We start from the raw sequence: 112,257 nt of genomic DNA, 5'->3' as shown, positions 1-112,257 counted from the left end.
AATCATCGGCAACGGGCATGTGACATCCCTACAGTTCCAATTCGGTTTTTTCGTTTTAAGAGTAGTCGAAGCGAAACCACGGTAGTTCCTAATATCCATTTACAACTGTAGTGTAGACCGACGCAAATCGGATCGGATCACAGGGCGAATAAGACCCGACTAAAATCTGTTGATATTTACCTAGGTACAATGTTTTTGATGCGCCCACACTGTTAACTGTACATCGGTGTTGCTGTTTGTACGGTGCAATTTTATTGCGCTCATATCAATGGATACATGTTTGTCCCATTGATTCAACATTCGTTATCTTTTCATTCTATTTGCCTCTTCTTAAAACCCTGGTCTTCCTTGCCTAGCCGTAGCCTTCGCTTGTTTCTAAGATCAAGTACCTAATACCATCGCACACACTGTTAACCATAGAGTAATTTAAGAAAAGAAATAGTGGTAACTCCATACATCAGTTTTCTTACCAAAACGCGCGTTATTTCGTAGTCGACATATAGCGTCAAGTAGCGGAATATATCAGTACTGCTAGTCGACAATAGATGTCGCGGGGAACAGAACAAAAACTAATGTCTAACTAATTCAACAATTTTCAGCTGATATTATAACTGGATTAGGTACTCGAAACTCTATTTTCAACTCCTTCTGCTTCTAATATTAGTTGTAAATTGTTTTAGCAGTAAGTACATTTTTCGTCAGTAGCGACACTTGTGCCATCTGATGTCAAGTAGCGGTACTGATAGTTCCACTACTTGACGCTAGATGTCGACTACGAAATAACGCGCGTTTTGGAATAAAAACTGATTTATGGAGTTACCACTCTTTCTTTACTTAGGTAAAAGCAAAGTTATATTACTCTATGCTGTTAATTGACAGTTCGTACCTAAACCTTATTACAGAAGGCATAAGGTCCACCGATGGACAGTTAAGAGTGTTGCCTTTTGTACGCCATAAGTAAGACTATGGCGAAATGGGCGAACTTAATCTTAGAAAATCGGACAGGCTATACATTAATTCATATCGCACTAGACGCTTTTTAGGGTTCCGTACCCAAAGGGTAAAATCGGGACCCTATTACTAAGAGTTCGCTGGCCGTCTGTCTGTCACCAGGCTGTATCGCATGAACTGTAATAGCTAGGCAGTTGAAATTTTCACAGATGATGTATTTCTGTTGCCGCTATAACAACAAATATAAAAACAGAATACAATAAATATTTAAGTGGAGTTTTTTGCGTAATGGTCGGACTCGCACTTGGCCGGTTTTTTTCAAGTGTTCTGTTAAGTTTGTCTTGCGGTAATGCTCACGCACATGAATACAGACAAAAGGACTAAATTTACGTATAAATTATGGCATTTATTATAGCAAACTATTTCCACAAAATTTCAAAAGTATTAAATACCACATACCTTTGCTGCAATATATACTTTCTGTCCTCGAAATATAGTTGATATTAGCTTGGCAGTCTCTGAAAAGAAATGTTTATAATATATCGATTTGTTACTGTGTTTGTGCGATGACTATTGTTCGTGATTGTTTGTTTAGGTGTGCGTCACTGGAAATTAATGCTGTTTTTGACCGCCGTTTGTTATTTTTTCATTGAAATATATAGCTTTTGCTGTGGAGATGACACATTTTTGAAATGCGCGCCTAAGCACAATATACGTTTTATATTTAGGGCCACTGCACCATCCAGGGTTAGCCAATAACTCAAACTTAACCGTTAACACAGGGTTAAACTGTACTGGTAACACCGGGTTTAACCGCAGTGGCGGATTTGCCCTAAGGCCAAGTAGGCCCGGGCCTAGGGCGGAAAGATATTAGGGGCGGCAAATTTTGACAAAAAATTCGCTGATGATGATAACAAGAAATAACCTGCAAATCCGCCACTGTTTAACTGGTTAACCCTGAGTTAGTGGCTAACCCTGGATGGACCAGTGACCCTTAGCGGAATAATCAAGTAATATTATTGTAGCCAGCACTACGGCACTACGGACTTCGGCGATTTTAATTTAATAAATCACTTGAGAAAAACCGTTAAATACATTGCAATCGTTGGTCACATACAAAAACGTCACTCGTACGCCATGCACTATCCCACTAACCCGTGGTTAACGCGTTAACCCAGTGTCAAATTGGATTGGTAACCATGGTAACTCCAGGTTTAACAGGTTAATCCCCAGTTAGTGGGATGGTAATACCTACAAGTGACGCTTACAATTATAAACTTAAAGACAGCACGGCGCTCTAAAGGTTCCTGGAGTTTTGTTTGTATTTCATAACTTTCATAAGATTGAAATATATTTTTCACCGCACCAGCTCGGAAAGGCTTACTTTGCACTTCAAAAATTGATAGCAAAGTTGCATTTTATTCACATGTGAAGCAAAGTAATCAATTGCAAATTTTGAGTCGTTTTCTTATGTTTGCTGGTAGAATTGACTTTTAAATGATGATTTTGGATGATAAATATTTAATTAATATTCATTTGGATTTGATTTTGTTTGATATTTTACATTTAATATTTGCTTCGGGGTGGGGTGGTGAAAAATTTTGCGTTTCATTCGGGGGCAAATTTTGTTTAACCCTCGTGCTTTGAAATCCTAGCAACGCTCAAGATTCCATTTTTCGGACCACTCGCTACGCTCGTGGTTCAATTTTGGAATCTTTCGCTTGCTCGGGTATCAATATTAGCACGAGCGGCTATATAGTCCGGTGGCCGGCTGCATGAAACAAACCTCATCAAAAAATAGAATATACCTACCCTGTAGAGGTACCTGACATTTAGTAGCTTCCAACGCACTTGGTCGGCCTAGGCTTAACCTGGCAGATTTTGTACAAATGGCAAAAACGTTGGACAAAAATTCATCAAAAAAAACCTCATCGAAAAATAGAATGAAACTTGTATGGTAGGATACCTGACCTTGAGGACAGTAAAAAAAAATTGGTCGGCCTCACCTTAGCCTGGCAGTTTTTGCAGTCCGACCAGATTTATTGGGTCACGTGAGAGCTACAATTTACCTCATCGAAAAATAGAATGAAACAAACGGATTATAATAGCTAAAATAAGCCTGTTGACGTATGTCTTGGTCGGCCTCACCTTAACCTGGCAGTTTTTGCAGTCCGACCAAATTTATAAAAAAATCATCAAAAATTTTTTATCGAAAAATCGTATGAAACTGGTATGGTACGATGGCTGCCTTTGAGGACAGTAAAAAAAAGTGGTCGGCCAAATCCTGTGTTGGCAGGTTCCTGTGTCCGACCAATTTTGTGGTACCACGTGAGAGCTACAATTTTACCTCATCGAAAAATAGAATGAAACAAACGGATTATAATAGCTAAAATAAGCCTGTTGACGTATGTCTTGGTCGGCCTCACCTTAACCTGGCAGTTTTTGCAGTCCGACCAAATTTATAAAAAAAACATCAAAAATTTTTTATCGAAAAATCGTATGAAACTTGTATGGTACGATAGCTGCCTTTGAGGACAGTAAAAAAAAGTGGTTGGCCAAATCCTGTGTTGGCAGGTTCCTGTGTCCGACCAATTTTGTGGTACCACGGGAGAGCTACAATTTACCTCATCGAAAAATAGAATGAAACAAACGGATTATAATAGCTAAAATAAGCCTGTTGACGTATGTCTCGGTCGGCCTCACCTTAACCTGGCAGTTTTTGCAGTCCGACCAAATTTATACAAAAATCATCAAATTTTTTTATCGCAAAATCGTATGAAACTTGTATGGTACGATAGCTGCCTTTGAGGACAGTAAAAAAAAGTGGTCGGCCAAATCCTGTGTTGGCAGGTTCCTGTGTCCGACCAATTTTGTGGTACCACGTGAGAGCTACAATTTTACCTCATCGAAAAATAGAATGAAACAAACGGATTATAATAGCTAAAATAAGCCTGTTGACGTATGTCTTGGTCGGCCTCACCTTAGCCAGGCAGTTTTTGCAGTCCGACCACATTTATAACGAATAATAATTTCTATATTGAAAATATGGTTTCTTCGCAGCTTGAACTTAATAATGCTAACTGAAAAAAGTCATAAGTAAATGAGTCCATGGAGGTCTTAGAGGGCTTTAAAAAAAAAGAAAACATTCAGTTCAAATTTTATTCATAAATCTATCTAATATCTAAATAACGTTTTCTAACTACTGACGTGGTTTCAGAGTAACACTTACGTTGAGATGATGTCTCACAGATGTCAAAAATAAAAAGGTTTTCATCGATTTTTGACAAGTTTTGAATCGTATATCCTACTTTTCCACTACAGATAGAATGAGGAGGCATAACTGACATTTTATCACGCCAGGTGGCGCCTCCATAGTGGAGTTGCTGTCACTGTCAAATCAGATGTCAAAACTTGGTGGTAACTAGTGGGAATAACCCTTTTATTGTTAATAATTACTGTTAATCATAATCATCTTCGGAGTCGAAGTCTGACGAACTTTCCCCAGACTCCGACTTATCTATTGTTATTTCTTAGACTCGCAAAGGCGTTATGTGTCCTTCAAACCATTTGATCTTATACATTTCATCTCTTAATGTCCAGCCACAATGTGTTGCATCAAATTTGATGCAAGTGGATTCTGCCGCACACTGCCACATTGAATTTATGAAAGCCGTCCGTAACAAGCCATACGTCAACAGGTTTATTTTAGCTATTATAATCCGGTTTTTTTTTCATCCTATTTTCGATGAGGTAAATTGTAGCTGTCACGTGGTACCACAAATTTGGTCGGACTGCAAAAACTGCCAGGCTACGGTGAGGCCGACCAAGCCATACGTCAACAGGTTTATTTTAGGTATTATAATCCGTTTGTTACATTCTATTTTTCGATGAGGTAAATTGTAGCTCTCACGTGGTACCACAAAATTGGTCGGACACAGGAACCTGCCAACACAGGATTTGGCCAACCACTTTTTTTTTTACTGTCCTCAAAGGCAGCTATCGTACCATACAAGTTTCATACGATTTTTCGATAAAAAAATTTTTGATTATTTTTTTATAAATTTGGTCGGACTGCAAAAACTGCCAGGTTAAGGTGAGGCCGACCAAGACATACGTCAACAGGCTTATTTTAGCTATTATAATCCGTTTGTTTCATTCTATTTTTCGATGAGGTAAAATTGTAGCTCTCACGTGGTACCACAAAATTGGTCGGACACAGGAATCTGCCAACACAGGATTTGGCCGACCACTTTTTTTTTACTGTCCTCAAAGGCAGCCATCGTACCATACCAGTTTCATACGATTTTTCGATAAAAATTTTTTGATGATTTTTTTATAAATTTGGTCGGACTGCAAAAACTGCCAGGTTAAGGTGAGGCCGACCAAGACATACGTCAACAGGCTTATTTTAGCTATTATAATCCGTTTGTTTCATTCTATTTTTCGATGAGGTAAATTGTAGCTCTCACGTGACCCAATAAATCTGGTCGGACTGCAAAAACTGCCAGGCTAAGGTGAGGCCGACCAATTTTTTTTTACTGTCCTCAAGGTCAGGTATCCTACCATACAAGTTTCATTCTATTTTTCGATGAGGTTTTTTTTGATGAATTTTTGTCCAACGTTTTTGCCATTTGTACAAAATCTGCCAGGTTAAGCCTAGGCCGACCAAGTGCGTTGGAAGCTACTAAATGTCAGGTACCTCTACAGGGTAGGTATATTCTATTTTTTGATGAGGTTTGTTTCATGCAGCCGGCCACCGGACTAATACAACAACATTGCCCCCTTGTATAACAAATAACTATTGAGGGAAACCTTTTACTCACCCCTTTTTGCAGTAGCAGCTGATCGTCTCTTAAACCTCACACATAAAAGCACTGAAATATTCAATAATGATAAAAAAAACACGACTTGTCACTATTTAAGTATTTATATAAGTCTAATATTAAAATTATTCTTTATTTTAGCACTCTGTGCTTAAATAGCAGACTCAAGTTGTCTAATAAACAAATTATTCATCGAACAGCCATTTTATATACATTTTTATAATTAGTCATTATTTGTGCAATTGATAGAAAAAGCTGTTTCATCGACCGAAATACTTGTAACACGGTTAAGGGGCTACCCGAGGTTTTCATCGATTTTTGACAAGTTTTGAATCGTATCTCCTATTTTTTTGCACTACAGATAGAATTATAAGACAAACGGTTATCGGTTTTTCAATCTTTTATCTCCGGTTTTGTCCACCGGATTTAGAAAAAAATGAATACTTATTTTTTATGAAATATTTGAAACATTGTCTAAAAAACACTTTTTTCGTAGGTATCTAGTTTGCAGGGAAGGATCTTACATGTACCAAATCTACGTATTTGGGTTCGTCTTTGACGTCTCGAAAAACGTATCCAGGGTTTTAATTTTAAACTAATTAACACAAAAGTTATTGCCAGAAAACCAGTTATTTAGCCTGAAATTGTTCAACTTTGATGCCAAATATTTCGACGACAATGAACTTTGAAGTAAATATGGGATACTATATTGCTTAAAGCCGTTGCTGTTTGTTAATATAATAAGCTACAAAAAACATTAAAAAACTAAGGGATTCAGATCGAAGGTCATTGGCGTGGGGTAGCCCCTTAAGAATTTTGTGTAAATAAAATTGTTTTCAGACCTTGAAGGTAGGTATTTGTTTATTGCCACGTTATGCAGATTTCCAATTATTCTGATATAATTTTACCCGAATATGAGTATTGTTACTGATGACTGAACTTGCGAAATTTCCACATGAAAAAATTTAAGTAACTTCTCATATGTAAGGGGCATCGCAATTTTCCATTTCCAAAATGAAAGTTTTTCTTGTTACCTGTGAAATTTTACTGAAATTTCCGATTCTCAAATTTTCCACTGAATTATTAGATATATCTACTAGGTTCAGTTGAACCCATTACTGCCTCATGTATCAAATATGATACATACATATTACGAATGATAGAAGTATACCCGAATATGGGTATGATGATAACTAAGCACACCACAGCTAGGTTTTGCCTATAATAAAATAAACCGAAAAAGGCTTAAAAATCATTTTATTCATAACTATCGTACATGGATCAATTAATAATTAATACATTAATTACGGGTAATATTTGACACAGCTTTCAAGCGATTTACCTTATAAATGCAATTTTACACAATTAAATACAGTAACGTATAACTATCGAAACCATTTCCAGATGTTGCATTGAAAATGGTTCGGAAGCTTTTTCGTAGTTATTATAAAAACCCTTACTAAGGAAACATCGCTGCCGCTACAAAATTGTAATATGTTCATCCATAAAATCACATTTTAAATCATCTTAATGATATCGTCCAGACTTAGGGATTATATACGCAATTGAATCGTAGGTATTGTATGCAATACACACATATGCTGTGCCATCTATACCTATACTTGAATGACAATTAGGTATCAAATTTCATGTATCATATACGAATCAAGAAATTGTATATTCGTTATAAGTGACCCCATAAGATGTATTTTCATTGTAAGAAGAAATAATATTTCGAGTACCTACATCAAATTTACATATCACAAAGAATAAAATGCCAATATCACAAAGTTAAGCCTAGTGTGACCTGCCATATTAAAAAGATTTCCGCCTTGATGCATATTTGATACATTAATTGCAAGGCATGGAAACAAAGAATAAATAACAATAATTACACAAGTCAATATTAAATCACGTCACAAGAAACAGTAAATTATAACCCTTAGTCACCCATAAATCAAAACTTGCCAAGACAAATGCAATTCTGATTTGTCAAAATAAAGATCAAAACTCAATGGAATGGAAAGCCTTTTTAAAGGCCTTTGGGCGGCTCGAGGATTAATACTTGAAATATTCCTTCTTCTTGTAGATGTTTACTAGTACGGGTTTTTATAAAGCATCATTATATAAGAATCAATAATATTTTACTCCGTGATGTTTCCTCAGATTGTAGAGAACCACCTTATTTCGACACTTAAGATACAAAATAATATTATTTTGTAACCTCATTTTACTTGGATTAATGGCGAACAATTCTTATATAATGAAACCAATAAAAATAACTACAAACATGTAGAAACTTCCAAACTTACAATATATAACAGATTTCAATGCATACGCAAATGATCCAACAGCTTTTCAGAGATTCTTCAACCAAAAAAATCTACACACTGATTCTGCATAACATACATATAAGCAACATGTCTTGCAAACCAAAAGTGACCTTTTTGCGGCCAATATTAACATATTCTGCCATATACACATTTTTACATTCGTGTATCATATATGATACATGTGTATACATATACATCTTAAATATCCGACAGGCAATATGTTAAAATCAGCGCTTTATGAAACTTTTGACCAGAACATACAATTTGTGTAAAAATTAGTTATCTAAATGTTAAAGCATTAGAATTGAAGGAGGGGTTAAATAATTGGAATTAAAAAGAAATAGTTCATGTCATATGTTAAAAGGGCGATTGCTGACCATACGTAGACCTTATGGTGATTTCCATAAGACTTACAATTGATCACCTATGAGTGTTTTTCCTAGAATGTAGAACTTCACTGGTCATCAGCAATTCAGCATAAGAGTTTTGTCAAGAAGACTCTAATGTTTAATCATATAACCATAATGATGACAAGAATATACTCTTTGCTTAGAGTCGGACCAAGCTAACTCTGCATGGCATTTGCAATGACAAAGTGTGGCCATGTCATCATTAATGTCAAATTTCAATGAAAATATGACGTTTATAATTACATTACCTCATTTTGTTCCATTTAAATCAGTGCAAAATTACTAACGATTGGACTAACGATGTAAATTATTCCCGTATTTCTGAGATACAAAAAAAAATACAATATTACATTGTTTGTTTTTTAAATATTTGTCACAGTCTTCTTTTAACATATAACATGAAACTGATATTAAAACTATTATTACTTGCAATAAAATTAATCTTGCTACATGACTCGAGCCGGGTAAACTATATAAACGATTCATTACAAAACACAAAATGTTATAAAAGGCACACATTTTAGTACCATGGTACGACTTTTTAGCAATTTCAGTTGATGTACAATCTCCATCAGATGTATCGGAGCGGCCAAGGCGATCATAAATATCTGAAACCTCTATTACCAAGATTTTAAAGTGCATGTTTAGATGTTTTATAGCACCTGTGCCGCTCCGATTCTGATGTGGTTTGTACAGCCAATTAATTATAGTTTTTCACCGTCACATAGTTTACCAAGCTTAAAAAACCAATTCTGTTCAATTGTTAGAAATGTACATGATAACTTACATAAATACAAACGATTTCTACAGTAAGAACGTATCTGTCGTTAATCTGTTGTATCGAAGTTTTTCTAATCATTATTTATTTGTCCCAAACCATTGGGTACACTGGTGAGGGCATGTAAAGGCCCCTGTACACAATGTGCCAGCGCCGGCCAGTCCAAGTGACGCAGCCATGCGGTAGAATGAGATAGCAATATCACTTGCTCCCTCTAACGCATAAATGCGTCCCCCAGACTGGTCCACGCTGGGCCATTGTGTACAGGGGCCTTCACAGAAATGTAGAACAATGATTAAAGACAAGATATATTGTTACAAACTTAGATTCATTTTGAATGTCGTCATATTTACCCTGTTACCTGGATGTATCATATATGATACACGTGATAAATATCGATGTTGTGTCATATATGATACACGTGTCTTTAATTTGTGTATATATTTTCACAAGCGACAGTTATCTTCGACACAACAAGCAACAGACAGACAAACAGTAATTTCTTCAAACAATAACCAACGATTTTTGGCATGAAGGCACGGCCCGTGACGCCATCTGTCATATAAAGGGAACAACTGCCAAATACTGGTATATGTGAATTTTACGACCAATTTTGCCATTCGTTTTGTGGTTACAAAATGCAACGCCATCTAATTCAGTTCTCAAAACTACGCACAGAATATTTATCAGGCACGACTTTGTGCTTCTATTATTTCTTTGTGTACAGTCGCCACCAGATATAACGGAGCGGCCGATGTGCTCAAATATATCTGAACACGCACTCTAACGCCTTGACAATAGAGGCGTGTGCAGATATTTGTGAGCGCCTCGGCCGCTCAGATATATCTGACGGCGACTGTGTGCCCTCATCGAACATTATTGTAAAGTTAACACATTCAGTGCCGAAAACCCGACTATCAGGTATTTTATGATTTCGTTCCCAGGCCGGACGACCCGATAGTCGGGATCGTGGTACTACCACAGAATAAACAGTAGTACTAGGTACAAAAGACTTATTCTCTAACAAAACGCGTCTGTAACGATCAGGACAGATATGGCCGCTAGGTGGCGACACCGCCACGCGCGGCTTATGGCTAGCCACCAAAATTGGTGTGAAACGGATGTACTTTTAGCTACCTGTAGCAAAGCGACGAAATCGCGGAGTGAGCCACGCCTGGTACTACTGCTTTATATGACGAAATTGTTGTGGCCTGGCGCGGACGTCTTGTTTGGCTGGGTGGCAATGAATGTGAATGTTAATATGCATTTTGTAGTATTTTTCATAAATTCACATATATCGGAAAAAAATGTTGATAAAAACCTAACGCGCACGGAACAAGCTAATATCAACTCAGTGACTCGCTCTTAGAGACCATAATAGATTGTACTAGAGTGTAACAAAACATTAGGCTATGTAAGGCATTTTGTTTTACGTCATATGAATAAATAGTCAATATTCAAGTTCATGTTCTTACCCTTTTTTTAAACGTAACTTTATAAATATTTTTTTCCAATTTAGCAGATTTTTGCTTTACTAAACGTATTTACGATTTAAAGAAAAGTGTTAACGTAATTTTGTAGGCGCCACTTGCACAATCCCACTAAACCGGGGTTAAGCGGTTAAACCGTTAACCCAGTGTCACATTGTACTGGTAACGATGGCGACTCCAGGTTTAACCGGTTAACCCCCAGATAGTGGGATGGCGCAAGTGGTACTAACTGTCATTTTAGTGTAACCACCCATATCCTCCACACTTAAGGCAAGCTTACACAAGCGATACTCTAAGGCAACTTGAGAGACATTCCAACGTCAAACACCTTCATATATTTTATAATAAAGTTGGTACATCAGCTAGTACTCTCAGCTACGCTTTGGATTCCATAAAGTTGCCTTCGAGTGAAACATTGCCAAGCCATCGTCCGTATTACCTACCGATATAAACTTTAGACTAAAGCTTTTTTAATTCAGTACAAAACTGTATTTTAATATCTCTTCTTACAAAAGATGAGATAGCATGCTTTAACAAATGCAAATTTTGATTTTACAATTTAAAGATTCAAAATTCAATGTAACAGGAGACCTTCTTATAGGCCTCTGGGCTGCTAGATGCTATAAAAAGTACATTGGGATGTTTAGACTTTTTTTGTTGAAAATGTCTTTTTCGAACTGATCTAATCATACTGTTAGGAAACAAATTAAATTATTTTTATGAATATATTTTAATTTGTGTATTTTAAGTAGAAATACTAGTATATAAATTATAAACTGAAATAGATGTCATATACGAAAGAGCCAGCCCTAGGCACTGGAGGCTTTGGGTGCCTAGCCAAGATGCCAATCGTTTGCGCTACGACAGCGACACGCTATCTGTATCTCTATCACACTAATATTGTAAAGTGATAGAGAGACGGAAAGCGTTTGGTTGTCGTAGCGCAAACGATTGGCATCTTGGCAATTTTTTTCGTATATGGTATCTATTTCAGTTAATGATCTAATCGTTTTTGTTCAACACGGCTAGCAAAAGTGACAGCATGATTCAATACATGACGTGAAAGATAACCCCTCTCTTTCTATTTATAGAATTAGACAAATAAAAATTGTTGTCATATAACGTGCTAGCAGTAATAAAATATTGTTACAATTTCTGTTCCTTTTAAGTTCTAAAATGTCAATTTTTTCCACAAAATCTTAATTAATGAGACTACTACATATATTATTTTCAATCAGTTAGAAAGAGACGCCTGATAGCATGCTATCTCACACCCATACTAAATTATAGTGGTTATTTGTACGGAAGTTTCGTATCTATTATTATGTGATTTATGTAGAAAACTATTTTAATTACAACATATCTAGGTCTGACGTTAAAAAATGACTTCGTAAATGAAGGATTACTCTAACACCGTTTACAATCAAACAGTTTTAAACATTTCAATGAAAAATACTTGTATATTTTTATTTTTGTATTTAAAACTGGGTTGATTGGAAACGAGTGAAGAATTTTTGGAAGTGCGTTCAAAAACTATTCAATAAGTAGGGGCCGGACGTTTCGCGGTATTTTTAACATAATGAGCAGTGAAATTTCTTTGTATAATTAAAAAAAATTAATCACTACAATTTAAATGGTATTATAAATCACTTGAACGAAGTACGAATCAATACTTGCCAAGACAAATGGAATTCTGATTTGTCAAAATAAGGATTCAAAATACAATGGAATAAGAGACCTTTTTATAGGCCTTTGGGCGGCTAGAGGTTATGATAACCACGATTGAAGTCATTATTGGCAACAAGAAGTTAGTATTATCATTTTAAGCATGACAGACGTATACAACATTCACAAGAAACTCCATTGCCCTCCTTTATTTTCGAAATGCAACGAAATGTCCGATCCTTATTAATAAGTTAGAGTTAAATACCTACCAACGTACATAATTTTATACACCGCACTAGACACTGCCGATCCTAAGCCAACACTTTTAAGGGTTATATTGGATGACATTATTTTTAACACGTTATTTCAAAGTACTGTAAAAACCATTTTCATTGCTATGATAACATAATTCCACTAACAAGTATGACTAAAAAGTGATAGGATTTTTAGTATTTGATTTATTTTAGTAGATACAATTTTATCAACACGGTTCTTACCTTATATGTTTTTATGATAAAAACTACACAATTTTGTATTAAAGTATCCAACAATTGTGTAATTCTTGTGAAAAAACAAACGACTCGCGACTTATTTTTATGGAGTACAAATATTTTATTATGTCATCCAATGTCACCCGAAAACCACATCTAATATAAATACAATTCTGTACAAATTTGTAGACGCGCGCTCCCCCTTGCCATACGAATCATTTTCAAATAAATTAACATGTCTTTTTATTACATAATAAATAAAATACAACACTTCATATTTCTCAACTACGAAACTTTATTTTTATTTATAACCGAAACAAAAAGTTATACTAAGTTCCATAGTCTTTTTTGCAGTTTTGAATTTGGAAACTTTTAATCCATTATAGTTCAAAAATCGATTTCAATATGTTCTATTAAAAGGAACTCGGGACTTAGGAGGATAAAACTCTCACAATATTAGTTCTTTATGAAGAACATGTGGTTCTCGCTTGTTAGATATTATAAGTGCGCTGTTCAAGACATAATGATGTCCTATATTTTTCAAGTGAATAATTTGTTAGTTGATAAATATCAAATCTTGCACTTTGCAACACAAACAAACATAGTCCTTAACGTATTACGAACAGAGTCGAAATATAAAGAGTACTATTGATCTATTCGAGACATATATTTATATTTATTTATAGTCGCCATTTTTTTAATCGAAAAATGTGTTCATAAATATCTGAACAAGACTCTTTTCTAGGACATAGAGACGTGTTTGTCTATTATCTTATTTAGTTAAAATCGATGACTATTTTTTGTGTTTGATCTTCATAAATTGAAATACTTTATAAACCCATATACAAAAGACGAAGGTTTGCTAGTAGAGTGTACGTTGAGATATTTTTGATCACTTTATATATTGTTGCCGTCGCTTAAAAGTCGAGTATGAAGCTTGTCATTATAATACATTTGTTAATCTTAAGATTGCCTTGAAAGCGGAGGGCTACAATGGTACGTATATTATAACCTCCTAAGTCCTAAATTCATTTTTACAGTTTTGAGTTTGGACAATTTGGAAGCTTTTATTTTCCATTATAGAAAACAATGTCCTTTTAAAGGGACATCGGGATTTAGGAGGATATATGACGACTTAAACGTGTGGTCACTCCTTAACATTATACAATACACAATACTTAAAAGTATTAGTACAGTCGGCTATAGATCAATAGTAACGTAAATCAGTATCACATAAACGAATGACAAGGCTCGCCCTCTCGCCAGCGACCGAGTTAACGTGGTGGTTGATTGTCACGTTGTGTTGTAATAATTTAATTACATGGATAAATTATTGGGGCAAAATCAAATCAGGAATCGGGTAAGTTTCTTTGCGTCATAATTACTTTATAGATCGATGTTTAGAATGTATTACTATGACAATTCAAGAAAAAAAATATGAAAATAATTTTATGTCATTATTTACTATCCTACGACCTATGGTCCTAATATTAGTACTTGCAATTGCAATGAAAACCAAATATTTTTAAATCAGAAACTTAAAATATTTATTTTGTATTGTTTGATTTTAGAATAATATCTTCTTTATAATATTATTGATTCAAATGTTGACAGTTATTCTTGTATAGTGCCGTCCGGCCGCCGGCCGTTAGGGGATGAAAAACAAAGAATAAATATTGAACAAGTCTTTTACAAAAATCATTAGAATTTCTCTAAATAACCGGTACCAAAACACAACGTAACAACCAACTCCCCTATCCTACCTAATGTCCTTCAGGAAGGACGTCGGGTGTCGGGTGCTACTCGTCGGTCTGCGTGGCGCGGGTGGTGGTCCGCGCGCGCCGCCGCCGCCGCTACGTGTCGGGGGGCGCTCCCCCCCGAGCGCCGCCCGCCTCGTCGCGGTGCTTGCTGATGTACACCTACAGACAATTGTTATTTGTTTTACAAGGGGCAAAGCTGTTCTAACCGCTCGTGCTAATATTGATACCCGAGCAAGAGAAACATTTGGCAGCAGACGTTTACAAGTCTTCATTATATAACTCTCTTAATCACTTTACGAGTTATCGTTAGGGAAGTTGTTACGATATCGTTCAATATTGTCGCGATGGGAATAGTGATGCTTAATCTATCGCTATAGAGGTAGATAGATGGCTAAAAGGTTTGTTTTTATACGTGTAGGATGGGCTACCGTTCCTAAAACCCGCCAACGCAGCGGCAGCTGACGTGTACTAGATACCTGTAGTATAGCCGGTACTTGCTGACGGAGAGATGCTTCAAATGCGGCTGCATCCGCTCCTCGCCGAGCGCGAACGCGAACGCCACCATGCAGAAAATGGCTCAGCCAACGCAGCGGCAGCTAACGTGTACTACATACCTGTAGTAGCCGGCACTTGCTGATGGAGAGATGCTTCAAATGCAGCTGCATCCGCTCCTCGCCGAGCGCGAACGCGAATGCCACCATACAGAAAATGGCTCAGCCAACGCAGCGGCAGCTGAAGTGTACTACATACCTGTAGTAGCCGGCACTTGCTGACGGAGAGATGCTTCAAATGCGGCTGCATCCGCTCCTCGCCGAGCGCGAACGTGAACGCCACCATGCAGAATATGGCCGCTTTACGCACGGCCGAGTTTTGGTGGTCGGCCAACTGCGAACAAATAAATATGTCAATATTTACCTCCTTATTCATAAACGCGCTACAAACCTCAATTAGCTAATAATCGTTTGTCTTTATCTGTCATTTTGACTTATGTATTTGTATGAAAGGGATAAAACATAATAGCATAATAATAACATAATAGGGATACCAAAGTGATAAGTAATATTGTACCTAACTAATCATCTATGGATCTGTGATGTCCGAAATAAATAATTTAACTAAACCAGGCCCGTAAAGTTTTATGAATAAGGGGGTTAGAGGGTAGACTTGGTACAAAACTAAGTTACGTTCCTTCACCGTACCATGAGTCACTAATAGTGTCAAAAGTGACATATACGCTAACGTCTACGTAATTTACTTCCTATAAATCTCGCTCACACTAATATGCGAGTACGAGCGAGATGCATAGAAAGTAAGTGACTTTCTCGATAGCGTTTATGTTATAGTTCGTTTTTTTTAGCATTAGAAATAAGGTAAACAATCTTGATGTGTCTTTTAATTGAAAAACACATTTTAAAAATAAGTTACGGCAAATATGTATCAATTATGAATCTAATACGATCATTTCTATTCTTCTGCTTTCATAAGTAATAGTTACTGATTTTTAAAAAGCGTTTTTCAATTAAAAGACATGTCAAGGTCGCTAACCTTCTTTCAAGTTCTTTCTAATGTTAAAAAAAACGAACTATAGTGCCAAATTGGTGGTAGCCACACTTGTATTAGTAAACGTATAATAAAACTACAAAACATACGAAGAATCGTCAGATGACAACCAAAACTCACTAATTACTACCAAAAGTTCAGAGCCATAGTAAACCGTAGTAGTACCGAAACAAGGTTGATTTTTGTTTAATATTTTTTTGTACTTTTTAGTCGTCATCTGACGAAATAGTTGTGCTTATAACACAAATATAAGCTTCGCAGCGAGTACGATTGGTTTGCTATTTTAATATCTCTTCTTCCAACAGATGAGATGGCATGCTTTAATGCTTAATGACCTAAAGACCTATCCTCTTGCCATGATAAATGCAATTTTGATTTGTCAAATTAAAGATTCAAAATTCAATGGAACAGTAGAACTTTTTATAGGCCTCTGGGCTGAGAATCTGAGATGCTATAAAAAGTACATTGGGATATTTAGGCTTTTTTTTGTTGAAAATGTCTTATTCGAACTGATCTAATCATACTATTAGGAAACAAATTAAAATATTTTTATTAATATATTTTTATTAATATATTTTAATTTGTGTATTTTAAGTAAAAATACTAGTATATACACCGTGTTTTTTTTTGATTTCCGTTAATTTCAAGGGTAAATTCCTGAGCTTAAATCAAGTAACTTTCTCAAAGACACCGATGTTCTAATTAACTCCATTTCGGAGATAATCAATAATTTCTTTTTTTCCTATAAGGCCTCTACAAGCGTGGACACTTGCCTTAGGGCCGGTTTACATATTGATTAGTGTTTAGAATGAGTTCATAGATTTGCTATTAAACTTAAGTACAATCTCGGTCGATCGATGTTCGAAATGATATTGATATGTCACAGATTTCAATTGTTTGGTTGAGTTAAATGTAATGCCCGTGTTACAACAACGCTATATGCTACATTTAATTACTTTTTAAACTAATTTTTTTAATAAAAAAAAAGCAAAAAAATAACATTTTTTTTAAGTTAACTATGCCATTTAGCTCTCTTAAACGTACTATCTGTCTTTTGGGGCTCCTCTACACGATGCGCCAACGTCGGCGAATCCGGACGGACGCAGCTATGCGGTAGAATGAGATAGCAATATCACTTGCTCCCTCTAACGCATAAATGCGTCCCTTGGATTGGCCGACGTTGGCCAATCGTGTAGAGGAGCCATTAAACAGTTACCATCGCCAACAATGTACATCGGTGGACCATATAAAAAAAAAGAGGCCAAGTGCGAGTCGGACTTGCCATGAAGGGTTCCGTAGCAGCAAGTAACATAATAAAATTGCGGTTTACGATTTATGACGTATTAAAAAAAACTACTTACTATATCTCGTTCAAACCAATTTTCGGTGGAAGTTTGCAAGGTACATTTTTTTTAGTAATCATTCTCTTATTTTAGAAGTTACAGGGGGGGGGGGGACACACATTTTACCACTTTGGAAGTGTCTCTCGCGCAAACTATTCAGGTTAGAAAAAAATAATTAAAAGGGGGGGAAATAGGGGGGAGAAAGTTTGTGTGGAAAAAAATAAAATTCACAAATTTGTACCAAAAAAGAGCAAAAACGCATGGAAAAAATATTAAAACATTATATTTAAACTTTTAAAATGCCAAATTCGGTGTTTTAGTAAACATTTTTAATCTTTGACTTTGGACATAGTTCCATTTGTATGGAAATCGTTACTACCGCGCGCTATAAATATTTTTTTTTATGGCACGTATTTAACCGGTCAACTAATTAATCGAAATTGAGTAGTTTAAAAAAATAGATATGGGTACTAAAATTAATAGATTGGCACCAAAAAGGGAGCCTTAAAATATATCAATATTTTAAGGCTCCCTTTTTTCTGCGTCGCGCCTTTGCTCTGAGCGGACGTGTGACTGGCTGTTGAATTGAGTTTTGTGGACGTTGATTTATAAATACTTTCAATTTATTCTGTTTTCTCGGACCCTCCTTGTCTTTCGTGGGATTAGTTCCGTATAAGCCGTCGGCCATATTGGTCTGTGTCGGACGTCCCGCTCTATTGAGTGGGATTAGTTTAGTGTGTGAACTTAGCTGTGAAGTGTCAGTGACGATGTTAATTGAGCAAGTTGGTGTAGTTTGGTGAACAATAATACTTTTTGTATTTTTGTGAGATTTGAACCCGGGGTCGCTGCATCTCAGCCGCGCGTGTTACCGCTGAGCCACGGATCGTTGAGCGCACTCGGTCGAATCTAGCGGATACCTCTAGCGACGTCAACGCTGTTCTTGCTTTTGAACTTTATTGCATAAGTCATATAGCTCAATTTAAAATGATTTGCAGTGGTTGCAATACCAATGTCGAGGCGAACGCATCATTACAATGCACGGGCTGCGGCAAATACTACTGCTTGAAATGCTTAGACGTATCACCATTGCAAGCAGAGGAATATATTGCCAAAGTTGCTAAATCATGGCTTTGCTCATTCTGCACTTCAGTGACTAACCGACGACGAAGAAATGATGGCACACCGGTTATGGGTGTAAACACCGTGCTGTTGTCGGGCCGGGGCTCCGTATCCGGGGCCGAGGTCACACTAGATGACTCCGTCATGTCTTTGGACGGCACATTAGACGATTCAAAGATAACTAACAACGCACACGGCACGAGTGAGTTGCAAAGGCAGTCGCTGACCACTCCTCCTAACACGTTCCAGTTCCAGTCATTACATAATACTCCCTCTCAGTCTGATCAACACGCCGAGTTATTAAATAGTATTCTGCTTAAAGTATCCGCACTGGAAACACAATTTTCGGCCATCCAAGCAATCCAAGCAGACATGAACCAGGTTAAATCTGATGTGGCGGATATGAAAAACAGCCTTGACTCAAGACTGCAGGAAATGTCAAGTCGAATTGAGAGTATTGAGTCTAGAGTCAACGGACTAGAGAACTGTAAAACTGAAGTAGATGAGTTAAAAACCAGCGTAAAAAATATAGTGGCAGAAATGCGTAGTAATGAACAGTGGGTAAGGAGGTCCAACATCCAGATTAACGGAGTACCAGAAGCCAGAGGCGAAAATCTCTACTCAATTTTGAACTCGCTGGCAGGGTTAAGTGGTTACCCTCTTAATGTCGCGACAGACATCGACTTTGTGACCCGCGTTGCTGTGAAAAACGATATCGATAGTAGGAAACCCAAGCCGATCATTGTCAAACTGCAAGCACGCTACAAAAAAGATGATTTTATCTCTTCTTTACGGAAGCTAAAGAATTTAAAAGCTAAAGATCTGGGATTTACCAACAACGACTCTCGCATATACGTCAATGACCACCTGTCCGGATTCAATAAGTTCTTGCTTAAACAGGCTCAACTCAGAAAGACTCAAAAACAGTACAAGTATTGTTGGGTCCGGAATTGTACGGTGATGGTGCGGAAGACGGATAATTCACCGATTCTGTACATTACGACTGAGGAAGCTTTAAACAAAATAACATAAGCGTGACCCTACCCATGTTCTTGTTTTTGTTTATAGGATATGTTTTCAGATTAGTATTTATATCCATATTGATTGAACTACATTTGTATTGCAGAAACAAAACTATTACTTACTTTTATTTGGTATTTAACATATTGGTGCGTTGTTTACATTTATCTTGCGACTGTATTTTAAAATCTTAACAGGAAACATGAACATACATATTTTATTAATGGACCAAATTTTGAATAAGCGAACTTTACATACGTACTATATATTATCTTGTCAATCGTTTTTAAATGTCTTTTAACTTATACTATCAAAATGCTCGTGGACTCAGGACTAAAACTACTGTATTTTTACGAAATCTATTAAAATACAATTATGATTTTATATGTATTACTGAGACGTGGCTTGTTCCTGGCATTTATGACTCAGAATTGTTTGATTCGAGGTACAACGTGTACAGGACTGATCGAGACTGTGAGAGACTAGGGGTGACGCGGGGTGGCGGCACGTTGATAGCGGTGCGCCGCGAGTTGCGGGCTGACGCACGCGGCGCACGCCCTGTCGTGGCGCTCCCGGACGCCGATGTTACATGTCTTGATATTCATATAACTCAAGGGCCTGTATGTAAAAAATTAAGGTTGTTTACTTGTTACTTCCCCCCAAGTAAGGAACAGATAGATTCCGAATCACTATTTTTTGAGTATTTGTCTGACTTACATGCGGATTATCCCGATGATGTATTTTTGGTTCTAGGTGATTTCAACATCGGAGATGCGGTTTGGAGCCAACTTGATCAGGGCTCTCATAGCCTTAGGTTAGGTAATCCTAATTTTAACAACCTGACAGTGCAACTATCAGCATTTTTGCAATTTACAAACTTTGAACAATATAATCACATCTCTAACAAGAACGGTAGGTATCTGGATCTAATCCTTTCTAATCACTTGTGTGAGGTAGCTAGCGCGGACCCTCTTGTACCCATAGACGCTCATCACCCAGTCCTTTGTATAACGATTGATATTGGTTCGACTGAGCGTCATTTAAAACCGGCCTCGCGTGTAATACGTCGATTTTTTGCAGCCGATTATATTAAAATTAATTCAAAATTAACGGAAATCAGTTGGGAGACGCAACTAGATACTAATAATATTGAAAGTGCGGTCAATGATTTTTACACCACTGTAAATGATATAATTCAAGAATTAGTTCCCTCCAAAACCTTCACAAAACCAAGTAATTTTCCTTCCTGGTATTCCCGTAATCTTATCATGTTAATTAAGAAAAAAAACAAGATACACAAAAAATGGAAAATATATGGACGGTTAGCTGACTATAACGCTTTTTCTAATTTACGCTCTAAAATAAAAAACGAAGAAATTTCTTGCTACAATTTATTTATTTCTAGGGCTGAAAATAATATAAAAATTAACTCTAAGTCGTTTTGGTCATTTATAAAATCCAGGAAGGATAACAATGGTATTCCCGATTCGCTCTATTTAGACAATATTACGGCAAACGATGGAGTCAGCACAGCCAATTTATTCAATGACTTTTTTCATTCAGTATTTGAACCTATTCATTCTTCCATGCCTAGTGTCAATAGCCCACAAAACTGTGTTATTAATAACGTTCAAATTGACGTACCTCTGGTGGAAAAATACTTAAAGAATCTAAATGAATCCAAAGGTAGTGGACCAGATGGCATTCATCCTGTGTTTTTAAAACGTTGCAGTAAGTCTCTTGCATTACCGGTATGTTTACTCTACAACATGTCACTTAGGTCTGGGTCCTTACCAAAAATTTGGAAAAAATCTATCATTGTGCCTATTTTTAAAAGCGGTGATAAACATAATATTAGAAACTATCGTGGCATTTCAAAATTATCAGTACTACCAAAACTATTTGAAAAAATAATTTATGACACGCTCTACCCAACAATAAGACCGATGTTAATAACGCAGCAGCATGGCTTCATTAATAAACGGTCAACGGAATCTAACTTGTGCGAGCTACTTGATTATGTTCTGAGCGCAATGGACAAGAATTATCAAGTTGATGCTATCTATACCGATTACTCAAAGGCATTTGATAAAATTTCACACTCGGTCTTATTAAATAAACTGGAAATGTTCGGTATTCATGGAGACTTGTTGCGTTGGCTCACATCGTACTTGCGGGATAGAACTCAAGCAGTTACTATTAAAGGATATACCTCTAGTTTCGTGCCTATTACGTCAGGGGTCCCGCAGGGCTCGCATTTAGGACCACTACTATTTAACATATATATTAATGATGTCATTAACTGTTTTTTAAATTCTAAAGTATTGTTGTATGCTGACGATACTAAAATATTTACCGTTGTGAAGTCCGAGGCTGATTGCGTTAATTTGCAGGATGACCTTAATAGATTGAACAACTATTGTTTATGTAATAAGCTGTATTTAAACTTAAATAAATGTTCAATTATTACATTTACGCGGAAGATTCACCCTATAACATTTAATTATACAATTGGAAACCAACCACTTACTAGAGTTACTGAGGTTAGAGATTTAGGAGTATTTATAGACAGTGAAATTCAATTGGTCTCACACATAGATAAGATAACATCTAAAGCTTATAAAATGCTTGGTTTCATTTTCAGGCAAAGTAAAGATTTTAAAAACCCCACAACGTTACTTCTTTTATATAATGCATATGTAAGGTCATATTTGGAATACGCATCTACAGTTTGGAGTCCCCACTTTTTAGTGCACATTAATTCATTAGAAAGTATTCAAAAAAAATTTCTTAATCGTATGAAATATAAATTCAAATCTTTTAAGCCTGAGAATTTTGAATCCTTACAAGTGAGAAGAGAAAAGCGAGACGTAATTTTCTTGTACAAATTATTAAATAATTTAATTGATTCTGAAGATCTTCTCAGCAAGATAATATTTAGATGTCCTACGTATCGTACACGGTCCACCGCTTTACTATCCGTTCCATTCACCCGCAAAAAATATGTAAGCAACAATTTTTTAGCAAGAGCTTGCAATATATACAATAAGAAATATTCACACATTGATTTGTTCCAGCATAAGTGTAATAGATTTGTTTCTGTCATCAAACTAAATAAAACTCGTAGCTCGTAATAAATTTGTAATCTTGTCTAGTATTGTTCTAATTGTTATTGTAATTGTAACTATTGTTTGTAATTTCAAATTCTAAATGTGCTTGTTATTTTCCAAATTCTAAATGATGCTTGTTATATATATATATATATATATATATATATTTTAATTGTTCTTGTGGAATATCTTACTTGCTGAATGTTACTGTTTAACCAATTTCTAAATTCAAAATACTTAATAATTGTACTTTTTTTCGGAGCAAAGGAATTTTGTATTAGCTATAAGTGGAAACTGTTTTGGCTTATGTTTTAACTATATCTTTTACCTAATTGTATTATTATGTGCTGTATGTTTCCCAAATAAATAAATAAATAAATAAATATGAGATGTATTTTAATGCCGTTACAGCTTTTGATTATTTTTAGGCAGATACCAAGTATTTATTTGGCAACTGAATTATTATATTGGAGACCATTTATAAAGCACATTTTAAAAATAAAACAGCTATCTATTAATTAAAAAATTAAGTTTCTTTTAAAATATTTTGTTTGGTCACTACACGGTCAACCTAACACGCTCCTCCTCGCTTCGCTCGTCGTCGCACCTATCTTTTGACTCTGGCAGAACACAGTGGTAACTACTGAAATTAGTAATTAAAAATTAAAAGATCTAATGGTATAATGACCATTAGGTGTTTCATGATTAGGAATTTCGACTATAAGTATACTGACCATTGTGCATTGGTAAATTAATTTGAGGTGTTTTGTGTAAATAGTGACCAATATTCATTAAATTTAACTGCTTTCGTATTAAAATACTACCTGAAACGATATGCTCAATATGATTAGGTACTTAGATGTGAACAACTAGATGACAACCAAATTTTATGATCGCTTTTCAATATTAGTTGCCAACTTATTATTTTAGACGCCAACTTATCACTTCAAGTTTCCTATAAATTATTTGGGTGGCTTGATTTTGCTGCCAGTTTTTGAATAATATGATGCTTATATTTGCGGCTAATATAAATTTATTGGTGCTAAAATATTAATGCACAGCCCAATTATATTATTATATGCCCAATGAAAGTTCCTGTTTAATATTTTATTTAGTTGCCCGGTTAATAATAAGCCTTTTTTTATTACGAAAAAATGTATGAATGCCTACTATAAAGTGATATTTTTCAGAATAAAGAATACATGGGCTACATCGTCCAATTTTTTATTTAGTGCAAATCGCTACACTGTGATTGTAACATCCAATATTGTCACAAAAAATTACATAACATTTTAATTTTTTGTACAAAAACCAATTCTTTGTATGAGAAGGTATAGTAATTATTTCAAAAATGAATTCCTCGTCCCTTAATTATACGAAAATGATATATAACTTGCCCTAGTTGCTAAGACTAGGATGGAATATAGCATAGATTAGACCTGGGGAGCCGACCCTTCCACCCCCCCACCCTTTTTAGGGGGTCTGCAATCACCCACCACCTTCACCTTGAAATCGTATAAGGCCCTACAAGTACAGTATAATAACGCGTTTAGGGCGCTGATGGGGCTGCCGCGATATTGCAGCGCGTCAGGGATGTTTGCGGAGGCGCATGTGTCGTGTTTTAAAGCTACCATGCGCCTGCGAGCCGCGTCCCTGGTGCGACGCGTGCGCGCCAGCTCCAACAGCGTCCTAGAAATGATTGCGGACAAGTATTGTCCGTATATCACATTTTGCTGCGGACTTCATACGCCCAGCAGCACTGTGGTAAACACATTGAGAAATAGATGATGGTTGTCAATGTGCTTTATACCACGGTTGCTGTAATGTTGTAAATTATAATATTAAGTATGTGTTTAGTGTTTCTTTAATGATAAATGATAATGCCTGTATTTTAATTATGTATTTATGAGTCACAGATACTTGAAATAAATGAATTTTTATTTTATTTTATTTTTTTAATCTCCTGGCTACCGGGCCAGATCAACTTTGTTTGACCTAAGGAACAATCGTGCCAAGCGGCATCGCCTGAGACTAAAGTGCATGCACCTCCATACATTTGTCTTACTTACTAACCCTACTAATTTATGAAAAGTCTAAACGATTTGTTGCTATGTAATATGACGATTAGCCAGTTTTAGTGTTTAGCAGTAACGCTTTGGTTTACTGCGACATAAACGCGTATTGCTTGTGTCAGCGCAACCTAACGTGTATATATAGGCAGGCATTTAGAGAATATACGTTCTTATACTATCACACATAAGGTGTTTGACTTCTACTCCCATCACCCGCTCGAAACCATAAACAACAAGTACTATATCTTGTTATTTGAGCTATGAGAAAGAAAGTTGGTGACGTCACAAACAATCCATTTAATGAGTATTTATTGGTTTCAAATGATTAGAAGTGCAAAAACATGTTTGATTGTGTTTTTGCTGTTTGTAAATTTGTTTTTATTACAGCTGTGAAACAATCCAAGTATCTATACAAATAATCCTATTTTTTTTTATATTTTGTCTGTACGTACCTGTGAGACTCCATCCATGAGTTGTCCTACTATGTCGTCTGTGAGCTCGTTGCTCCGTGCCTTGGCGACCTCGGCCGCCAACTTTAACGCGCAGAGCGAGGTCGGGTACCCGCGGGTGCGGATTACGGGCTTCAGGAGGGCTAGGACCTGAACCAATAAAAAAATAGGGATTCAATTTGAAAAGATAGCACTGAAAGTTCCACAATTTGGATTACTAAATTTTGTACCTATGGGAAAATGAAGACAATCGAATATTAGGTTAAAATATTTCAGTTTTCGACTCTCTGATCATAAGTTTCAACAGAACTGGACTAAAAATGCAAACAATCGAAAAATCGATTAAGATTTTAGAATTTTGACCACTAATTCTCATTTCTAATTCTGCACTTTCGGCTTTCGGATCAAAATATCGACTTTCAAATACGATTGGACCAAAACCGCAAACATTCAAAATGGCTGCCACTTTTTTTTTAATTTTTACCTCTGATATCTATTTAGACACTTTTCGACACTAGACTCTCAGATAAAAATATCGTTTTAGAACAGGACGGACCAAAATGTAAAAAAAAACATGGCGGCCAACAATTTACCCTTTTGACATGTGATTCATATTAGCTCTCAGCTTTTAATCTTAATACATTCACCGCTGAGCTACGGTGGTAGCGCTACGTCGTGGCCGATAAAATGGGTTTCCCCTTCGAGCAACACCGGGAAGGGAGACGGCATTCATACTGTTTCCCGTCTTCTGAAGCATAGGATAGTTGTAACTGTACCTATGGCGATGCGTGTAGTGACTCGTCCGTACACTAAAAGAGATCGAGTTTTGCAAGATTTCTCTTTGACGTGTGTCATTTTCTATGTGTTTGTGTCGTCATTACGGATTGGATTTTGTATGTAGTGAGTGAAAAATGAGACTGTGTGCACATTTCCCCCCGAAAAAAAAATGACAGAACGATTTGTACGGTAAGATATCGCTTGGGCTCCTCCCTTCTGACATGTCGGAAGCCGGCGTCGCTCGAAGGGTTTCCCGGTATGTAGCGGAAATGCTTCGTAGAGGCAAAACTACAACGTGTAAAACTTGTTACCTGCGTCGCCGGCAGCGCCTGGGCCACGTGAGGCAGGCCGTGGTCGACGGCGCGCATGACCTCCTTGCTGAGCGCGCCGTACGCGTTGATGAGCTTGAGCAGGATGAGGTCGAAGTAGTCCAGGTTAAAGTAGACGTGTTACCTGTGTAGCCGGCAGGGCCTGAGCCACGTGAGGCAGGCCGTGGTCGACGGCGCGCATGACCTCCTTGCTGAGCGCGCCGTACGCGTTGATGAGCTTGAGCAGGATGAGGTCGAAGTAGTCGAGCCACTGCGGCCGCGTCTCGGGCCGCCGGCACAGCCAGATCAGCACCTTCACCGCCTCCGCAGCCGCGCGCTCGTTCGCTGTCGCCCACCCTATAGAAAAAAATAGATGATTATGTAACCATGTTGGATATTTACTTCTTATAAATGTCATATTTCCAGCTTCTCGGCTTTACTGAGGGAGCCTGAGGTCAGTTCGACGATCTAATTAAAAGAATATATATATATGAAAGCGATTGCCATTTGACCTTAAAACCCAGAGGAGAAACCACGCGAAAGGTAACGATATGTGATGCACGAAACTATTGAGTGTTCGATACTACAATTTTTTAAATAAAAAAAAATCGAAACGTTTATTTTTTTTTACCACATCGGTGGCAAACAAGCATACGGCCCGCCTGATGGTAAGCAGTCACCGTAGCCATGGTATAATAATATACTCCGCCTGGTACTCTATTCCGAGATTCGCGTATGACCTAACTGACACGGGCCTACGTCATCATGCTGTTTACAGGTTCTCAAACTTTAAAATGTGGGAGAATTTTAACCAACGGTGAAAATTATTTTAACGGCATTAACTTTAAGTTATTCATGTAGAAACATAGTAAAATAAAACAAATCTAATGTATTAAATTAAACTTTATTTATCTATACAAGACAAACGTTTGAAAAACTAATTCACAGTTACACATTAATTACCAAGCTTACGGCGTGAAAAGTTTGGAAAACACTGCGACTGCTGACACTGAGCGAGAAGGAAATAACAATTAACACGCGTTCGACAAGGATGACGGTCAGGGCATGAAGTTATCTAGATCCGAATTGTCAAATGTGACAGCGCTATCCTGTGTTGTCAGTAGTGTAAACAGAATTACCCGAACGTCTGAAATTTCTGTCGTGAATCGGAAGATATTGCTAACGAATAATTAAAAATGACGTGTTAGTGTAAAATTTAAGATAAAATACATATAAATGAAAATTATAAAATTATAAAGAAATAATTTAACTTATTAACCATAGATATAATGTACCCATGTAACATGTTATGTTGAAATAAAGTGGCAATGTTATTGTGACGTAGGCCCGTGTCACTCTGGGAATAGAAGACCATGTTTTATTAGACCATGACCGTAGCCTATGACGCCTGCAACTCCAGAGGTGTTTGGTGTGTGTCAACTACATGGTTTTTGGGTCTGAGTGAACGTAAGTAGTGGGTTGCAGGGCCAATTGGCCCTTCTGTAAGTAAGTTTGTTCAATACCGCCTTAAGTAATAATGAAGAAAAATATAATTCAAAGTTAATCAAAATTAAAGATGTTTGATACAGTGGTAATAAAACTTATTCAAACTATAGAATAATTTACCTGAGGATTGTTGGGCATTCGATGCGTTTTCCGAGTTCTCCTTGTCACCAGCGTTCTCGTCGACCGCTAGCGTAGCCAACGCCACCCGTACTATATTCCTGTCAAATAAAACTCACATTAATAATTATCTGTAATAAAGTTATTACAATAGCGAAAATAATATTCATTAGATATTACTATGTACTCACAACATAAGCTTTCTTGAGCTTACCGTGGGGCTTTGTCAATTTGTGTAAGAATGTCATATAAAAAGAATTGGTAGAGTCTACTTGTATAACTCACTTGAAGTATTCGGAGGGCTTGCGGCAGTCCCCGTACTTGAGTATCTCGTGTGTGGCGAGCAGGAGCCGCTCCCACTGCTCGGGCGGCGCATTTTGTGTGTCCAGTTGGCAGAGCGCCTCTAGAACTTCTTGCTCACGGAGGCCGGCTAGAAGCAAGGATTTCCTTTTAAAATTCGCCAAATGAATAAAACGCTATTTTCACCGCCCGATCACCTCCCATTCGCAAATGAAAAGAGCGTTTGAGGGAAAACCGATAGGACGCCGCCCGATCGGTCGACCTAGGTATCGATGGGCGGATGTGGTGGACGCTGATCTGCGCGAGCTCCGAGTTGAAGACTGGCGAGAAACGGCACAACACCGGGATGCCCGGGATCACTGGCGAGCAGTCGTGTTGGAGGCCAAGACACACTTTGGGTCGCTGCGCCAGAGGGGTAAGTAAGTAAATGAATAAAAACGACGACGGAGTTTCCATAAGTGCGGTCTGCGACTTTTACGTGAGAATTTTGTGGAAAATTCTTATAATACACCGACCTTTAGCGAAGGCATTATTGCATCCAGACGGATTATGTCCTCTGCAGGTCGCATTTTTTAACCGATTCTCGTGAAACTTTGTGAGCAGGTTTGGTAATTAAATAGTATTTTTTTGTTGTTTAGTTTTTTTGGAAATTTCTTGAAAAGAATCTATAGCAATTGTGAGTTCGCTGTGATAATTATTTAACATTTTTTAAGCTTGACGCGAGGTGTACAGCTCACAGAGCCACTAGTTTTTAATATCCTGTTATTTGCATATGTAAAGATGTAGTGCACTGTTATCCATCGTGTTTTCTCGGAAACGTTCGTATTTGTCATGCTACTTCAGTCAACCTCAGTACTTTTGTACCGAGACTGACTGAAATAGCAAGACACGTTCGTACATTTCCGTGAAAATACGATGGAAAATAATTATGCACTACGTCTGTAGAAAAGTATTCAAGTGTTGTACTTACATTTGGTTATTAGGAACCCATTCTCATCAGTCTCGTACGGTTTCATCTTTTCACGGCATAGCGCTGAATTGTAGTCTCTGAGAAAGTTACCAAATAAATAAATAAATACCGTCAAAGTATAATCTCCCTCTAACACAACTTTGCCCACCGCGTTTTTGATGAAAGTGTATTGTAACTACTTTAAAGTTATTTCGATTTACTGAACTGTGACGCGGTGGGCAAAGTTATGTTAGAGGGTAAAGTTTTATACTTTTACGTTATTATCTTACATATACATTAAAATATATTAAAATAGGGTTAACTCAGGTTGTTAGGTTTATTTTTAAATACTTTCCTCCTTGTTTGTTTGTATTTTGTGCTTTGATTAATAATTTAATTAATTTTAAACCAAGGCTTGGAACCGGTTTTTTCTTCATACAAAAAATACCGGTATTATTACGTTCTTTTTCGTTCTTTGGTTTAGTTTTTAATATTTAATAGGACAATCTAATAATACGAAGTTGTTACCTAAATACATGATTCAGTCCAACGTGAATAGCATAAAATAGTTAAAAATATTAGGCTATCTCGGGGTTTTGAAAAAAACCAGTTCCGAGCCTTGTTTTAAACACATTTAAGACATTTTTTTGTGCTGAAAAACTCTTATTTATTTATTTTATTTATTTAAGGATCACCAACGGATAATACATCTACACAATTACATAGAAACAATGACATTTAACAATAACAGATGCTTAGCCACTTATAGGTGACCACAGCTCACACGTGTACATTTCAAAGAGAGTATACATATAAACATCTAAAATTTACTTAAAGTTACTTAAATTAACTTAAAGTTACTTAAATTAACTTAAGTTACTTAAATTAACTTAAAGTTACTCAAATTAACTTAAAGTTACTTAAATTTACATAGAGTAGAGATATATGAACAAGAAAACATCTCAACAACAACACAACAATCATCTCTCTTGGTGAATATTATTTGTATCCTATGGTATAAAATGGTGTAGGATATAACTGAGTGATGCTGCTCTCGGTGTTAGTATTTTACCTACCAGCGGTGGCAGCATGGTTGCATTTTTATCGCCTGTAACTTTCGCACTTACATAATACACGTTAGAACGCGACAGGCATGGTGACGGGCGATAAAAATGCGACCATGCTGCCGCTTTAAATTTGCCAGCTTAAAACCAACCTGCAATGCATATTAACTCACATTCATAGACGGGTCTATCGCGAATTTATTTTATTACCTTTTACCACATAATGTTAATTATTGTCAATAGTCCGACACGCAACACTCACAATATCCACGCGCACATTCGAAGATAGATCCCCTGGCTTTAACTTCTGTATCACTGGTTCCCCAGTTGGCGATAAGTTAAATCCATCCTTCACATTAAAATTTCTGGGGTGTTTCTTGATTTCAATCGCTTCTCGCACAACTCGAGGATAATAATGGCGTTGGCGTTAATGTGAGTAGGGCTCGAAACCGGTTTTTTTTAATCCCAAAATAGCCCAATATTTATAATTATTTTATGCTCTTTCCGTAGGACTGAATCACGTATTTAGGTAACGACTTCGTATTATTAGATTGACCCATCAAAAATGAAATAATAAACCAAAGAACGAAATAGAACGTAACAATACCGGTATTTATTGTATGAAGAAAAAACCGGTTCCGAGTCTTGAATGTGAGTTAATATATGTGTTCAAAACGCGAAAGTTTTAAATATTATACAACCTGTAATTAATTATCAAACAAAGAATGTAATAGATATAGTGTTACCCGTGCGGCGTGTGGTCGTGGCGGTGCAGCGGCACGGGCGAGGACTCCTTGGTGCTGGGTGCCTCCTCCGAGCTGTCCGCCGACGCCGCGCGCGCCACCTCGCTGCCACAACATATTACTAATATTAATACTAACTTCTGTCGCTGATTGTACAGGGTTTTGGCTGGATACAGTCCGTTAGCATTTACTTTTGGCCCACAATAAAGAAATAATATAGGTACTTTTAAAAAATAACCACGAAATATTTATTAATATACTTTGTTTTGTTTCCATTCTAAACGAAAAAGAAGTAAAAAAGCGGACAAGTGCGAGTCGGACCCGCCCACTGAGGGTTCTGTACTTTTTAGTATTCTTGTTATTGCGGCAACACAATGAAGTCTTAGTAATAAGGTCCCATTTTTTACCCTTTGGGTACCAAACCCTAAAAAAGGAAAAACCGAAGGCCTGGCCGTGGCTTTTGGGCCAAAACTTTGGAAGCCCCTGCTTTAGACAGTTATTCAAATTAATTTTAACTATAAGACTCCCGTGAGACGTGAAACTTAAACATATTAAAATTAAGCAATCTATTCAAAGTAAGCCAGTGAGCTAAGTAATCAAAATTCTATGAAATATTATAGTTATTTATTTAAGCATTTTCATACTTACGCATTATAATGTCCATTCGGTACCCCGTTGACCCCCTTATTAGATAGTGTGACGTCCGACATCTGACTGATACCGGAGTCTTTGCTCGACATGTGGTTACCGCACTCGGCTGTAACAAATGTACATAATTAGGATCAAGATGAGAACAAAAAATGTCCCCTATGAATACAACTTTGAAAAATGTTTAAACCAAGGCTCGAAACCGGTTTATAAAATAACGGTATTTACCGGATTGTTGGGTCCAGAGGAAGACCGAAGATGAGATGGGCAGATACCATAGTAAAATGCATGAGGGCCTGCGACGTTTCAGTAGACGACACGCCTGATGGCGCGAAGTGGAGAAAGGACAAGAAAAGCAGACCCCACAATCAGATGGGAATAATAATGCTAAGGAGAGAGAGAGAGAGAGAGGTATTTACCGGTTTTCCTCCGAACTTTCATAAGAACGCGAACGTTTTAAATACTTTATTGCAACCTAAATAAACCGGTTTATTCGACGAGCGACCTGGCCTACGCCCGGCCGACCTGGTGGTGTGCCACGTAAACATAGACAACGAAATAGGAAGAAACCGGTTTTTATTGTTCTAAACCGGTTAATATAACAAGAGCTTTATGGAAATGTTCTTCTAAAAACCGATTTAAAAATAACGGTTTTTCGAGCGAAACAATAATAAGGATTTTTTTATTCGAAATAAAATATTGAATTGAATTAAAGCGAAATTAAAAGGTTTTGCGCCAAGTACATGATAACGGTTTGGAAATGTAACCGGTTTCCGAGCCTTGGTTTAAACTGCCAATAATTCACTAGGTAAAGAGGCCATCGCTATTAATGAACAATTCACACAGACTAACAAAAAACCTTGTTTTTATTTGATTCCAACTGTAGCAAATGGTTAACATTTAGTTTATTTAAGGTTTAGTTACATTGTTCGCCATTGTACATAGGTCACTAGATAAGTTTTGCAATAGACTATTTTTATATGAACAAATTTAAAAAGAAAGTAAATGTTTTCCCGCCAAACATTGTCTATGGAAATTTAGTTTTAAAAAGTATATGTGATAGGCTTCCTCTGTGTTTCATATTTGTCCATTGCAAAACTTATCTAGTGACCTATTTATAACGGGCATTATATTCAACTCAACTAACACGCACTCGACAAACACATAAAACATTATGACATGTCAATGTCATTTCCTACTGTACTTTGATATTAAATACTTAAGAACCTTCTTATTTTATTAAGGTGATAAGACTTTTAATGTGCACTGCTTATAGTAAAGTTTATAATTAAGTGAATAATTAAAAATTAATTAATATAGTAGACCGGGAGATAGTGACACATTTTACTGGGTCATTTGTACCAGTATGGCGGTTCGTCAGGGGTCTAAGTACGTAATGAAGGAAAGAAAAATGATGGTCATAGCGCTGGTACCGGCGGCCCAATCGCGTGGGCGTTAGTCGAACGTGTGGGATAAAATACGAGTGTCGAACGATTTGTTCCACAAAAATCCTCGTATTTTCCGATAGTCCATAAAAAAGAAGTAGGCGCTACCGTACTTACAGCCCGCCATACTGAGGCGAACACATTAATTTAAAAAAAAACAATTCAATCATTTGTGCCAAGCTAATTTTTGCACAGGTGATCATCGTCGAGCAGCCATTCGCTACCGCCTACTTCTTTTTTATGGACTATCGGAAAATACGGGGATTTTTGTGGAACAAATCGTTCGACACTCGTATTTTATCAGACACGTTCGACTAACGCCCACGCGATTGGGCCGCCGGTACCAGCGCTAGGACCATCATTTTTCTTTCCTTCATTACGTACTTAGACCCCTGACGAACCGCCATACTGGTACAAATGATCCAGTAAAATGTGTCACTATCTCCCGGTCTATCCTTCGCTGAAACACAGGGAATCCTAGTTCAGGCATTTGTAAACCACTTGTCTCTAATAAAAAATCTTAGTCTTTTAGGGCAACCACTGTGCTACATATACTTTTTTCAATAAATTATTTGTATTTGTACTTCGAATTTTGATCGTGAAAGGCAAATTTCTACTTACCGTTAGCATGCTGCGCGGTGTATGTATGTATTTCAGTAGTAGTCCGCCTAATACGTGAATGCACGTCGTCTGTGCCCGAATTCGGTGTCGCCGAGGAGGTCCTCAACGGAGAGTCGCTGCCGGCTGCACAGATGAATCAAGTTTAAAGAGGGGGCGTAAGGATTAGACGGAAATAAAAGATATGACTCGGCACGCGAAACTCGCGACGGAAGATTTGATCTGAATTACTCTATAAATATATTTCTGTTTAAAATTTTGCTTGTCAGATCCGTCGGCTATATCACTAGGTATTTTATACTAAAATTATAGGTACTACTATGGTATGCAGGGTATCGATATACAATAGAAAATAAATGAACATTAGACATGTTTTCCTCATTTTTAGGGTTCCGTAACTCAAAAGGAAAAAACGGAACCCTTATAGGATCACTCGTGCGTCTGTCTGGCCATATCCCCCCCCCCCTTTATCTACTACTGCGGGCGTAGCATGGTTCCATTTTTATCGCCTGTCACTATGCGCGTCCCTTTCGCACTTACATACTTGTTAGAACATGACAGGCATGGTGACATGCGATAAAAACGCGACCGTGCTACGCCGCCTGGGTCTAAAATTTGTAAAAAAATACATAAAATAGTTCTATAGATGACAGGGAAACCTATTAGAACTATGGGTGCTAGGCGACGATATACATACTTATATAGATAAATACATACTTATATATATAGAAAACACGCACGACTCAGGAACAAATATTAGTGTTCATCACACAAATAAATGCCCTTACTGGGATTCGAACCCAGGACCATCGGCTTCGTAGGCAGGGTCACTACCCACTAGGTCAGACCGGTCGTCAACCTACCTAACCTTTTAAGATTTTGATTAGAGCCTGTTCTCGCAAATATAGTCTAGTTTTCGTGTGAAGTTTTTATGGCATTTAAAAACTGTATTTTTTGGCCAAAAACGTAAAAAAACTCACTGCTCGAGGTTCTCCTGACGTGTTGTTGTAACACTCCGTTCACTAGAGCTTGTGTGTCGGGCGACAGCTCGCTCATCAGTGCCGTGAACTGGAAGAAAAACATTTAGTTACAAACTATCTACAAAATGTATCCTGGAGCGACCTAGGGAGTCGGCAAACTTTTTAGAAAGAGTCAAATGCGACAAAAGTCAGCAATAACATGCAGCTCTAGGAGCCACAAGTGTTTTTTCAGTGATCTAATGTGGCTCGCGAGCTGTGGTATGCCGACCCTTGACCTAGACAACTATGAAGACTGAGACTGAGGCCTTTGTTCAGCAGCGGAACACTCAGGTAAAAAAAGTTTCAATCTATAATTCATCTTCGTCAGTTCGCTCTTAGCGGCCGCGGCTAGCGATCGTCGCGCGCACCGATAAGAAACCAGTTTCGTGCGCGCTTAACTAACGATTTACTAACCGCGAATATAAGGAAAAAAAAATATCTTTATATATAAATATTGTCATCATGAAGTGTAAAACTTGTAGTGAACCAGTGATTGATGGTGTGGACTGTGGCAGCTGCCGTAGTCAATTTCACTTTGGGTGCATCGGCGTAGTGGAAACCACCTACCGAAAAATGAACATGGATCGAAGAGCAGGAATACGATGCCAGAAATGTCGTGCTGGCCCCGATAATTCGCAGGACATATCCACCATTCTCGAGGAGCTGAGAGGTTTTAGGGCAGAGTTCGGCGCCGCTAGGTCAGACATTGAGCGAATCTCCAATTCTGTTGACTCATTAAATGCAAAATGGAATGAGATGGAATCCCGGTTTTCCAGTTTAGAAGACAGAGTGATTGCTCTGGAAAGCAGTGCGAAAGTCGTTTCGAAATTACAATCGGAACTTGCCACCTCAAGTCAGACAATACATAACCTACAAAATGAATTGCATGTGCGCGACCAAAATGCACGAATGAACAACGTCGAAGTATCTGGAATACCGTATAAGAAGGGCGAAAACCTTTTAGTGATACTGGACACTATTTACAAAAAAGTTGGTGTACATCTGGAGGCTAAAGAGGTGGATTCCATACATCGCGTCCGCCGTTTCGTTAGCAGAAATACTGGTCAAGTTGACACCAACTCGGAAGGCAACGTAACAGGCGAGAGAAGCATGGGTAGCAATGCGACAGAACCACGTCCCCCCGCGATTATAGTTAAATTCACCAGGCGGCTGTGCAAGGACCAGCTGCTGGCAGCAGTGCGCGCGCGCCGCGGCCTCACCACCACAGACATCGGCACGGAGGGACCGGCTCGTGCCATATTCATAAGTGATCACCTCACGCCGACAAATAAACTGCTATTAAAACGCGCCAGGGAAAGGAAAGCTGAGCTCCAGTATGCATACCTTTGGACTCGCGATTGCAAGATCCTCATGCGTAAGACCGACACGTCTAAAATCGTCGCGATAAATAACGATTCGGATCTATTTAAGTTAAAGTGACTACTATGTTTATGTTATATCAGTATGTACACGTTTGCATGTAAATATGATTATTATATACTCTGTTGTTGCCCTTTGCCTTCACAAATGACTGCCAAAGTACTTCTCGTCTATTTAGCACAAATCACATCATTTATTAACTATTTGCTTACGGCTATAATGGGCAGACCTGCATGCGCGTCTCATTATTATGAATGCTATCGTTATCTCAACGCTTTTTATGTACCTACATACGCCCGCCACCATGTCGCAAATATTTTACCTGTTAATAAACAATATATATGTTTTTGTATTGTATCATTTTGTAATTCCTCAACTGCTTTGAATTATAATAGTGCCTTTAGACTACTGCTGTTCATAGCTACACACAGTATAAATATACGCCTACGCTTTGTTCTTATATTTACAATAATGCAAATAAATACATTTTTTATCTGCAGTGTCGGATAAGCTATTTAACGGTTATTATCAAAACGTACGGGGACTACGAACTAAATCGCATAGTTTCTTTTCACAAGTTGCCCTGGCCGATTACGATTTTATCTGTATTACTGAATCCTGGCTGACCTCGAATTTTTATGACAGAGAATATGTTGACGAAAGATACATAGTATATAGGTGCGACCGGTCGGAGGTGGACAGCGGCGCTGCGCGCGGCGGGGGCGTGCTGGTGGCGGCGCGCCGCGAGCTGCTGCCGCTGCGCCGCGCCTGGCCCTGCCCCTCCCCCGCGCACGCAGAGTGTGTTTGGATATCACTCCCTATTTGTAATGATCACTTTAACTCTCAGCGTAGATACTTAAACATAGCATGCGTATACATTCCGCACGGATCTAACCACAAAGATGCTATCGAATCATTTTTTGACATAACTTCTCGACTTATTCTCGATCACCCTGATGATGTATTCCTTATTACAGGGGACTTTAATATCTCCCATGCTGAATGGTTAGGTGGAGGCTCCGGAGCACTATCCTTAAATAATTCTAGTAATGTTTTAGTTCAATTTATGCATGATTTTATGTCGCTCAGTAATTTAAATCAATTTAACAATATTGTTAATGTCAATAATCGTATCCTTGACCTCATATTTAGTAACGAGATTTGTACAGTCACTAGGTGTGATATTCCGTTGACTCCAGAGGATGTACACCATGCGGCATTATTTTTAAATTTAAAACTTAATTATACTGCGCCTATTAAACCCGCTAAAACGCTTATATATAAATTCTATTTAGCAAATTATGATGATATTAACAGTGACTTATTAAATATAGATTGGAACACATTTTTCAATAATTTAAATATCGAAGGATGCGTAAGCAAGTTTTATAATTTGTTATATACCTTAATTGATAAACACGTACCTTGCTGTTATTCTAGAAACTCGTGTACAAATTATCCTGTATGGCATAGTAAATCTTTAAGGAAGATTTTAAAAGAAAAAAGAAAATATCATAAATTATGGAAATGTTATAGTAATCCGTTAGATTATGAAAGTTATAAAATTTTAAGAAAAAGAGCTGAAAAAATAGAAAATGAGTGTTATAAAAATTATATAGAAAGTTCCGAGGATAAAATAAAATCACATGTAAAGCATTTTTGGAAATTTATTAAGTCCTCAATGTCCAATAAAGGTATACCACAAACAATGAATTACAGGGGTGTTTCTGCATCAGACGGTGAAACTATTTGTAATATGTTCAGTGATCACTTCCAATCAGTCTTTGAAAATTCCACCTTACCACCACTGGACATCGACTGCCTGGAGCCACCGCTCAAGCCAGTTTTTGATTTTAGTACAATTATGTTGACAAATGAAATGGTCCTCAAATATCTGAAATCTGTTGATATAAATAAAGGCGCAGGACCTGATCGTATACATCCTTTGCTAATTAGTAAATGTGCTGGTACTTTGGTGGTTCCTGTCACCAAATTATATCAGCAGTCTATTAAGGAGGGAAAGGTACCGCAAATCTGGAAAACGGCGTGGATCACACCAATACCTAAGGGTTCTATAAGTCAAGACGTCGAAAAGTATAGGCCTATTTCTAAGTTGTGCCAATTCGGTAAAATATTGGAAAAAATTGTCACTGACCAATTATCAAACGCTGTACGGCGTCATATCAATCCGAGTCAGCACGGGTTCTATAAGGGTCGAAGTGTGGAGAGTAATCTTTTGTCCTTTAGTGAAGTCATACGAGATGCAATGGATAATAAGTATCAAGTCGACGCAGTTTACACAGACTTCGCTAAAGCGTTCGACAAAATTTCTTACAATACGCTTCTGGTGAAACTTTGGAAACTTGGCATCCATGGTGATCTTTTTCGATGGGTGAAATCGTATATAGAAAATAGGTCCCAAAGTGTTGTACTTGGCGGTTTTTCATCGGCTTTCAAAATAACCACTTCAGGTGTCCCTCAAGGGTCCCATTTGGGCCCTTTATTATTCATTTTATACATAAACGATATCACGGAGTGTCTGACAAATTCTAAAGCCCTTTTATACGCCGATGATACTAAAATATTTCGAATCATTAAAACAGACGCTGACTGTGCTCTATTGCAGGATGATTTAACTAGCTTTGAAACATATTGTGTGCAAAATAATCTGTTTTTAAATAGTGACAAATGTTCAGTTATTACCTTCACTCGGAAAAGGGATCCCATTGTATTCAGTTACCGGCTCTGCGGCAGTTCTCTAACCTAGGGGTGCTAATGGATGCAAAACTAACGTTTAACCCACATATAGATCATATATTAAACAAAGCATACAAACAACTGGGTTTCGTTCTTCGCGTAGCAAAACCTTTTCGAAGACCTCTCACTTATAAACTTCTTTACAATAGTTACGTTCGTAGTAGATTGGAATTTGCCTCTGTAGTATGGAATCCTTTCTATAATGTCCATAAGACTCGAATTGAAAGACTCCAGAAAAAGTTTATTAAAGGACTGGAATTTCGAGTAGGTCGGAACTATGTAAATTACGCTTCCTCGGCTACACATCATAATATCCAGCCGCTTTCACTTAGGCGGTCATGTACAGATTTGGTATTTTTATTCAAAATTATTAATAATGTCGTAGATGCCCCCGACCTATTACATAAAATTGGCTTCCGTGTTCCCCGTAGGAATGAACGTAGTTGTCGTAGTAAGGCATTATTTAGCATTCCTAACAGCAGAACGAAACACGCACAGCATTCATATATTGGGCGCGCATGTAAGCAGTACAATGAAAAATGTATGGACGCAGACTTGTTTGGCAGTTCATTAGGTCTGTTTAAGAAAACTGTATATTCTTTGTTGAAGTAAAGAAAGTGTGAAATGTTGCAAGCAACCGCATACTTGTAATTTGAGTCTTTTCTCTTTTACATCTATTCTATTTTTATGTAATTGGGTACTATAAGTTTACACTAATTTTATACATTTGTAAATTATCTTTGTAAATTAGGGAACTATAGGTCTATACCGAAATTAATATGTAGCTACTAGCTAAGTTGTTCATATGTTTATTTTAAGACTGTTTGTTTCTCAATAAAACAAAAAAAAAAAAAAAATCTTATTTCGGCCCACGTATCCTGTCTTGCGGAAGGGAAGCATTATAAATAGAATAGAAATATTTTTATACGTGAACACAAACACAAAAAAGAAAATGATACAAGCAGAGAAACATAAATAATGAAATAGTTACCGGCACAGGGTTACAGTCGTAGAGAGCAGCCAGGGCGCGCCGCGCGTTCAGCCGCACGTCGGCGGCGCGCGGGTCCTGCGCGTGCGCCGCCACTTTGACCAGCGCTCGGCCCGCCACTCCGCCGGCGCCACCTGGGGACGAAATGACGGGTTTAGACTAATAACGAAATTATCACGCTGGTCCGGGTTCTGTTCCGAATCACGCTCACAGCGCCCACAGCACGCTCACAATCGGACCGATTCACGCTCACAGCGCTTACATGAGATATCGTGACGTCATCGATGACGTCGATGGACGGCGCTCACGGTGCTCACACTCCCAGGCGTAAGCACCTTGAGCGCAAACGTCACGGTGACGTTTGACAATGACAGAACAGGCGCGAAAAAAACTTCAGACAGCTAACTGATTCGGACCGGCAGCCAGCACTGTAAGCGTTGTGAGCGCCGTGAGCGTGATTCGGAACATAGCCCCGGTGTGTAAACGGGCTAGCGCTATATGTATGTTTATTGCGGTTTCCCACTGTCACACCGGAATGTGGATACACAATACTTTTCCCACGAGTCGACTAAAATAACAAATAATATTTTATACAATCATATATATAAAATTGAAAAACCAGAACGGGATAAAAAACGAGCGAAGAAGAGAGATGGCGCCTTACAAATTTCTAAAAAAGTTTTTGACACGTATCTCGAATACAACGCACGTATGATAAGAAAAAACTGTTTAAATCTATTGTCTACATATGAGAATAAAACTAGAGCATAAAAACTATCGCTTTCGATGCGTATTTAATTTACAATAAGTAAAAGAAATTTTCATAACAATCTTGATTTTACGATGATCGCCCATTCTCGGCAACTCTCGGTTGTTTTCGTTTGGCGGTGCTACAGACTAGACCAAATTATCCGTAAGTTAAAGTAACCTAAATTATGTTTGTCATGTTGGTATACAGGTATTTCTGAGTCTTTTTACACGAAGTAAAATAAAAAGTGCTGCCAACCTCAACCTTAGTCCATAGCCCATACGAGTGCCTTATGCCATTTATGACATATCCATCAAATTAATATTATCGTATGATTATCGTGTTAATAATTTGTATTTTATTGTTTTAAATTTCTTTTTGAGTTATATTATTCAGATTGACTTTCACGGCTTCGGCAAACATTGCCATTCGTCCGGGGAACGGGCTGCCGAGATGGGCCAGAGAACCCATCAGTTTAAGGGATGGTGCCCGTAATAATGTGTGTGTGATAATTATACTTTAATGACTTTACAGATATAACCAATTCGGGAACTGTTTTCTAGCGTAATACGATGCGACTCCACCAGGTAGGATTTTTTCTTCTTGCTGAACAGTCACCATCAGATATATCGGAACGGCTGAGGTATTCACAAATATCTGAACAATGTAAATTATAATGTAGTTAAAGTGCATGCTCAGATATTTTGGAGCTCAAGGGTTGCTCAAGATCTGATCAACCTCGGCCATGGCGACTGGCGAGAGCTATCGCAAGACCGGGAAACATGGTGTGATCTGGTGTCGGAAGCCAGGACTCATTTTCGGTCGTTGCGTCACCGTAGCCGTCGTAAGTAATGTCAATATCCAGACAGGGAAATGGGGACTATTTACATTTGTATGAAAATGCGATTTATGGGCGGTGGTGGTCGTACATATTCGTCTTAAGGCGGAAATTGTTCTAATGAACGTGTTTGCAATTGGGCTTATAAAAATAAATAATAATTTTGGGTTAGCACATGGTCTAATAAAACATGGTCTTCTATTCCCAGAGTGACACGGGCCTACGTCACAATAACATTGCCACTTTATTTCAACATAACATGTTACATGGGTACATTATACCTATGGTTAATAAGTTAAAATATTTCTTTATAATTTTATAATTTTCATTTATATGTATTTTAGCTTAAATTTTACAATAACACGTCATTTTTAATTACTCGTTAGCAATATCTTCCGATTCACGAAAGAAATTTCAGACTTTCGGGTAATTCTGTTTATACTACTGGCAACACAGGATAGCGCTGTGCACATTTGACAATTCGGATCTAGATAACTTCATGCCCTGACCGTCATCCTTGTCGAACGCGTGTTAATTGTTATTTCCTTCTCGCTCAGTGTCAGCAGTCGCAGTGTTTTCCAAACTTTTCACGTCGTAAGCTTGGTAATTAATGTGTAACTGTGAATTAGTTTTTTAAACGTTTGTCTTGTATAGATAAATAAAGTTTAATTTAATACATTAGATTTGTTTTATTTTACTATGTTTCTACATGAATAACTTAAAATTAATGCCGTTAAAATAATTTTCACCGTTCGTTGGTTAAAATTCTCCCACATTTCAAAGTTTGAGAACCTGTAAACAGCATGATGACGTAGGCGCGTGTCAGTTAGGTCATACGCGAATCTCGGAATGGAGTACCAGGCGGAGTATATTATTATACCATGGGTTAGCATTTGAATCACGCATTATAGGGAGGGGCGGGGGGAAGGGTGGCATTTTATAGGGGTTGGTCACCCCTTTCAAATGACACCCGATTTGTGTCTAGGAGACGCGTGGTTTTTTTATACGTGTTTGAAGTTGCGTTCACAACACACCTGACTCGCTGTCAAAAACGAAATACAGTGCCTGAGTCACCGTTAGGTACGACGACGAGCGAAGCGAGGAGGAGTGTTAGGTATCTTGCGTTCACAACACACCCGACTCGCTGTCAAAAAAGAAATACAGTGGTCAAAAACATGTATACGGACAAAGTGCTCAAAAACATGTATACGGACAAAGTGCTCAAAAATATGTAAGTATACAAAATTCCAAATAGGTTACCCTTTCGTACGCTTTGGTTGTATTATTGAACATAACCTCAAAAAAAAAAAAAATTGTCGTGGTAACTATTGATTTCCTAACTTTGGGGATGGGTTCGGGGGGGGGGGGGGAGGGGCTACTCCCTCCCCCCTCCCTATAATGCGTAATTCAAATGCAACCCCATAATTTTATGTTGAAACAAATTTTAAATAAATACCTACGTAGATGAAAAAATACAATCTTGCCTTTTATCAAATCACATAATTTTTTTGAGAAATTTGCGAAGTAAGTTATCCAAATATCGGTTACAAATAAGAAGTCCCTATCACAGTTATAAACCCTGGCAGGGTTCAATACATAATAATATCGGTATTTAACTAAACATAAGACAAACTCTTTATTTCATTTACGCGAGCGGAGCTGCGGGCCCGTCTAGTCGTAATATAATAGGTCTTTTCAGTCGAGTATCGTGTGTGTAAGGTACAAGATTAAAAAGCTTCATTATTGATACTGTATGTATACAATACCTTTTCTATGAATCATATAATGAATATTATTAAATATTTGGTTAAAATTTTCATACAATATCTAATCTTGAAAATTCATTATAAGTAGTTTAAATGAAGCCTTAATTACAATAATAAATAAATATTATAGGACAATTTTACACAGATCAACCTAGTTCCACAGTAAGCTCAATAAGGCTTGTGTTGTGAATACTAGACGACGATATATGTAATATGCACATATATATAAATACTTATACACGAGAAAACATCCATAACTCAGGAACAAATATTTGTGATAAATACACAACTAAATGCCCTTACCAGAATTCGAACCCGGGACTTCCTGCTTCGTAGGCAGGGTCACTACCGACTAGGCTGGGAGGAATAATAACTAAGCACAAATTACCTTGCAGAGCCTGTGCGCATGCATTCGGCGTGCAGTAGTCGTGCGCGAGCGCCGCCAGGAACCGCAGCGCGGCCGCCTTCGTCTTGGCCGTCGGGGCCGTCGCGCCGTCCGCCAAGAACCTACACAAATTATACGCTTGATACTTCTAGAAGGATTCGAATCACACATATTTAAAAAAAATACTCTGCCAACAGTTAACAATTTCATTAAAAGCGGCTTAAACAACTAAATTAAGTACGCTAAAAAGACCCCAAAACGAATATTTACGGTCTCATGTTACTAAACGACCAAGCATCGCTCGACCATTTATACCACACTTCCCTTCTAGCAGGAGATCTAAGGTCCCGTTTTCTAAGGGGACCTTGCATTTTGGAGACAAAGCAAACCGCTTGGAACAGGTGTTCCTGGGGGTGATCTGAGCTGATTAAGCCCGGTTGCCAAGAGGTTCCCCCCAGCAGGTGGGCAGGGGTGGGGGGGTAAAAGTGCCTCCGGCGCGCCTCACTCTAAGCTTTATATCTGCATACATCTCGCAACTATATCAAGTTTGGTGTCATTTTCGTATAATTCGAGGATGAATAATTCATTTCTGTCACTAAATTTTCACTCACCCATACAAAAAAAACGAAAAATTCAATATTAAAAAAAAAACCTTTAGATTTTTTTTTCGAAAATCCTCTACAAAATGTATACTATGAGGATTTGCTCTAGAAAAAAAATACCTGTGAATAGCCCAGTTCTCCTACTATACAGAATAGTAAACTTGTCAAACATTTTTTTTCATAACTCTGTTAAAAAAAAAGTTTTGTGTCGCGCGGCGTACCTGCATTGTAAGAGTGGTATGCAACGTTTAGGATTTTTAAGCATGTTTCGATGATTTCTGATAAGTTGTTATTCTTCTGGTGGTAGATTACATTAAAAAATTACTTCTGGACGTGATATATATACAAATATAAATTAAATATATAAATAAAGATGTTGGGAAAACTTTCGCTAATAGAGTTAAGTATTATAAATGTGATAAAATTAACATAGGAGATGTTTGACAAAAAATGCGGATTAAAATAAGATATATAATGTTCGTAATTGCCATTACATGCCCATGGGACTGTGCATTTTAGGTTTTTTTTTAACGCAGTTGCACCTCCCTCCGCATTTTGTTTTGCAGCGGCAGCGAATAAGCTCTAAACAAGCAGCAGCCGCCGCAGGTAGGCTTGTCCATATGGGCTCCCAATAACCATGTTGTTTGGACCAGCCCCAGTCAGCAGGGCATGGTGGCTGTTGCTGAGGGGCTATAATCTGTCCCCAAACATAGACCAAATCCTACACCGGAACATGCGACACAACTGAAAACCGCCGTGTCGCCGAAATAATTTTCAACCAGGTTGACAAGGTGCAGAAAACCCTAGAGGAAAAGCAAACCGCTCTATGTGCGTTCCTTGATGTTGAAGGTGCTTTCGACAATACGCCCACAGAGACCATACTCAATGGTATGAAATCAAAGGGAGTAGACGAAACCACCAGATGGGTACATAGCATGCTCTCGAACAGAGTAGCTACTCTGACCATCAATACTATATATAGAGCATGAATTTTATACAACTAAAGGGTGCCTACAAGGAGGCGTTTTATCCCCCCTATTATGGACCCTAGCAGTGGACCAACTTCTTGCAATCATGTCAGGCCAAGACTTTGATACACAAGGATATGCCGACGACCTTGTAGTCATCGTCAAAGGCCCTTGCCTCAACACAATATCTAACCTAATGTTAGGAGCTCTAAACACAATATTCAAATGGTATAGAGAAAATGACTTGTCCATTAATCCGAGCAAGACTGTAATAGCCATTTAACCATTCACAAGGAAACGGAAGCTCGATAAACTCACAAAACCAAGACTTAATGGACAAATAATACCGTTCTCGGCAGATGTCAAGTACATATGTAGGGGTCACATTTGACCAAAAGTTAACTTGGAACCCTCACCTGAGAAACATTATACAAAAAGCGAAAATGGCCATGTGGTCATGCTGTCGAATGGCAGGAGCAAGATGGGGCTTAAGATCCAAATTGCTATGTGGTTATACACAGCGATAGTGAGGCCAATTGTCACCTACGCCTCCGCAGTCTGGTGTAACAAAACCAGCCAAAAGACAGCAATAGACACTCTAATAAACAGCCTGCAACGCACGGCTTGTTTAACAGTAACAGGCGCCTACTCCTCGACACCGGGAGCGGCCCTAGATGCACTGCTGGACATCATACCACTCCACTTGCAGGTGCAAAAGGAGGCCAAGCAGTGCGTCTACAGAATATGCACGCTAAACAGGCCAAAATGGCGCTCTCAGGCATTAAAGCCTAAAGCCTAAAGGCCTGGGTTTTTGCGAATAGAGCCCTTAGCATGCCCACTGATGACACGCACACCGAATGTCATCTCACCAAACTGTACACAGTAGAAATACCTCCTAGAGACAAATGGATCAACAACCAAATGTACGTCGAAGAGGGAAGCCACATCTGGTATACAGATGCTTCCAAGAAAGGCAATGATGTAGGATGTGGGATCTATGGTGAGAGATCTAAGCTCAGAAATAGCGTCAGCATGGGCACACTGGCCTCAATCTTCCAGGCAGAAGTCTTCGCCATCAACGAATGTGCGGAGATCAACCTGGATAGAAACCTAAGACACCAGCTTATCTACATCAACTCAGACAGCCAGGCTGCTCCGCTGGCACTAGAATCCCTTGAGTCAAACTCAAAACTAGTCCAGAACTGTAAAACAAACCTAAATGCACTGGCTTACTCCATCAAAGTTACACTTAGATGGGTACCAGGGCACTCCGACATTAACGGAAACGAAGAAGCGGACGAACTTGCTAGAAAGGGCGCAGACACACCCCTGGTCGGCCCAGAACCCTTCTGTGGAAGCACAAAACGAGATGCATAATATTCTCTGCTCAGCAACTTAGAAAAAACGAGAGCAATCGATTGGTGGAAGTTCGTTAAAGGACAAGAACACTCGAAAGCTCTGATCAAAGGGTTCAACAGCAAAACTGCTAGGGAGCTTTTAAGACTCAAAAGGCACAAAACCTGCGCGGTGACCAGAATACTGACTGGACACTGCAAGTTGAACAAACATATGTTTCAAATTGGCAAGAAACAAGATGCGACATGCAGGTTCTGTCAGGAGTCAGAGGAGACTGCAATGCACATTATCTGTTCTTGTGGACTACTAATGTCAAAAAGAAGTACCTACCTCTAGGGCGACACGTAGTGCAACCCTATAAGGTACAAAACATTACGGCCCAAAGAATCTGGAACTTTCTGGATGCAACGGGCATTAGTAATGAACTTAAAGGGCCGTCACAATAGATCAATGCTGGTCAATGCGACACTCAAAGGCCCACAACACCACAATAATAATAATAATGTCCCGCGGGGGCAGCTTGTGGCGAGCTGACGGTGAGTGACGACACCGCGGACCCCTATTCCAGAGGGCCCTGTCATCTGGCCCTCGTCTCTGTGCTTGCCTTGATTGGCCGGCCAGAATGGAGTCGCAAGAGCGGGACCTATGCTCCAGGTTGGAAGTGTAAAATGTCATAACGCCGGCGGCCTGCTGAACGGATTACCGGGATCTGGCTACCGCAGACTCACCTCTCGACAACCTCACAGCCACTCCAAAGTGTTGCCCTGTTGTCGCACTGTGGGCGGGGCCCACTCAATGAGTTGGCGAGTCACCACCTGTCATTTACAATTTTGAGACTGATTGTCACGGCAGGTGTCCGCTAGTCTCTCCCATAGCCCATTATCCAGTCCATCCAACTTTCAAATCTATAGCCCATGACCTTAGTTCCCATCTCAGCACAAAAGTGCTGCACTGCAATAGTCTTTGCACCTGGCGGGGACCATCTCCGGATGTATCACATTGTGCGTTCGGGGATAGTATCCACCACATGTATCCCTTGCTTTTAGATTAACGTGCCTTAAAGGGCCTCCCAAAAGTCCCCACGTACGCCTCCCAAAGGTCCGGGACCCCATGGTCCCGAGATATGGAAAAGACATACAAATAATAATGTTAATTTTATCACATTTATAATACTTAGCTCTGTTGGCGAAAGTTTTCCCAACATCCTTATTTATATATTTAATTTATTTTTGTATATATATCTCGTCCAGAAGTAATTTATTAATGTAATCTACAACCAGAAGAATAACAACTTATCAGAAATCATCTAAACATACTTAAAAATCCTAAACGCTGCATACCGCTCTTACAATGCAGGTACGCCGCGCGACACAAAACATTTTTTTTTTAACAGAGTTATGAAAAAAAGTGTTTGACAAGTTTACTATTCTGTATAGTAGGATAACTGGGCTATTCACAGGTATTTTTTTTCTAGAGCAAATCCTCATAGTTTAAACTTTTTAGAGGATTTACGAAAAAAAAATTTAAAGTTTTTTTTTTTAATTTTAAATTTCTCGAAATTTTTGTATGGGTAAGTGAACATTTAGTCACAGAAATGAATTCTTCATCCTCGAATTACACGAAAAAGACACCAAACTTGATATAGTTGCGAGATGTATGCAGATATAAAGCTTAGAGTGAGGCGCGCCGGAGGCACTTTTACCCCCCCTCCCCTGCCCACCTGCTGGGGGGAACCTCTTGGCAACCGGGCTTAATCAGCTCAGATCACCCCCAGGAACACCTGTTCCAAGCGGTTTGCTTTGTCTCCAAAATGCAAGGTGGTGGACCTTAGATCTCCTGCTATTCCCTTTTCAACGATAAAAGTAATTCAGCAAATTTATTTCATATCATTTACATGTCAAACATTATTGGTAGGTACATTCCAAGTCATTCTTAAATATCTACTTAAGCAACTACATATACCCTAAAATAAATGTTTCTTAAAATCTAAACACATTACTAATATACCATCCTATTACTTACACTATCAGCCCCATTCCGACCCCCACCCAGCCCAAAAGTGCCAAAGATACTAGCGCCCCCTTCTACTAGGTTCCCTTTTTTAGGTATATGATATGTCATCAAGACAAGTTTTAACCTCTTAAGCCCCAGAATCATTTACAGTTATTTGGAACCTTCTTCAATTCCATGAAAGTTCTAAATTTAAAGATGTCCTTTTAAAAGGACATCGGGATTTACCTGTCTATATTGTGCAACTGTAGCTATCCAAATGTTTTTTTTTTGGTGATAGTCAGCAAACGAGCAGACAAGCCGCCTGATGGGAAGCGGTCATCGTCGCCCATGGACATAAGCAACATCACAGCAGCCACTTAAGCGTTGCCGACCCTTGAGAACCCTAAATACCCGCTTCTTGAAGAATCCCATGTCGTAGCGCAAAGGAAATACCTCAGGAGGCAACTCATTCAACATTCTGCACGTTCTGGGAAGAAACGAGCGAGAGGCCCGCTTATTCTTGGTGTGCCATGTATCTAAGAAGTGGGGATGAACTTTGCTCTTTTGGCGGGAGGTCCGGTGATAAAAACGAGACGATGGCACCAAATCAAAAAGTTCTTCGAAGCATTCCCCATTGTACGGACGGTGTGTAGTTATATGTTTAATACCTGAATATGTTATGCAGCTGTAGCTCGGGCGGGAAGCACTCGTGTATGACGTCGAGCGTCTTCATGATCTTGCTTTGCACGGAGCCTAGAATGTCCGTCCCTAGCTTCATTAGTAACCTGCAAACAAAATTAAATAATATTATATTAAAAAATATTCTTAACAAAAAAAAATTACTACGCGATTATGAAGTGACGATACATTACAAAGTGATTATCTTCGCTTAAATGAATGAATTAATAGACGTAGTTACGCAAAAATAATTCGTAATACAATATTCTTGCATGGAAATGAATATTAGTTATTTTTGACATGTTTATATTTTAATGCACAGAACACCGCCTCTAGAAACCTAATATTGGCCATTTTATTCCCGACGCAAATCACCAAACTGTGAGGTGCGGGAGGGGTGCTCACGGCGTTGCGATTGGTCGTTTTAAACATGGCGCGCTGACACGTGTAAGCGTAGGGATGGGACATGTTCATTACAGGTAGTGGGTATTGCTACCAGTGATATCGAAATTTATTGTGGTAAAATTGTTACCAATTTAGTATACTTAGAGTAAACTTACTTAATAATTATACTTATTGATTAATTTAATATTTCATTAAGTAATTTAACAATGTACCTGAAATTTTTACTTAACATATTAGGGCATTTCTGTTTAAAGTACCCAGAACTTGAATTTTAAAGTTTAGAATTTTTATATTATTTCCACTCAGAATCGCAATCTCTTTCGATACGAGAAAAAAGTGTCGCCAAAATCTCATACAATTATTTTCTTTTGTCCGTTTTATTAAGGTCATAGAAGGTTGTATTGAAAACATATTCAAATGGACCAATAACATATGCCTATTACAAATCAACTCCGAGTTCTCTCGCACTTCTTTGAAGTTCATCATCAGGTCCATCTCGTGACATGAGACCTAACTGCTCACCTAGAGGATTCTAAAAAACCCATACAACATATGTCTATCACAAACCAACACCGAGTTCCCTCGCACTTCTTTGAAGTTCATCATCAGGTCCAAAATCAGGTCTAAAATGGTACAATACGGTATGACGAAGCACGAAGTTTCCGCAACTGAAAAACCATCATCGTCACATCACTAGTCGAAAGGGAAAGGGATAGCGCATTGCATTTTCAAGTTGACGAAAAGGGACGGACATACTTCGCCTCTGCTTACTGACCAGTATAAAATGAACCCCGCGGACAAGAAACATTATTCAATGAAATAATGAATTTCGCTTTCCTGTGGGATGTTATTCCATCTGTTTTGTAAGTAGAAGTCTTAGATGACTTGCCACACCATTTTACGCTGCAATATCCCATGATTTCCCAATGAATTCAATAGTTTACGATTTATTTTCTTAGACTCGTGCACACTGCTAACAGGTCGTAACCTTGGGCGCAACTGATCGGAGCGGCGCGCGAACAATCTTATATTTGACCTATACACCATACGGGCGGTGACCGCGAGTCGTCCTATAAGCTCGGTCTATAGGGGTTGGTCTGTGTTTTAATGACAGGCGCTTGTTATTATAACGTTTGTACACTTTGTAACTCAGGGCCGGTTGCACAGAACCGTCTGTCAACGTCAAGTTTTCATCATCTTTTTTACACAACTAGGAGGAGGCTCAACACAGGAGTAGGCTGAACACTTTGGTGTGCTCCACAAACATCTTGTTGAGGAGTTCCATACATGAAGAGCAGCTGGTACAGCCAGTCCTTCAGCTGCTGCCAGTGCACGAGGAGTGGTTCACAGACGGCATCCAGGAGTAGGCTGAACACCTTGGTGTGCTCCACATACATCTTGTTGAGGAGTTCCATACCTGAAGAGCAGCTGGTACAGCCAGTCCTTGAGCTGCTGCCAGTGCACGAGGAGCAGTTCACAGACGGCATCCAGGAGTAGACTGAACACCTTGGTGTGGGCGTCCACGAACATCTTGTTGAGGAGTTCCGTGAGGCGACGGAGCTGCGAGTCGGTGAGGAGGCGACCGGAGTTTAGGTAGTTGGCCTGTGAACGAAAAGGTTATTATTGAAAACTGCCTAAAACCTGGTTTTAATGGAAAAAAGTAATCTATGGGGTGATGTGGCGGACTCTATATTAAACAATGAGGTTATTTGTTATCCAGTTAAACGCCAAAGACGTCAACTGACGCGCGCATATCAACCTTCTTGCAATTCGATAAGGTTCATAATGACACGCCGCAAATTACACGCGTGGCGTTCAAAGAGTTATGCATTTTGAAACTCCTCCAGGCTAACAAATTGGATTAAAATGTATGAGAAAAATATGGCTGCAAAACAAGACGGGATGGTGAAGTGAGAGGAATTGTTCTTCTTTGTTACACTCTTGTCAGAGTGGTCGTGGTCGTCATATCAGGGCCGGTGGCAAGCTTCACGATCCGTCGCCATTCCTCCCGTACTGTAGCCCTCCTTGTACATTCATGGAGTGGTTCATTGAATGCACTTTTGACTAGGTCTGACCAACGCATTGGTGACCTACCGCGCCTTGTGCCTTCGACTTTTCCCTGCACTACAAGTCGTTCCACAGATGTATCGTCTCGACGTATAATATGTCCAAAGAAAGTGAGAATACGACACTGGGCGATGGAAGAAACACGGAATTGTTATTCGCGCTAAAAGAACGATTTCTTCCAGATCACAAGTTTTAAAAAGTACAAAATGTTTAGAATCTGTAGATGGTTAAAAACTAGAAATACAAGTAAACTTACCAAATGTGTAAGGCCATCTTTGCGTTCGGTCCAGTGCGTGCTCGCGCACAGCGCGATGATCTCGTCTGGAGGCGGCGGCGGCGGCGGCGAGCCCTCCCAGCCGAGGCGCGACGCCGAGCCCGACCACGACACGCTCTGCAACAAAACAACAGCATTTAGCCTACTCCATTAACCCTTGAGCCGATGGATAAGACCGGCGCAAGACCGGTCGTATGGAGATCCCTGGGGACGCCTATGTCCAGCAGTGGACGTTATTCGGCTGATATGATAATGATGATGATGATTAACCCTTGGATCCCACACGATAACGTGTCCTCGATGAAAGTCAAATCTAAAATTAAAACATCCATAGCCTTGAGTTAAAAAGTTTGGAGATTCAGGAATCTCTCGTTGACCCCTCGAGTCCCAATATTAGGGGTTAAGGCAGGAATCTCCAAACTTTTTAACTCAAGGCTATGGTCAAATGTTGGGCTGATGGTTCTGTGGTCGAGGCCCAGGGAAATTTATTTGTTGAATGTTTTTTCCTGAATTTTGGAAAGCAAGCAAGCATTCAACTGTTGATTAAGATGAAATTGTGTGGGTGTTTTGTACAGTTAGCAGCAGAAGTTGCAAAGCGGGCGAGTTTTTCAAAATTACCTTGACACGCTCTTATTCTCTTAACAATAAAGTCGCGTCAAGATCATTTTGAACACTTCACCCGCTTAACAACTTCTGCTGCTGACTGTACGCCTGTTCTTTATTCGGTTTAGATGATTACAAAGTCTACAATGAATGCAAACAAGAAGCAAGACCTCAACGAGGATGCAGAGGGTTAGGGTCGGCAACGCGCATGTAACACCTCTGGAGTTACAGGCGTCCATCTACGGAGACTGCTTACCACCAGGCGGGCCGTCCTCCTAAGGCCCAGCCATACAAATGAAAAACCTAAAATTTGCCATTGAAGTTTGAACCTATAGTGCAGGGAGTAGAGTTGATTTTTATTTATTTGAAAATTTAGCAAAACAAAAGAAATGCAACTCTGTTCCAATTGAATATGGTTTAAATTTCATCGATCTGAAGAAGTGCTATAGGTAGGACCGTGGGCCTTAGGAGGATATGCGTGTTTGCCACCGACGTAGTATAAAAACTAAAAACCAAGTATGGATAACTTACATCATGCCTCCTGTATGAATCCAAGCTCCTCTCCGAACAGACACTGGAAGCTTCGGAGTCGTCGTCTCGCCGACCGCTGTCGTACGCTGAACTGTCCTCTGGACTCTGTACAAAGAAGAAACATTCATACTATCAACTAAACCCCTTAGGGTCACTTGCATCACTCCACTAACCCGGGGTTAAGCGGTTAAACCGTTAACCCAGTGTCAAATTGTACTGGTAACCATGGTAACTCAATGTTTAACCAGTTAACCCCGGGTTAGTCGAATGGTGCAAGTGCAAGTGGCCCTTATTCATAAAACTTTACGGGCCTGATTTAGTTAAATTATGTTTTATCCCTTTCTTACAAATACATGTCAAAATGACAGATGAAGACAACGATTATAGCTAATTGAGGTTTGTAACGTGTTTATGAATAAGGGGGTTAGCTATTGTACACTAGTATTCAGAATTATTGTAGATTTGAAAGAGCAAAATGACATATTTACGACAAGGGCCGACAATGAACCCCTCACTACGCTCGGAATTCAAGTGTTAACTCAAGTGCTAATCGTAACTCTCTATCGTTACATCACTTACATCATTATACTCACCCTCAGTACTCCCTCCGCGTCCCTGGTCTGCTGCAGGAGCCGCAGTGTGGCGGACGGAGCGCGGGCGGTGCGCTCCACGGACTCGCGCCTGCGGATGGCCGACCCCACCACACTGTTGGATCGACCCGTTCTGTAACGTTACATCATTATACTCACCCTCAGTACTCCCTCCGCGTCCCTGGTCTGCTGCAGGAGCCGCAGTGTGGCGGACGGAGCGCGGGCGGTGCGCTCCACGGACTCGCGCCTGCGGATGGCCGACCCCACCACACTGTTGGATCGACCCGTTCTGTAACGTTACATCATTATACTCACCCTCAGTACTCCCTCCGCGTCCCTGGTCTGCTGCAGGAGCCGCAGTGTGGCGGACGGAGCGCGGGTGGTGCGCTCCACGGACTCGCGCCGCCGGATGGCCGACCCCACCACGCTGTTGGATCGACCCGTTCTGTAACGTCACATCATTATACTAACCCTCAGTACTCCCTCCGCGTCCCTGGTCTGCTGCAGTAGCCGCAGTGTGGCGGACGGAGCGCGGGTGGTGCGCTCCACGGACTCGCGCCTGCGGATGGCCGACCCCACCACGCTGTTGGAGCGACCCGTTCTGTAACGTCACATCATTTATTATACAGTCTGGTAAACTAATTTTATTAGTAAAGATACATATATGTATTCTTATTAATGCTACCTATAGTATTTTTCAAACTGGAAAGGTACGCTGACAGATGTCATCTACATAAAATGTATAACCTAAAAATTCCAAATGTCGCATAATTGTATTGAATTGACATCTATCAGCGTACTCTTCTTGTTTGAAAAATACTATGGTTGGATATTAACTTAATATTTTTTTTAGGGTATCGTCTTGGGTCGTCCCATTCGTTTTTCGTCAAGTTCTTAAATTAGTCCTATTCTGCTTTCGTCACTTATTCTACATTCGTCACAATCGTCGGTGGCTTTCAATGTAGAATGAGTGACGAAAGCAGAATAGGACTAATTTAAGAACTTGACGAAAAACGAATGGGACAACCCAAGACGATACCTTTTTTAGATAACTATAGTATAACAAGAAACATCATTAACCATCAACATTTATTCAGCAAATAGGCCACAAGGGCACTTGTACACGTCAACATTGAATTTACATACAAGCAAAAATAATAACAATACATCAACAATTTTACAAAATACAACTAACAATTCAAACTTGAAGAAAATTATTGAGGGCGCCACTTCCTACTTAACTGTCACATTTTTGACGTAAAACGCTTAAGCATGGCAACAATTTATTATGGAATTAGTATGGATTTTTTTAGGTCCATTTTATTTAAAATCTACTATTTTGACATCGCCCTATAAACAAAATGTATAACCTGGTAGGACTAGTTTCTCGAGAGCCGGCGAGCGAGCGCGGGATGCCGGAGGGCCGGCGCCGCGCGCTCGCCAGCGAGAGCGGCCCCGAACTCCTAGCTGATGGCGACGATGAGCGAGATGTGGCTGCGAAATTGATTTAAATTGTAAAAAAAATATCTTAGCAGTTTAAAAACTAAGAATTTGTAAAACAGTAAAGTCACACGATGATGCTCCTTCAGGGGTTTTGACTGCTCTCACATTAGTTAACGTCGGTAAAAGTCCGAGACGGCCGATGGTCACTAAACATTTCGGGCTTTTACCAATATGGCTAGGATTTAGCATTCATTGAGATCAAATTCACTGAGATCTATTTCAGTTTCTACAAATTCTGTTATATATTAAGTTATTAACAGAGAACGTTCAATAAACTTAAACACAGTTAATAAAACACACTTTTCAAAAATACTGGAGCTCATCTAAGATTTTTTTAAATTCAACAACTTTTATGTAAATAACAGTACTAGGTACAGAAAGTTCACTCTCTAACAAAACGCCTTTTATGACAGTTATGACTGCAAGGTGGCGCAAGCGCGAGCAGGCGTTCTTTCCTTAGAGGTGCGCGGCAACTACTACTGCTAGACACCAAAATTGGTGTGGGCCGCATGTACTTCTAGCGACGCCACGACATCGCAGAGTGAGCCACGCCTGATTCAACCTTTAAGAAGGTCAAAATGCGTTTGCAGATTTTTAAAGGCTACGCGGAGAAAGTCATAGGCGGAAGTAGTTAAACCTCGTAAGACTCACCATACCGTAAAACGGGGTGAACAGAAATCGCGGGGTGAATAGAGAAAATTTGAACTTTTTCTTTCAAGTTGTTATATTTAAAAACGTACATCTCTAAAATTAGATTTTTTGGAATGCGTATAAAGTAGACTATTTATTCTCTACATTGATACCAAAAGAAGTTAATCAAACTGCCTAAAAGTTAGATTTTTTTGACTCTAAAGTAAGGTCTCGCCGAGGTAAGAAATGAAGCCTGTCTGAACTTTGTTCTAGCGGTAAATGTTTTGACATTAACTAAGTAAAAGGTTAGCTAACCTGGTAATATAGTATCTGTAGTACCTAAATAATAAATAATATCACTAATTTTCTCTATAATAAAGCATTTTTTTTGCAAAAAAACCAATAACAAGCAAATTTACGTGATAAAGGGGTCAGTGGACACGCATATGGGGTGAACAGTATCGCCTTGGGGGTTAAAAGACACAAAAAAATAATATTGTGTTAAATAGCTGGTTAACAGATATATATACCATTTGCCAATAGAGTATCCACATAATAATGACCAATTCGATGCCTATGACAGCTAAAACTTAATATTTCTATTCACCCCTTTCTTGTGTCTAATATCGACCCCGTTTTAAGGATATGGAGAAAACAGGTAGTTTTCTTTGATTTTCTCTGAATTGGGTAGGTAAAAAATTATTTCACAAATGCAAAATCGAAGAACTAACCAAGACTCAAAAAATGATATCAAAATAATTACTTTTATCATTTGGATTATTGGCGAAAATCGTCCTTGAAGTTGAAAATCGTGTCTTTTCACCCCGTTTTACGGTATAAAGTTTTCAATTATTTAATTTAAACCTTATTCGATAAGTAAATTAGAACGAATTTCGTTTGTTATAAAAAGCAATGAAACTAAAGAAATGCTACTCTATTTGGTTCATGAAAGGTTCAAATTAGGTTGTACGAATATGTTCATTGTAATGTATGTCGGAGCGTGACTCCAGAAGGACGTATTGCAGCGTTACAGTTCATAGTTTTAGACACCTGTATAAAGTTGATTAGCAAAATAAAGAGAAGTGTTATTTTGAAAAGATGTGTCCCGCCGAGTTTGTTGCCGGTCCCATATTGGGATACCCTCAATTGAGAAGGAATTAAATCTTCTCGGGTCAGAGATGTAGGGTTGGAGCCGGCCGAGCTTGACTTGAATAAAGACTTGAAAGATTTTATGTGATCCTTTTATTTGAGTTCAATCCAAATACACCCCAATAGTGACTAGATATTTTAATTATTTAGTACTGAAATATAGTAGGCACGAGTATGGTTAACGAGTCCGAAAGTTTATTTCATGCACTGGTAGCATACTGAGTTAGCTGTGAAGTAATACATCGAGGTACTACGCCCACCCGCCATCCTGTGTACAACCCATGCCACCCGTCATGTACATTTAGTCTCAGGAGGATAATATGATAATAATATGAATAAACTTACGTTGTGACTGTGACACGCCAGGGCGCGACCTCGAGCGGCCCACTGCTCTCTCAGGGCTCGGAGGGACTCCGCTGTTGCTCTGCGGGGATCTCTTCGCGCGGGCTGCAAATATATCACTACATTATATCTTTATATCGTATATTGAGGGCCTAAATCACTTGATGGATCACCTAGGATCAATGGGATCACCTAGGTCCTAGGGGATCAAGTAAGACATACCTGGTTCAATATAATAATTTTTACTCAGATGATCTCAGTGGATATCATGACATTCTTATATTATTTTCACACCACCTATTCGGAAAAGAGCTTTTTCTTCCCTGCTAGGAGGGATCAAAGTGGCACTTGTCCTCCCTGCTAGGAGGGATCAAAGTAACACTTTTCTGCTCTAGCACACTATTTTTACATTTTTGTGCACATTATTTTTTTAGCTTAAATAATCTGTTTAAGCATCAGATTGTGTCAACACTAAGATTTTTTTAATTTCCTCATAGTTGATGTGAAAAGCAGTATGTGTCACACGATATCAAAATTATTTCGTCTTGGGCGTTAACACTTGAATCCCTCATTACGCTCAGGATTCAATGTACGCTCTTGATGGATATATATCATTTTGATCCCGTGTAACACAAACTACTATTGTAATAGGATAGGTACAAAAATCAAATTTTTATAAAAAAAGCAGCGTGCAATATCGAGTAAGTATTACTGACCACCTAATAACAAAATATCTGATAATGAGTTGTATTGTATAACTGTAAGATTTAGCAAGAACTTAAACCAAGATGATGCTCTAAGTACAGTCTGAGGTCCGAAATATCAGCGGACAAAGTGTCAAAAATATGGACAATAAGGTCGTGTATACATGTTTTAGTCACTTTGTCCGTGCTGATATTAAGTACCTTGATTGTACATAATTATTTAAATGTTTCTAGGTAGGTAGGTATAACATAAAAGTACAGTAATCAAAAAGTTTTTGAAATCGTAACAAAAACAATAATGTAATGGCTAATTTTATATGTACAAATCATGAAAAGCTGCTCCACGTGTACATAGCAACGAAAAGGTGCGAGAAAACAACTGTGGATTATATTTATTTTATTATGTACCTTGTTGGGCGACCTCTCCCTCTATTTGGAGGCAAAAACAATTCAACATTTATTAACTAATCGTACAGCAATACATTAAACTTATATACGAAGATGTGTATAAAATAAATACAAGTCTACATCACTCCTCGCTTCGCTCGTTGTCACATTAATTTATCTCTTGACTTTTTCGCTTGCTTGATATCGACAAAATTGCTACAAAATTGATTTCCATCTATATTTTGAGACATTTCGTATCCCACAGTACTCGAAAGACCCACTGCTACCAATATGTGACGTTATCTATGAAAAGGGACCCGTCGATGGCACTTACGCCATTATTAACGATGCTCGTTTAAAAATACGAAGCCGCGCGACGCAGTGCGGCGTAAGCGCCATCGACAATAAGGTCCCTTTTTATAGATAATGCCCCATATAATCCTCATTATTACCAAGGAGCAGACATAGAAGTTTTTGTGGCAAAAACGAGTGTTTGAAAAAATGAAACATCGATAAATCTTTTATTGATAAGTCATAGGTAGATTCATATTTGAAATATGTAACTTCTACTAGTATAGTAAGTTTCAATTACAAAACGGTACATAATTTCTTTATTACATATATTTAGTACTAAAAAATAAAAACGTAAACTGTAGTATACAGTGCTAAAAGAACAGAAAATTACTAATATATCAAAAGACAAGCAGATATCGAACGTGTTGTGTATTTCGTTGTTACTATCTTCTTTTAAAATGTGATAAATATATCTAAGTATACCGTTAAGGTAACATCGATAACAGACATGTCGATATTTTATCTTGTCAATCACTTTATATTGCCACAAAAACTTATATGTCTGCCAAGGAGTAAATACTCACGCAGGCTGGCAGTGCCGGCGGCCATCTTGGCGCGCGTCATGTGCGAGTAGAGCGCTCGTGCGCGGGCGCGCTGCGCGGCCGCCGCGTCCACCGCGGACACGGAGCGCGCCGCCGCGCCGCTCGGAGACCGGTCTGTACAAACAACACATCCAGCAATCCCTTCACGCACTCGAAAAATAAATTCAACCTCTATGTATAACTCGAAAAATAAAGGAATTGTTTATAGAGATATATCTCGAAGTTATTTACTGACAAACTTCACATTTAAAATTTTACACTTATTTACCTCCAACTCGAAACCTTTTTAACACATTCAGGGCCGAAAACCCGACTATAGGGTATTTCATGATTTCGTTCCCAGGCCGGACGACCCGATAGTCGGGATCGTGGTACTACAACTTTATATGACGAAATTGTTGTGGCCTGGCGCGGATGTCTTATTTGGCTGCGTGGCAATGAATGTGTTAAGACGAACAAAAAACTATAAAGGCAGGATTCCACAAATCTGTGGCACAAGTATGTTTGTAGTGAATATGCTTGTGCCGTACAGTGCCGCATCCTGGTGGAATTTCGCATTTAGAATTTTAAAACCTCTATAACCTAACCTAACCCACTTTCTGGTAGAAGTCGGTTTCTGTGAGGCTCGCAGTTCTAACCTAACCCACTTTTTTGGTAGAAGTCGGTTTCTGTGAGGGTCGCAGTTCTAACCTAACCCACTTTTCTGGTAGAAGTTCGTTTCTGCGTGGGTCCTCTACAGGTCACATTTCTCAACCAATTTTCGTGAAACTTGGTTAGGTTAAGACGCAAAACTTGTTAACAAAAACTTTTTAACGTTTCTCTTGAGTTTCGCGCTATCTAGGTTTCTACTGTATTTCAATTGCTAGTTCACCTCTCATGGCGACAGGTATTTGTGACACTGGCGGGCGTTCCTGCGACGCGCGCCGACGTCGCAACGAGTTGGTCCTGCTTATACCCGACACTAGGTTTATATTACAACAGCCCACATAGCCACTAGTTGGCCCGACCTAGTATTAGTCTAGCTAGTCCTATCCTAATAGTTCACCTCTCATGGCGACAGGTATTTGTGACACTGGCAGGCGTTCCTGTGACGCGCGCCGACGTCGCAACGAGTTGGTCCTGCTTATACCCGACACTAGGTTTATATTACAAGAGCCCACATAGCCACTAGTTGGCTAGATCTAGTATTAGTCTAGCTAGTCCTAATAGTTCACCTCTCATGGCGACAGGTATTTGCGACACGGGCGGGCGTTCCTGCGACGCGCGCCGACGTCGCAAAGAGTTTGTTCTGCTTATACCCGACACTAGGTTTTCGGTGGACGCTGATAATGTTAAGTTATACAAACCGTGTCCGTAGCGGCGTGGAAAAACAAATAGTTACACAATTATGAGTAGAGTTGCCAAAACACAGTAAAGTTATAGTTACTTTGGTTACTTTTAATAGTCACAGGGGCTTCGCATAAAACTTGTACGTAGTTAAGGACATGTAGTTAGTCTTAAGTTAATTGATTCCATTGTGTTACGAAAGTTAACCATGTAATTGAATTATATTTATTGTACCTAATTGATACACATATAAGTATAGCATACGCCATACGCCAACACACTTGAACCTTATGGACGCCAATGACGGATATATCCGCACCGTAGGTCAAACGCCAAAGACGGATTAATCCGCACAGACCACAGAACAGATTTCAAATTTGCAGATTTTGCAGATTTTTAATTTTGTAAATATCTGTTATTCAAACACAATGTATATTGTAAATGAATGAATACATGAACAACATGGACCTACGTGCATATGCATAAAGTTCAATTTCAGTTTTGACACTTCGGTGACGTGGCGTTGACAGTAAATCAATTAACCTAAGTGTAAGGCCTGAGTGGACGCTCGAGTTGAGCGTGCAGTGGGGCGGCGCGTGCGTCGTGCATGTTAACGTGTAGGAGCGGCCTTAGTGCACGCTGCTCACATCACTTGTGCGCCCGACGCCACGCTGCACGCCCCGCCGGACGCTCCGCTCCGAGCGTCCACTCAGGCCTTACACTAATACTAACGACACTACGTAACATTTTTTTGTAATTTCAAACGAACCCGCCGCCAAAAAGCCGTCCCCATACCCAATTGCACCAATATTACAGTCCGACAAGAAATTGTAGATAATTATTTCCTACGTAACTGTCACATTTTAGACGTAAAATGCTTAAGCATGGCAACAATTTAGTATGTTTTTTTTTTAGTTCCATTTTATTTAATTTCTACTTTTTTATGTCGCATTATACTGCTGTATATTATTTGCTGGCAAAAAGGAATTTGGCGTGTGCGAGATATTTTTGAATGGCGAATGACGGTCAGAAGGTTAGGCTGGCCGACATCACTTTTATGTTAGCAATATCAACCTGTCATTTTCATAAAATGACACTTCTTAAAAGATTAAAAAATAAAATAAGGCATACAACATCAATGTATAATTTTATATATCATATTAAAGTTTAATGTTACAAGTACAAACTGTACTTGACTTAAAAATATGTGTGTTATTTATTTCTAAAAATAACATATCGCTGCCCCAATATTACAGGGTTCTATGTTTCACTTTTATCGAACTGAAATTTGAACATTGTCATAGTGACATTAAGTCGAATTTCAACTATCTTGAAAATGTAACATAGAACCCTGTAATATTCGGCCAGCGATATGTCCCAGCCGCCCAGATACCAAAATTTGCCAAGACAAATCCAATTATGATTTGTTAAAATAAAGATTCATAATATAATGGCATGTGATACCTTTTTAAAGGCATCTGGGCGGCTAGAGGATTTAATAACTATAATCCAGCGCAAATACATCATTGTACATAAGTGCATAAGCATTCCTAAAACGCATGTATAAAATTCTTTACAAAATGTTAAATAAGTATATATTTTAAATTGCACAATTTAAATCACTATTTCGCTGTCACAAGAAAATTGACAATAATCATTTACATGCGTTTTTTACTACAGGGTGTCCCAAAAATATATTTAATTATACATTTTATTTCATTAAGAATAGTTAATACAACAGAATTAATTTTAGTTTACAAGACTTAGAACTATTAAACAATATGAAGAGATTAGGCTAGTTTATTCGATTCTTGATTTTTCGTTTTTTCGATGAGTTTTTGAAAATGGTTTTTACACATTTTTTTAGATAGACTTCTTCCGTCCAACTTGATAAACTGAAAAGATTTAAAACCAATATTATGTTTTTGTTTCCAATTACCTAGCTACTTCAGAAGTAATTAACTATCTATTAGTGAAACTAAATGTATTAATCGTTTTTGTTTTATGCAATCATGATATTTATATGAACACTCACGTATATCGAACAACAAATTTGAATAAATTTAAAGCTTAAAAGGCAATGTTATAAAAAAGTTACTTTTACAAACAATTTTTTTTTGTTTGGTGATTTGACTCTGAACTAAATTGTAATGATAATTTCGTTTATATTATATTATATATTATCACTATATAGTATATTATATGCACTACAAGTATTATATGTCGAAAAAAATCTACATAAATCTAGCTGTCAATTTACGAGTAGCTATTTTTGGGACACCCTGTATAATACGTTATGTGAACCATGTATAACACTACAAGCTATCTACCGCTTAACTCAGCCGGTTCCCTATGGCGGTGATGCGTTAGGTCACCTAAGAAACCGACTGAGTTAACCCTTGGAACGCCACGGCGATTGGAATTTGTCGGAATGCACGAAGGTTGATAAGGGGTCATCCATTAATTACATCACACGTTTAGGGGGAGGGAGGTGGTCAAGAAAATCTGACTTGTTGTGACAAGGGGGAGGGGGGAGTCACAAACTTTGTCACGTCACTTTAACATCATCAGTTACCGAGCATTCATTTCAATTATTTTATTCGATTAAATAACAAGCTTCTTGAACGATAATCGTTTGTATTCGTTTAATTTTCTTTCCTAATCAGTTTTGGGTTATAAAATTACTAATATTTCTTTTGATAAAATATTAATAATACTCCATTCGATTTGGCAATTTTGTAGAAAAAATGTGACGTCACACCAGGTTTGCCAAATGTGACCAAGTGTGTCAAGGTTCAAAAAACCTAGAAATTCGTGCGACGTAATTATTAGATGACCCCTATGGTGCCGCGCGCGTCACTTGACGTCATTGTAGGTTAAAAGGTTAAACGGGAGGCCCGTTTGGTTGAGTACAAACCTGATACGCTGACAGACGGGCTTCGTGGGCTGGTGATCGTCCGTCTCTCTGTAACAAAGGTATAAACCATCATTATCATACATATATCTCTCATCTATACACGTACTGTTGAATCTACCCGTGGGATGTACATTGTACATCCCACTGCTAGGCTCAGGCGACCTATGAGCGGATTTGGCATAGCCTCGTAACACCCACCATAGAAAGATTTCCAATTTTTAACTTGAACCTTGTAAACTGGAACGAATTTAGTTTGTTTTAAAAGGCAATGAAACAATAGAAAAGCTACTTTATCTGTTTCATGGAAGGTTCAAATTAGATTGCAACGAATATGTACATTTTAATGTACATTTAGACTCACGGGGATAGGGGAGAGTGATTAAGATAAAGTAGGGTTGGCTATGTTTGGAAATTATTTTACAAACTGACTTTTTCTAATAGGGAATATTAGGCAAAGCTCTGCGTAGGTGGCACATACAGTAAACAAACCACATTGACACATCACAAATCACGTCAATCACATGGCCTACCGCGAAACAATAAAATCGAAATTTCGTTATCTAATCTCTCTATCACTCTTGCATATTCGAGCGATATAGAGGCAGATAACTAAATTTCGATTTTCGCGTTTACCGGTAGGTCCTTGTTAACAAACCGCCTTGATGCATCAATGTCATATTTTATTGTCTGTGAAAACTTGTCAAAAAAACAGTTTAAGGCACAGTATGTATAAGTTAGTCTATGAATTTACTGAGTCGGTAGTGCTGCACCCTGGCGGCAGAACATTGCAGTAATATCCCCTATTATTTCATGGTTTTTAGCTAGGGAATGCTCCCGGTACTGAGTTGGTATGGCGAGAACCGGGAATTCCCGGTTCCGGTACTGTATTTGTTTAAAAAAACCAGTACTGGGAGCACTCCCTGGTTTTACTAGCTGTTGTTTGAGAATAAAGAATATTTTGTAGTTTTGGATGAATTGCATGTCATCTATAATGATTTTTAGGTGTCAACCATTGGTGGCATGTCGAGAATAGGGTACTGACCGGTGCCGACGTGCTGCAAACTGTCGACGCTGCCGACGTTTCTCTCCCGTTCGAGTTGTTTCTGCGCGGCCGCGTCCAGACGAGCGAACAGCTGCTCGGCGTCGGCGGGGAACGCTCGCTTGTATTTGATGGTGTCAACCATTGGTGACATGTCGACAATAGGGTACTGACCGGTGCCGACGTGTTGCAAACTGTCGACGCTGCCGACGTTCCTCTCTCGCTCGAGTTGTTTCTGCGCGGCCGCGTCCAGACGAGCGAACAGCTGCTCGGCGTCGGCGGGGAACGCTCGCTTGTATTTGATGGTGTCAACCATTGGTAGCATGTCGACAATAGGGTACTGACCGGTGCCGACGTGTTGCAAACTGTCGACGCTGCCGACGTTCCTCTCTCGCTCGAGTTGTTTCTGCGCGGCCGCGTCCAGACGAGCGAACAGCTGCTCGGCGTCGGCGGGGAACGCTCGCTTGTATTTGATGGTGTCAACCATTGGTAGCATGTCGACAATAGGGTACTGACCGGTGCCGACGTGTTGCAAACTGTCGACGCTGCCGACGTTCCTCTCTCGCTCGAGTTGTTTCTGCGCGGCCGCGTCCAGACGAGCGAACAGCTGCTCGGCGTCGGCGGGGAACGCTCGCTTGTATTTGATGGTGTCAACCATTGGTAGCATGTCGACAATAGGGTACTGACCGGTGCCGACGTGTTGCAAACTGTCGACGCTGCCGACGTTCCTCTCTCGTTCGAGTTGTTTCTGCGCGGCCGCGTCCAGACGAGCGAACAGCTGCTCGGCGTCGGCGGGGAACGCTCGCTTGTAGGCCCAGTATGCTCTGAAAAACGGGTTCATATTAAAACGTCGTAGTAGATAACCGAGAGCACAGAATAAACAATAGTACTAGGTACAGAAGGTTCACTCTAACAAAACGCGTCTATTACGACAGATATGACAGCTAGGTGGCACAAGCGCAAGCTGGCGTCTGTTCCGTGGCGGTGTTCAAACACTACTACTGCTAGACGCCAGAATTGGTGTGGGCCGCATGTACAGTCAGCAGCTGAAGTTGCTAAGCGGGCGAGGTGTTCAAAATGATCTTGACGCGACTTTATTGTTAAGAGAATAAGAGCGTGTCAAGGTAATTTTGAACACCTCGCCCGCTTAGCAACTTCTGTTGCTGACTGTTCTTGTACCGATGCGCCTAAATCGCGGAGTGAGCCACGCCTGCCAAGAGTCAAGAGTGACATAACAACCGGGCCGAGATATTTTGGCTTTAAAATTAAAAATATGGCGCCCACAATTATGATGATGACGATGATGGGAGTTATCGCTAGAGAAGGCCAGAACATTCGCTGACGTCTGCGTAACTTACTTTCTATACATCTCGCTCGAGCGAGTGGCATAAAAAGTAAGTTACGCACACGGTAGCGAATATGTGACAAGCTCGTGGTAAAGGTACTAGAACTATTTCCACATTTTTAGGGTTCCGTACCCAAAAGGTAAAACGGGACCCTATTACTAAGACTTCGCAGTCCGTCCGTCCGTCCGTCCGTCCGTCTGTCACCAGGCTGTATCTCACGAACCGTGATAGCTAGACAGTTGAAATTTTCACAGATGATGTATTTCTGTTGCCGCTATAACAACAAATACTAAAAACAGAATAAAATAAAGATTTAAATGGGGCTCCCATACAACGTGATTTTTGACCAAAGTTAAGCAACGTCGGGCGTGGTCAGTACTTGGATGGGTGACCGTTTTTTTTTTGCATTTTTTTCAGTTTTTTTTTTCATTATGGTACGGAACCCTTCGTGCGCGAGTCCGACTCGCACTTGCCCGGTTTTTATTTTTTCGAACACACTGCATTGAGGGGCTTAATTAGTGGGTAGGGCTGTAGCCCACATATATTATAAGATAAGAGTGTACCTGCGTCCATAAGTTCTGGCGGTACTGTCCGCGTCTATACAGGCGCGGCGGATGGCGTCTCTGACTACGGGTAGTTGTTTCTCGATGGCTGGTTGAGACCATTTTTCCAGCATTAGCACTAGGATTTCACTGTAACAAGAAAATTACAACATATGAAAATCGAAACAAGAAAAATATCGTCACTACCAGAGAAATATAGTAAGAATAGAGTGCTCACTCCATACATCAGTTTTGGTACCAAAACGACTATTATTTTCGCAGTCGACATCTAGCATCGAGTAGCGGAATTATCAGTACCACTACTGTACTAAAATAACTGATGACGTCACTCGGTGTGAACGCAACTGACGTTTGCTACTTAGTGGCGAGTCAGGTCATAATGCCATCTCTTTCACTCTTGGTTGGTCTTAACAATTTGTTTAAACCAGTGACGTCACGTGACTTTTCGACTAATGGCGTTGCGTTTCGCTCACTAGCTGTTCGCGGGCAAATATTGTACTTTTTGTTTATTATTTTAAGCAATTAAATGATAACTTAATAACGGAAATGCATTTGTAACATGATATACCGGCAACAAACATCTGAATAAAATAAAACTAGTTGCACTCCGGGAGTGCCGACAGAAGAGAAAACTCAATGACTAGTCCAAAATGTCTGCAGCACTATGTATAATTGACCCATCCTCCTTTCTATTGAAAAACTTTAGTTCCGAAATTGCTGGTCAGTGATCTTGTTTAAAATTTGAAATTCAAATTTGTAGCGTTAATTGTTTAAAATTCGAATAGAAATTGTAAAGTTACCTTGCAGACCTCGCATCTAAATATATTTGGTCAGAATATTTTGAGTTTTATTCACCAGTACTAGAGTTCACTTTTATTAGCGATTTCATCAAGATGTAGCTTTATTGAATTATATTTGAGTGATATAAAGTTAGAATGTAACTGTGAGATCCTCGTATTTCAACCCGTACAAGATTAGAACCTTTTTCATGTAATGTAATTCAGTTTTTCTTTATTGATTTAAATGCCATCTAAATGAGTGGCCATCTAACCCTTACGGTCACGTGATCGCCTTACGCTGTCTCGAGTTTATCATTTTTCCCCACCTCAAAAAGTGCCTAGCGCCGCTAAAGAAGTTTTCACTTCATAAATATTTCGTTCAAATATAAACTTCATGCATGAGGCTAATTGTAGGGGGTTACCTTAAGGTAGAGCGTATCTCTTTGGACTTGTTCGTGGTCAAGTTGGTGGCGACGACGGGCACTAGGCGCGGGCAGTGCACGTATGTCACGATGTACCGCACGCATACGGTGCCTGCTGATGATACCACCTGGGAATAAATAGTACATTATTGTCGAGGCTCGGAAGTAGCTACTTGCAGGCTGAGGATTCGTTTTAAACGGACGACCTTGGGAGTCCGTTTAATTGAATCCGAAGCCAGCAAGTAGCCTTCCAGCCGAGTCATATATAGTGCTTTTCTCAAAAATGGTGCAAGAAATATAAATATCATAGAAATATTTTACAAAAGCAACGTTCTTACGTATATATTTTCACAGAAAAAAGTAGAAACAATTGAAAAAATTAGCTATGCCGCCTTTTTATTTTTTTAATAAAAAAATAGAAGTGTATTTTTCTGCCGAAAATACGCCAACCTATTTGAGACAGCTAAATAGTCGCGGTACTAATCATCTGTTTGGCTGTTTAATGGGCCTGTGCCTTCATTTGATATGGCCATTTTAACTTTTAAAAAGTTTGGAACTCGACAAATAATGGAATTTGTATGCAACATTGCAGTCCCAAAATCGAGACTGCAATGTTTTTAACTTTTTAATTTTTGACTGACCATAAACTACGCGCTTCGCGACCTACTTTTTAAACGGCAAAGTCGACTTTGCCGTCCATTTTTGAGAAAAATGATTTTATTAGTGTGTGTACAGACAAAAATCTATGCGCTCTAAAAAGCACGACCTAGAAAGGCAGATTATCTTGGGCCAAATAGAAGGCAAGCGAGTGGGAAAAGCACCCACGAGATGGTCTGATGTAGTGAAGAGGGTGGTTGGTGGCAACATGCAGTGCGTGACCCATATGGCCTATGATCGCACACTGTGGAGACGGAGCATACATGGTCGCGATCCTCAGCAATGAGGGACCGAGGTAGAAGAAGAGACAGATAAAGTCATTTAGGCAAAAAAAATATTTTCGATACAAGCTTTGTGTCGCTAACTGTACTGGTTTTTAACAAGCTTTTATTAGGTCGACCTGTATGTATAACTAACTATGTAATGGAATCTAAGGTAACTAATTTAACCATCTTCCAAGGATCGTAGCGTCATGAAAATTGGCAGCTGTATGTAGTTCTGATGACAATACAATAATATGGTACTGTCGAATTGATCTGATGATGGAGACAGGAGGTGGCCATAGGAACTCTGTGATGAAACAACGCAACCTAATTGTGTTAGGGGTTTTTAGAATTGTCTCGATGAGTATTAGTTGTCTGTCGTAAGAAAAGTACAGTCAGCGAAAAAAGCTTGTACCAAAAATGAAATTTTTGCCAAAAACTTATTCAACTTAACAAATATGCATCAAGACAATTCACGCACGAAGGGTTCCGTCCCATTACGCTAAAAACCGGCAGTAAAAATCACTTTTGTATGGGAGCCCCTCTAACATATTTATTTTATTGTTTTTTTTTTTTGTATTTTTGTTATATAGCGGCAACAGAAATACATCATCTGTGAAAATTTCAACTGCCTAGCTATCACGGTTCATACAGCCTGGTGGCAGACAGACGGACAGTGGAGTAATAGTAATAGGGGTCCCTTTCTTACGTTTTCCGTCCGTTTGGGTACGGAACCCTAGTAACAGACAATTTAGTAATTTGGATAACTTTACCTTGGCGGCATTCTGTATGAGGTTGATGAGCTCCTGTAGTATGTACAAACTGAACTGCTCCAGTTTGTTCTTGAGTACTTTAGCCATGTGCGCGATGGTGATACACGCTTCCCGGACCACCTGGTAATTAAAACATAACACTGTCAATCAAATAACCATCCATACACAACTAATTAGTAAAAGCGCTGGTGGCCTAGCGGTAAGAGCGTGCGACTTGCAATCTGGAGGTCGCGGGTTCAAACCCCGGCTCGTACCAATGAGTTTTTCGGAACTTATGTACGGAATGTCATTTGATATTTACCAGTCGCTTTTCGGTGAAGGAAAACATCGTGAGGAAACCAGACTAATCCCAATAAGGCCTAGTTTACCTTCTGGGTTGGAAGGCCAGATGGCAGTCGCTTTCGTAAAAACTAGTGCCTATGCCAATTCTTGGGATTAGTTGTCAAGTGGACCCCAGACTCCCATCAGCTGTGGCAAAATGCCGGGATAACGCGAGGAAGAAGAAGAAGACACAACTAATTAGTAAGATTAATAAAATATATTTATTATAAGTGAAATTAGAAAAGAGTTCCGCTTGTTATATTAGTTGTAGTTTATTATGCAACACGTCCCTTGTCTACTTACGTTAGTAAGTTAAATATATTAAGAACGGGTCACTCATCAGTAGGGTGGGTCACTCGTGTATGGAGAAAAAAAAAGTATTAGTTATCCTTCGGGCACAGTTACAAAAAGTTGCGTAATAATGCCAATATACAGTATTTCAAATTATTCTGTAATCGGAATTCATTTTCTGCCTCCGGATCCATTTCAAAGTTTTCGTATAAATATTATTATATTTTGTATGGTCTGCGGAGTATATTTATGTATCGTCTCTTTATTCAAACTTTAGCTAAAAAGTTATACCATTATTAGCTCGAAATAGCATGGTAAAGGTTCAGAGCCAATAAATAAATAAAAAAATACTCAAAAAGAAACATTTTTTTTCATAATGTCCATACATTTAACAAAAACTTTGACTACAATCCGGAGGCAGTTAAATTAAAGCTAAAAATAAAATAAAAATACGTGCAATAATTAATTACCAAATGGCACCTTTTTTTAATTGTGCCCCCTATTAAATTAAAAAAAAGTAAAAATGACCCACCCTACTCATCAGTGACCCGTACTTAATATATTTAATATGTCTGTGTCTCACGGAAGTTTTATTAGTTAGTAAGTTAGTCATAGTCATTTATTTGATAAAACCGGTTTACATGTCAAAGATAGTTAGTTAGTTGTTAAATAACTTAGTTAAGTAATAGCTTTAAGTTTTTTTGGTCGGGGCCCGAAAATCAGCGGTCTCGCTGAGTCTCATCCATTTTACTACACAAATATTGTAAAGTCTACCTGATTTTTGATTGTAGGTACTTGCAATTCATTGTTTTTGTGATGGTAAATAAATATCATTAATTTGTTAATTTATTTAAGATTAAAGTAGTGCAAAATTTTAAATAACTTTGTCTGTCAGTGGGAACCGCATTTTTTTAATAAGAGTATTAGTTAGTTGTATTGTACACCTATTTTATGAATGAATTATATTCATACAATAGGGTATTATACTGTATGTCAAATAAATTATTTTACACCATGCATGAAATAAAGCACCAGATAATTATTAGAAAAACACAGATAGGAGTAATTTTTAAACACAAGTTCTATTTAATAAATGGGATAGGAATATAAAAAGTAAGTGGATTGACCGTGACGTCACTATGTAATGTTTCATATAAATTCCATATTAGCAACTCGTTTTGACAGTTCTAAAAAAGTAACCGAGTCGACTAGTAGGAAAATACCCTATTACTCGTATATTTATGTGTCCATGTAATTTAGCAGCTCGCTTACCTGACTCCGGAGGTCCTTGATGACGACTAGAAAAGGCACGGAGAGCTCCTTCAGATGCGCCGCGAACTCCGTCGGGTACTGCGCGTGCGCGTTGGCCGTCAGTAGGGAACGGATTTTCTTTAGCTGGAAAAGAAATGCAGTTACAATTTGATTGCAAGGTAATATTTTTAACCACTACAGATTTTTAGCAAACATGTTCACTGAACCCCTGAAGTTTTACGGACGCGATATCGGGTCAATATCAATCATAATTCTATAGGGTGTCTTTCTTCTAGCAGACATTCTAGGATTCTAGCAGTCTTTGAAAAATTGCCCCCATAACGTTGAAACTATTACCAACACCATGTCTACACAGTCAGGCGTGGCTCACTCCGCGATTTCATCGCTCTGCTACAGGTAGCTACAAGTACATCCGTTCCACACCAATTTTGGTGGCTATAGCCTTAAGCCGCGCGTGGCCCTGTCGCCACCTAGCGGCCATATCTGTCCTGATCGTCTCAGACGCGTTTTGTTAGAGAGTGAGTCTTCTGTACCTAGTACTATTATTTATTCTGTGACACAGTACACAAATCATCGAGGCCTATAAGCTCATAGGCGGCGGCGGGCGCGGAAGCCACGAAGGCGATGAAGACCTCGCACGACATCGCGTGATAAGACTTATCCCGTTGTTATATAGTTATTTTCACCTAAGCAGCTCGAACAAGGGTACTTTGCTTCTTAAAAACAGTGAGCAAAATGCGATTTTGCTCACTGAGTCATTTTGTCTCACTCAGTGAGCAAAATGCGATTTTGCTCACTGAGTGAGACAAAATGACATTCAAGTGACCTTTATAGTCATTTCAACATGCGGGGTCTAATACAAGTTCGATATACTTGGGTTCTATTATCTCTGTCCCTCTAGGTATGTTCTCACTGCTTAGGGTGAAAAATTTTGTGTACTACACGAGATCAAAGTTATTTACATCTCGTGCGCTTTTGAATCCCTTACTACGCTCAAGATTCTAAATTAGATTCACTCGCTACGCTCGTGAATCTATTATAGAATCTTTCGCTTGCACGGGACTCAAAATAAGCACTCGAAGAAATATCAAACTTTGATCTCTTGTTGTACAAATAACTATTGTACAACAAGAGATCAAAGTTTGATCGTGTAGTACACAAAATTTTTCACCCTAAGCAGTGAGAACATACCTAGAGGGACAGAGATAATAGAACCCAAGTATCGAACTTGTATTAGACCCCGCATGTTGAAATGACATTTGACTATAAAGGTCACTTGAATGTCATTTTGTCTCACTCAGTGAGCAAAATCGCTCACTGAGTGAGACAAAATGACTCAGTGAGCAAAATCGCATGCCGCTCACTGTTTTTAAGAAGCAAAGTACCCTTGTTCGAGCTGCTGAGGTGAAAAGGTACATTGTTCAATCAAATATCAGCATCAACTTATACTCTGTATCTTTAGGTATTTAAATAAAAGTAAACAATTTGTACATTTTCGGGTAGTTATAACATTTATTGGTTAACGGAACAAATACAAGACTGCTTGGGTCTGTCACTGAACGACCTGACTTTAACCTACATTATTTGACCATGTAATTTTTTCATCTACCCTCAACTGGCTTATGGCCGGTTCACATTATTCCAGTAGAATTCCAGTCCAGCAATCCAATCCAGTGCTGGAATAATGCTACTGGAGTAATGTGAACCGACACTGGCATGCACTGGAATGTACCCATTCCAGTGAGCATTCCAGTCCAGTGACTGGAGAGACCGTCAACTTTTCATTCCAGCTCACCCAATCCAGCGCGTATAATGTAAACAATCCCAGACTGGAATAATGTAAACAATATGTTCCAGTCCAGCACTGGACTGGATTAGCCCGCTGGATCATTGGACTGGAATAATGTGAACCGGGCATTTAAGGAGCCATTTGAGGGTATATTTTGTTTACTTTTATACTACCTAAAGATACAGAGTATAGTGGTGGGGGTGTAGTGACTTACAGCGTCGACTCTCCTCTCCCACTCTGCCCCCTTGTCGCCGAGCAGCGCGGCGGCATGTCGGCACAAGTCGTCGAGGCCGCGGACGCCGTAGATGGCGGCGGGCGCGGTGGCGGCCATGGCGGCCTCGAAGGCCTCCACCGACACCGCGCCGGCCTCGCCGCCCAAGCCCGACCCCGAAGTGCCCGATGACACTGTAAGGAAATTGTCTTTTCATTTTTGAACAGTATTATTTCTAATTAGAAATAATTCTACATGAGAAGTTTCTCGTGGGTTTAAAACGACACAATTGATAGAGCATTACGCAAAAAATCTCATTGTCTGACAAAACCGATGTTTGACAACGATTAAAGGGGCCCACTGATTAACAGTCCGCCGGACCGGCAGTTCGTTCGGACTGCCGGATCGGCCTGTCAGTTAGAACAAAATTTTGACAGTTCCGAACAACTGACAGGCCGATACCGTCCGGCGGACTGTTAATCAGTGGGCCTCTTAACACGTTTAACGCGATCTCTTTCTCGCTCATTAGATTATGTCTGACTGCCCAAAGCAGTCGTGAATGAGTAAAACTTAAAATAAAATTTAATATGTCAGTCAATTTTTAATGAAAAAAAAAATCATCACGAGTAAACAGGATTAATCCCAATACGGCCTAGTTTACCCTCAGGGTTGGAAGGCCAAATAGCAATGGTAATTCCATTCTTAAAAACCAGGCAAGTGCGAGTCGGACTCGCGCACGAAGGGTTCCGTACCATAATGCAAAAAACGGCAAAAAAAAAACGGTCACCCATCCAAGTACTGACCCCGCCCGACGTTGCTTAACTTCGGTCAAAAATCACATTTGTTGTATGGGGGCCCCACTTAAATCTTTATTTTATTCTGTTTTTAGGGTTCCGTACCCAAAGGGTAAAACGGAACCCTATTACTAAGACTTCCCTGTCCGTCCGTCCGTCCGTCCATCCGTCCGTCCGTCCGTCTGTCTGTCACCAGGCTGTATCTCACGAACCGTGACAGCTAGACAGTGGAAATTTTCACAGATGATGTATTTCTGTTGCCGCTATAACAACAAATATTAAAAACAGAATAAAATAAAGATTTAAATGGGGCTCCCATACAACAAACGTGATTTTTGACCAAAGTTAAGCAACGTCGGGCGTGGTCAGTACTTGGATGGGTGACCGTTTTTTTTGCATTTTTTTCCGTTTTTTTTTTTGCATTATGGTACGGAACCCTTGGTGCGCGAGTCCGACTCGCACTTGCCCGGTTTTTTTTTAGTATTTGTTGTTATAGCGGCAACAGAAATACATCATCTGTGAATTTCAACTGTCTAGCTATCACGGTTCGTGAGATACAGCCTGGTGACAGACAGACGGACGGACGGACAGCGGAGTCTTAGTAATAGGGTCCCGTTTTCGTTTTACCCTTTGGGTATGGAACCCTAAAAAAAGTTGTGTTTATAAAAATTATGTACTGTAAATAGATTCATAAAATCTTAAAATTAGGTTGCAAAATGAACCTAAATGAGTTGTGACAAAAAGCTGGGACAACGCTAAGAAGGTGATAATGTTATCAGTATGATTGCAGTTTAATTAATATAAGTAATTAAGGCATAAAAAAGAAAACATTACAATTTAAGGACTCTCCAGTATGGTTTATTCATGGTATAATAATATACTCCGCCTGGTACTCCATTCCCGTCTTTTCTAGGTCACCTAACTGACACGCGCCTACGTCATCATGCGACAGCGCTATATGATAATATGCGATAGCGCTATATATAGCGGCCATGTTGTTGTGACGTAGGCCCGTGTCACTCTGGGAATGGAAGACCATGTTTTATTAGACTATGGGTTTATTCTCAGTTATGTAGGTACTTACCACTAGTAGCACTATTGAGTTTGGTCGGCGGCGGTGGTTTCCTATTCGCCGACGGCAGACTATACAATCCAGCGACAGTCCTCTTTGGTACTTCACACGCTATATATGCCAATACATATGATATATGATGAATGTATATGGATAGAAATGTATATGATATTAAATTATACAGATAAGAGATTCATCGTGGTCAGAAATGTTGAGAATTATGGATTTTGCAAGGGAGTTTTCGATTTTTTTTAATGATATTTGAAAGAAAAAGCAAGTGATATAAGATAGTCAAAATTTTGATGTTGAATGGAACATTTTGAGACAAAACAGATAAAAAATATTATAAAATAGATACGTATATAAAAATAATAAATGATATGTTAATATAATATAAATTTATATGATAGAGGAATAAATCGTAATTTTGATATCAAATTCACCGTAATGAGTTTTTAAATGTTTTATCGTGATTTCATAAAAAAGCATTGTAAAAAAATATCGTGAAATAGATAAGTATAAAGTAGAGTAAATGATAAGTTAATATATAAGTAAGAAGATGTAGTCCCACGTTGGATGGATTAGTCGCAGTCGGTTAAACGGTGCGGCCCCGTGGTGAACATGTTAGGAAAAGAGAGATTATGCGTTAGACCAGCTTGGAGTAAAGTTAAAATCAATTTAGGTTTAGAAATTGAAGTTGAATGGATCTTGAATTAACAACATTTCCTTCAGTCAAGACCATTATAAAAAATAATGTTTACACATTCATTGCTACTAAATGCTACGGGTTACGCTCGTAGCGCGTATCCACGTCTTTGCCGTATGGAGCGCATAGTCGCTACGACAGTAGGGTTCTGTGCGCTGAATGTGTTAACAAATAGCATTGAAATGTTGTCAATTGCTGTGAAATGTTCGGAATCAGAAATATAAGTGTAGCAATGATAACGTAATAAAGTGATGGTAGCAATTGTAGCACTTCTATAAATTTTTTGCTCGGGTTATAGATCACACCCGGTATTGATTGAATGAAATTATACAGGGTGGCTAAAAAATAACTACATTCCCGTTACCTGGGAGGTTTTGGGATTATATTGAGCAACTGTTACTATGGGACCAACCCCGAGGTCGCCAAAAAAAAATTTGGCTTGTTCATACATTTTGGCTGGTCTATTTTCTATGGGAGGGTAATTTTTTTTTCGCGATTTCGGGGTTGGTCCCATAGTAAAAGTTGCTCAGTATAATCCCGAAACCTCCCTGGCAACGGGAGTGCAGTTATTTTGAGTGAAATAGTGTAGTAATGAGTTACTGACCCGGCGTGTTTGCCCCGGAGTCGGGCTCGCGGCCGCGGCCGGCGGAGGCGAAGTGGCGCCGCGCCGTGGTGCGCGACACGTAGTCCGCCTCGTCCACGCCCGCGTTCGCTACAACACAACATTATACAATAGGGATGATGACACATCGCTGCCCCAATATTACAGGGTTCTATGTTTCACTTTTATCGAACTGAAATTTGAACATTGTCATAGTGACATTAAGTCGAATTTCAACTATCTTAAAAATGTAACATAGAACCCAATATTGGGGCAGCGACATGTTGAATTTTATAACAAAATCTAGTAAAATATATAGCAAATGAACAATTTATCACAATAATATGGATATTAAAATAATATTAAAATAAAGTAAATGCTATTGGTAAACTTGTCACTTAAAATGGATTTTTACTTTTTTTTTCGTAAAACTTAGTTTTTGCAAAGTGTTACTTGTCACTTTTTGACATCTATCAATAAGGATATTTAGACTAAATCCCATAGTAGCAACATCGCCATCAAAAAGACGTTTTGCACTATGTAACAATAAAAACTTGTTTTTTTTTTTATTGGTATTAACTCTGAAACTAGGCGAACTTCAAAAAAAGTTTATAGGACAACCAGTGGCGTGACTCCCATACAAGCCCAAAAGCCGGGCTTGCCCTAATGCAAACTAATTGCCTTACCGAAATTACGTAGTGATAAGATCAATAAAGATTATTTTAAAATCGCGCGCCAAACGAACCCGTATTATTAAATTCAAGCCACAGCGGCCTCGAACCGCGGCACGAGCGTGTTGCAAAATTTTGCCGCGGCGTGGCGTCTCGTCCGCGCGAAAGAAATCATGCGTAGGATGTTCTAGCTATCCTGCTCGTACTCGCACTCGTTGGCTTGCAACCGTGCTTGCTTTTTCGTCCCGCTCTGGGCACTATCAGCCTACAAACCGCCAAAGAACGATGTAACTATTTGTTGGTATGTATAGCAATTTTATAAGGCGATTTAAGCTTGGCTTTTGTTTGGAGTGAAGTAAGCTGCATAAGTTCGCACGAGCGCGCGTTCGCGTTTACTTCAAGTGTATTATTACTTATTTAGTCGGTCGAGCCGAGTCAGTCAGTGGTCGAGACGAAAGTAACGAAAGTTTGTTTAAGTGAATTTGATTAAATAGTGAATGTGGATTTGTTCATTGTTGTGGCGTTTAGTTTAATAAGTGTTAACAATGGATCAAGAAGTGGTTCCTTGTGACGGTTTGAAATGCGTCCACGTTTTAGTCAACCAAAACGTGGACGCATTTCAACTTTGTCGAAAAACGGGACATAATTTCCGCGGCAAAACCAACACCCGACTTGTGTATTTCTCAGTCAAGTCAGTCGCGTCAGAGAAATATCTGTAGGGCCGTCTACAATACTCATTGGATTGTTGGTTGTTCCCATACAAATAAGATGTATTGCTGGTGTTGCATATTTTTTTCGAACGACATTAACGTTTGGATTACTTCTGGCTATAACGATTTAAATAATTTATCTGGAGCGATAAAGAGGCACATGAATTCCGGTAAACATATGTGTGCAGTGATTTCTTTTAGCAATTTTGGGAAACAAAGGATCGAGGCCTCTTTGTCGCGCCAATTATCAGAAGAAATATCAAATCATAACATGCGTGTTGACAACAATCGTAGTGTTTTTCAGAGGTTAGTCGATATTGTGTGCCATTTAGCACAGCAAGAACTTCCTTTTAGAGGACACGATGAGTCAAACACTTCATTAAATAGGGGCAATTTTTTGGAACTTGTATCGTTGCTATCAAAATATGACGGCGTTCTAGAAAAACATGTTCAAAGCGACAAACCAAGCTCGAGCTATTTGTCTAACAAAAAGATTGTTCTAACCGCACAGCACAACTGTATGTAAATTATTATCGTGTAAATTTGTTAATATTGTATATACAAATGAAATTCACTTAAATAAATTAAACGGCTTTTATCAAAGCACCGGGGGTATGCAATTGCTGATATGTTTGTAATATTCTATCTAGTAATAGTATGCCCTCAGTGCGCTATGATTAGCTCGCCTCGATACGTTAGCAGATGCATTTGAGTCCGAAGAGTGAAGATTGGACAGTTATTACGAAAACATATCTTTCGGCTTGCCCTACTCCAAAACCCTAGGCACGCCACTGAGGACAACTTGGTCTCTAAATATGATCAGGAATACGCTGTTAAAATTATTTGGTTTCCTCATGTTACACCGTGTATAATAAATCAGTTTCGAACCCTAAGTAAAAACTATGTTATTTCGAATTTTGACAAGCTAATACATGAATATGGTGCATCATATAAAACAATTAATATAACCCTTTTTTATTAAGAATTTATTAAGGATTATTTCTTTCATTGACACTTTTTTCCTAAAATGTATACTTTCCTCAAAAAATGTAAAAAACTGTGAACCGGGACATATTTCATGCAAAAAGGGGGGGTTGCGTCAGGGGGAGGGGAAGGGACGCTAGTGTGCGTAAAGCACCATACCCTAAGGTATCATACTACATTCATAAAAGGCTGGCTATAATTAGTTTTTCAAAAAACACAATTTGACCAAATCAACTGTCGGATTTTGACTATCATTTCTGACTTTTGTATTACTTTAATGCAATGGGTCCCATATAGACATTTAATCATTTTATATGTATCTCTCAGTTACTTAAAGGTTAACTGGAAGAGATCCCTTAACGGGATAAGTTCGCCTTTGCACACATTCACTGTATTCTCTGTGTGTTATGTACAGTCAACTGTAAAATAATAGGTGTAGCCAACTTATTCAAAAATATGTCCCATAGTTCTTAATTCACTGACATAAGAGTTATGGGACATATTTTTGAGATGATTTGTGCACCTATATTTTTACAGTTGACTGTACTTGTTTTGAGCAATAAAGTGTTTACTACTACTACTTAATCCTAAAAACAAACCTGGTTGATACCATAAATGAAAATTTGTCATCTACCCTATTATCGAACCTGCTCTCAACAATCTCACGAGAATGAAAGAATATGCTATTTACCAGTGGGCAGTAATAGGCCCGCTTCCCGGACCTCGTCGAACTTCTGCTCCAGCAGCGCCAGCTTCTGCGCCGGCACCAGTTCCTTCTTCTTCAGGTCGGCTCTCAGTCTTTCACCTGTGGACAGTAGAATAATGCATTTATACTCTGGCAAACCCACTTTGTCAGTAAAAAAAACCGTACAAGTGCGAGTCGGACTCGCCCAGCGTAGAGTTCCGTACTTTTTAGTATTTGTTGTCATAGCGGCAACAGAAATACATCATCTGTGAAAATTTCAACTGTCTTGGTATCACGGTTCATGAAATACAGCCTGGTGACAGACAGACGGACAGTGGAGTCTCAGTAATAGGGTCCCGTTATTGGCGTTTTCAGAAATAAATATTGAAAACCAGATTCTTTCACATCTGGACGGTCTTGGGCTCATTCTACTCAGAATCGACAGCATTCTCCATCCCACAATTAAAAAAAGATGTCCCAAAATGTCCATTCCATTACGTCACGTTTTAGTATGAAAAAAATTTTCACTTGTATGTGCGTGACGTAGTGGAATGTACAATTTTCATACAAATTTTTGGGACATTTTATTTTATCATCAGAATTGAATATGCTGGTGATTGTGAGTTGAAAGAACCCAAAAACACCGGGATCTGTGAGAATCGGGTCTTCGATATTTATTTCTGAAAACGCCCTTTTACCGTCCTAAAAAAAAGCACACCGTAAAAAGTGAGTAAAATCGTAAAATTGCTCAGATTATCGCCAAGCTGTAAGTTCAATAAGTAAAATGTTGAAAATGGTGTCCTCTTCCTATCTCGATTATGATCGTCGTACTTTAAAGATTTTAAATTATTGTTAGAATATCGTAGAGCATATTTTTCCCGGGTTTTTGTATAAATCTTAACGTCTATGATTTAAGCTTCTTAACCCTTTTTTTTCCAAGTGCTGTCAATTTATTCTTCCCAATTTTGTATATCAATATTTCAAAAATTCATTATAGGAACACTCACCAACATGTCTGTACATGTCCACTAGTAGTTGCATGGCCGCGTCCCTCACTGGACTGCTGGGGTCACCCAAAAGCCCGGCGAGGTTCGGTACGGCCGCTCGGAGCTGCAGTTCTATAGGAGCACTCACCAACATGTCTGTACATGTCCACTAGTAGTTGCATGGCCGCATCCCTCACTGGACTGCTGGGGTCACCCAAAAGCCCGGCGAGGTTCGGTACGGCCGCTCAAAGCTGTAGTTCTATAGGAGCACTCACCAACATGTCTGGACATGTCCACTAGTAGTTGCATGGCGGCATCTCTCACTGGACTGCTGGGGTCACCTAAAAGCCCGGCGAGGTTCGGTACGGCCGCTCAAAGCTGTAGTTCTATAGGAGCACTCACCAACATGTCTGTACATGTCCACTAGTAGTTGCATGGCCGCATCCCTCACTGGACTGCTGGGGTCACCTAAAAGCCTGGCGAGGTTCGGTACGGCCGCTCGGAGCTGTAGTTCTATAGGAGCACTCACCAACATGTCTGTACATGTCCACTAGTAGTTGCATGGCCGCATCCCTCACTGGACTGCTGGGGTCACCCAAAAGCCCGGCGAGGTTCGGTACGGCCGCTCAAAGCTGTAGTTCTATAGGAGCACTCACCAACATGTCTGGACATGTCCACTAGTAGTTGCATGGCGGCATCTCTCACTGGACTGCTGGGGTCACCTAAAAGCCCGGCGAGGTTCGGTACGGCCGCTCAAAGCTGTAGTTCTATAGGAGCACTCACCAACATGTCTGTACATGTCCACTAGTAGTTGCATCGCCGCATCCCTCACTGGACTGCTGGGGTCACCCAAAAGGCCGGCGAGGTTCGGTACGGCCGCTCGGAGTTGTAGTTCTATAGGAGCACTCACCAACATGTCTGTACATGTCCACTAGTAGTTGCATTGCCGCATCCCTCACTGGACTGCTGGGGCCACCCAAAAGCCCGGCGAGGTTCGGTACGGCCGCTCGGAGCTGTAGTTCTATAGGAGCACTCACCAACATGTCTGTACATGTCCACTAGTAGTTGCATCGCCGCATCCCTCACTGGACTGCTGGGGCCACCCAAAAGCCCGGCGAGGTTCGGTACGGCCGCTCGGAGCTGTAGTTCTATAGGAGCACTCACCAACATGTCTGTACATGTCCACTAGTAGTTGCATGGCCGCATCCCTCACTGGACTGCTGGGGTCACCCAAAAGCCCGGCGAGGTTCGGTACGGCCGCTCAAAGCTGTAGTTCTATAGGAGCACTCACCAACATGTCTGGACATGTCCACTAGTAGTTGCATGGCGGCATCTCTCACTGGACTGCTGGGGTCACCTAAAAGCCCGGCGAGGTTCGGTACGGCCGCTCAAAGCTGTAGTTCTATAGGAGCACTCACCAACATGTCTGTACATGTCCACTAGTAGTTGCATGGCCGCATCCCTCACTGGACTGCTGGGGTCACCTAAAAGCCTGGCGAGGTTCGGTACGGCCGCTCGGAGCTGTAGTTCTATAGGAGCACTCACCAACATGTCTGTACATGTCCACTAGTAGTTGCATGGCCGCATCCCTCACTGGACTGCTGGGGTCACCCAAAAGCCCGGCGAGGTTCGGTACGGCCGCTCAAAGCTGTAGTTCTATAGGAGCACTCACCAACATGTCTGGACATGTCCACTAGTAGTTGCATGGCGGCATCTCTCACTGGACTGCTGGGGTCACCTAAAAGCCCGGCGAGGTTCGGTACGGCCGCTCGGAGCTGTAGTTCTATAGGAGCACTCACCAACATGTCTGTACATGTCCACTAGTAGTTGCATGGCCGCATCCCTCACTGGACTGCTGGGGTCACCTAAAAGCCTGGCGAGGTTCGGTACGGCCGCTCGGAGCTGTAGTTCTATAGGAGCACTCACCAACATGTCTGTACATGTCCACTAGTAGTTGCATCGCCGCATCCCTCACTGGACTGCTGGGGCCACCCAAAAGCCCGGCGAGGTTCGGTACGGCCGCTCGGAGCTGTAGTTCTATAGGAGCACTCACCAACATGTCTGTACATGTCCACTAGTAGTTGCATGGCCGCATCCCTCACTGGACTGCTGGGGTCACCTAAAAGCCTGGCGAGGTTCGGTACGGCCGCTCGGAGCTGTAGTTCTATAGGAGCACTCACCAACATGTCTGTACATGTCCACTAGTAGTTGCATGGCCGCATCCCTCACTGGACTGCTGGGGCCACCCAAAAGCCCGGCGAGGTTCGGTACGGCCGCTCGGAGCTGTAGTTCTATAGGAGCACTCACCAACATGTCTGTACATGTCCACTAGTAGTTGCATGGCCGCATCCCTCACTGGACTGCTGGGGTCACCCAAAAGCCCGGCGAGGTTCGGTACGGCCGCTCGGAGCTGCAGTTCTATAGGAGCACTCACCAACATGTCTGTACATGTCCACTAGTAGTTGCATCGCCGCGTCCCTCACTGGACTGCTGGGGTCACCTAAAAGCCCGGCGAGGTTCGGTACGGCCGCTCAAAGCTGTAGTTCTATAGGAGCACTCACCAACATGTCTGTACATGTCCACTAGTAGTTGCATCGCCGCGTCCCTCACTGGACTGCTGGGGTCACCTAAAAGCCCGGCGAGGTTCGGTACGGCCGCTCAAAGCTGTAGTTCTATAGGAGCACTCACCAACATGTCTGTACATGTCCACTAGTAGTTGCATCGCCGCGTCCCTCACTGGACTGCTGGGGTCACCCAAAAGCCCGGCGAGGTTCGGTACGGCCGCTCAAAGCTGTAGTTCTATAGGAGCACTCACCAACATGTCTGTACATGTCCACTAGTAGTTGCATCGCCGCATCCCTCACTGGACTGCTGGGGTCACCCAAAAGCCCGGCGAGGTTCGGTACGGCCGCTCAAAGCTGTAGTTCTATAGGAGCACTCACCAACATGTCTGTACATGTCCACTAGTAGTTGCATCGCCGCATCCCTCACTGGACTGCTGGGGTCACCCAAAAGCCCGGCGAGGTTCGGTACGGCCGCTCAAAGCTGTAGTTCTATAGGAGCACTCACCAACATGTCTGTACATGTCCACTAGTAGTTGCATCGCCGCATCCCTCACTGGACTGCTGGGGTCACCCAAAAGCCCGGCGAGGTTCGGTACGGCCGCTCAAAGCTGTAGTTCTATAGGAGCACTCACCAACATGTCTGTACATGTCCACTAGTAGTTGCATCGCCGCATCCCTCACTGGACTGCTGGGGTCACCCAAAAGCCCGGCGAGGTTCGGTACGGCCGCTCAAAGCTGTAGTTCTATAGGAGCACTCACCAACATGTCTGTACATGTCCACTAGTAGTTGCATTGCCGCATCCCTCACTGGACTGCTGGGGTCACCCAAAAGCCCGGCGAGGTTCGGTACGGCCGCTCAAAGCTGTAGTTCTATAGGAGCACTCACCAACATGTCTGTACATGTCCACTAGTAGTTGCATCGCCGCATCCCTCACTGGACTGCTGGGGTCACCCAAAAGCCCGGCGAGGTTCGGTACGGCCGCTCAAAGCTGTAGTTCTATAGGAGCACTCACCAACATGTCTGTACATGTCCACTAGTAGTTGCATCGCCGCATCCCTCACTGGACTGCTGGGGTCACCCAAAAGCCCGGCGAGGTTCGGTACGGCCGCTCAAAGCTGTAGTTCTATAGGAGCACTCACCAACATGTCTGTACATGTCCACTAGTAGTTGCATCGCCGCATCCCTCACTGGACTGCTGGGGTCACCCAAAAGCCCGGCGAGGTTCGGTACGGCCGCTCGGAGTTGTAGTTCTTGCGCGCCGTGCCTGAAATAGATAAAATACCATTTAATTCACTGTCGTTGTAGTCTTGCACGTTTAGCAATCTTGACATAAATCGCGCGCTCCATATATTAAAAGCACATATAGAGCATTCTATGAAATTGTCTAACGTTTGTCCCGTACAAACGAGAATTTTCTGAAGATTTGCAGGTATAAGAGTTTCCTTTTCTATGACAAATGGTCAAAAATATGCACAGAAAAATAATCGCCTGCTTTAAATGCCGAAAAAGTCGCAACACTGGAAATAAAATGCGTTTGTACGGGCTGTCGCGGTAAGATGGGCATTATTCATGATTTATCACATTGATAAATTGTAGTTTGCGGATGGCAGACAAGAGAAAACTTGTAGATTTATTGGTCTTTTACCAACACATTAATGGAATGGGAAAGCTTAAGAATTCATTCATTCGTTCTCATTCATTCAACAACGTATTCCCTCGTGTGTGGCGCCTTATGTTACGTAGGATGAGTGATGTATGTGAGTGTGTGACGTGGACAAGCTATTAATAAGCGTTCGGTGTATTCGCTCAGTGGAGCCATTATGTTCAGGGGCTCATTTCTCGAAGGAGTTACCGTTCATACGACCTGACAGTTAGTAGACTAATTACTTACGTGTCTAGTAGTGTCTGTATGGTCCTAACAGCCTCTTCCCTCGTGTGTGGCGCCTTGTGTTGCGTCGCGGGGATGAGGCGCGCTAGGAGCGCGCGGGGCGGGGCGGCGCGACTCTCCCCTAGCGCAGCTATACAGACTCGCGCCATGTGGCGGACGCCTTCCTTTGTGTCTGCCAGCCTGGAGAAAAGGTTTTTATAGTATTAACGATATAATAAATATCAGAACAAGTGTGCAAACACGAGCGGAGCGTATATTGTATGTAGGGCATTCTCCCGGGAATTCCCGGTTCTCATATTCCCGGTAATTCCCGGGAATTTTATAGTGTCTAAAGAACCGGTACTGAAGACCCGGTACCGGTACTTCCCGGTTCTCATCATATGACTATTTATTTCCATTTCAATAGTAGTAATGTTTTAGTACTTTAGCTCGGGACATTATATAACATTTAATAATGGTGCTATGAAACGAGGGACCCAAATAACCCGACAAACTGACAAACTAACCTAGTTAAAGTAGGTAGGCATTCGTGCAGGCAGGCCGTGCCGTCATAGTGCTGAGTGCATCGACTACGCTACGGCCGTGTGGCTTGGCCCAGGCGGAGGCAATTGCTGCCGGTGTGCCGGTTAATTTCGTAAAATAGGTAGGAACGCCAATTAAGTGTATGTTTATAATAAAATAAGTCATTTATTAATTCTTATGCAATTATTTATATGAAAATAAGTAATTCATAAAGATTGTACGCTAACACAAACAATTTCTAAAAAGTAATCAAAAGATGCCTTGAGAACCGGGAAGAACCGGGAATCCCGGTTCCAGCCATGCCCAGAACCGGGAAATGAAATTCTTGGTACCGGCACCGGTACTGCATGCCCTAATTGTATGAGAGCGGCCTCAGTGTACGCTACTGAAATCCCTTAGAAACTCGACGCTACGCTGCACGCTTAGCCGAACGCGTGCGCTCTGAGCCTGAGAACTTATCTATAATAATAAATAAAAATAAAAATAAATAAAAAAGCCTTTTTCTTGCATATTACAATGTCAAACATAAATAAAATCTGCAATACAATTTGTTTAATTTTTCTAATAGTCAAATTTAAGTAAATATTTGGTCACTTATGTTAGGTACATGTTGTTATTTGTTTTTTTTTTTACTACGTGAATTAAGCAAGAACCCCCTCTCAGGTAAAGGCCTCCTCCAGAGTAAGCCAGTCGGATCTATCCTGTGCTTTTTGTATCCAGTTTGTCCCTGCGACTTTAACTATCTCGTCTAACCATCGCGTGTATGGTTTGCCGCTGTTACGCTTTCCTGGTGGTCCTGGCCATGACGTTACTTGTTTTGCCCATCTATTGGACTTCATCCTGGCGACATGTCCTGCCCATCTCCATTTTTGTTTTTTTGCGTATTTGAGCGCGTCTATCACGTTAGTTTTGGATCTAATAATGCTGTGCTTGATTTTCTGGATCTTTCTAATATTTCTCTATCTATAATATATGTGCTATAATGTATAAGACGACGATATTTCGTTTGCCGCAGAAAGGCGCGGTGTCAATGTGTGAATCGCCTAAATTGTACGTTTACAATAACATTTTTTTTTTCACCTATTTAATAGACAAAATTAATATAGCCTAGTAAATAAAATATGTAGAGTATAATCTAAAATGAAATTCGAATAGAATATCGGAAAAAAGACGTTATCGAAAATTATAAATCCCACCGTTAAGAATATCGAATTTCCTCATTCCAATATCTCCAAAATACAGAGAAGAGCAACAAAAATGGCTCACCATTACCCGTACCGTATTATGCAACTTTTGAATATAAACAAAGATAAGACACACAGCCCTAAACCCATTGTGATGTAACGCTCCGACGGGCCCGCTAACTAGGCCTCTGCTAATGATGTCATCTTTAAAGGTTGCATGCTAAGTGGACATCAACATAAGGAAGCATTGACGTTTAATATCTAAGGTCGGGCCTTACGGGCACTAAAAATGGTACTAGTTCAGCGGTGCTACTCACGAATTCCAGCCAATCGTGCAGTCTATCGCAACTAGTTGCGACCAATAGCGCGCGTAATGTGAACTCATCAACCAATCGCGCGCGTGATGCGAACTCATCAACCAATCGCGTTGTAGCGGTTTCACACCGCTGTACTGGCCCCTGTCATGCCTCATTATTAATTGCCTGTAAAGACAGTCCCTAAATATCTATGTCAATGTAAGGAAGTAACGTCCACACTGATAATTGGTAAACTTTACTAGCGACCCGGCCCGGCTTCGCACGGGTTAACTAATTATACACCTAAACCTTCCTCAAGAATCACTCCATTGATATGTGAAAACCGCATGAAAATCCGTTCAGGAGCGTTTTGAATTTATCGCGAACATACAAACACACAAACAGACAGACGCGGCGGGGGACTTTGTTTTATAAGGTGTAGTGATGGTAGATATATGTGGCTTTCCACCAGAGAAGGGTCCTTATGTTTCGTGCAATAAGGTTAATTCCATCTCAAATTCCAACAGAAATTCAGATATATAGGTCCTTATTGCACATGAAGCATTAAGGACCCTTCTCCGAAGGTCAGGAGTTTGTTCAACAAGCTCGTAGTGCTCCTTTGCTTGTGTAATTACCCTCCGTCATCATCTCAGCCGAAAGACGTCCACTGCTGGACAAAGGCCTACCCCAAGGATCTCCACAACGCACAACGAACGGTCATTCGCTGCCCTCAACCAACGGTTTCCCACGACTTTAACCAGATCGTCGGTCGATCTAGTCTGGGGCCTTCCCGCACGCTGCGTCTTCCTGCCCCATCGGCCATCGGTTCTGCGAGCAATGTGGCCCGCCCACTGCCACTTAAGTCTGGTAAACCCTTACCCTTAAAAAGTGGAATGTTACCTGTCGATGATATGCGGCAGTACCGAGGGCACGTAGCAGGAAAAGTCCGATCCGAGCCGCTCGGCGAGCGCCGCGATCGTCTCCAGCCCGTTTTGGGCCACCTGCAAACAACACACAATATTAAAGACTTCCTCATCAGAAAACACATTTACATTCACAAGCTACAGCGGGCTGCAAAAATACATTTTATGAAGTGAATAGGTAGTTTTGCAGGTATGTGTCTGTGTCTCTGTGTGCTGTGTGTACACGTCCGGTTGGAAGGCAGGAGGGTCATCGGTCCACCTCCGATCTGAGGGACATACCTCATGAAATCGACGACTAATAGTTCACGGAACATTGTTATGATATACTCGTGTCACTCGTGTGTTAACCTTTAAGTTAAGGCTTCGTCACACAGGCGCGTTTTCCGGGCGGGGCGCGCCGCTTTTCCATATAAAATGCTCACGCGCCGCTTACGCCCCGCCCGGAAAACGCGCCTTTGTGACGGAACCTTTAGTTTAGTGCGTTATCCAATACGTCTTGTCACTATCAAAAAACATAATATTTACTTTGACTCTATGTTTTGTATATATTTATATTTGTTAACGCATGAATGTCTTCGGATATAAATGTTATGTTTTTTACAAGGTCACTCGGCTATCCATTATCATACCTATTAAGTATATCTAATCCTTAAATCCATATTGTCACTGGTAACTCACTAACAATGGTCCGTTAAGACAACTCAAGGTGTACTGATCTACTATAAGACTATAGTCACAATGCCACTATTCTGATACTGATAATTACAATAATGATATAATCGATTTTGTTAACTCATGGCTTTGTTAAATGGTGCGTTAAGAATGGGTATTATGTGATCATTACATGTACTAGTATTAAACTATCGTTTGGAATAGCAAAATCTCGCTTACGGCTCAGCCACGACTTTGCGCGACCCGCGACGGAGGCAACCATATGTAACGAAAGGTCCGATCGCTGTGTCTCGCTCCAACCTATGGTTGCCGCCACCGCCGTCGCCGATCGCACAAAGTAGTGGCCAAGCCGTAAAGCGTGAGCGTGAATTGGAGAACTATAAATATAGTGCAATTCGTTTATTATGACTCTGCTTATATTGACCGACTACTTAGGCCCGGCGCCCACTATCGGCAAGGGATCCTTCAGCATATTACCGAGACGCCCTCAGGCATGCCGAGGCGTCCTCAAGCATGCCGAAGCGTCCACAAGCATGCTGAGGTGTCCTTGGGAAGGCCGAGGCATACATCAGGTGTTCTCAGGCATGCCGAGGTGACTTAGCCGTAGGCGTTCTCGAAGATACCATTTTCATTGCTCGCGGGTGTAGATAGGATGACTATATATGGGTGCCGCGGCTGTGCAGGCTCAGACATCCCGACTGTATCGAATCGACACTGTATCGCCGCTATATCGATGCTGTATCGCGCCTGTATCGCGATTTTAGCGTGTGCGAAGGTAGAACAGCTACAACATCGCGGACTTATAGCAATTACATCGCTACAGTAAGTCGACGTCTCAGAATAGGCGCGCGCAATGGCCCATGACAAGCAATCAGAGTGTGTATGATGCATATGACGTTTACAGCGAGGAGATCATTTTCTCAGTGGATTCCAGCGGATATGATATTGGTTATATTAGAATGATATCATTGACGTTTGTATTTATTTATGTGACATCAAGGTTAAGTTAATAATTAAAATGTTATGAGGCAATCTAACACAAATCGACTTTGTCCCACAGTAGGCACAGTAATTATTTGTGATGTAAGTACTAGACAACGATTTAATAAATATAAATACTTAAATACATAGTAAACCTCTATTAATCACGAAAAAGAAAAATTGAGTAACTGCACAAGTCCAGTAGTTAGACATCTATGTCCTGTACATGTTCAATCTCCGGCTCCCCCACTATTTTACCCCTACGGTATTGTAGTCAATCAAACAAAGTCATCAAGTAGTAGCTTGACTGTATTAAACTAGTGTATCTCAAAGTTGCCCACTTTGAATAAATGCAGGAGACCAGTAGTTGAACACCTGTTTTGTTCAATCTCCGGCATATTAAATTAAACTACTTGACAGACCTTAAAGTTTCCGCAATGAGCCAAACCACGAGTCCAGTTGTTGAACAGCAATGTTCAGTAGTTAAGCAGCTATTATAACTTCAGCTACTGAACACCCAACACAGTATTTTAAAGTTGCCCTTATCCATGAACAAGAGCGTCTAGTAGTTGGGCAGCTGCAACAATCCTGTTTAATCTCCAGTTCCCACTGGACCAGAACTCTGGCCTCAAGAACAAGGCCCCATAAAGCCAGAACGACTCTAGTAGCTTGACAGTTGTGTCCAATGAACACAATGCCCAGTAGTTGAACAGTATCTAATATTTAAACAGCAATGCCCAGTAGTTGAACAGCAATTTCCAGTAGTTGTACAGTTGTAATTCAACAGCTACGTAACTGCGGCAGAGCCTCGAGTGATTGTGGTTAGGAGAAGTGGATCACAAGTTTGCTGTAGGTACCTTTAAGTTGCCCCTATAGAGTCAGAACTCTAGCCAACATCAGGACAGTTGTGTCCAGTATTTGAACAGCAATGCCAAGTAGTTGAATAGTAATGCCCAGTAGTTAAACATTTATATCTAGTAGTTATTCAGCAATGTCCAGTAATTGAACAGCTGTGTAAGGGCTGATTTAGACGGCGCGCGAACTCGCATGCGATTTTAGTTACATTGCGGACTGTTGGTTACGTCCAATTCAACCGACCGATCAAAACCCGCAATGTAATGAAACTCGCATGCGAGTTCTCGCATCGTCTAAATGAGCCCTAACTCTGACAGAACCTTAAAATTGCCCCCATTGAGCCAATGCACCAGCGCGTCCAGTAGTTGAGCAGCGATGTCGTGTTCAACCTCTGGTTCCCGTCGAACTAGCGCCGGTAGTTGTTCGCCCAGCTGCTGCCGCAGGCGGAGGTCCGGCTTCACCATGAGGGGCAGCGCCGCCTCTAGTGATGTTGGTTGGGGGAAGTGGGCCATCTGTGGACAATTAATTAGGTTTAGGCATAGAGTAAATAGCCGTTGCTCTAAGAGAGACCCCACACTAGGATCTCCCGAGCGTCGGCGTCTAGTCAACTCTATGGTTGATACTCTATGACTCAACTCTATCTTTACAGGTAACCCTAACACAGTACTAATAGTATATCGGGTTGGCACTGATTGACTAGCACGTTAATATTCGCGGATTAGCAAGGTAATATTTTTGTTTTCATTAACATGGGCACAGAATAAATAATAGTACTATTGTAAAGAAAGCAAACTTCCTACACACAGTTTGACAGCGGTTCAGGTTCGAATCATGCTGTCCCTTTCTAATATATGGCACTATCCCTTTCGGCTATTTAGGGTTGTCAAAATTCAAGTCATTATCTTATTTGTGGACGTGCACGCAAAGGGACGTCAAGTTGTGCCAACCCTAATAATTGCTTGAGCAATGCTGAGCCGAGTTTGCTCGAAGCGAGGAGTTTCGCACCCCTGACATGGAGTTCTGCAAAGTTACGCCTGGCCCCAATTTCACCACGGCGACAGGTGCGACAATTGTAAAATCACTTTTTTATAAGTGAAGTGTATTTGTATTTTATTGTATTAAACAAAATATAAATACCTTGTATTCCTAATCAATCCTCGGCGACCTCTCTCGTGACGCAAACTGTCCAAGCCTCTTCAGCTCTCATCTCACTCGCACTACACTATGCTACTCGCACTGCACTTTGCTAGCACTAATACAGTTTAACACTAACTGAGCACTTCACACCGGTAGTGCTAAGGCACTTCTCACATGGTTTTGTTACCTGTAAACAAAGAGATGTAGTGTTAGAAATAAGTTTGGAAATAATTATGATTTATGATTAAGTTTTTTCACCAACATTACTTTTTGGGGTTCCGTACCCAAAGGGTAAGGGCCACCCCACATCTAGCGTCTTTCGAGCGTCGGCGTCTCGTCGGCGTCTACAACTCTATGGCCCAACGTCGACGCGACGTCGACGCAACTGCGCAGCGACGTCATTTTCCATAGGTAGCGCTGACCGACGCCGACGCTCGAAAGACGCCAGATGTGGGGTGGCCCTAAAAATGGGGCCCTAAGACTAAGACTCCGCTGTCCGTCTGTCTGTCACCAGGCTGCATCTCATGAACCGTGATAGCTAGGCAGTTGAAATTTACACAGATGATGTGTAAAAATTTGTAACGAGTGACACTCAGGGTTGGGAGAAGAATGGGGATAGTTACAATGTGGCTATGTAGCCTAAAGACTATTTTGGAAAGACAAAAATAATATAAAATAAAAACCGGGCAAGTGCGAGTCGGACTCGCGCACGAAGGGTTCCGTACCATAATGCAAAAAAAAAAAACGGTCACCCATCCAAGTACTGACCACTCCCGACGTTGCTTAACTTTGGTCAAAAATCACGTTTGTTGTATGGGAGCCCCATTTAAATCTTTATTTTATTCTGTTTTTAGTATTTGTTGTTATAGCGGCAACAGAAATACATCATCTGTGAAAATTTCAACTGTCTAGCTATCACGGTTCGTGAGATACAGCCTGGTGACAGACGGACGGACGGACGGACGGACGGACGGACAGCGAAGTCTTAGTAATAGGGTCCCGTTTTACCCTTTGGGTACGGAACCCTAAAAATCAAATTCAGAATACATTGATAAATTTATCCTCTTGACACCTGGCGTCCTTTACAAAGTGCTAAATAAATCGTACTCTAAAGGCCGACCATTTTTGAACTTCTCATATCAACAATGGACGACCGACCTACAGGTAGCCTCAATTCCCAAGTGTTTGTTTATTCCCGCTAAAAAAATATTTGTCATGTGATTGCTCGCAGCCAATGAAATTTAAGCAATGGCGATAGTTTGTCCTTGAAGTTCGATAGAGATATCCATGAGATATCCTACCTATTGGCCGCCATTCTTGTAACGCGTGCTCAGGAGTTTGGAACAATGGCGGCACGTGGCCGACGCAGTAAGTAAAACTTAAAATGTTTTTGTTAAATTCACTTGTTTTAATGTAGGGTTGTTATAGAATAGCAAATTAGTAAACATTTTTTTGAAATTACGTACTTTTGTGTGGTAATAAAGAATAATAAAGTAAATAAATCGTCGTAAAAATATTAAACCTATAGAAAGGCACATCGTTCGTAGTTTATGTTTTAAGTTTGTGAAATTGATCTTACGTAAATCACTTTCGGCACTTATACCTAAAGTAGTGAAAATATTATTTTCAGCCCGCGATATTGCAGAACTTCTTAATAACTCCGAATTGGAAGATTCGAGTGAAGATGAAGATTTCACTGAGGAGGTACACGCTTTCATAAATGAATCTCGATCTTCAGCTGAGGAAGACTCGAGCGACAGCGACAGTTACGACAGCGATGATGGCAATGAACCAAGAGGACGAGGTCGTTCTCGTAGCCTACTGGTGGTGGTGGTAGAGGTAGAGCTACTGGTCGTCGAGGTCGGGGCAGACGACGTTCTGGATGTCGGGTTCGTACACGTGGTGGCACTCGCAGTCAAAGTCCAAGTCGGCCACAAGATGTTGCTTCATGGAAACGAGATAAGTTCGACGTTGATTTGCCAGGTTTGTCCTCACCATCTTACTTGCCATCCATTCAAGATCCATCAAACATCAACGAGTATGTGGAAGAATACCTGGATGATGAATTGTACAAATTAATTGTAGAAAAGTCTAACCAGAAATGTTAATTATAGTAAGGCTCTTGTTCGCAAATAAAGATTTCAGCTAGATACCTACTTAGTACTTAGAGATGTTAAGTTTTTGACTGACTATATTCATAAAAATAAAAAATATGATTGTTTGTACTTAATGTATAACATTACATAAAATTTTCTTAAAATGTTAAATAATTTGTTTCATTTTATACACGTAACCTACTTATGCCTTAATGACCTAAAATCCTTTATAAAGGACAAAAATAACCAAAACAAAAAAAATATGCTCAATGTCTTAATCCAATAATATTAAAACGCCTTTGTTTTAGAGAAAACTCAGGAAACACATTAGTTTAGGTTTTATTCAACATGCGAGGTCTCGGACTTTCCAACAGAAATAGTTTAATGCCTTGTAAAGTACATTCGGTCATAGTGACAAGTTATTTCAGTTAAATGCTCGGTGTCAGGAGGATACATAATATTATTAAATAAATGTCTGTTACTGTTCCATACTTAAACTTTTTAACCAATTTTAACTACCAATGTAGAAAGAGATTTTAAGCAACAGAGTATAGACCTTTCTAAATTTTTTTTAAAGATGGGGTTTCGTATAGACTACTTTACTTTACTAATTCACCTGCACTAATCCAACAGTTTTTCCATCAAATTCTTTGCAGACTCTGGACTACACTAATTTTGCACAAACTTGGCAGTAAGAACGCATGCTTTAAGCTCCATCCATACTAGACGTAGCACTTGGAAAGAAAACTTAGCATGATTTGACTCTAAACTTTTAAACAATCTATTTTTATTTTTAACAAGCAGAAACGTCTGCGAACAATGATATTAAGCTTAGAATAAATTAAGATAATCTGGAGTATCGATCCAGAGGCCGTGAGTTCAAGTCTCACCCAAGACAGTAATTTTTCGACTTTTACATTTATTCTAATCTATTTTAAGTGGTTGACAACCTAATTAACCCCGGCTGAAACCACTTTTAAGAAACCATTCGGTTTAAAACATCAAAGGAATGTATAAATAGCCACAAGTTATTGCCCCTAGAAATTATGACATACTTATCAGATAAGATTAATATCTTCCTGATACAGACTAATAAATAACAAACACCGAGTAATACCAACTCGGATACAGTTTGAAATTGAATTACTCATTTTATTGCTATAGATAGTATAGATTATAGATTGATAAAAATGAAAAATATGAAATTCAATGGAATGTCATCATCTGTTGATGTGTGATTTGGTCTTGAATGATGTCACATTGGCACTGCTGTCTGTTTTTTAGGGTTTCGTACCTCAAAAGGAAAAAACGGACCCCTTATAGGATCTAGGATCACTCCTGCGTCTGTCTGTCTGTCCGTATGTCACAGCTTATTTTCTCCGAAACTACTGGATCAATTAAGTTGAAATTTGGTACACAAAATTTGGTAAATGAGAAAATTAAAAAATAAAGTTTTTCAAACTATATTGTGTTACATACCTATTAAATGAAAGAGCTCATTGTGAAAATCTCAAATATGTTTTATTCATAATTTTAGGATGAACAGTTTAGAAGCTATACAAGAAAATAGGCAAAAAAACCGGCCACGTGCGAGTCGGCCTCGCACACGAAGGGTTCCGTACCATTATCTATAAAAACGGTCACCCATCCAAGTACTGACCCCGCCCGACGTTGCTTAACTTCGGTTAAATATCACGTTTGTTGTATGGGAGCCCCACTTAAATCTTTATTTTATTCTGTTTTTAGTATTTGTTGTTATAGCGGCAACAGAAATACATCATCTGTGAAAATTTCAGCTGTCTAGCTATCACAGATCACGAGATACAGCCTGGTGGCAGATGGACGGACGGACGGACGGACAGCGGAGTCTTAGTAATAGGGTCCCGTTTTTACCCTTTGGGTACGGAACCCTAAAAAAAATGATCATCCCTACTGGGTCTAAATTAAAAAAAAATACACGAAATAGTTCTTTACCTATAGACTATAGATGACAGGAAAACCTATTGGAAATGAGCAGTCAAGCATGAGTCGGACTTAATCGGGTCGGGTTGATCTGTGTAAGATGTCCCCAATATTTATTTATTTATTTAATTACTTAGTTTTTGATCCGACCCCTACGGGTTTTTTTAAGACATTTCACTCACGTTTAACATAAAATATACATATGACGTTCCACGGCAAAAGGTACCTTATGGCGGCTGGCGCTTACGTCGCATAGTGCCGCAATAATATAGGAGTGGCGTTAATAATAGCATAAGCGCCAACCGCCATAAGGTACCTTTACCCGTGCACTGTGGGACATCACACATTGTAAAAAATTATGTAATGTACGGAACCCTTGGATCGCGAGTCCGACTCGCACTTGGCCGGTTTTTTTATATAGGAGGCAAATGAGCATACAAATTGCCTGATGGTAAACAACTACCGTTGCCCATGGATGCCTGCATCTGCATTGCCATCCAAACTAACAACTAATTGAAAAGGTAAGTGGCTCAGCTTATGTCTGTGCCAAACGGCCCCTTCCCCCTTAACAAACCCATTCCCCTCCATATCCCTTCTTAACAAACACATTTCATTGTTAAGCATCCTCATTCTCTCACATTCATGCTTGTTTGATGCAAATAAACATTCATTCATTCATCTCTGGTGGAAACACAGTCTTATTCAGTTGTATTGTAATGATTTAATGAATAAATGGTCAAATAAAGAAAGCTGTCGACATTTAAATGTATGCATTAATTAGTTTGTTTCCCATAGCTTTCATATAAACAATGAATCTTCTGCGAGAAAATACATGTGATATTTAAATTAAATACCATTGATGAACTAAACTTCAGTATTAAAGGCAATATTTAATTTTGATTTTAACCATTGATGAAATATTTCCTTTTGTCTTAAGGCCACTTGCACCAATCACGAAACAATGATGTTCCCGACATTTGGGGGGTGTCCGCAGAGCCGCAGCCAACACATAGAGGCCCTATTGACACTTTAATTAAATGTAAGGGGTACACCAAGTGCATGCATGCAGAGGCAGCACCCGCCCAAGGGTGTAAGGACTGTTGATGGAATCTAAAATGAACTAGGCTGTTGGGTGCATATGATGGACTTAAATTCTGGGTTATGGGATATCAAAACTGGATGTCTGCCTAATAAAACGGTATGCACTTTTATTTCCGGCAGACAATGACTACCCCACAACATGGGCCCCCACAAAAAGCGACATTATTATTATATTAACTTATTATTTATTCATCATTCTAGCCTTCAGTCGCCCACTGCTGAGCATAGGCCTCTCTTCGTGTACGCCACTTATCCCGGTCCTGGGCTAGTCTCATCCAAAAGTATTATTTATTACTTAATGTATAGTATGAAACATTAAGGTTTCACTGGCTGGATTATGAATTCTTGGATTAACCATAGACCATAGACAGAATATCTACATCAGTAACTTATTTAATGAGATTATCCGAAGCCATACGTTTCTAACACTAGGTACGATTTTTCTCATTAACTATGAGAATGATTGTTTCAATATCATACCCATAAGTATTGCATATTGTTTACATATACGTCTGAATGTACGTAGGCACGATATCCGTAGTGATGTCATCGTACCAACGACCAATTGAAGCTTGTTGGAAAAATATTAACTCGTTTGTTACTGCCGACCGTCGACAGTCAGCCTTGTACGAAACTACAACACCCATACGAATTAAATGCAAATTTATGCACTATTCCCATGACCTAAATCAAAATATCATGTAGTTTTGTTTTTTAAATGAGTAGAGCGTTATTTTTTAAGGTCACTGTTACTTAAAAACCTTGAATTTATCAACGAAATATGTGGAGATGTCTCGACAAAAGATGTCAAATCAAACGGCAGTAATTCGCAAACCGCAACTGCGACCGTTATAAAGCGATTTAACCGATGTAAATACGTAAATAACTCCCCATCCCTAACACCGATATAATGAGAAACTGAGTCACGAGCAAAACAAAGAATTTGTCAAGTTATCCACCGCAAAAATACCATTTGGGGGAGACATTACCTTTTAGAGAAACTGACCTTTGCGAAGTAACACTTCCTTGCACAAATCAATTTGAAACACAAACACTTGAGACACACGAGTATTTATGCACTGTAATCGAAATTTTGGTTCGTAATAGAGTATTTTATAACAATTTTCTCCGCGAAAAGGTCCATCGTTTCAAAATCACTTGTAAAATTCGTGATGTCGCGCATGCCCGACAAAAATTTACATCACGTGACCTGTCATGGCGTCATGAAAGTATGTTTTTTTTTCCTTCGTAGGGTGACATTGGAATAATCTCATACAGCCAGCGTGTTTAAGTAGGGGCTTTACACACAAGAGTTAAAATATTTCGTGCTGTGGGCGCAGCACGGTTCCATTTTTATCGTCTATCACTATGCGCGTCCCTTTCGCACTTACGTACTTGTTAGAACGTGACAGGCATGATGACAAGGGATAAAAACGCGACCGTGCTAAGCCGCCTGCTTGGCAAAAAAAAGAGTAGAAATTAAAAAGTGGCAACACTGTAGTGTCGTCCCTTTCAAACCAATTTATATAAAACGGGATGACACTACTGTGTTGCCACTTTTTAATTTCTACTGATTTTGTAAAAGTTTATTTGTTAAGCACCCTCCACACTCGTGCGCAAATCGCGGCGCGAAGCCGCGAACGCGAGTGTGGCGTCGATTTTCGTAGACAGCGAAATCGACTCCACACTCACGTTCGCGGCTTCGCCCGCGATTCACGCGCATAGTCTGGAGGGGAACGTGCTCACTAACATAACACCACTGGTAAATAATTGTAATTAATGAAATTTAACGATAGATATTTAAAAAAGGGGGCCGCTATGTACTGTGTCTTGTATTTAAATACCTTTTGAATACATCATAATAGTTTTTATATTGCTGGATTCGTCAATCTATGAACACTTAGAGCATTTAATAACTAAATGCTCTAAGTATGAACCAAACCAGAGTTGGGCAAAAATTAACTTGAATAAGAATAAGAAGAAAAACAGAAATTTTTTTTATTCAAATCGATTTGAATTAGAATAATTCTTGCACTAGTTATTTTAGAATAAAATTAAGGTGAATAAATCATGTGACTTTTATTTTAAATGCGGAATAAAAAACAGAATAATTATTCTAGAAGTGGGGCTATTCTAAACTAAGGTTTTATTCAATTAAAATGTTATTTAGAATTAAGTAAATTTTTGTAGTACAATTGGTTATATTTTGTAAGTTGATTTTCACCCTTCTATTTAAAAGTCGGATTGATTTGATATTTGTTACTTTAGTTTAGGTACAGTACACATTGAAGAGTTCCGCTATACACTATCTAGTTCTATCATCCGATCAGGGTGCTTAGCCAACATGCCAAACGTTGACGCTCCGTAGAGTTGCGCATAGTCTCTCTCTATCACTCTTACATATTAGTGCGATAGAGAGACAGAGATAGCGTTTCGTTGTCGTAGCGCAAACGATTGGCATGTTGGCTACGCACCCAAGGTTCCTAGCCAAGATGACAATTATTGTTTTTAATTTAATAACCAAATCATTAAGTAAATTTAGCTGTTCTGGGGGCCTAGCCAAGATGCCAATCGCTTGTGCTCCGACAACGAAGCACTTTCTGTCTCTATCACTCTTACATATTAGTGCGATAGAGAGACAGAGATACCGTTTCGTTCTCGTAGCGCAAACGATTGGCATATTGGCTACGCACCCAAGGTGCCTAGCCCAGATGTCAATTTTTGTTTTTAATTTAATAACCAAATCTTTGGGTACAATTTAGCTGTTCAGGGGGTCTAGCCAATATGCCAATCGCTTGCGCTCCGACAACGAAACGCTTTCTATCTCTATCACTCTTACATATTAGTGCAACAGAGAGACAGAAATAGCGTTTTGTTGTCGTGGCGCAAACGTTTAGCATGTTGGCTACGCTCCCAAGGTGCCTAGCCAAGATGCCAATTTTTGTTTTAAATTTAATAACCAAATCATTAGGTAAATTTAGTTGTTCTGGGGGCCTATCCAACATGCCAATCGCTTGCGCTCCAACAACGAAGCGCTTTCTGTTTCTATCACTCTTACATATTAGTGCGATAGAGAGACAGAGAGAGCGCTTCGTTGTCGGAGCGCAAACGATTGGCATAATGGCTAGGCCCCCAGAACAGCTAAATTGTACCCAAAGATTTGGTTATTAAATTAAAAACAAAAATTGACATCTGGGCTAGGCACCTTGGGTGCGTAGCCAATATGCCAATCGTTTGCGCTACGAGAACGAAACGGTATCTCTGTCTCTCTGTTGCACTAATATGTAAGAGTGATAGAGATAGAAAGCGTTTCGTTGTCGGAGCGCAAGCGATTGGCATATTGGCTAGACCCCCTGAACAGCTAAATTGTACCCAAAGATTTGGTTATTAAATTAAAAACAAAAATTGACATCTGGGCTAGGCACCTTGGGTGCGTAGCCAATATGCCAATCGTTTGCGCTACGAGAACGAAACGGTATCTCTGTCTCTCTGTTGCACTAATATGTAAGAGTGATAGAGATAGAAAGCGTTTCGTTGTCGGAGCGCAAGCGATTGGCATATTGGCTAGACCCCCTGAACAGCTAAATTGTACCCAAAGATTTGGTTATTAAATTAAAAACAAAAATTGTCATCTTGGCTAGGCACCTTGGGCCACGGGCGTAGCGTAGGGGTTTTGGGGGTTCAAACCCCCCCCCCCCGAAAAGTTCAGAATATTAACATTCATAGAATTAAAAAGAACAGGCGTGCGGCATATTTCATTGATTACTAACTATTACCTATAGTATACGGTGGTTTGGATTTTGGATTTCTCCGCCATCGTCGATTATCGGATCGCATCAATTACTTTCTAAGATATGATAAAGGTAACATTCGGGTGACGACTGCAGCAGCATTACTCTATTGCTACGTTACTGCTGCAGCACTGTCAATTTTCGTGATAAAATTATGTGACTGATTTCTAACTAAAAGTAAAAATGTACAACTGTCTATCAAATTGCTTTTTTTATATCGAAAATTTTCGCGCTCACTTCGCTCGCGTTTTCAATTACTTTCTAAGATATGACAAAGGTGACTTTCGGGTGGCGACTGCAGCAGCATTACTCTGTTGCTACGTTACTGCTGCAGCACTGTCAATTTTCGTGATAAAATTATGTGACTGATTTCCATACTAAAAAGTAAAAATGTACAACTGTCTATCAAATTGCGTTTTTATATCGAAAAATTTTCGCGCTCGCTCCGCTCGCGTTTTCAATTACATTCTCAGATATGGCGACTACAGCAGCATTAGGTACTCTGTTGCAAAGTTACTGCTGCGGCACTGTCAATTTTCGTGATAAAATGATGTGACTGATTTCCATTCTCAGCTGTAATGCGGCAATGAACGTCACTCAATATACCAAAAAAATTCAATGTAATCTTGATGACCCTAGGGAGAGGGGGCACCATGGTCTAGAAATGCTTAGGGCATCAAAATATCTTAATCCGGCACTGGTCGTTTGCGGAGTCAAACGATTTGGGACTCGCATTTTATACACATTTCCATGCCTTCCCGAAAAAAATCGAATCATTCGCGAAAGTCTCGCAACGCATTGAGGTTACCAACGGCACGCGGTCTTCCTCAGGAGTCTGAAGAAGTCCACGGTGAGTGGCGCTCTAGCCAGGCTGGCCGCTTCGCTTTCGCTCGCGTGCGTATACCTTACTGTCTTTGTCTCTCTATCGCACTAATATGTAAGAGTGATAGAGACAGAAAGCGCTTCGTTGTTGGAGCGCAAGCGATTGGCATGTTGACTAGGCCCCCAGAATGTTTAAATTTACCTGATAATTTGATTATTAAATTAAAAACAAAAATTGGCATCTTGGCTAGGCACCTTGAGTGCGTAGCCAACATGCCAATGGTTTGCGCTACGTCAACGAAACGCTACATCCGTCTCTCTATCGCACTAATATGTAAGAGTGATAGAGACAAAGCGCTTCGTTGTCGGAGCGCAAACGATTGGCATCTTGGCTAGGCCCCTAGACCAGCTAAATTGAACCTAATGATTCGGTTAGTAAATTAAAAATAATACGGTTACTGAAACTATGCGTTATGTGACAGTCAATTTGTAAGATTTTATTCCATAAAATAGGTATAAATTAGACAAGAGACTAACTACTATTACATCTACCTAACTATACGTAATTAGTACCTATACGGTACCCAGATTAGTGGAATATTATTTCGATTAAAAATCATGATTATATTTATTTGATTAAGAATAAGTTATTCTCATTCAATTTTTTCTCATACGAATTATTCCCGACCAAAATTATTTGAATATTTTTGACGGGAATAAAATCGAGATGATTTTATTCCTACGAATTCTTATTCAAATAATGATTATATTTTATTCTTGAATGCCCAACACTTGGTTACCAAACTATGAACCCAAAACAAAAACGGCCGATTTAACTTTGGACGCATAGATTGTCGAATCCAGCAACGTAAAAACTATTATAATGTATTCAAAAGGTACTTAAATACAAAACACAGCGGCCCACTTGTTTTAAATATCTATACTTACTATAATATTTATCCATCGTTAAATTTAAATAATCAATTTACCAGTGGCGCTAGTGAGCACGTTGATGGGTTATATACTTCGAGCAACACCGGCTTCCGACAAGTTATATAGTATATAGAAAAAGGCGCAAAATTCTAATATTCTATTTGACGATTACCCTTCAGGCCTACATTCTTTAAATTTGCCGCTTTTTTCTACGGAGGGAAATGGCTTGACAGACTTTACTTACCCCTAGTTACAGGGCTTTAAATAATAAATAAATAAATAAATAAATCTTTATTGTTCAAAAAAGACATACATGCTATATATGAAGTTGGAGCCCTGGAGACTGCGTTAGTTTACACTGTGTTGCAGCCCCAGTGGTTGCCCGTATTACATAATCAGCTAGAATTTGAAAGAACAATTTGACTTAAATTGTAACATAAGAAGTATGGACAATAAACTCTTTTATATAATATCTAGTTTAGGTACAATAACAATATAGCGGGAAAGGCTATTCAAAAACTTGCATGCATTGGTGTGTGTGTGTGTGTGTGTGTGTTTGTGTGTGTGTGTGTGTGTGTGTGTGTGTGTTTGTGTGTGTTTGTGTGTGTGTGTGTGTGTGTGTGTGTGTGTGTGTGTGTGTGTGTGTGTGTGTGTGTGTGTGTGTGTGTGTGTGTGTGTGTGTGTGGACTAATCTAACACCCAAATAATCCCTGGCTTAATAGTTTCTCAGTCTCATCATAATTCATATTACACAACCATGTCCTAATTGTCTTTTTAAAAGCATGATTAGATAATGTTTTTATAGTTTTAAGTTCTATTTTTATTTTATTATACATTATTTTATTTTATTATAAATTATATTTTAATACCGTTAAAAAGTTGGTATCGTTACCACAGGGTGACAGATTTAACGTTAAGTTGTAATTAACGTTAAACCATGTACCGTTACTTATACTACTCTTTACCAGTAAAGAAATGGTAACGTTACCGGCTGTGAATTTTAGCTAACGTTAAGTCAAAGGTATCGTTAAACCATTATTAACGTTAGTAGGTAACGTTAACAGCTGCTTATTTACCGTTTGATTCACTGATAGATGCCATCATCGTTGACAATCGAGCGAATGTTCATTCACTCTCAAGCAGAGATGGGCATATCGTAATTGATTCCTGATTCCACGATTATTCGAAATTACTTTGTAATCTGATTACCGATTCCCAGATTACTTTGTAATCTAACAATGCCGAATTACTAAGTACAATTCCATTTGAGGAATCAGGAATCATATTTTCTAATATTACAATTACTAGTAATTGGAATCAATGTCGATTCCTCATTACAGGAATGCATTACTTGATTCCTTTCAGATTTTTTTTTTACAGAGTGATATAAAACATTTATTTACATACAATATATATACAGTGGTACTACTAAACGAAATTAATAACTAGCTTAAATCTAAAATAGGCCCTTGAGGCATTGTACCAAGGATGCTGGCGGCATTTCCTCGCTGTATCGCAATGCTGATACGTTGTGCGAGGTAGCCGCCAGCTCTTCGGTCACCAGTTACGTCAACCAGACGCTTCGCGATTTCTGCGAACAACTTATGCGCGCTGGGACCCCATGGACCTAGAGTTTCAACACCAAATGGTACAAAATGGTACTCTCTATCGAGGCTCTTATATTTGTTACGTTTTAGAATTTCGGCGCTTTCCGCCGCTCCGCCCGCTTTTACAGTAGTCCGTTGGAGGTGGGACGGTGCCAGTGTGTCTACGCAGGTAGCATCCCACACCAACATCCGTCCCAAGCTCCAAGGAACTAAGGACACTCCATCGGGCCTCTTGCCATCATCTCTGATAATGCCAGTCGGCTCAAGAAGAGCAGGCACATTGATGGTGGCAAGAGACCGACGGACTATGTCATTAAGCGACGCATGTCTCGAAAAACGGCCTGCACTTTTTTGACAAGATAATCCGTGGTGTCCCAGTCGGTCCACGTCCGTGCCACAAGAGCATATGTGTGGCGTACACACCGAAACCCCGAGTCGCAAACCAGTCGCCAGTCTAAGGGAGGCCGGATCCAAGAAAGGACTTTCAGATTACATTTCGTACTACTACTATCAAAAGTACATTTCGATAGTAGATAATAATATGTGAAAAATATTTTTTGACGTGAAACGTTAGGTGAACGTCTTTAAAAACCCGTAGTAGAGGTACCGGACCAAAAACCAAGTGTAACGAAAAGTGTTATGGCGCGGAGGCTTATATCTCCATAACTATAATACCTATATGTATAGTTTTGACATCAGTGTATAGAGGAAAGTAGCCATTACTCGGAATTACATGTACCGCTGACATAGATGGCGCCGATTCTACGCTAGAAACGACGCAATAGGAGCTAAAATGACCCCTATCTGCAGTGTTCATTTAGTAATTACTCCTCAGTCCATTAACCGATTTTAATGAAATTGGTATAATTTGATAGATCTTATTTCATTTTGACGTGAAATGTTAGGAGAACGTCTTTAAAAACCCGTAGTAGAGGTGCCGGACCAAAAACCAAGTGTAACGAAAAGTGTTATGGCGCGGAGGCTTATATCTCCATAACTATAATACCTATATGTATAGTTTTGACATCAGTGTATAGAGGAAAGTAGCCATTACTCGGAATTACATGTACCGCTGACATAGATCGCGCCGATTTTACGCTAGAAACGACGCAATAGGAGCTAAAATGACCCCTATTTGCAGTGTTCATTTAGTAATAACTCCTCAGTCCATTAACCGATTTTAATGATTTTGGTATAATTTGATAGATCTTATTTTATTTTAATGAAATATGAGTAAAATATAGCACGCGGTATTATAATAAGCTGCTAAAAAATAAAAATGTGACAGAATAAACAGAATTTTTATCACTGCTCTTGTTTGAGGCCACCGTGTGCGAAAAAAAGGGCACAAAACTGAAGCAAAATACCTGAAATAGTAAGATAAAGCAAAAACGGTTGTTTACATACCACTTTTACCCTAGTAAAACATGCTAATCTCCTCAACTAATGCATTAGAATCTACGGCGGCGCGGCGGCGCGAGTTAGTTTGATAAAACACATAGAACGTATGACGGCTGCTTGACAATCCCGGGTTCCTTTGCTAATTACTATCTTAGTTGGGTACTTTCTGATGTACCTATGGGTAAAACATATTTTAGAAAAGGTCACTTCTGTGGACAATACTATAAAAGGTAACGACTCTGGTACATAATATATCCCATTTTTAACAAGCTTTTATTAGGTCGACCTGTATGTAACTATGTAATGCAATCTAAGGTACCGTAAAACGGGGTCAACAGAAATCGCGGGGTGAATAGAGAAATTTAGAACTTTTTCTTTCAAGTTGTTATATTTAAAAACGTACATCTCTAAAATAAGATTTTTTGAAATGCTTATATAGTAGACTATTTATTCTCTACATTGATACCAAAAAACTTAATCAAACTGCCTAAAAGTTAGATTTTTTTTACTCTAAAGTAAGGTCTCGCTGAGGTAAGAAATGAAGCCTGTCTGAACTTTGTTCTAGCGGTAAATGTTTTGACATTAACTAAGTAGAAGTTAGCTAACCTGGTAATATAGTAAGTATCTGTAATACCTAAATAATAAATAATATCACAATTTTTTTCTATAAAGAAGCATTTTTTTGCAAAAAACGAATAACAAGCAATTTTACGTGATAAAGGGGTCAGTGGACACGCATATGGGGTGATAGTTACGCCATAGGGGGTGATTAGATATAACAAAGGGGTGTAAAGACATGCCTTGGAGGTTAAAGGACCGAAAAAATAATTTAGTGTGAAATAGCTGTTTAACAGATATAATTACCATTTGCCAATAGAGTATCAGCATAATAATGACCAAATTCGATGCCTATGACAACTAAAACTTAGAATTTCTATTCACCCCTTTCTTGTGTCTATCGACCCCGTTTTAAGGATATGGAGAAAACAGGTAGTTTTCTTTGATTTTCTCTGAATTGGGTAGGTAAAAATTTATTTCACAAATGCAGAATTGAACAACTAAGACTCAAAAAATGATATCAAAATTTTTACTTTTATCATTTGGATTATTGGCGAAAATCGTCCTTGAAGTTGAAAATCGTGTCTTTTCACCCCGTTTTAAGGTAACTAATTTAACCATCTTCCAAGGATTGTAGCGTCATGAAAATTGGCAGCTGTATGTAGTTCTGATGACAATACAATAATATGGTCGAACTGATCTGATGATGGAGACAGGAGGTGGCCATAGGAACTCTGTGATGAAACAACGCAACCTAATTGTGTTAGGGGTTTTTAGAATTGTCTCGATGAGTATTAGTTGTCTGTCGTAAGAAAAGTACAGTCAGCGATAAAAGCTTGTACCAAAAACAAATTTTTGCCAAAAACTTATTCTCATTTGAGTCTGAAAAAAATTATTCCGCCTGTAAAGGTGCTGCGTAAAAAATGGTGTTAGATTCCCTTAAATTTGCGATGGCTACAGGAAAGACAGGAACGAGTTTACTATAAAATGTGTATTACCCGTATAAAATATCTATTCTCGTAATTTTGCTGTGTTATTTACAAAAAGTAGTACCTAATGGTTACATTCATTACTCCAAAATGAATTGATCATATAATTAAATAGGTGTGACGCTGTAATAATTATTTTAAAATTACCCATCAAATGCTGTATTCAAGTTCATTTAGATACAGTGGATCATTATGACCCCAAATAATCTTTACAGATAAAATTTAAGATATTACTCAAAATTATTATAATCCATCAAGCATTTGCGAGATGCGCGACTTTGGTATTCAAACACTAAGCAATAGTACAAGAGTCTAACTAAATGCGAAGGTCGAAGGCTGAGCTCTGCGTAGAACCGATTCGAAGGTCCGAAGCGCCTGACAGACGCGCGCCTCCCGTAACGTTTCCAAGTATTTTAAAGTACAAGTGACTAAATAGCAAGATCCAAAGGCTGAAGTCGCGTAGGGCCTAAGGCCCGAAGCATCCAGGAGGTCAGTTCTAAGTTCTAAACACAGGTCAATAGTACAAATGTCTAAATGCGAAGGCCGAAGGCCGAGCTCCGCGTAGGGCCGAAGGCCCGAAGCGTCCAGGATGTCAGTGGTTAAACACAGAACTAACAGCCTGGACGCTTCGGGCCTTCGGCCCTACGCGGAGCTTGGCCTTCGGCCTTCGCATTTAGACACTTGTAATATTGTTCTGTGTTAAAGCACTGACATCCTGGACGCTTCGGGCCTTCGGCCCTACGCAGAGCTCGGCCTTCGGCCTTCGCATTTAGACACTTGTACTATTGTTCTGTGCTAAAACACGGACGTCCTGGACGCTTCGGTCCTTCGGCCCTACGCGGAGATCGGCCTTTGGCCTTCGCATTTAGACACTTATACTATTGTTTTGTGTTTAAGCACTGACAGCCTGGACGCTTCGGGCCTTCACCCCTACGCGGAGCTCGGCCTGCGGCCTTCGCATTTAGACACATGTACTATTGTTCTGTGTTTAAGCACTGACATCCTGGACGCTTCGGGCCTTCGGCCCTACGCGTAGCTCGGCCTTCGGCCTTCGCATTTAGACACTTGTACTATTGTTCTGTGCTAAAGCACTGACATCCTTGACGCTTCGGGCCTTCGGCCCTACGCGGAGCTCGGCCTTGGGCCTTCGCATTTAGACACTTGTACTATTGTTCTGTGCTAAAGCACTGACATCCAGGACGCTTAGGGCCTTCGGCCCACCGCGGAGCTCGGCCTTCGGCCTTCGCATTTAGTCACTTGTACTATTGTTCTGTGCCAAAGCACTGACATCCTGGACGCTTCGGGCCTTCGGCCCTACGCGTAGCTCGGACTTCGGCCTTCGCGTTTAGACACTTGTACTATTGTTCTGTGCTAAAGCACTGACATCCTGGACGCTTCGGGCCTTCGGGCCTACGCGGAGCTCGGCCTTCGGCCTTCGCATTTAGGCACTTGTACTATTGTTCTGTGTTTAAGTACTGACATCCTGGACGCTTCGGGCCTTCGGCCCTACGCGGAGCTCGGCCTTCAGCCTTCGCATTTAGACACTTGTAATATTGTTCTGTGCTAAAGGACTGACATCCTGGACGCTTCGGGCCTTCGGCCCTACGCGGAGCTCGGCCTTCGGCCTTCGCATTTAGACACTTGTACTATTGTTCTGTGCTAAAACACGGACGTCCTGGACGCTTCGGTCCTTCGGCCCTACGCGGAGCTCGGCCTTTGGCCTTCGCATTTAGACACTTATACTATTGTTCTGTGTTTAAGCACTGACAGCCTGGACGCTTCGGGCCTTCGGCCCTACGCGGAGCTCGGCCTTCGGCCTTCGCATTTAGCAGGCGCGAATCCAGCCCTCAAAAAAGGTTGTGGTCACAGCCACTCCAAAATCGGTTAAGTGGGGGTTCAGGGGACCTGATGATTCCCCGACCAATAAATTCGCAGAGGGATCGCAAGCGATTTATTTCAGTCTATACACACTTAGATCGATAACTACGCTAAAAAACTCCTTCGGCTGTAAATTAAAAGTTGGCATTAAGCTAGAAATAATTGCCCCTGTTAGTAAATAATTAGGGCTCTGTATTCAGCTGGGGTACCTACCCTAATTACCACCAAGCAATTTTTAGCAGATTGTCGCTTACAACGTTTCGCCGAAAATGGTTTCGCAGAGTCAATTATTCGTAGATGTAACTTTTGGTAGACTCTTGATTCATATATCATTCAGTTCGCTTCTGTGTAAATTAGCAGACCAATTATTAGAAGAATTTCATTTGGTAGAGTAATCTTTTCATCAAGCAACCTTCAGTCGAGTAACGTTTTATAAAAAAAATTAAAGTTTTTGTCAAGTGGCTCTCCATCACACTACATATATTAAGTAGGTATAAGTAGTGTGGACGGTTTTACCTGTGGACACTGCCGGTATTTAAAGAACTACTATCGATAGACTACCATCGTGAACTTAAAAAAAAACATTTTCTTATATTACTAACAATTAGTTATTCACCATATTGTCCCTCACATGTGCCCCCAGTTCGACTCAATGGGACCGCTCTCGAGAGAGTCAGTAGTTTTAAATACTTAGGGCATATTGTTACCGACGACTTAAAGGATGATGAGGATATTGAGAGAGAGCGGAGAGCGTTATGTGTAAGGGCGAATATGCTGGCCCGAAGGTTTGCTAGATGTTCAAAAGCGGTAAAAATAACTCTGTTTAAGGCATTTTGTTCATCCTTTTACACAGGTAGCCTTTGGGTCAGCTATACCCAGAAAGCCTATAATGCTCTGCGAGTGGTGTACAACAACGCCTTTAGAGTGCTGGTTGGGCTGCCTAGGTTCTGCAGCGCTTCCGCCATGTTTGCGGAGGCTCGAACTGATGCGTTTGCAGCAATCATGCGCAAGAAAGCGGCCTTATTACTGCGTAGAACCAGGGATAGCACAAACAGCATTCTAAGGATGATTGCTGATCACGTTTGTTGTCCCATAATGATAAATTTAATTAAATTAATTAAGTCTAATATAACTTTTAAGTATTAATATAGTTTTTAAGCCTTATAATATGTAATACTAACACAATGGGATCTCTGTTATCTTCATTTAAATAAATAATTGAATTGAATTGAATATTTATAAATGTACGGAGATTTTTTTGGTTCTGAAAAATTTTATGTTAATATACTTGTAGTTGTATATAATAAAAGTGTTATCGAACGAGCGAGCGAAGCGAAGCGAAGTTCTTACATTCGACTTGGATCACGCGGCTGGCTAGCGGCACGTCCCGGCATTTCGATGTTTTTAAGCTGAACTGTCAGAAGATAGTTTGATACTCAAAAACTTAAGTAAATTTGTTCTAATTTAAATGAAATTGGGTAAACGTGTAGTTGAGGGCATTATATTTTAGTGATTAAATTATGAGCAGGCTCGATTAAGGGATTTTTGAGGTAGAAGAGCTTAGAAGGCCAAAAAGCTGTTTGTGAGAGGCCTAGCTATTCTGGTCATTTTATTTGCAAGAAACTTGGTCGAATTTAGTATCAAATACTAAATTCGTAATTAGTATTTTGACGACCGGTCTGGCCTAGTGGGTAGTGACCCTGCCTATGAAGCCGATGGTCCCGGGTTCGAATCCTGGTAAGGGCATTTATTTGTATGATGATACAGATATTTGTTCCTGAGTCATGGTTGTTTCTATGTATTTAAGTATTTATATATTATATATATCGTTGTCTGAGTACCCACAACACAAGCTTTCTTGAGCTTACCGTGGGACGTGTAAGAATGTCCCTATAATATTTATTTATTATTTATTTATTTATTTATTTAAATGAAAGTGCTTGGTTTGCACTTTTATAATATCGTTTTTAAATTTACCTTTTTGAAATAATTAGCAAGAATAGGTATTTGACGTTTGACAGGAAATATTTCGGCTTAGCACAGATACAGTTTATTTTAATCTCTATGATTTCTATGATGACTTAAATCCAGGGGAGGAACAGTCGTATATAAAGCACTTTATTCGAAAAAATAGCGACATCTATATTACTTAACGCTAAACGTTTTTTTAATATGGCTTCACTTCGTCAGAACGTCTTAAAAGTCTTGTATCTAAGGTATAGATCAAACAAAAAAACATCTGTTAGAACAGATTATTTATGGACATCGTTGCCATGGAGGCGATTGTCACAAAAAACAACTTTGTCAAATAAAACTCAAAATATTATAACACCCATTTATTAAATATATTAATACGGGTCACTCACGGAAGTTTTGTTATTAAAACACCCCATTTATTGTCTGTACTATACATAATTCAGATAAATAAAAATACTTTCAGTTTTATAATGTCAAAAGAAACAAAGTTTTCATACGCCATCACAGTTGCTGAGAACTTTATTACCAAAAAATTTAGAAAAATTATGGCGGGTAGATTCACAACCTGCTGCGTGTAATTCTGTTTCGTGGTCAATTGTGTGTTATTCCAGCCGTGTATGATAGGACATCAACAGTCAAGTTAAAAGTATCTAATCTGTTTTCGTGTATTAATAAATAGCCTGAAGCCTTTCTTCAAAGTCAAAGTTTTTTACGTTCGCAACATACTTAGGGGCTGTCCATAAATTACGTCATCGATTTTTGACGATTTTTGACCCCCCCCCCCTATAATCATCCAAAATCATGCTTCAAATGACCCCATTTCCTCCTACTTCATGCTACCGTCATCCGATGTCCAGACCCCCCCCCCCCCCCTAATTTGAAATGACGTAATTTATGAATAGCCCCTTAGACGCTATTTATGCCTCTCCCCCCCTGATATTGACGTTGATATTTCTGGTTAAGAATTACAGATGGCACTTCAAAATGGATGCAAAGTTCCACGAGAGTTTTGATCCATTGCAGCCTATAGTGCGACATGAAATAGTAGAAATTGAATAAAATGGAACTCAAAAATGTCCATACTAAATTGTTGCCATGTGTAAGCATTTTACGTCAAAAATGTGACAGAGTCTGTTCGGAAAGAGAAGAGTCGTGGAATGTATTGGGCCCCATACATTCCACGACTCTTCTCCTTCCGCACAAACTCTACGTAGAAAGTGGTGCTCTCATTTATTTTCTACTATTTTATGTCGCACTATACGATACCTAAGTAGGTGCAACAAAGTCAATCACTCTATAATAATTTTTGGTTAACTGCGAGTTCTCAGCTCGGGGCGAACTACTAGTTTTATTAATAGGTAACTAAATTTTTATCCTCGTAATATAAATATTTTTTGTGAATTCGGTAAATGATACAAGTGTGTAAATAATCACAAAATAAGTTTCAACAGTTTTATACAGTTTTCGCATTTCGCCAGATGTTTAATTGATAACTAAATAGTATGGTTAATAAAAAGGAAGTAGCGTAGTGTAC

The 112,257-nt window shown here is 39.8% G+C and overlaps 1 protein-coding gene across 1 annotated transcript; it reads right to left on the bottom strand.

Moving 5' to 3' along the window:
* Window positions 1–13,041: 13,041 nt before the first annotated feature.
* On the bottom strand, window positions 13,042–98,052 carry LOC134802851 (CLIP-associating protein). Its single transcript, XM_063775588.1, has 37 exons — window positions 97,757–98,052; window positions 91,609–91,795; window positions 90,792–90,983; window positions 87,941–88,041; window positions 85,042–85,218; window positions 84,290–84,414; window positions 79,606–79,719; window positions 76,553–76,660; window positions 75,255–75,353; window positions 73,380–73,570; window positions 71,377–71,499; window positions 69,493–69,612; window positions 67,800–67,927; window positions 66,599–66,727; window positions 65,377–65,513; window positions 63,651–63,698; window positions 59,390–59,521; window positions 57,424–57,525; window positions 55,167–55,290; window positions 54,268–54,397; window positions 53,207–53,311; window positions 52,055–52,189; window positions 51,149–51,333; window positions 49,317–49,433; window positions 43,734–43,852; window positions 39,997–40,127; window positions 34,830–34,917; window positions 33,853–33,975; window positions 31,787–31,895; window positions 31,142–31,243; window positions 29,353–29,429; window positions 28,368–28,512; window positions 28,086–28,183; window positions 26,605–26,816; window positions 25,378–25,524; window positions 15,452–15,586; window positions 13,042–14,860 (listed from the first exon to the last, which is right to left on the bottom strand). The coding sequence occupies exons 3-37, from the start codon at window positions 90,981–90,983 to the stop codon at window positions 14,795–14,797; spliced, it is 4,374 nt and encodes a 1,457-aa protein (XP_063631658.1). The 5' UTR covers window positions 91,609–91,795; window positions 97,757–98,052; the 3' UTR covers window positions 13,042–14,794.
* Between the last annotated feature and the right edge of the window lie 14,205 nt (window positions 98,053–112,257).

The sequence above is a fragment of the Cydia splendana genome, chromosome 25 (genome assembly GCF_910591565.1).
Source record: "Cydia splendana chromosome 25, ilCydSple1.2, whole genome shotgun sequence".
In the NCBI taxonomy this organism is placed as follows: domain Eukaryota; kingdom Metazoa; phylum Arthropoda; class Insecta; order Lepidoptera; family Tortricidae; genus Cydia; species Cydia splendana.
Note: the sequence above shows the minus strand (reverse complement) of the source record. Positions and strands in the feature narration are given on the sequence as shown.

What these genes read in the sequence shown, in the direction of transcription:
- LOC134802851 (XM_063775588.1), bottom strand. Translation starts at nt 90,983, where the DNA reads ATGGCCCACTTCCCCCAACCAACATCACTAGAGGCGGCGCTGCCCCTC. An exon ending in AAGATGGCCTTACACATTTG is followed by an intron (nt 51,334 to 52,054) that starts GTAAGTTTACTT and finishes TTTCGTTCACAG; the next exon opens with GCCAACTACCTAAACTCCGG. An exon ending in CTGTACCAGCTGCTCTTCAG is followed by an intron (nt 49,434 to 51,148) that starts GTATGGAACTCC and finishes TTTTGTTTGCAG; the next exon opens with GTTACTAATGAAGCTAGGGA.